Source organism: Oncorhynchus mykiss, chromosome 3 (genome assembly GCF_013265735.2).
Source record: "Oncorhynchus mykiss isolate Arlee chromosome 3, USDA_OmykA_1.1, whole genome shotgun sequence".
Lineage (NCBI taxonomy): Eukaryota > Metazoa > Chordata > Actinopteri > Salmoniformes > Salmonidae > Oncorhynchus > Oncorhynchus mykiss.
The window spans coordinates 54,040,796-54,184,974 of NC_048567.1; the positions used below are offsets into that span (position 1 = coordinate 54,040,796).

Here is a 144,179-nt window from a genome sequence, read left to right on the forward strand (position 1 = left end):
TGAACAGCAGTTTTCAGTTCTTTCCACAGATTCTCGATTGGATTCAGGTCTGGACTTTGACTTGGCCATTCTAACACCTGGATATGTTTATTTTTGAACCATTCCATTGTAGATTTTGCTTTATGATTTGGATCATTGTCTTGTTGGAAGACAAATCTCCATCCCAGTCTCAGGTCTTTTGCAGACTCCATCAGGTTTTCTTCCAGAATGGTCCTGTTTTTGGCTCCATCCATCTTCCCATCAATTTTAACCATCTTCCCTGTCCCTGCTGAAGAAAAGCAGGCCCAAACCATGATGCTGCCACCACCAATGTTTGGTGTGTTCAGGGTGATGAGCTGTGTTGCTTTTACGCCAAACATAACGTTTTGCATTGTTGCCAAAAAGTTCAATTTTGGTTTCATCTGACCAGAGCACCTTCTTCCACATGTTTGGTGTGTCTCCCAGGTGGCTTGTGGCAAACTTTAAACAACACTTTTTATGGATATCTTTAAGAAATGGCCTTCTTGCCACTCTTCCATAAAGGCCAGATTTGTGCAATATACGACTGATTGTTGTCCTATGGACAGAGTCTCCCACCTCAGCTGTAGATCTCTGCAGTTCATCCAGAGTGATCATGGGCCTCTTGGCTGCATCTCTGATCAGTCTTCTCCTTGTATGAGCTGAAAGTTTAGAGGGACGGCCAGGTCTCGGTAGATTTGCAGTGGTCTGATACTCCTTCCATTTCAATATTATCGCTTGCACAGTGCTCCTTGGGATGTTTAAAGCTTGGGAAATCTTTTTGTATCCAAATCCGGCTTTAAACTTCTTCACAGCAGTATCTCGGACCTGCCTGGTGTGTTCCTTGTTCTTCATGATGCTCTCTGCGCTTTTAACGGACCTCTGAGACTATCACAGTGCAGGTGCATTTATACGGAGACTTGATTACACACAGGTGGATTGTATTTATCATCATTAGTCATTTAGGTCAACATTGGATCATTCAGAGATCCTCACTGAACTTCTGGAGAGAGTTTGCTGCACTGAAAGTAAAGGGGCTGATTAATTTTGCACGCCCAATTTTTAAGTTTTTGATTTGTTAAAAAAGTCTGAAATATCCAAAAAAATGTTGTTCCACTTCATGATTGTGTCCCACTTGTTGTTGATTCTTCACAAAAAAATACAGTTTTATATCTTTATGTTTGAAGCCTGAAATGTGGCTAAAGTTCGCAAAGTTCAAGGGGGCCGAATACTTTCGCAAGGCACTGTATATTTTTATATATATACAAGAAGGAGAAAAATAAGATAAATAATCCCCTTGTTTAGAGAGAAACATTTAGATAATTATTTTGTAAAGTAGTAATATGTTGGATGAGTGTATTGGAGGCAAGTCGCCCCCCCCGCTAGGGGTAACTGACCCCTGGGGATATGTTACCCCTTTATGGTTATGAATGTATTTCTACCATTAATTTAGACATTTAGTGTGTGCTAGTTTATGTTAAGCTTCTAGGTAGCATTTACATTATTATTTTTTATTTTTTTTACATTTAACCTTTATTTAACTAGGCAAGTCAGTTAAGACCAAATTCTTATTTACAATGACAGCCTACCCCAGCCCAACCCAGACTACACAGGGCCAATTGTGCGCCAATCACAGCTGGATGTGATGCAGCCTGGATTTGAACCAGATACTGCAGTGATCCCTCTTGTATTGAGATGCAGTGTCATAGACTACTCTACCACTCAGCAACCACACTAGCAGTAAATGCTAGTTAACATAAGATGCTAGCAGTGCTAGCGAGCAACCTTACTACAAGATCATTTGTGGTAAAATATATTAAAAAAGATAACATACCTTAATTGCAGTTGTAAATGTTTCCACTAGTGACTGATAGCTTTACTTTATAGCCTTTTAGCTATTTTACACAGCATTTTATGACATATAGTTTTATAGCTAGCTATGTGTTTATTTTAATTGTATTTTTATTATTGTTTTGTTGGTTATTTTCATTTTTTAAAATGTACCCCCTTTTTCTCCCCAACTGGTAGTTACAGTCTTGTCCCATCGCTGCAACTCCCGTACAGACTCAGGAGAGGCGAAGGTCAAGAGCCATGCATCCTCCAAAACACGACCCTGACAAGCCGCAATTCTTCTTGACACACTGCTCACTTATCCTGGAAGCCAGCCGCACCAATGTGTCAGGAGAAACACTGTCCATCTTGTGACCATGTCAGCGTGCATGTGCCCGGCCCGCCACAGGAGTTGCTAGAGCGCAATGGGACAAGGGCATGCCAGCCAAACCCTCCCCTAACCAATTGTGCATCACCACATAGGTCTCCCGGTCATGGCCAGCCTCAACACAGCCCGGGATCAAACCCGGATGTGTCTAAGGCATTGCAGTGTCTTAGACAGGCTGCACCACTCGGGAGGACAGCTAGCTACATTTTTAAAAGAGAGCTTTTAAATTGGCACCTTTTCCCCCTGCAGGTTAATAGGGTTAGGGGCCATCTATTAGATTAGTGGTTAGGGTTAGGGAGGGTTTTGGATAAGGGTTAGGGGCCATCTGTTAGATTAGGGGGCAGGGTTTAGGTTAATGGTCAGTTCCTTACAGTTCCTAATATAATTTCATGTTTTTATTTCCATATGAGAATATACAAGAAGAAAACAGACTGTGGAAGCTATGTCTCTGAGATGATACAGCATGCCCTGAAGGCAGTACAAAATGTGCAGAACTTAAAGGGGGCTACCAGGGTGTTCAACATTCCACCAAGAACCCTACGGTCTACAGAGGAAAGGAGGTGAAAACCCCAGGAATCAGCCAAATGCGCAGAGTGCCAGTCTTCTCTTCCATGTAGGAAAGTTACCTTGTCAACCACATTCAACAAACGAAAAGAGCCCTATTTGGTCTAACATCATGGGACTTGAGAAGACTCGCCTTCGATCTGGCAGAGAGGATGGGAATCAAGCACAGGTTCAGCAAAGGAAAGGGGTATGCAGGGGTGGATTGGTTCAGTGACTTCATGAAGCTCAACCCTCAACTGTCAGTTCGAGTACTGCAAGCAACCAGTCTTGCGAGGGCCTTGGGCTTTAATTAATAAGCTTAAGGTTGACCAGTTTTTTTACGGCCTAAGAGGACATTTTAAACAGGATCATGGACATCGGGCCAACGAAGATTTGGAACATGGACGAGACAGGAATAGGAAACATCCAGAAACCGTTGCCAGTGGTGGCCACCAAGGGAGTAAAATAGGTTTCACGGATGACTAGCACAGGAGGTGCTTCACAGTCACAGTAATTTGTACTATCAGTGCAGCGGGGCAGTACGTCCCGCCCCTCTTCATCTTCCCCCAGAAGACGATGAACGAACACCTGCTGGTTGGAGCACCTCCAGGGTCCATTGGAAGGGTGAGTGACTCTGGCTAGGTGGAAAGTACCATATTTGTCGGCTGGCTCCACCACTTCGCCCACAGTGTTGGTTGTACCCCTGAGGAACCCCACATCCTCATCCTCGATGGGCACCACTCCCATAAGACCCTGGAGGCTGTTCTGACAGCAAGAGGCCATGGAGTGATTCACATCACTCTGCCACTCCAATGCAGCCACAAGCTGCAGCCGTTAGACCGTACCATCTTCAATATATATTTGCATATACTGATTAGAAGTGTTTATTGTACCAATACTCATGTGTTCTTGTTATTTGTTTGTTTTTGTTTAAACCAACAACCAACAGATGCAGCTGCAGCAGTTCTATTGGAGTTGTCCCCAAGGCCGAGGATCCAGGAGGCGAGACCAAGGAAGAGGAATGCAGAGTCTGCGGCTGTACTGAAAGCCTCACCTTACAAAAGGATGCTGGAGGAAATTGCTAGACAGAAACATCAACAAGAGGAAAAGAGAGAGAGTAAGAAAACGAAGCAGGTTCTTCAAAAAAAGGTTGTCTCAAAGAAGGTTGTTGCAACACAATTAATTAAGTAACAATTTATTGTTATTAAAAGTTATTTCTCAATGTTATTAGTTATATTCCATTCCAATATTATATACCAATGCATTTTTATGAATTAAAAACAGCTATTGAAAACCTTTTGCTCTTGAATGTCATTTTAAAGACTGCTGGGATTGTAAAATCTTGCATTATTCCAATAAAATGTAGTGCAATTGTACATAATGGATTGTAAGGAAAAGGAACAACAATGAAATAACAAAGAAGATGAATGTGCAGGTGAGTTAAAAAGAGGGACTTTACATCAAATATCTGTTATTAAGGCTGTGTAAGGGAGGCGAAGTCAGGTGCAGGAGAGCAGAGTAGAGTAAACAGGCACACTTTTATTCCGATCAACAAATAGGCACAAAATGACATCTAAGTGCCCAAATTACACGGAACAATAAACAAAAGTATAGCGTGTGAACATACACCATTAACAATAAACAATCACACACAAAGACCTGGAGGGGAACGGAGGACTAAATACATGTAGTGTGATTATGGAATGAAAACCAGGTGTGTATGAAACAAGACAAAACAAATGGATATATGAGAAATGGAGCGGCGATGGCTAGAAAGCCAGTAATGTCGATCGCTGAACGAACACCGCCCGAACAAGGAGAGGAGCCGACTTCGGCGGAAGTTGTGACAATCTCCTCATAGTACAGATATTAATTGTGACATGTCGAACACCATTTTCCCCCATATTTTATTTAAATATTTAAAATAAGACAACTAAACTTCGCTTTTAAGTATTACTTATTAAAGAATTTCTAAATAAAACTGATTAAATGGGGGATACTTTAACCCTGGTACTTTAAAAAAGCGCCCCTTCTCTAAAACCAACATTTCATGAAATGTAAACTGAAAAATGTAAACAATAACCATTTTTTCCCCTTTAGAGTTTATTTGCCTAAGCATGACCTTCGTCCACATACCAATTGTTTTTCTCCAAACATTGCTTTTTTTGTGTCAGCAATTAAACATTGTCATTAGGGGGGGCTAGTTACCCCCTAGTAACCTACAAATGTGTTGAGGTGAGCTTAACTCAATCCAACAGGGGTTTCTGATCCGACAAGCCTCAGAGTGAGCAATTCAATTCAATCGGCCCAGGACAGAAATAATGAAATATTACAATATTGGGAATACAATTGTATTTACGTATATTGTCCAGAATATGACATGAAGTGAGGCACCACTCAAAGATTATTCCACACTGTAGTTGCATTGGGAGTTAATTGAGTTGAGATGATTGATGATTAGAGCTGTAGGGGAACTGATGCTTTGGGGGAACGGATGTTTGTGGATTCATTCACATGCTAGGCTGATAAACATCTTGGAGACAACATATGTGGAGTTCAGGCCAAGTTTATTATGTTATTTTACCATCAGATGGAAGGGAACAAAATCAAATAGAACACCCTCTCTCACACACTTTGGTGGAGTCTGTGAGTTTTATTGTGCAATTATTGATGTTTCACTTTTTTGATCCTGCTTCATACCCAGTTCATAGATAAGTTGCCGACTTCCTGCTCTGTACATTGGCTGTGTCTAAAAAAATACATTATTCCCTTTATAGTGCACTTTACCAGGGCCCATAAGGCTCTAGTCAAAAGTAGTGCACTATATAGGGAATAGGGTTACATTCGGGATGTGACCTGTGTATCTGGAGGAACTAGTAGAGAGGACGACATCAAGTGTTATATTTTAATTAGCATTGATAATTGGATGCTCGGAAGGCACCATGCCAATACTAGTTGAGCACATGCTGCTTCTATCTTCTATAAGGAAAGGATGGTTTAGTGTGATGCACACACACACACACGTGCGTAGCTTCTGATTACAGTCTGCTTGTATTATTTCCAGCGGTTGTTCGTGCCTCCATTCGCAGTGGTATGGTGAGTAATATCAATGGAAGCGGTCATGTTACTCCACAGCTTGCAAAGTACAACATGTTTTGGTCACATATGAATGTGATTTCAAATATATTGGCAGAGTAGGCCTATTTAGTGTTTAAATTATTTTGTCCTGGTATGACATCGGACATGTTTTTATCCACTCGGCTAAAGACAGAGATTATTTCCTCCATTTATAGCGCCCATGCCAACTTTCGGGTCAGTCCTTCAAACGAAGTTTCAGCACCAAGGATAGCTCATCAGCCACTTTAGCACGGCAGAACGAGGACAGCAGAGGAAACCTCGCTTCATATCCCAAATTAAGTTAAACGGTCCTTGAATAGAATAGAGTTGCTTCAAAATGTGTTTCTGCTTACGATGCATTGCGCGATCAAACCTGCAACGTGATATATGTATTAGGTGGATATATGTGGATATATGTATTTCGTGTCAGGATATGCAACGCTGTTAATTTACTGTTCAGTCATTTGGATGCTGATAAAACTGCACTGAATGTACAAGGACTCTTTGGAAATGAAAGAAGAGTACGGGTGATTTTGCCGAACCACCAAAAGATCCCTGCGCTTTAGTTTAGCCGTATCAACAGCACGTGCCTTTTCACGTCTTCACTAAGCTTGTTGAGGACGGAAAGAGAATTCGAGCCCTTCTCTCTGAAAATACAACTGGAATGTACAAACTTGTTCTGAGAAGTCGTGGCAGAATGCATATGCTTTAGCCTACTATATGGAAGAAAAAAAAAATGTGTATTATGGATAAGGAATTATTGTTAAATGTGTTTGCGAGCTCTCTCTTTCATATATTTTCATATTTTTTTGCGCTTGTTATTGACATTGTATGAACATGTTAACTTATTTTTATTATCGTAAAAACGTGTTTTGAAGATTTTTCAGTCATAGTCGAAAAAAAGTCAGACATTTGTCATGTGCCCTACATGGAAAGGTGAACCAGACAACGACTATTGGATTCGGAATAGCAAATAATTATTATTTGAAATTACGTTTAACCTAACTACATTTAGAGTTTCAAATAGATAGGTGACGCTTTTTCTACAAACAGTTATGACATTTGCCCTGTTTGGAAGTATGGTGAAGTGGATCTTATGGATCTTGGTCTCATTCGCCCTGTGCTGGACATGTGTTAACGCACAGGTAAGAAACAAAACGTAGTCCTAATTGTTCAGCTGTGTTCAGAATAGGACAGGAAATTTCCGATTTTTTTAAATTAGTGCATTATGTTTAGAATAGTATAAATTGCCAAAGTTTAACATTGAGTCGGCAAACAATTTTTATCAGCTGTGGAAAATCATATTTATATTTTCACAATGAATCAAATATTTAAGACTCCGTTCCCACTGGGCACAGGCGTTAATTCAATGTATATTCCACGTAATTTCATTGAAATGATCGTGGAAACAACGTTGATTCAACCAGTCTGTGCTCAGTGGGTTGTCATTCAGTTGTGAAAATTCACTCCATTTGTCATCTCATTCATACAATGAGAAATCTGAAATTCGTCATCAGCGGGCAGCAGGCTCACTGATCTTGTTCAATTTAGAGACCCCTGTTATAATGTAGGTATTATGGAGACAGTGTTGATATTCCCCACCTCACTGAATGCAGTGTGTGACTCACTATTGTACAGTGCTGTGAAGGATGTTGTTTCCTTGTGTTTTTCTACATGTAATTACAACATTTGTGATGTTTACTCAAATAAAAGACAGGATAGATACCCCGTATTTTTGCTTAGAGTGTGTATGATGCATCTAATTAAGGGATTGTGGTGTATATAATTATCTGTGCTCACTGTTAGTCAGTAGTGTGGTTTAGTTGTGCTTCAAACTTATCAGCCATGCACTGTAGAGAATGGAGTACAACTCCTCCTCATGATCTCAAATACGTTTCTTAAGACACATGAGATCAACTTTGCAGGCACACATGTGGAAATAGAAAAGATACAGAATAGGCCATAGATGAGTGTAGGATATGTACTCATCTTTGCACATATTAAACCGTAATAATTGTAATGTCTGATCAACCAGTACCACCTCTCACATCTGATCAGCCAGTACCACCTCTCCCCCACCTTGGTGACTGCAGAGTCTCTCATTCTGCCTCTATGCATCTCACGTAACAGAATGATAACCATTGTTAACCATCCTCCTACAGAATATTTATTACGTATGAACTCCCCTCTGAGTATTCTATAAGAGGTACTCGTGCTGAAGAAGTATATATATTGAAAATTATAATATTCTAAAATTGATGAAATTGTTATTTTTCTCATCAAACTACAGACAATACCACATTATGACAAAGCAAAAACAGTTTAGACATTTTTGCAAATACATATGAAAAAAAAAAAAACTTAAATATCACATTTAAAATAACTATTCAGACCCTTACTCAGTACTTTCTTGAAGCATCTTTGGGGGCGATTATAGCCTCAAATCCTCTTGGATATGACGCTACAAGTTTGGCACACCTGTATTTGGGGTGTTAGTCCCATTCTTCTCTGCAGATCCTCTCAAGCTCCGTCAGGTTGAATAGGGAGCGTTGCTGCACAGCTATTTTCAGGTCTCTCCAGAGATGTTCGATCAGGTTCAAGTCTGGGCTCTGGCTGGGCTACTCAAGGACATTCAGAGACTTGTCCCGAAGCAACTCCTGTGTTGTCTTAGCTGTGTGCTTATGGTTGTTGTCCTGTTGGAAGGTGAACCTTCGCACCAGTCTGAATTCCTGAGTGCTCTGGAGCAGGTTTTCATCAAGGATCTCTCTGTACATTGCTCTGTTCATCTTTCCCTTTACCCTGACTAGTCTCCAAGTCCCTGCCACTAAAAAACATCCCCACAGCATCATGCTGCCACCACCATGCTTCATCACACCAGAGAATCTTGTTTCACGTGGTCTATGAGTCCTTTAGGTGCCTTTTGGCAAACTCCAAGCGGGCTGTCGTGACTTTTACTGAGGAGTGGCTTCCATCTGGCCACTCAATCATAAAGGTCTAATTGGTGGAGTGCTGCGGAGATGGTGGTTCTTCTGGAAGGTTCTCCCATCTCCACAGCGTAACTCTGGAACTCTGGAACTCTGTCAAAGTGACCATCGGGTTCTTGGGCACCTCCCTGACCAAGGCCGTTCTCACCCGATTGCTCAGTTTAGCCAGACAGCCAGCTCTAGGAAGTGTCTTGGTGGTTCCAAACTTCTTCCATTTAAGAATGATGGAGGCCACTGTGTTCTTGGGGACCTTGAATGTTGCAGAAATGTTTTGGTACCCTTCCCCAGATCTGTGCCTCGACACAATCCTGTCTCGGAGCTCTACTGGCAATTCCTTCGACCTCATGGATTGGTTTTTGCTCTAATATGCACTGACAACTGTGGGACCTTATATAGACAGGTGTGTGCATTTTCAAATATTTTCCAATCAATTGCATTGACTACAGATGGACTCCAATAAAGTTGTAGAAACATGTCAAGGATGATCAATGAAAACAGGATGCACCTGAGCTCAATTTCGAGTCTCATAGCAAGGGCCTGAATACTTGTGTAAATAAAACATTTATGTTTTTAATTTTTAATACATTTGCAAACATTTCTAAAAACCTGTTTTCGCTTTGTCATTATGGGGTATTGTGTATAGATTGATAAGGAAAAAAATAATTCAATACATTTTACAAGAAGGCTGTAACATAACAAAATGTGGAAAAATCAAGGGGTCTGAATACTTTCCGAATGCACTGTACCTCTGCTCTCTCCTATCTCTCTCACAGTATAACGGAATCCCACACAGTAGCCTTGGGATCACTGAATGTATGACCTGTTTGGAATGAGCACTCCCTCACCTGCTTGGCTGCTACAGGGTAAAGCGATATCAGTTTGCCCTGGAGAGAAACAACTGTCCACAGGTGTCAGAGAAGGGGACTGTCAGTTATGACATATTAGTAATTTATATCTACTGCAGAGTACCTTAGTGGAATGGCGAGGGTTCAATGAACCACTCTCGCATGATGAGTGACCTTGGGTCCAGGCTATGATGAGTAACCTTGCCTGAAACCTGAAGACTTGAATTCTCTCCCCAAGTTAATGCTTAAGGCTAAAACAGTAGTGTAGAGTGCAGGAGACTGTAACATCAGCTTGAGAGGGGTGCAGGGGCCAAGTGGCAATTGTGATAGACAGTGGGATATGCCACATATCGTCACAGCCTGTAATTATAATATCTATCCATTCCATCTGCTCATCAATGAAGGTTTATGGTCCCAATGCTCCCCAGTGCTCCACATGCCCCTTGGGCAAGAGATGTTCATCACAGATAGCACACATTCGCCTTCCTATCATTTCCATTTCCATTAGATGCTCCTAATGTGTCTGTGTCTGTAACTGTTGAAGTTGTTAGCATCTATGAGGTTGACCCCTGGTCAACACCATTCAATAATTTACTGTAGGTGTACATGTAATGCAGACTGCCAGTGAGATGTGAAGGGCCATTCAGCTCCAGGCCTTGATGGACAATGTCAGTTATTTTTCCAGGAATATACTTGCAATTCAAATCAAATTTGAAGATATGCATGTGGTCTGTGTGCCATTGAAAAATGTGTTCTGTATGAAGACATACACCATCTAAATAGTGATTTCCATGGTAATATAAAACACATGGAAATAATGTTATTTTAAAAGGATATACAACCACAAACAAAAAGGCAAACTCTTGCAACTCCTTTCTTGTCTGTATGTCATGGCAACAACCAAACTTTACCTTCTGAGAAAAATCTATTATCAAAATGAAAATAAATGAATAATTTATCTTGACTCTGGTTCATGCCATTCAATGAGTCATCCACATCCACAAATCGTTTTCTTAACTCAAAAGTGATATGGCATTTGAAGACACCGTACAGTAACTGAACTCAAAAGGGCATAGAGTCATTCAAAGTACTTTAGGCTACTTTGGGCTCCCAGGTGGCGCAGCGGACTAAGGCACTGCATCTCAGTGCTAGAAGCATCACTGCAGACACCCTGGTTTGAATCCAGGCTGTATCACAACAGGCTGTGATTGGGAGTCCCATAGGGCGGCGCACAATAGGCTCAGCGTCGTCCAGGTATGGCCGGTGTAGGCCGTCATTGTAAATAAGAATTTGTTCTTAACTGACTTGCCTAGTTAAATAAAGGTTAAATTCTAATGAAAAATAATTGAGGAAAGCATACACATACTTAGAATATGTTTGTTATTCCATAAGGCACAAATATAACAACAGAAGAAGTTCCAAAACTTTTGAAGTAAATATCCTTCACAAGATGGTATTGATTGTGCATCCTGTATTGTTTGAACACGGTTCAATATTTTGTGTGGGATTTGAAAGGGAAGCATTACTTTAATTGTTATTGGGTTCAAATACATGTGTATTTGAGTATCTGGTATTTAAAATACTAGTATTTTCAAAAACACAGCCCAAAACAAGTACTTTTATTTGAGTATTTGACTCGTTATTTGTAATATATATATATATATATATATATATATTACAAATAACGAGTCAAATACTCAAATAAAAGTACTTGTTTTGGGCTGTGTTTTTGAAAATACTAGTATTTTAAATACCAGATACTCAAATAGTATAGTATTTGCATTTAATGTATTTGAAAATAGTATTTGAAATAAAAATTTGAAAATACTCTTCAATACAATTTTGTAAGATATATATATATATATATATATATCTTACAAAATTGTATTGAAGAGTATTTTCAAATTTTTATTTCAAATACTATTTTCAAATACATTAAATGCATGGGAGTGTATTTGAGTCAATGGATGAGTATTTTCAAATACATTAAAATATTCAACCACTTGCCTTTTCAAATAAAATATATCTGAGTACTTACTTTGAATATACATGAAAGAAATTCATATATTTGAAATTGTATTTAAACCCAGGTCTGGTTGTTATGTGGGTGCATTGTTATAAATGTTTTCTTCATGTTAACCATTTCCGATCTCTTTGCATTTCCAATCTCTTTCATTACTTGTGACCAACCTTTATTTCGCTGTGTGAAATACTGTAAGGCCGTAATCAGAACATAGGTATTTGAGAACATTAGACAACCACTCAGAAGAGGTGTTAACTTAGTATTTTTTTTGTCAGAAACTTGTAACTTGTAAACCTCTATTTATCTCAGAAGAATGTGAGACTGACACTAGCCACTGCTTGTCGTCTGCAGGGTGGATCTGATGAGAGTCTGACAGCAGAGGAGCAGATGTACATTCTGTATGACATTAAACTCCAATGCCACCAGAACCTCTCCACCCGCGACCCTGCAGGTAATAACAACATATACTGTGGACTGTAACCTTAAACCTGCCTTAACTTGACATATCTCTGTGGTGCTGTATTGCTTCTGTGAGTCATAGTTAAGCAGACATACTCTAAGTAAATACGTTTTCCCTGAAACCAACGTGCATGTGGTAAAATAAGACGTCTGCCTCCTGACTGACTTCCAGAATTACAATGCAAGTCAAGGAAATAGTAAATCAGTATGCAGTATGGACACTGTCTCGTTGGCCAAACGTTATATCCTAATTTGACTTTGGGCAGGTCATGTTGTTCTTGACATTACTGTCTCATTACCATCTCTACACACTATCAAATCAAATCAAAGATTATTTGTCACATGCACAGGATACAGAAGGTGTAAATGGTAGTGAAATGGATACTTGCCTAGTGGAGTCTTTTGTTTAGACATGTAGCTAGCTAGTTAAACAATGAACCATAATCCCAACTCATAAAGTTACTACCCTGCATGATTCTGCAGGTAGCTAACCAACTAGGTTCAACGTTAGCTAGCTAGCTAACATTAGGCTATAACTAGCAATGCCAATGGCTCTGAGATACGAATAATATTACTACACAAATCATTAACGTAACGTTAGCTAGCGAGCCAGCCAGCTAACGTTAGCTAGCTAGCTAACAGTATGCTTTAACTTGCAATAAAAACAACTTTCTGACTAAATTACAAATGTATAATAACTGAAAATGTACCTAGCTAGACTCTCTTACCTGTATACACGGATGCCATGGTTGCCCTTAGTTTGAAGATGTAATCCGGAGACAGGTGTTTTATACAACAGTGTTCTCTTTTTGACTCTCTCCGCATATTTGCAGTCAAATGCCAGAATTGTCTCCATCTACTAAGCTATCATACTCATGCTTCCACGGGCATTCCACTGATTTTTTTCTGTGTGAAAAAGGATAACCTACACATACGGTGCAGCTCATGTTATAGACAGAAGTGTGCTACATGGCAGACCAACCCGAACTCATCTCTAGGCATGTCCAGCCCATCCATTATCTCAGCCATTCATGGCTAGCGAGAAGTTTCCTGCCTTTTTCCGTGGCTAAACCAACTAGGCTTGTAATTTAGCAATTGTATTCGTATTTACAGATGGCATACACATTTGTTATTAAGGCACATGAATGTTCACATGTTCCAGAATGCATTTCTGCCCCAAAAAATTCAAATGTCTCTCTTATGAAGTAATAACGTGCAACATGTACACCTAGCTCCCAGAAACAAGTCACATTTTGTTGTATTACAGCTTAAATTCAAAATGAGTTAAATATTTTTTTTCTCACCCGTCTACACACAAAATACCCCATAATGTCAAAGTGAAAACATGTTTTTAGAAATGTTTACAAGTTTATGGAAAATTAAATACAACAATACCTAAATTACATACACTACCGTTCAAAAGTTTGGGGTCACTTGTTTTTGAAAGAAACACACATTTTTTGTCCATTAAAATAACATCAAATTGATCAGAAATACAGTGTAGACATTGTTAATGTTGTAAATGACTATTGTAGCTGGAAACGGCAGATTCTTTATGGAATATCTACATAGGTGTACAGAGGCCCATTATCAGCAACCATTACTCCTGTGTTCCAATGGCACGTTGTGTTAGCTAATCCAAGTTTATCATTTTTAAAGGCTAATTGATCATTCGAAAACAATTTTGCAATTATGTTAGCACAGTTGAAAATTGTTAGGCTGATTAAAGACGCAATAAAACAAGACTTCTTTAGACTAGTTGAGTATCTGGATCATCAGCATTTGTGGGTTCGATTACAGACTCAAAATGGCCAGAAACTAAGAACTTTCTTCTGAAACTCGTGTCTATTCTTATTCTGAGAAATGAAGGCTATTCCATGCGAGAAATTGCCAAGAACTTGCAGTTCTCGTACAACTCCCTTCACAGAACAGCGCAAACCGTCTCTAACCAGAATAGAAAGAGGAGTGGGAGGCCCCGGTGCACACCTGAGCAAGAGGACAAGTACATTAGAGTGCCAATGAAACTCCGGAATGCTCGCCTTCTAAGCAGAGTTGCAAAGAAAAAGCCATATCTCAGACTGGTCAATAAAAATAAAAGATTAAGATGGTGTAAGTGTTCACACCCCTGAGTCAATACTTTGCAGAACCAAAGTAATCAGCTTCGCTGAAGCACAACGATTACAACTGTGAGTCTTTCTGGGTAAGTCTCTAAAAGCTTTCCACACCTGGATTGTGCAACATTTGCTCATTATTCTTCAAAATTCTTCAAGCTATGTCAAATTGGTCATAATTGGCAACTGTTTTCAGGTCTTGCCATAGGTTTTCAAGTACATTTTAATCAAAACTGTAACTCAGCCACTCATGAACATTCATTGTCTTCTTGGTAAGCAACTCCAGGGTAGATTTGGCTTTGTGTTTTAGTTTATTGTCCTGCTTGCCACATTTCTTGCAAACAGGATACATGTTTAGGAATACTTTTATTCTGAAAAGGCTTCCTTTTTTCACTCTGTCATTTAGGTTGGTATTGTGGAATAACTACAATGTTGTTTATTCATCCTCAGTTTTCTCCTATCACAGCCATTAAACTCTGTAACTGTTCTAAAGTCACCATAGGCCTCATGGTGAAATCCCTGAGCGGTTTCCTTCCTCTCCAGCAACCGAGTTAGGAAGGACGCCTCTATCTTTGTAGTGACTGGGTGAATTCAAACACTATTCAAAGTGTAATTAATAACTTCACCATGCTCAAAGGGATATTACATTTTTGAAATCTACCAATAGATCTTCTTTGCGAGGCATTGGAATACCTCCCTCGTCTTTGTGGTTGACTCTGTGTTTGAAATTCACTACTTGACTGAGGGACCTTACAGATAATTTTATGTGTGGGGTACAGAGATGAGGTATCAAACATCATGTTAAACACTATTTTTGAACACAGAGTGAGTCCATGCCATTTATGTGACTTGTTAAGCACATTTTTACTCCTAAACGTATTTAAGCTTGCCATAACAAAGGGGTTGAATACTTATTGACTCAAGACATTTTTGCTTTTTATTTTGTATTAATTTGTAAAAATGTTAAAAAAAAACATTCCAATTTGATATTATCTGGTATTGTGTAAAGGCCAGTTACAACAACATTTTATGCTTTTTATATTCAGGCTGTAACACAACAACATTTGAAAAAAGTCAAGGGGTGTGAATACTTTCTGAAGGCACTGTACTGTATATACTGTCTGTAACCAGAGAAGGCCATCGAGATACATGAACAGTCTCGGAAGAAAAAAACCCAAGATGGAGCTCTGGCCTGCAAGATTGGTGGCTCCCAAGTGACACAGCGGTCTAAGGCACTGCATCTCAGTCCTAGAGGCATCACTGCAGACCCTGATTTGATTCCAGGTTGTGTCACAACCAGCCGTGATTGGGAGTCCCATAGGGCGGTGCACAATTGGCCCAACGTTGTCTAGGTTAGGGTTTGGCTGGGGTAGGCCGTCATTGGAAATAACAACTTGTTCAACTTGTTCTGTTTTACAAACTTTTTATAAAAATGACACATCAAAGTAGTAAGTTTAAGGTTAAATTCAACCACTATTTATTGCTAAACCTGGCAGGTTTTGTCTGACTAATAGTAATTCATTCATAAACCTTTTTAATTTTCATATGTAGGGAAAGGGAAGTACCTAGTCAGTTGTCTAACTGAATGTATTCAACTGAAATGTGTCTTTTAACCCAAACCTTCTGAATCAGACAGGTGTGGGGGGCTGTCTTAATCAACATCCACAGTACACAAACAAACAGTGGGTTAACAGCCTTGCTCAGAGGCAGAACAACTGATTTTTATCTTGTCAGCTCAGGGATTTGATGCAGCAACCTTCTGGTTACTGGCACAACACTCTTCCCACTAGGTTACCTGCCTAGTGGTTAGATGCACTTTGATATTCCCACGGTCAATTAATTATACTCCCACGGTCAATGAATTATGCATTCAATTATATATATATTTTAAAGCTGTCATTGTTGCTAGCCATGGTGCCACCAAAAAGAAAACAAAACATCAAATTCAAGCTCGCAGTGATCACATTTGCAGAGCAAAATTTGGGCGAGGCAACAGCCAGACATTTAGGAATTGATCCAAAACGAGTGAGAGATGTAAAAAAAGTCAGACTTCAACATTTGTCTGTGGTGGATCAGAAGAAGGCGAGACTGCAAGGTGGGTGCATTAAGGGAATAGACACCTACCTGAAATACAAGCCTGTCTCTAATAAGCGACAGTTATGTATTTCTATTTATTAGGCATCCACAAGGCGGCAGTTACGCTTCTTGGGGTCCAGCAACATTAAGGCAGTTATATACAATTTTAAATATTACATGACATTAAAACACTTATTTTCAGTGATTGAAGCAAATAAACACCCAGGCTATTAATTTAAGTTTTACAGGTAAACAATTGAACCGTTATGATCGAGGCATAAAATCAGCCAAAGTGTGCACTCCTTGTGTTGCATGGGGAAGTGTGCTGATATATCAATACAGTAAAGTATCAGTATTCCGAACAACCTCCATTCCCAACGTGTTCATATTTCTGAGGTTGTAAACCGGTCACATACTGTAGTTGAAAAGAGTAAACTCTGAATTTGAAGCATTCAACCTCTCCTCCAGATGACCTTTGCCCCCCTGGTTGGGACGGCCTGGTTTGCTGGCCTCAGGGTTACCCAGGAGCTGTCACCAAGGTCCCCTGCCCCAGCTATGTCTACGACTTCAACCACAAAGGTAACACCCAACTCTACTCTGCATGCATGGAAGAATGGGTTGCACATATAAATAGGATTAGAACCCAATATCTCTTTACCAGTGAATTATTGATAATATTGTACATTTTTTGTGAATTTTAATGCTTGAATTACCATATGTATTATCTCACATGTAACATGTGGAACCAAGTGAAGCGCTACAGTGTGTTGTTGATATGTTCCAGGTCATACCTACAGGAAGTGTGACATCAATGGGTCGTGGGTGTTTGTGGAGAGCCTGAACAGGACGTGGCCTAACTACTCAGAGTGTCTGGGCCCTGGGTTTATGAAGCCAAGCAACGAGAGAGGGAAAGTGGGTACTGTTCTTTAGCTACTGTAGATTAATCTTAAACGCAAACATAAACCCTCCATGTCACCATATATTGCATGTAAAATCATGTGCTTTCATTTAAAGTCACTTATAGTTGACAGTGACACATAGAATATATCAGTATATGTGGCCCATGCAAGGAACAAACCCACAACCCTAGTGTTGCCAGAACCATGCTCAAACCCACTGGAACCACTACATGACAGTTTCAGCTTATCTAGTAACACCTCTGTATGGGCAGCTTTACGGTTATACATCCCTCCCTCTCTTCCAGCAGAACTTCTTTGAGCGGCTGTATGTCATGTACACTGTGGGCTATGCTGTGTCCTTCAGCTCTCTACTAGTGGCTATCTTCATCATTGGATACTTCAGGTGAGTGTGTGTGTGTGTGTGTGTGTGTCTGTGTGTGTGTCTTTCTGAAAGAGTGTGAGAGGCTGCCAGTTATAATCATTTGATCAATAAAGACTCAGTTTTGCATACAAACACTGTGCCAAACGAATTTTGGTTTGACTTGTGCAATTGAGCACTATATAGCTGTTCCGTGGCTGTGCACTGCAAGGGTGAAAATATATTTGTCAACATGTAAATGCAGACTGCAGAGTAATCCAAAATGAAAGCCACATTTTTTGCAAATGTATTAAAAATAAAATAACAGAAATACCTTATTTCCATAAGTATTTAAACACTTTACCATTCCACTAAGGTACTCTGCAGCAGATATAAATCACTGATATGTCGTAACTGACAGTCCCCTTCTCTGACACCTGTGGACAGTTGTTTCTCTCCAGGGCAAACTGATATATCTTTACCCTGTAGAAGCCAAGTAGGTGAGGGAGTGCTCATTCCAAACAGGTCATACATCCAGTGATTCTAAGGCTACTGTGTGTGATTCCGTTATACTGTGAGAGAGATAAGAGAGACTGGAGGTACAGTGCAAGAGAGAATACAGTAGACGGCACACGTCAAACGTGTGATTTATGACCCTATGTCATGGGTCACGTGTGTATGCCCATATATGGGAATCCTGTCAGGACATCCTGGTGGTAAGTTATCACGTGCTCTAGGGAGTGCCCATAAATGGGGATGCTGTTGTTCCTGTTCTCACGCTTTAGAATGGGTGTTAATTTCTGCATATATTTCATCTGTTGCTTTGAAGCTGTCATGATGATTGATGTGTAGGGACCTCGTTGAACTGGGGGATGTGTTTGAACATTTCAAAGAGTATGGCCCCCACCCTGTTTTAGTGACCTTAGGGCTGTTGTCTATGTAACAGGAATGTCCAGGGATATTGGGGGGGCAGACACATTATAAATAAGCCCCAGAACACCCCAAGCGCCCACGATAAACCACTAAAGAAATTAAACATGGATTTTGTGATCAGTGACACACCCGTGATGACCGTAACAACGGAAGCAGGACCTCGGTTGAAACATAGAGAAAGGTCCGAGTATAAAGCATCAATATACGATGCGGTTTCTAAATATGTATAGAACCCAAATACCGCCCGCAACTGCGCTGAAAGATCAAGTGATGATGCCTAATGGACAGCAATGGGGTTATCTGTTTGATTACCCGGCCTGTAGAGTGAAACTCTATACCGTAGCCGAAGGAGAAGAATATACAGACCAGACTTTGGAAGTAGACTACAGGCTTGAAGACTGGCAGGTAATAATAATAATGTTATATTATTTATTTATTTATAATAATATGCATCTGTCAATGAAACAAATGTATTTCGTAAAAGTCCCTTTTGCATCTTCAATAGTTACAACCGTTAATGTTAGATGACCCATATCAATTATTCACGATCTCAGCTGGGTTCCTTTAGACGTTTTAAATAATTGAAAGATTAGTGGAATCTGTGTTGGTAGCTGGACAGGTAGTATGACTGACAGTGAAGGTGAACAGGTGACAGAGGAATGGATGAGACTGAGGCAGGAATTCCTTTAACCATAAAGTGTTATATTTACTAAGGAGTCTGTGCTGCGTAACACAGGAAACAGAATAACAGGTATCCAATCAAATTAAAAACATGTATCCAATCAAATTCATAATCACAAAGATCAAATCATAACAATCATTCATTATTATCATATTTAGGGAATTCAACAATCCAGTTCATTAAGAAGTCAATAGGAATCATCCTTGAGTCATTTATGCTCGTAACTATTTATCATAATCATGAGAAGAATAATACATACAGTGATCGGTTATTCAATCTATAATCCCCATTAGTTTGATATCAGAATTGATCAGTTCAGCAGACAATGACGTTTCATATTTCACCCTTTCAAGTGTCTTAATATGTATATGTAATTTAATGACATATTAACCATATATCGTTGGCCTAATTGGCCTGTGATGATCCATAGGGCCGTGATCATGGACCATTCACATTACACAATAGATTTGAAGCGTGCGCTCCAAGCCGCTCTCTGCGGTAATAACTATAAACAATAACTGATGGCCCACTCTCCCGATTGCAACAGAGAGTTCAGCTGAAATGTAACAGATTCCCCTCAGGGAACACCACCCCCCCCCCCCCCCCACCCCCCCCCCCCCCCCAGGGAATTCAAAATTATTCTTTAGAAATATTTAACTTTCACACATTAACAGGTTCAATACCTCAAATGAAAGATAAACATCTTGTTCATCTACCCATCATGTCCGATTTTTTAAAATGTTTTACAGTGAAAACACAACATATTTATGTTAGACCACCACCAAATCAAAGGGAAAACGCAGCCATTTTTTCCAGCCAAAGATAGAGTCACAAAAGCAGGATTAGAGATAAAATGAATCACTAACCTTTTGAAAATCTTCATCAGATGACACTCATATGACATGTTACACAATACATTTATGTTTTGTTCGATAATATGCATATTTATATCCACAAATCACGGTTTACATTGACGCCATGTTCAGAACTGCCTCCAAAATATCCGGAGGAATTATAGAAAGCTACGCCAGATAACAGAAATACTCTTCATAAACTTTGACTAAAGATACAGTGGGGCAAAAAAGTATTTAGTCAGCCACCAATTGTGCAAGTTCTCCTACTTAAAAAGATGAGATAGGCCTGTAATGTTTATCATAGGTACACTTCAACTATGACAGACAAAATTAGAAAAAAAATCCAGACGAATTTATTTGCAAATTATGGTGGAAAATAAGTAATGGGTAAAATGGGTAAGTTTAGTGTTTTTCGAGCGACATCCTCTATGCAAAAATGAACCGATAGTAACGGTATTTTAGGGGGCTGTCTAGACCTTTTATATGCAGGGCTGGCTGGATTGTCTTTTGCTTCCTACATCCTCGGGGGATATTACACCTGCTGTTTTTGGTGAAACCCAGTATGCATAATGAACCATTAGTACCTGTGTTGATTAGAAATAATTGTTTTTAAACCTTAGGGGGTGTCTAGACCGATTATATTGTGGCTGTGGGGTTTGACTTTTGAGCCACCACATCCACTGGGGGGAAATACATTTGGATTTGAGAGGCTTATGTGTTAATGACACGAAAGTGCCTACCTGGTTTCAAACACCCCGTGCAGACACACACCCTTGAAAAACTCAGTCATTTTTAAACACACACACATACACGCCTGCATGCGCACGCACACACACGCACACACACCTGTCTTTCCTGAAAGCCTTTATTCTGAGACACACAGGGAGAGAGGGAGCGTGATATTCCAGGCGTTAAAGGTGAGATACAATTTTAAAACCCTTTATTTAATTCAACATTTTTAGTACAGACCTTTTAAAACATGCTATAATTAGTACAAACAATTTTACTATTATTTTCTTACAGATGAAGGGGCCAACTATAGGGTTAGCCCTGACATCCATCCGTTTCCAAATCACCATCGTCAAGACAGGCTCTCTTGCTCGCTGGATATCCCGCACATTCCATCTTCCGTAAGTTTTCATTCCATGGATAGATCAAACGTCTTGCATGTAGACCCTGGGTATGTCTTAAGGATAGAAGCGCCCAGCGGCGTAATTGTTCACGATTTTGGAAAAGATTGTCCAGCGTTTTCGTATCTTAAGCCATTCTCTCATACTGAGCAATCGGGGGAGAAGGGCCTTGGTCAGGGAGGTGACCAAGAACCCGATGGTCACTCTGACAGAGCTCTAGTGTTCCTCTGTGTAGATGGGAGAACCTTCCAGAAGGACAACCATCTCTGAAGCTCTGGCCACTCCTCAGTAAAAGGCGCATGACAGCCCGCTTGGAGTTTGCCAAAAGGCACCTAAATAATCTCTGACCATGAGAAACAAGATTCTCTGGACTGATGAAACCAAGACTGAAACCTTTGGCCTGAATGCCAAGCGTCACGTCTGGAGGAAACTTGGCACAATCCCTATGGTGAAGCATGGTGGTGGCAGCATGTTTTTCAGTGGCAGGGACTAGGAGACTAGTCAGGGTCGAGGGAAAGATGAACAGAGCAAAGTACAGAGAGATCCTTGATGAAAACCTGCTCCAGAGCACTCAGGACCTCACCACGGGGCAAAGGTTCACCTTCCAACAGGACAACAACCCTAAGCACACAGCCAAGACAGAGCATGAGTGGCTTCGGGACAAGTCTCTGAATGTCCTTGAATGTCCCAGCCAGAGCTCGGACTTGAAACCAATGTAACATCTCTGGAGCGACCTGAAAATAGCTGTGCAGCAACGCTTTCCATCCACCCTGACAGAATTGGCAGAGAAGAATTGGAGAAACTCCCCAAATACAGGTATGCCATGCTTGCTGCGTCATACCCAAAAAGACGCAACGCTGTAAGCACTGTTTAAGGTGCTTCAACAAAGTACTGAGTAAAGGGTCAGAATACTTATGTAAATGTCATATTTCAGTTTCATTTTTTATAAATTAGCAAACATTTCTAAAAATCTGTTTTTGCTTTGTCATTATGGGGTGTTGTGTGTAGATTTGTGAAGGGAAAAAAAACAATAAGCAATTTTACAGAAGGACTAACTTAACAAAATGTGGAAAAAGTCAAGGGGTCTGAATACTTTCCAAATGCACTGTAAAATAAATTGTACCTCGGTGTAAGCTCTGTCTTTCTGATGTCAACTGTGTAGCCAGTTTAACAAGTTGCCATCTGCATGAAAACCTTGTGTCACGTTGAGCGTAACAAGTTAACTTCTCTAGGGTAGGGGGCATCATTTGGAATTTTGGATGAAAAGCGTGCCCACATTAAACTGCCTGCTGCTCAGGCCCAGAAGATAGGATATGCATATAATTGGTAGATTTGGATAGAAAACAAAAGTTTCCAAAACTGTTAAAATAGTGTCTGTGAGTATAACAGAATTGATTTGGCAGGCGGAAACCTGAGAAAAATCCATCCAGGAAGTAGGATTTGTTATTGTTTTGTAGTATTCTATTCAATGCCATTACAGTAGCCATTGACTTAGGACTCAAATTGCATTTCATCTGCCTTCCACTAGATGTCAACAGTCTTTAGAAATTGTTTCAGGCTTGTATTCTGAAAAATTAGGGAGTAAGAGCAGTCTAAATGAGTGGACCCTGCAGTGTCACAGAGCTTTTTCATGCGCAAGACCGAGAGAGTGCCTTTCTAGTTTACCTTTTATATTGACGACATTATTGTCCGGTTGAAATATTATCCATTATTTAGGTTAAAAATAACCTGAGGATTGAATATAAACATTGTTTGGCATGTTTCTATGAACTTTACGGATACAATTGGGATTTTTTTGTCTGCCTGTTGTGACTGCGTTTGAGCCTGTGGATTACTGAAGAAAACGCGCAAACAAAATTGAGGTTTTTGGATATAAAGGGACTTTATCGAATAAAACAAACATTTATTGAGTAAATGAATGTCTTCTGAGAGCAATCAAATGAAGATCATCAAAGGTAAGTGATTAATTTTTTATCTCTATTTCTGACTTGTGTAACTCTTCTACTTGGCTGGTTACTGTTTGTAATTATTTGTTTGTTGGGCGATGTTCTCAAATAATTGTAAGGTATGCTTTCGCTGTAAAGCCTTTTTGAAATCTGACACGTGGTTGGATTCACAAGAAGTTCATCTTTAAACCTATGTAAAATACTTCTATGTTTTCTGAATTTTTATAATGAGTATTTCTGTATTTGAATTGGGCGCTCTGCAATTTCACTGGAAGTTGGCCAGGTGGGACGCGTCACACATACCCTAGTGAGGTTAACCCAAGAGCAGACTCAGACGAGGAGGCTGGGATGAGGTAACCGAGATATTTGATGAAACACAGCGGGAAGCTCGAGCGGAATACAGGAAGCCAGATGTTGAGGCTGAGGCTGGAGCGAGGGGAGTTGGGACTGGGTAAGCAGGTCCGGAGAGGAATCCAAGGAAGCAGTAGAGTGGGGGGCCCAGGACAGGGTATCGGGACTGATGAGACGTGGGACTAGAGTCAGGGGCCAAAGTCAGAGCGGGCAGAACTGTAGCGGAGAGTAAAACAGTGTAAGGCAAGGGAAAACAGGCATGCCACAAAAACAGGATCTAAGCAGGAACAGAGCACTGGGGGAGTGGCGGCAGTTAAGGGGGGGACAGGAGGAGAAGTAGAGGCCGTGGCAGGAGCAGATGTAACAGTACCCCCCCTCTATGGGTGCCACCTGGTGCCTGACCAGGCTTATCTGGGTGCGAGGTGTTGAAAGCACGTAAGAGGGAGGCGCTCCGCTCCGCAGGCCCATATCCCTCCCAGTCCACCAGGTACTACCAGCCGCGGCCCCGACGGCACACGTCCAGAAGCTGCTGATGGTACAGGCAGGATGGTCATTGATGAGCCGAGGGGATGTAGGAGCTGTTGCAGGAGTAGACAGGGGACTGGAACTGACAGGGATACATGGAAGGTAGGGTGGATCTTGAGAGAGGCTGGGGGTTTCAGGCGCATAGAAGAGGGATAGGTGGTACTATCCATTTCAAAGGGACCAATGAATCGGGGAAAGTTTCTTAGAAGCCATCTTCAATTACAGGTCCTTCGATGAGAGCCATACCTTTCGGCCTGGAGTGTAGACTGGGGCTGAGGCACGGCAACGGTTGGCTTTGGACTAGATCCTGGCGGCGGCACGAAGAAGGGCATCCCAGGCCTTCCTCCAGGCGCGATGACAACGGCGCATATTGTCATGGACTGAGGAACCGCCACCTCAAACTCTTGGGCGGGGAATAAGGGGGGGGGGGGGGGGGGGGGGGTTGATAACTCTGAGCACACTCAAAGGGTGTCATACCTGACAAGGTGTTGGTGAGGGTGTTGTGGGCATATTCCACCCAGGGTAGCTGAGCACTCCAGGAGGAAGGGTTATCCCAAGTTGCGCAGTCTCCATCTCCTGGTTGGCCCGTTCGGTCTTGCCATTGGTCTGGGGGTGATACCCAATGCTGAACAGAAGGATCTCCATACCTGGTATGTGAACTGGGGTCCCCTGTCGGAAACAATGTCAGTAGGAATGCCATGCAGACAAAACACATGGGATGCCAGCAGGTCCGCAGTCTCCCTGGAGGACGGAATAAAGAGAGCCGCTGTGGAAAATCTGTCAATTATGGTGAGGATGTCTGACTTACCATTGGATGGGGGAAGGCCAGTGACGAAATCCAGAGCTGTGTGTGACCAGGAGCGACTGGGTATGGGAAGAGGGTTCTGGTTCTGCTGAGCCTGGCGAATGCGGGACTCAATCTCGGAACCAGTGTTGTTGGTGTTGAACTGGCGGGAAAGGGCGAGATGCTGCCAGATGGCTGTAGTTGTGGATGAATCATCTGTAAACATTTGCAAAACCCAGGAAACGTTGTAGTTGCATCAGGTTTAAATGTTTTTAATTGAACCTTTATTTAACTAGGCAAGACAGTTAAGAACAAATTCTTAACTCGGCGCAGGCAACTGTGACTGCCCTGACCTTGGTGGGATCCATGCGTAAATGTCCCTGTGCAATAATGTAACCCAGGAAATACAAAAAGCATATTCTCCAACAGCCGTTGGATAACTTGGCGAACGTGTTGCTGGTGAGCCTCAGAGTCCTTCAAAAAAATCTGAATGTCATCCACATGGACAAAAACGAAGCATCCAATCACATCCCTCAGTACATCATTGACTAGGCTCTGAAAAACAGCAGGGGCGTTAGTGAGACCAAAAGACATGACCAAATACTCAAAGTGTCCAAGTGGTGTGTTGAATGTCGTTTTCCACTCGTCCCCCTCTCTGATGCAGACCAGATGATAAGCATTCTGGATGTCGAGTTTGGTGAACACCACAGCACCATTGAGGGGGGCAAAAGCATAACTGATGAGTGGCAAGCGGTACTTGTTCTTCGCAGTGATGTTATTCAGCCCACGGAAGTCTATGCATGGCCTCAGCGACCCATCCTTTTTCTTCACAAAGAAAAAAACAGCACCCACCGAAGAGGAAGAAGGCCTGACATGTCCTGCAGACAGGGAATCCTGGATGTACCCCACCATGGCCTCCTGCTCGGGGCGAGAGAGGTTATACAACCGGCTACAGAGGAAAGGAGCTCCAGGCTGGAGGTCAATGGCACAGTAGTATGGCCGATGAGGCGGCAGCGATGGGGCATGGTGTTTGCTGAACACAGTAGCTAGATCGTGATACTCGAGAGGAACTGATGACAGGTCCGGAGGTTCTGGAATGGACTGGGGCACAGACAAGGCAGGGGCAAGGGCAGAACTTAGACACTTTGAGTGACAGAATGTACTCCAAGTGGTTACCTTTCCAGTGGTCCAGTCGATCTGTGGATTGTGCAGATTTAACCAAGGATGACCCAGGACCAGGGGAGAGCGAAGGCAGTTGATTATGTGGAGACGGATTCTTTCCTGGTGATTCCCAGAGAGATGCAGGATGACAGGGACCGTTCTCTCACAGACACGGGCATGGAGCTGTCCATTGAGAGCGTTGGCATCGAGGGGTGAATCGAGTGGAACAGTTTCCAGGCCCTACTGGATAACGACACCTCAGTCCAGGAAACTCTTGTTGGCGCCCGAGTTGATGAGGGAAGGCAGAGGAAAAGCCTGGCTCTGCCACACAAGGGTGCCGTCTAGCAAGGGTCTGGGGGGAGCTGCCCCACTACTGCCGAGCCACCTCCCTTTGCTGGGGAACAAGTGGAGATGATGTGACCAACCTGGCCACAGTATAGGCAGCTCCTAGTGCTGATTTGTTGCTGCCTCTCCTCAGGTGAGAGACAGGCCCGGCTGAGCTGCATGGGTTCAGGTTCTGGAAGAGACTTAGGAAGGGCAGTCGGAGGGTTATGGGTTATGTAGCAGTAGCCAGGGGTACCCTAGGATATGGGGGATCTTGGGAGCAGTGATTCAAAGAAAACTAAGTCTCTGAGTGGTTCATCCCAACCTGCAGTAGAATGGGCTTGGTCTGATATTCCACCTGGCCGATGGGGCGTCCATTGAGGGCTTGAATCTGCAGAGGGATGGGACATTCCACGCAGGAGATTTGTTATTCTCTGGCGAAGTCTTGGTCATTTCTTTTAAAAATATTTTTTATTTCACCTTTATTTAACCAGGTAGGCCAGTTGAGAACAAGTTCTCATTTACAACTGTGACCGTGTCAAGATAAAACAAAGCAGTGCGACAAAAACAACAACACAGAGTTACACATAAACAAACGTACAGTCAATAACACGCTAGAAAAATCGATGTATGTGCAAATGTAGAAGAGTAGGGAGGGAAGGCAATAAATAAGCCATAGAGGCTGGGATCTTAGGTTTCCGGTGCAGGTTCCCTGGAGGAAATACGGCGACGACTGTAGCACTGGGCGATGAGACTTGGGCATTGGCTCCTCCTGGGTTGGGGTTGGGCCGTGGTTGGAGGGAACCGGTAAGTGCCCGGAGGGTCTCGGATATTTGGGAGAGTTGTTCTTGCTGCCGCCCCAGCAGTGCTCCTTGGTGGGTTATAGCATTCTGGATTTGGTTGATCTCTGCTGGGTCCATGTTGAGGAAGAAGCTTGCTGTGACCTGGTGAGGTTGGACTCAGGTGTAGAGAAGAGACCAGACGAGGAATCAGTGGTTAAGGATAAACATAATACTTTACTTAGAAACAGTAGCGGCAGGACACTTGAAAATGTTTTGGAGGATGCATGACTCGACCTTTGCTCTCTCCTAAGCCTGTTGGGGAGTTGCAGCGATGAAACAAGATCGAAATTGGGGAGAGAATGTGGGGAAAAAAATGGTTAAGTTAATTGTCATATCCAACAGCAGATCTCTTTGTTTCTTGGGACCTAGAACTAGCATCTCTGTTTTGTCTGAGTTTAAAAGTAAAACATTTGCCGCTTTCCACTTCCTTCTATCTGAAACACAGGCTTCCTGGGTAGGCAATTTTGGGGCTTCACCATGTTTCATCAAAATGTACAGCTGTGTGTCGTCGCATAGCAGTGAAAGTTTACATTGCGTTTCCGAATTACATCACCAAGAGGTAGAATAAGGCTGTAACGTAACCATTTTAGAATAAGGCTGAACATAACAAAATTTTGAAAAAGTCAAGGGGTCTGAATACTTTCCGAATGCACTTTATATAGTGAAAACAATAGTGATCCTAAAACGAAACCTTGAGTAACACTGAAACGTGTAATTGATTGTCAAAGGACAAACCATCCACACAGACAAACTGATATCTTTCAGAAAGTACTTGTCCGTGTAGAACAATTGTTTACAATCTCTCCAAAAGAATGTCGTGATCGATGGTGTCAAAAGCAGAACTAAGGTCTAGGAGCATGAGGACAGATGCAGAGCCTTGGTCTGACGCCATTAAAATGTAATTTACTAACTTCACAAGTGCAGTCTCAGTGCTATGATGGGGTCTAAAACCAGACTGAAACATTTTTTATACATTGTTTGTCTTCAGGAAGGCAGCTTTTTCTAAAATCTTTAGAGGAATGGGAGATTCAATATAGGCCGATATTTTTTTTCATTTTCCGGGTCAAGGCTGGGTTTTTTCAAGAGAGGCTTTATTACTGCCACTTTTAGTGAGTTTGGTACACATCTGGAGGATAGAGCGCCGTTTATTATGTTCAACATAGGAGGGCCAAGCACAGGAAGCAGCTCTTTCAGTAGTTTAGTTGGAATAGGGTCCAGTATGCAGCTTGAAGGTTTAGAGGCCATGATTATTTTCATCATTGTGTCAAGAGATATAGTACTAAAACACTTGAGTGTCTCTCTTGATCCTAGGTCCTGGCAGAGTTGTGCAGACTCAGGACAACTGAGCTTTGAAGTAATACGCAGATTTAAAGAGGAGTCCGTAATTTGCTTTCTAATAATCATGATCTTTTCCTCAAAGAAGTTCATGAATTTATTACTGCTGAAGTGAAAGCCATCCTCACTTGGGGAATGCTGCTTTTTAGTTAGCTTTGCGACAGTATCAAAAATATATTTCGGATTGTTCTTATTTTCTTAAATTAAGTTGGAAAAATAGGATGATCGAAGAACCCTTACCAGCAGTAAGGGCTCTTCAATACTGCACAGTACTGTCTTTCCAAGCTAGTCGGAAGACTTCCAGTTTGGTGTGGCGCCATTTCCGTTCCAATTTTCTGGAAGCTTGCTTCAGAGCCCGGGTATTTTCTGTATACCAGGAAGCTAGTTTCTTATGAGAAATGTTTATAGTTTTTAGGAGTGCATCTGCATCTAGGGTATTGCGCAAGGTTAAATTGAGTTCCTCAGTTAGGTGGTTAACTGATTTTTGTCCTCTGACGTCCTTGGGTAGGTAGAGGGAGTCTGGAAGGGCATCAAGGAATCTTTGTGTTGTCTGGGAATTTATAGCATGACTTTTGATGCTCCTTGGTTGGGTTCTGAGCAGATTATTTGTTGCAATTGCAAACGTAATAAAATGGTGGTCTGATAGTCCAGGATTATGAGGAAAAACATTAAGATCCACAACATTTATTCCATGGGACAAAACTAGGTCCAGAGTATGACTGTGACAGTGAGTAGTTCCAGAGACATGTTGGACAAAACCCACTGAGTCGATGATGGCTCCGAAAGCCTTTTGGAGTGGGTCTGTGGACTTTTCCATGTGAATATTAAAGTCACCAAAAATGTGAATATTATCTGCTATGACTACAAGGTCCGATAGGAATTCAGGAAACTCAATGAGGAACGCTGTATATGGCCCAGGAGGCCTGTAAACAGTAGCTATAAACAGAGATTGAATAGGCTGCATAGATTTCATAACTAGAAGCTCAAAAGATGAAAACGCCTTTTTTTTTTGTAAATTGAAATTTGCTATTGTAAATGTTAGCAACACCTCCGCCTTTGCGGGATGCACGGGGGATATGGTCACTAGTGTAACCAGGAGGTGAGGCCTCATTTAACACAGGAAATTCATCAGGCTTAAGCCATGTTTCAGTCAGGCCAATCACATCAAGATTATGATCAGTGATTAGTTCATTGACTATAACTGCCTTTGAAGTAAGGGATCTAACATTAAGTCGCCCTATTTTGAGATGTGAGGTATCACGATCTCTTTCAATAATGGCAGGAATGGAGGAGGTCTTTATCCTAGTGAGATTGCTAAGGCGAACACCGCCATGTTTAGTTTTGCCCAACCCAGGTCGAGGAGCAGACACGGTCTCAATGGTGTATATATACACTGCTCAAAAAAATAAAGGGAACACTTAAACAACACAATGTAACTCCAAGTCAGTCACACTTCTGTGAAATCAAACTGTCCACTTAGGAAGCAACACTGATTGACAATACATTTCACATGCTGTTGTGCAAATGGAATAGACAACAGGTGGAAATTATAGGCAATTAGCAAGACACCCCCAATAAAGGAGTGGTTCTGCAGGTGGTAACCACAGACCACTTCTCAGTTCCTATGCTTCCTGGCTGATGTTTTGGTCACTTTTGAATGCTGGCGGTGCTTTCACTCTAGTGGTAGCATGAGACGGACTCTACAACCCACACAAGTGGCTCAGGTAGTGCAGCTCATCCAGGATGGTACATCAATGCGAGCTGTGGCAAGAAGGTTTGCTGTGTCTGTCAGCGTAGTGTCCAGAGCATGGAGGCGCTACCAGGAGACAGGCCAGTACATCAGGAGACGTGGAGGAGGCCGTAGGAGGGCAACAACCCAGCAGCAGGACCGCTACCTCCGCCTTTGTGCAAGGAGGAGCAAGAGGAGCACTGCCAGAGCCCTGCAAAATGACCTCCAGCAGGCCACAAATGTGCATGTATCTGCTCAAATGGTCAGAAACAGACTCCATGAGGGTGGTATGAGGGCCCGACGTCCACAGGTGGGGGTTGTGCTTACAGCCCAACACCGTGCAGTACGTTTGGCATTTGCCAGAGAACACCAAGATTGGCAAATTCGCCACTGGCGCCCTGTGCTCTTCACAGATGAAAGCAGGTTCACACTGAGCACGTGACAGACGTGACAGAGTCTGGAGACGCCGTAGAGAACGTTCCGCTGCCTGCAACATCCTCCAGCATGACCGGTTTGCCGGTGGGTCAGTCATGGTGTGGGTTGGCATTTCTTTGGGGGGCCGCACAGCCCTCCATGTGCTCGCCAGAGGTAGCCTGACTGCCATTAGGTACCAAGATGAGATTCTCAGACCCCTTGTGAGACCATATGCTGGTGCGGTTGGCCCTGGGTTCCTCCTAATGCCAGACAATGCTAGACCTCATGTGGTTGGAGTGTGTCAGCAGTTCCTGCAAGAGGAAGGCATTGATGCTATGGACTGGCCCGCCCGTTCCCCAGACCTGAATCCAATTGAGCACATCTGGGACATTATGTCTCGCTCCATCCACCACCGCCACGTTGCACCACAGGCTGTCCAGGAGTTGGCGGATGCTTTAGTCCAGGTCTGGGAGGAGATCCCTCAGGAGACGATCCGCCACCTCATCAGGAGCATGCCCAGGCGTTGTAGGGAGGTCATACCGGCACGTGGAGGCCACACACACTACTGAGCCTCATTTTGACTTGTTTTAAGGACATTACATCAAAGTTGGATCAGCCTGTAGTGTGGTTTTCCACTTTAATTTTGAGTGTCACTCCAAATCCAGACCTCCATGGGTTGATAAATTTGATTTCCATTGATAATTTGTGTGATTTTGTTGTCAGCACATTCAACTACGTAAAGAAAAAAGTATTTAATAAGAATATTTCATTCATTCAAATCTAGGATGTGTTATTTTAGTGTTCCCTTTATTTTTTTGAGCAGTGCAGCACTACCGTTCGAAAGTTTGGGGTCACTTAGAAATCTCCTTGTTTTTTAAAGAAAAGCACATTTTTTGTCCATTAAAATCATTGAAAATGTATCAGAAATACAGTGTAGACATTGTGAATGTTGTAAATGACTATTATAACTGTAAGTGCCTTATGTTTAATGGAATATCTACATAGGCGTACAGAGGCCCATTAATAATTAACCATCACTCCTGTGTTCCAATGGCACGTTGTGATAACTAATCCAAGTTGATCATTTTGAAAGGCTAATTGATCATTAGAAAAACCCTTTTGCAATTCTGTTAGCACAGCTGAAAACTGTTGTCCTGATTAAAGAAGCAAGTGAACTGTCCTTCTTTAGGCTAGTTGAGTATCTGGAGCATTTTCATTTGTGGGTTCGATTACATGCTCAAAAGGTCCAGAAACAGCACTTTCTTCTGAAACTCATCATTCTACTCTTGTTCTGAGAAGTCAAGGCTATTCCATGCGAGGAAATGCCAAGCAACTGAAGATCTCGTTCAACGCTGTGTACTACTCCCTTCACAGAACAGCACAAACTGGCTCTAACCAGAATAGAAAGAGGAATGGGAGGTCCCGGTGCACAACTGAGCAAGAGGACAAGTACATTAGAGTGTCTAGTTTGAGAAACAGAACTTGCAGATTTATTAAATAGTACCAGCAATGCATCCCAATGCATCCCACAGTTGTGTTAAGTTGTCTGGATGTCCCTTGGGTGATGAACCATTCTTGATACAGTACACACAGGAAAAGGTCGAGTGTGAAAAATCCAGCAGCCTACCCCGTTCAAAGGCACTTACATTTTTTGGTCTTACCTATTCCCCTTCTGAATGGCAAACAAACACAATCCATGTGATAGAATCATTTGTATGTTATAAGATAATGGCTAAAGTGTTCCACTCTGAAACTGTATAACTGTGTGAAATGTATTAGAATTATAAGACTATAATCCAATAATGTGTGTGTAAGACAAAAAACATTGTGTTACTATGTAGCAAGGTGAGAAATGTATAGTTGAGACAACAAAGGACAACTGAACTGCAGATGACCTAGTTATAACTCTGAAAAGTGACAACAGGAAAGAAAGGCCCCTCTAATCTAGGGAGGAGAGGAATGGCTAGAAACTGCCAGGCCGGTAGAAAAGTAATAAACTAGGAATGTGAACGGTGGGAAAAATACAGCCCACCTAAAAGAAAGGTGGAGTTTCTATTGAAAAGAATTCAGTTTGTGTGTGTGTGTGTGTGTGTGTGTGTGTGTGTGTGTGTGTGTGTGTGTGTGTGTGTGTGTGTGTGTGTGTGTGTGTGTGTGTGTGTTATAAAAAGACTGGGTTCTAATTTTGAAGTCAGAGTACTCTCTGAGTAAAGGATTGATCTATTGCAGACTGGGGGCTTTGTCTAATTCTTCATTAACCAGGGTCTTTCAAACTTATAAAATAGTTCAGTTAGGACATTGGGATAAAAAATATCGTGGCACCATGTCTCCTGAGTGGGGCAGTGATATAAGGCTCTGCAACTCAGGGCTACAGGCATCACTACAACCCCTGGTTCGATTCCAGGCTTTATCACAGCAGGCCGTGATTGGGAGTCCCATAGGGTGGCCCAGCATTGTCCAGGTTAGGGTTCATCTGGGGTAGGCTGTTGATGTAAATAAGAATTTGTTCTTAATTGACTTGCCTAGTTAAATAAAGGTTAATAATATAATGCCTCAATTGTCTCAGCTTAAAAATCATTATTTAACCTGTATCCTCCCATTGATCTACACTAATTGAAGTGGATATAACAAGTGACACAAATAAAGGATCATAGCATTCACCTGGTCAGTCTATGTCATGTAAAGAGGTGTTCTTAATGTTTTGAATGATCAGTGTATAAGACCAGTGCTTATATGGACTATATGGATGTGGGAGACATATCTTTATTAAGAGTAGTTCTGGATGAAAGAATACTCTTTCTCCAGTTAATGGAGCTTTTGAACAGAGTGAAATAGAGACTGCAGAGAGAACACTCAGGGACTGACTCAACGGTCCCCAGAATCAATGTGAGTGGGTGGCTTGGAAAGTGTATCTTTCCTCTGAGCAAAGAGTAACCGATTTTGTCTATAATCCAGCTAAATTGTGTGGGAGACTATTATGCCTTGTTCAGATTTAATAGCAGAGATGAAATGGCTTTAAGTCTTGGCCTTAACCTTTTACTGTGGGCTAAATCAGTCTTAAACAAATCTACTTTGAAACAAAAGTATACACCTCACACACATGGTTATGGTTATTCAATTTTGAGTTTGCATCCAAATTTGACATTTTATACATCACAGAAGACTGAAATATAACAAAACTGTTTAACATAGAAACACCAGATTTTCATCTGTTTCTTCTAAATAATCTTTATGAATGATTACATTTTGAAAAATATTAATAACATATTAATATTAAATAAAGGCCAAAGAAGGCACTTTTGGTCATTGACTGCAGGAAAGGGCTACAAGACGAGACACACTGTGACGGCAAACAGATAAAACCAGCAGGCCTCTGACAAGAATATTGCTGACATTTTCTGTTAATTTCCAGGTGATTTTATATGTTGGATCATGACCGTTCGTCGACACCCAGCAAGTGATAGCTAACACACCGCAGCTACCCGCTGCTTTTCAACGTTCTTACTTGCATTTTGTCTCAGCTATAAGAGACTTTAAGGACTATTGCTAACTTTTCCTGGGTCTGTGCTCTATTTCAGGCGTCTCCACTGTACCAGGAATTATATCCACATCCACCTGTTTGTCTCCTTCATGCTCCGAGCCATCAGCATCTTCGTCAAGGACCGGGTGGTGTACGCCAGCGCCGGCCTGCAGGAGTTTGATGCGGTGCTCATGGACAACTTCAAGACTGTGGCCATGGCGCCACTGGACAACTCTCAATATGTAAGTAGTGGTGCTGCACCTCCTGCCAGCGCATCCCACTCCTCCTCTCCTCCACTCCTCTGCATCCACTCCTGCCCTCCTCCACTAATTCTCCCTAAAGATCCCAATAAACCCTGCTCTTACAGGACTCATGAAGAAATTAAATAGTGAAATAGAGTAAAATATTTAAATTAAATTGGGATCCTTAACGTTAAGAAAAATACCTAAACAAAACCTACATTTTTGGTTTCCCCCCCCACAAAATTTCATTCATAGTGCAGTTATCACAAAACAGATCATTTTCCGTGTTATAGCCTAACTAGATAATAGGCTAATTGGGAATTTAAATAAAAACAGAGAGGTGCACTATAGGCTATTTTGGTGAATTTGTGAGGCATGCAAGACAAGCGATACAGATTACCAAGATACTGTATATACACACCACAGTTCTTTCTGCCTGCCCCCTCCTCTCTTTCCTTCGTGCTGGTTAGCCTGCTCTTTCTCTTAGCTAATGAAGCAAGTTTGTGTTCAGTCTTCAGTCTTTTGTGTGTAAAATATCCTAGCCTATTCATTGATGATAGGGCCTGTTTTACTGAAGTTGCGAGACATAGCAAGCCAATAAATTGCGAGATACAGCATTCCATTGAGAAATACAGATTGATTGCCGATACATAGGCCTAGTGCATGATTTTGACTCTGTCTGCCTCGTGGCTGACCTGCCTATAGTGTGCCCTTACCCTCTCTCTCTATCCCTCACTAGCTCGCCATGAAAGATGCGATTGTTTGTGTTCTCGGAAGTATCGCAACTAATCAGTCTCCTCTGTTCCAAAAATACGTTGTTAACAGTTTGAAAAATTGCAGAGAAGGCAAGCAACAGCAGCAAAGTCCTGTATGGTAATACTTTGAGAAGTTAAAAGAGAAGGAAATGCAAACTTTGCGAGGTGGAATTGAGGTACAGTAATGGTATTACAGGTGCAATGCTTAACCATCTGAAAGGGACGCACCATGAGACCCAAACCATTGCTGGCAACAGCGCAGGTGTATTGTGAATTCACGTGGAATTATGATGATTTTTTCAGGTTTTAAGAGAAAACCGGTTAAAAACTGGCAGTTTAAACGAAAATGTGTTTTTGTCACTTCCCTAACCTGGACACACGATTGCTCCAACACATACCATTAACTAGGCTAGTAAATGCAACCCTGTCTGAGGGACCTACTTCATTCCTATATGTTTTTTTCAGTCCACCATGCCTGTGATGTGCGTTTGAATATACAGACTAGTCTTCCATGACTCATGCCCATTCAACCCACTGCACATTTAATGAAGAGCTCAAGCCAGGGGGCTATTTCATTTTTCCTGGTCTTTCCTCAACACCTCAAAATCATGCATGCTGTTGCACTCAAAAAGCTAATCAGACTGGCTATGCTCAGTACCCCAAGGCTATAGTCTCCACTTGTCTGTGATTTTAATTGTCCAGCTCTGAAAATGCTCTGTCAGTCTGTCTGTTCCCCTACTGTAGCCTCCTCTGCTCTGTAATTGCTGTATAGACAGGGATAAATACAGCAAACATGTGAGGGAGGATATACCACAGGGAGCACTAGCTTAGCGCTTTAGATTGCTAGCCCGCTGCCATAGGCTTTACAGGTGTTACACAGAAAATGTGTATTTTCTATGAGGGATAGCTGGTTCAAAGAGTTCAAAGCTATAGATACTGCCATGTTTTACTTTAATCTCTTTCCTTTGTATAGTAGTTCCTCAGGACCATTTAAAATGGTTTGTGCTTCTTACTGTACTGTATTTTGTTTTCTGTTTTGTCTTAAGTCATTAAGCCTTAAGGCTGTCTGTTGCATGTCTAATGAGGGCTGGAACATAACAAGATATACAGTGCCTTGCGAAAGTATTCGGCCCCCTTGAACTTTGCGACCTTTTGCCACATTTCAGGCTTCAAACATAAAGATATAAAACTGTATTTTTTTGTGAAGAATCAACAACAAGTGGGACACAATGATAAAGTGGAACGACATTTATTGGATATTTCAAACTTTTTTAACAAATCAAAAACTGAAAAATTGGGCGTGCAAAATTATTCAGCCCCCTTAAGTTAATACTTTGTAGCGCCACCTTTTGCTGCGATTACAGCTGTAAGTCGCTTGGGGTATGTCTCTATCAGTTTTGCACATCGAGAGACTGAAATTTTTTCCCATTCCTCCTTGCAAAACAGCTCGAGCTCAGTGAGGTTGGATGGAGAGCATTTGTGAACAGCAGTTTTCAGTTCTTTCCACAGATTCTCGATTGGATTTAGGTATGGACTTTGACTTGGCCATTCTAACACCTGGATATGTTTATTTTTGAACCATTCCATTGTAGATTTTGCTTTATGTTTTTGATCATTGTCTTGTTGGAAGACAAATCTCCGTCCCAGTCTCAGGTCTTTTGCAGACTCCATCAGGTTTTCTTCCAGAATGGTCCTGTATTTGGCTCCATCCATCTTCCCATCAATTTTAACCATCTTCCCTGTCCCTGCTGAAGAAAAGCAGGCCCAAACCATGATGCTGCCACCACCATGTTTGACAGTGGGGATGGTGTGTTCAGCTGTGTTGCTTTTACGCCAAACATAACGTTTTGCATTGTTGCCAAAACGTTCAATTTTCATTTCATTTGACCAGAGCACCTTCTTCCACATGTTTGGTGTGTCTCCCAGGTGGCTTGTGGCAAACTTTAAACTACACTTTTTATGGATATCTTTAAGAAATGGCTTTCTTCTTGCCACTCTTCCATAAAGGCCAGATTTGTGCAATATACGACTGATTGTTGTCCTATGGACAGAGTCTCCCACCTCAGCTGTAGATCTCTGCAGTTCATCCAGAGTGATCATGGGCCTCTTGGCTGCATCTCTGATCAGTCTTCTCCTTGTATGAGCTGAAAGTTTAGAGGGACGGCCAGGTCTTGGTAGATTTGCAGTGGTCTGATACTCCTTCCATTTCAATATTATCGCTTGCACAGTGCTCCTTGGGATGTTTAAAGCTTGGGAAATCTTTTTGTATCCAAATCCGGCTTTAAACTTCTTCACAACAGTATCTCGGACCTGCCTGGTGTGTTCCTTGTTCTTCATGATGCTCTCTGCGCTTTTAACGGACCTCTGAGACTATCGCAGTGCAGGTGCATTTATACGGAGACTTGATTACACACAGGTGGATTGTATTTATCATCATTAGTCATTTAGGTCAACATTGGATCATTCAGAGATCCTCACTGAACTTCTGGAGAGAGTTTGCTGCACTGAAAGTAAAGGGGCTGAATAATTTTGCACGCCCAATTTTTCAGTTTTTGATTTGTTAAAAAAGTTTGAAATATCCTATAAATGTCGTTCCACTTCATGATTGTGTCCCACTTGTTGTTGATTCTTCACAAAAAAATACAGTTTTATATCTTTATGTTTGAAGCCTGAAATGTGGCAAAAGGTCGCAAAGTTCAAGGGGGCCGAATACTTTCGCAAGGCACTGTATTTACAGAGTCATTTTCCTTTCAAGTGTGAGACACCAGCTGAACTTTTATTAGCACTATGGCACAGCGTAACATGCTCATGTCGCAGTGCTTTTGCTCAGAGCTTGGGCAACAAAGCAGTTTCAATGGTTCTTCCCATGGTATGTGCATCTTGATTAAATATGTGTATGCTTTTTGTTTACCCTGTGATTAAATGTGCATTGCTGCAGCTGTCACGGATTCTCCGGTACTAATGCTCATTCCATGCACCAGTTCCGGAGGTTTACGTCACCGGCCTCTAGGCGTCACGGAACTGTCTCATTACGCACACCTGATTCCAATTCCATTGATTAGTAATTGTATATGTGTGCCCTCTGTTCACCATTGTCTTGTCGGTTATTGTTACCATGTCGATTGGTCTTGTGAGTACCTGCGCTTTGTTGTTTCGGCTTTCGTGCTGCGTGTATTTTGTACTCGTTGTTACGGGTCTCGTCCCGTGTATTGTTATTACGGGTCTCGTCCCGTGTATTTAATGTGTTTGGGTTACATCCCTGTGTTTTTGTAAACGTGTTTGTTTTGGGCTTCGTCCCTGTGTCTTTCATTTGGGTGGAGTATTAAAACCCGGCGCTTGTCTCCAATAATTTATACAACGTGACAGCAGTCTATTGGGAGAAGACAATTGTTTTTAGTTAATTTGTGATGCGATTTGTGAGTAGACTTTTGTTTGAGACTTCAAAGAAGGAAGTTTGTCTGATCTGACTTTGGTGATTAACAGCAGAATCAGCTAAATTTAATCTCCTCCCTCTCTCGCTCTCCCCCCTCCTCCTCCCATTCCTACCCCTCGTTCAGCTTCTTCTATTCCTCCCTCCTCGTCCTCCTCTACCCTGTTTTATACTTAAAGGCTCCTTGCAAGGATGCAGAGTTTTTTCATATCAGATGTCATGTGCCATGACACACTTTTATATCATATCATACCTGCCAGCTTCAAAAAGCTGAGCGTTCACATATCACTAACATGAAACACCCAAGAAGCGAGCCTCAGATGGTGACACCCCATTATTTTGAGGATAACTTCAACTGCCTGGGTCCTCTTCCTCCCTGACAGAGAAACTGACCTAAGTATGTGGAGAAGCAGCTATCAGCCCAGGTTGATCAGAGAGACAGTACTGACCATGTCTCATAGAGGTGTAACATACTGTATGAGTGACACTTTGATGACTTGTCTACCTCAGATTGGTGAGGAAAAACAGTTACTGAAAGTTGCAAAGATACTGTATGCTATTCTGAATGCTGCAGATCAACTGTTTGAGGCAGCCGTTGGAACATATTATACAGTATATTTATAACAGTGGAACAGAGTAAGTGGGAGGACAGAGAGAGAGATTGAATGTCTTAGTGTGGTGTTTGAAGGCCACTGTATTGAGTAATCCGAGGATACGCTTCAGTCTGATCTTCTGTAGGTGGGGCAAACTCCTCATTCACCTTAGTTTGTTGTGATAATGAAAGAGGTGTCAGAGCTTCAAAACTCAAACTATCTGGGTAATATAAAATGTGAGAAAAAGGTTCAAGGTCTCTAGTAGCACTGTGTCAGCAGAAGCAGAGGGAACAAAGAAATTAAGTGAGATAAAAGGAGAGCGAGAGAGAAAGGGACGTAGTGAGAGAGGAAGAGAAATGCAGGGAGAGAGAGGGAGAGAGCTCCATCAACAGTTTGTGGAGAAACAGAGGGAGAGAATATTGCGAACTGAACACATTACAAAGTATAGGCTCCCCTGGGGTCGTTAAGACAACACAGAGGAATGCTTCTACTCTTATTTGTCAGGCAGCAGCTATTTGATATTTCATAAGGAGGCCACAGGCACCAATTCTTACGGGATCATCATCTGACCTCTCCTTAGCAATTATCCTAAAATAAACTTAAAAGCACTGTGGCATAGTTAGATTAGAGACACAAACAGGTTCTAACAAACCTGTTAATGAACTGATCATGTTTTCCTCTGGAAGACTAATTAGTTAGTTTTTTTGGCAATGAATCCCCCATTTTTTCTAACAGCTATTTTTTTTAAATCCTATATTAATACAATATATATTCTCATTGTAAGATGTGTGTCACGTTTTGACCTTAGTTCCTTTGTTTTGTCTTTGTTTTAGTATGGTCAGGGCGTGAGTTGGGGTGTGCAGTCTATGTTCTTTTTTCTTTGATTTGGGATTTCTGTGTTTGGCCTGGTATGGTTCTCAATCAGAGGCAGCTGTCAATCGTTGTCCCTGATTGAGAACCATACTTAGGTAGCCTGTTTTCACCCTTGAGTTGTGGGTGATTATTTTCTGTTGAGTGTTTGTATTCTGCACCAGACAGAACTGTTTCGGTTTCGTTCGTTCAGTTTGTTGTTTTTTATTTCAGTGTTCAGTTTGATTAATTAAATATTAACATCATGAACACGTACCACGCTGCGCTTTGGTCCTCACCTTCTTCCACCAACAACGGCCGTTACAATGTGAATGGAATTTCATTGCCTTATCCTTTGAGCTCTTACTGAGAATTCAGGTATTAAGTGAATACCTGAATTCCATGTCCTCACTATTCAAACAGCATGTCGTGGTCTAATTGCACTGACTTGGTAAAATGACACATTTGCTAATGTATACAGCTTGAATAGGAATGTGTGGTTCTATTGTGTGAGTGGAAGTCTCATGACAAAAGAACACAGAGTGTTCTTGTCTGAAAAGAGGAAGACCAATGATGATGTGACGCGGTGCAGGTCCTAATCCAAGTACTTGTCCTCTCCCGTCTGGACTACAGCAACTCAATGTTGGCTGGGCTCCCAGCTTGTGCCATCAAACCCCTGCAACTTATCCAGAATGCTGCAGCCCACCTGGTTTTTAACCAGCCCCCGCTCCTCTGCACACTCCACCGGCTTCCAGTCGAGGCGCTAGTCAAATTTAATTTATTACACATTTATTCACAAAATTAATCATATAATTGTTGAATAATCATAATCAATAATAATTATTATGAACACTTTATGTCAAGGTACCTTAATAAATCCTTTATAATACTTATGGTATTGTGGTACTTATAAACCAGTTATAAAGGAGGTATTGTCAACAAATAAGATTATTTACAAGTCATTTGTGAATGTTTGATTAATGGTTTGACTCACCATTTATATGCATATTTATACATCTATTTATATATGTCATGAATTGGATATTTATTGATTGTTAATAAGTGGATTTGTGAGTGTGAGTTCATGCACTTACTAATATCTCAGTTGATGATTAATGTAGACCCTTATAAGCCATTTACTTAATGTAATCTAAAGTGTGCAATATATATTTTATTTATGTTTATTTGCGCAAATGTAGTAAGGTTAGAGAGGGAAGGCAATACATAGGCCATAGCGGCAATTTTTAAAATCGTATTTTACCTGGGTTTTGTGGGTTTGGCAACGAATATGTAGCGAGGACCAGCCAACAAGAGCACACAGGTCGCAGTGGCGGGTAGTATATGGGGCTTTGGTGACAAGATGGATGGCACTGTGGTAGACTGCATCCAATTTGCTGAGTAGAGTGTTGGATGCTGTTTTGAAAAATGACATCGCCAAAGTCAAGAGTCGGCAGGATAGTCAGTTTTACGAGGGTATGTTTGGCAGCATGAGTGAAGAAGGCTTTGTTGCGAAATAGGAAGCCAATTCTAGATTTAACTTTGGATTGGAGATGCTTAATAGGAGTCTGGAAGGAGAGTTTACCGTCTAGCCAGACACCTAGGTATTTATAGTTGTCCACATATTCTAAGTCAGAACCATCCAGAGTAGTGACGCTAGTCGACCGAGCGGGTGCGGCAGCGATCGGTTGAAGAGCATGCATTTAGTTTTACTAGCATTTAAGAGCAGTTGGGAGCCATTGAAGGAGTGTTGTATGGCATTGAAGCTCATTTGGAGGTTTGTTAACACAGTGTCCAAAGAACGGCCAGATGTATACAGAATGTCTTCTGTGTAGAGGTGGATCAAAGAATCACCCGCAGCAAGAGCGACAGCATTGATATATACAGAGAAAAGAGTCAGCCCGAGAATTGAACCCTGTGGCACCCCCATAGAGACTGCCAGAGGTCCGGACAACAGGCCCTCTGATTTGACACACTGATACTCTATCTGTGAAGTAGTAAGTGAACCAGGTGAGGCAGTCATTTGAGAAACCAAGGCTGTTGAGTCTGCCGATAAGAATACGGTGATTGATAGAGTCGAAAGCCTTGGCCAGGTCGATGAAGACGGCTGCACAGTACTGTCTTTTATCGGTGGCGGTTATGATATCATTTAGGACCTTTAGCGTGGCTGAGGTGCATCCGTGACCTCATCGGAAAACAGATTGCATAGCGGAGAATATACGGTGGGATTCGAAATGGTCGGTGATCTGTTTGTTCACTTGGCTTTCGAAGACTTTAGAAAGGCAGGGCAGGATGGATATAGGTCTGTAATAGTTTGGGTCAAGAGTGTCTCACCCTTTGAAGAGGGGGATGACCACAGCTGCTTTCCAATATTAAGGAATCTCAAACGATACGAAAAAGAGGTTGAACAGACTAGTAATAGGGGTTGCAACAATGGCGATGGATAATTTTAGGAAGAGAGGGTCCAGATTGTCTAGCCCAGCTGATTTGTAGGGATCCAGATTTTTCAGCTCTTTCAGAAGATCAGCTGTCTGGATTTGGATGAAGGAGAAGCAGGTGAGGGCTTGGGCCAGTTGCTGCGGGGGGTTCAGAGCAGTTGGCCGGGGTTGCGGTAGCCAGGTGGAAAGCATGGCCAGCCGTAGAGGAATGCTCATTGAAATTCTCGATTATCATGGATTTATCAGTGGTGACAGTGTTTCCTATTCTCAGTGCAGTGGGCAGCTAGGAGGAGGTACTCTTATTCTCCATGGACTTTACAGTGTCCCAAAACCTTTTGGAATTAGTGCTGCTGGATGCAAATGTAGTTTTAGTGCTGCTGGATGCAAGGATGCTTTCCTAACTGACTCTGTGTATTGGTTCCTGACTTCCCTGAAAAGTTGCATATCGCTGGGACTATTCGAAGCTAGTGCAGTACGCCACAGGGTGTTTTTGTGTTGGTCAAGGGCAGTCAAGTCTGGAGTGAACCAATGGCTATTTCTGTTCTTAGTTCTGCATTTTTTGAAAGGGACATGCGTATTTAAGATGGTGAGGAAATCACTTTTAAAGACCTACCAGGCATCCTCTACTGACGTGATGAGGTCAATATCCTTCCAGGATACCCAGGCCAGGTCGATTAGAAAGGCCTGCTCACAGAAGTATTTTAGGGAGCGCTTGACAGTGATGAGGGGTGATCGTTTGACCGCGGACCCATAACTGTCGCAGGCAATGAGGCAGTCATCACTGAGATCCTGGTTGAAAACAGCAGAGGTGTATTTTGAGGGCAAGTTGGTCAGGATGATATCTATGAGGGTGCTCATGTTTATGGATTTGGGGTTGTACCTGGTAGGTTCCTTGATAATTTGTGAGATTGAGGGCATCTATCTTAGATTTTAGGACGTCCGAGGTGTTAAGCATATCCCAATTTAGGTCACCTAGCAGCAGCTCTGACGATAGATGGGGGGCAGGAGGCTTCTGATGGAGGCTTCTGATGTTAATATGCATGAAACCAAGGCATTTACAGTTGCAGAAGTCAACAAATGATAGTGCCTGGGGACACACAGGGCCTAGGTTAACCTCTACATCACCAGAGGAACTGAGGAGGAGTAGGATGAGGGTACAGCTTAAGGCTATAAGAACTGGTCGTCTAGTGCTTTGGGAACAGAGAAAAAAAGGAGAAGATTTCTGGGCGTGGTAGAATATATTCAGGGCATAATGTACAGACAATGGTATGGTAGGGTGCGAGTACAGTGGGGGTAAACCTAGGCATTGAGTGATGATGAGAGAGGTTTCATCTCTGGAGGCGCCAGTTAAGCTAGGTGCGGTCTCCGCATTTGTGGGGGGTTGGACAATGGGGCTATCTGAGGCATGTTGAGCAGGACTAGGGGCTCCGCAGTATAATAAAACAATGAGAGCTGCCCTAAACAACAGTATACAAGGCATAGTGACGTTAGAAAAAGGCATAAAGCAAACACAGGTGTTGATTGGGAGAGCTAAGACATCAGCGGATGAGACAACAACGGGTAAATAGCTAGGACAACAACAATGGGTAAATGGCGATGAATAGGCAGAGAGGGTCAGTTCGCTACACACAGGGCCTGAGTTTGAGGCTTGGCCGACAGATAAACAAAATGAACCGTGTTAATAAACAGTCCAGCAGGCATCAGCTGTTTAGCGGAGTGATCATTGGGTCCAATGAGCAGCAAAGATGAAACAGGGAGCTGTTCGGTTGTCGATTACTATGCAAGGCGAGCGGGGGACACAGCGTTCAGGAAGCTAGCAGGCCAGGGCTAGCAGATGGATCAACACCAACATCCAGCAGAGGCCCGGTTGAGAGCACCTAGGCCGAATTACGTCAGCAGACCATCAGACCAGTCGTGATGGATCGGTGGGACTCCGTGTCGACAAAGGGTCCAGGCAAATTGGCAAGATAGGTTTTGTAGTTGGTGTACTTTGTTTGCTAGCAGGAAATGGGCCTAGCTCGAGGCTAACTGGAGGCTAGCTGGTGCATGCTTCTGGACAAGGGCATTAGCCACAATAGCCACGTGGTAGCAACTAGCTAGCTGCGAAGATCCGGCGTAATGGTCCAGAGCTTGTGGCAGGAATCCGGTGATGTTGTGGGAAAAAAGGCAGTCCGATATGCTCAGGGCAGATATCGTGCTGTGCAGACGGGCAGGTATCATCTGGGCTTTCTGGGCTAAAGCGGCTGGAGTCCAAGGTAAAGACTGCTAGCAGTGGCTAACAATGACAAAAAAATTGTAGACTATTAGCTGGCTAGCTTCTGATGGAGGTTCCAGTTAAGAGGTCCAAAAATAGCAGATCTGTACCACATTGGATGAGGCAGGTTGCAGGAAGGTAAAAAAGAGATTGAAATGTATACAAAACCCCCAGAAAAAGACAATATTTACATGGGACGAAAACAAACACGTCTTACTGCTTCGCCATCTTGGTAACATCTGAAATAATTACAATTTAGCATTAACACTGGAGTGATAGATGTGCAGACGATGATGTGCAAGTAGAGATACTGGGGTACAAAATAGCAAAAAAATAAATAACAATATGGGGATGGGATAGTTGGGTGTGCTATTTACAGATGGGCTGTGTACAGCTGCAGCGATCGGTAAGCTGCTCTGACAGCTGATGCTTAAAGTTAGTGAGGGAGTGAGGTCTCCAGCTTCAGAGATTTTTTTCAATTTGTTCCAGTCATTGGCAGCAGAGAACTGGAAGGCATGGCGGCTTAAATAGGTGTTGATTTTGGGGATGACCAGTGAAATATACCTTCTGGATTGCGTGCTATGGATGGGTGTTGCTATGGTGACCAGTTAGCTGAGATAGGGTGGAGCTTTACCTAGCAAAGACTTACAGATAGATGACCTGGAGCCAGTGGGTTTGGCGACAAATATGTAGCGAGGACCAGCCAAGGAGAGCATACAGGTCGCAGTGGTGTTTAGTATATGGGGCTTTGGGGATGGCACTGTGAATGACTACATCCAATTTGCTGAGTAGAGTTTGAGGCTATTTTGTAAATTACATCGCCGAGTCAAGGATCGGTAGGATAGTCAGTTTTACGAGGGTATGTTACAAAAGGCGGCTTTGTTACAAAATAGGAATACGGATTTAATTTTGGATTGGAGATGCTTAAAGTGAGTCTGGAAAGAGAGTTTACAGTATAACCAGACACCTAAGTATTTGTAGATGTCCACATATTCTAAGTCAGAACCATCCAGAGTAGTGATGCTAGACGGGCGGGCAGGTGCGGGCAGCAATCGGTTGAAGAGCATGCATTTAGTGACACATATACAGTGTATATTTTATAAATAATTATGTGATTTTTACTCAGCAAAAGTAGTACCTGACGATGCACCAATGGCAAAAAACAACAACATAAACATACAATGATAAAAGAAGAAGTACACAATACAAGGAAGCATAAGAACATAACACCCCCCCCAAAGAAAAAATAGAGCATCTCCAGAATCAGTTTATTTAGTTGACTTGACAAGACGAACTGGCAACAGACAAACAGGGAACAGGACACCTGAGTGCCATCTCCATGTCTTGAATGACTCGCTCAGACTGGCCATTGGATTGGGGATGAAACCCGGAGGACAGGCTGGCCGACAACCCGATAAGGGTGCAGAACGCCTTCCAGAATCGGGACGGAAACTGAGGACCCCGATTCAAGACAATGTCGACCGTCTCCTTGACTGAAGGTAACTTAGGAAGAGGGATGAAATGGGCGGCTTTTGAGAACCTATCTACCACCGTCAGAATGGTAGTGTTGCCATCTGACAGAGGAAGTCCAGTGACAAAATCCAGGTAAATATGGGACCAGGGGTGATGGAACAGGGAGTGGCTGAAGGAGGCCAGACGGAGCTTGCCGCGGAGTCTTGCTTTGAGCACACACCATGCATCCGGTGACAAAGGCCGAGACATCAGGAGCCCATTCCTCTCTCTACTCTACTGAAAATCCCTTTGTTAACATTGAGAGAGAGTCTGGTGACATCAAAAGATGGGAAACGGAACCATATTGTGGTAATCCAACCAGTTGAAAATATGCATTGGGACTTAATGAATATGATGCCAGTTCAGTTGGCGTCTGAGACATGATTACTGATGATAGGACGACATAAACTGTATCTTGGAAAATCTACACATTGAATTGTTGTGCAATTTAAATGTTTAAATATGAAACTATTTGTGAAAAGATTAAGCGTCATTTTTAGCTCCTAAATGAGAGAATTGGTTTTCATGAGTGAACTATGCTCAACTCAGTGGCCCTGCCCATGTGAACAGATACTGGTTGTAAACTATGAAACACGGCCCTCTCCCTCAATCCTATATAAGCCCTTGATGAAAATGTAACTTCCTGTTCCAAGGACATGTGGACTTGAGGTCCCCACGTTGAAAGGATAAAGACCACCTACAGAACTAAGCCAACTTCAGCAAGAACCTGACGAAATTAGCATTGAATTTCAATGTGAAGGTGACGACCTACACGCCGGAAGGATAAATTCCGACTATACCAGCCAGAATATAGCATGAGCTTAAAGTATGGCAACTTGGTATGAACTTTGAGCTCTTATTCACTAAAGAAGTGATACCTCCTAGCCATTGCGTTAGCGCAGCAACTGTAAACATGGGCTAGGAAAGGACGGATGAACGTATCCGGTCTAACAAACACAACGTTACTACAACTTATCCAGTTTACCACCAGAGACGTTCTTCAGATGACCAGAGATCCATGCTGGACCACCCGGTCTTCCATCTACGAACAATCTACCGAAGCGCAGCTCAGAGTAAATATTTATTGCATTCTCCTTTTTCAAATGGGTGGTAATTTAGAATGCATAAGATACTGTATTTACGATAGCATAGCTTCTCCCTTTGTTACTCAGTCTTCCCGCTCTTTCACTCAAACCCAACCCCCCTCTCTTTGTGTAACCAGGAGTCATAGCTGTTGCATCCGCTAGGGACGTTTTCCTTGATGACATAATTTGCAATCAATGTATTCTGTGTAATTCTGTGTGATTATTTGGGTATTTAGTAAATAAATAATTTAACCAAATTTTGTATTGCTGATTCAACTTGTTAGCCAGGGTTCGTGAAGATAACCAAGAATTTACAACTTTCAGATGAGACTAAATAAGGTGACGATTAAATATTGACTGCCACTGATGTAAAAGATTACTAGGTCTTTAAGAGTTTATTCAGAAGATTACAGCTCTATAAACATTATTGTCCTTCTTTTCCACAAAGAAGAACCTTGTGCCGGCAGGAGAGGCAGAAGGGCGAATGCTCCCAGCCGCCAGAGAGTCCTCAATGTACTCCTCCATGGCCTTGGTCTCAGGGTCAGACAGGGAATATAGCTGACCTCGAGGCGGTGTGGTGCCCGGGAGGAGGTCAATAGCACAATCGTAAGGACGATGTGGAGGAAGGGATTTTGCACAAGCCTTGCTGAAAACCTTCAGCTGGTCATGATACTCTGCTGGAACGGCAGAGAGATCTGACGCCGTACTTAATCCTGGAGGTAGATGTTCTAGGGAAGGCAGCGCCAGTCTTAGGCAGTGTGAATGCTTATGTGAACATTCCCTAGGCGATAATCTAGCTCTGCCCAGTTGCATCGGTTCCGTTGTATCTGACTCACCTGCCGCTTATGATTCTCGAGGGAACTCAGGTGGCTTCGGGTCTTCTAGGAAATACAGCCTTCGGGGACTTCCGGATTCCCTTGGAGATGAACGAACAGCAGCGGATGAACGAGTGTGCCTTGACGTAATTCAAATAATTTTCGTGCCGCCTCTCTTCCGGATACCGGAGAATCAAACACCTTCCTCACCTCTGCCATGAAATTCTCCAGATGATGACAAATGGCAGCTTGTTGTTCCCAAACTGCCGTAGCCCAGGAGAGCGCCCCTCCTGACATTAGCGTAATAATATACACTATCTTCGAATGGTCCGAAGGGAATGAAGATAACTGTAGCTCAAAAATAAGGGAGCACAGAGAAAGAAAACCCCGGCAGGTTGGGAGGTCTCAGAGGTGGCGGGCTGTCTATGAGCTAACTCACTGATTTGCTCTATAATAGCCTTGAACCCTTGGTCATGGCGTCCCGTCAGGGAACGAAGCCCTTCCAAAAGGTTCTGCAGTAGCTCCTCATGCTTCCCAATGGTGACGCCCTGCAAGGTAGCTGTTCCAAGTCTGCTGGGTCTGTCATGGCGAGTTCGTACTATAAGGGCACAGGGCGAGACCCAGATGAGGGTAGCTAAACCTGTAACACGACTAGCCATCACATGATAGAGTAGGTTGCTAGCTTGGTGCATGCCAGCTAGTAGTAAAGTTACAACAGGGCAGCTAAGTTACCTTCAACCACAACTATGGAATCTGACGGGAAATTGGTCTTGAGTCATGACCTATCAGAACTGTATATTGTATAAATATAACTTTGCCATAACTATTCCCCCCCCCCACCCCCAACCCCCCCCTTTATTTGTAGCCATTGGTGGAGCATCAGGTACTGTCTAGTAATGTGGCCAGCTTTTGGGGAGTAACAAGTAATTTACAAACATTTATAATGTATATTTTATAGTGCACACTTTAGATTAGGGACTGAAAATAGTTGATTCATAATTAGTAAATGGTTTAAAAGGATCTACATGAATAATCAACTGGAGGTATTATTAGTAAGTGCATGTACTATAAATACACTCATTAACAATTAATAACTAACTATACCATTCATGACATATATGAATATGGCAACAAAACCCATATAAATAATCTGATGAGTTGACAATAACTATTTTACAACTCTTATAAATACATTAGTACTACATTATTAATCATTTATGAATTAGTTATTAATGTTCATATAAATCATTAATCATCATTTAAAATAGTGTTTGTAGATGTATAAAATTATAATTACAAATGTAGGAATAATGATTAATAAATGGTAAGTTAACACTTTACAAACTATTTATAAATGGTTTATACAGGGACCTTAATATAAAGTGTTACCTGCTGTCAAAGGTTAACTAATGCAGGGTTTCCCAAACGTTTTCAATCAGGCCCCCATTCCAGCATTGGGGAACATCCCGCGCCACGGCTATTTCTATGGGCATAGGTCCTAACAGAAACTTTTCACATCCCTCTTGTTGGTGAAGATAAAATTCAACACATTTTGTAATGGGGTGCAGAGAAAACTTCACAGTTTTAAAGCTAATTTTAGTGAATCAAACATTACAAGAGAGAAGAGTGGATTCACTTTTTCAATGCAAGTTAGGGATACCATTTCATATTGGATTTATTATCCACAAAAAGGTAAGATGTGTTTTTAATTATGGTGCTGCTCTGCACACACAAGCTGTTAGCTAGCTCTGGTCCAATGTTAACCTCTCTGGGATATTCGGGACGGTAGCGTCCCACCTCAACAACAGCCATTGAAAGTGCAGGGCGACAAATTCAAAACAACAGAAATCCCATAATTAAAATTCCTCAAACATACAAATATTTCACAGATAAACTTGTTGTAAATCCAGCCACAGTGTCCGGTTTCAAAAAGGCTTTACGACGAAAGCACACCAAACAATTATGTGAAGAGGTATTTATGACTGTCATAAACCAACCCCCCAGGCTAAAGTCATGACATATGTTAGGTCAGTACCTAGTCACAGAAAAACACAGCCATTTTTCCAGCCAAAGAAAGTAGTCACAAAAAGCAGAAATAGAGATAAAATGAATCACTAACCTTTGATGATCTTCATCAGATGACACTCATAGGACTTCATGTTACACACTACATGTATGTTTTGTTCAATAAAGTTCATATTTATATCCAAAAATCTCAGTTTACATTGACGCGTTATGTTCAGTAGTTAAGAAAAATCTGGTGATTTTGCAGAGAGCCACATCAATTTACAGAAATACTCATAATAAACCTTGCTAAAAGATACAAGTGTAATGCATGGTATTTTAGATCCACTTCTTCTTAATGCAACTGTGTCAGATTTCAAAAAAGCTTTACCGAAAAAGCACACCATGCAATAATCTGAGTACAGCGCTCAGACAACAAAGCAAGCCATACAGATATCCGCCATGTTGTGGAGTCGACAAAGTCAGAAATAGCACTATAAATATTCACTTACCTTTGATGATCTTCATCAGAATGCACTCCCAGGAATCCTAGTTCCACAATAAATGTTTGATTTGTTCAACAACGTCCATTATTTATATCCAAATACCTCCTTTTTGTTTGCGCGTTTAGCCCAGTAATCCAAATTCATGAGGCGCGAGCAGACGAAAAGTCAAAAAGTTCCGTTACAGTCCATAGAAACATGTCAAACGATGTATAGAATCAATCTTTAGGATGTTTTTATCATAAATCTTCAATAATGTTCCAACCGGAGAATTCCTTTGTCTTCAGAAATGCAATGGAACGCAAGCAAACTCTCACGTGAACGCGCATGGTCAGCTCATGGCACTCTGGCAGACCTCTGACTCGTTCAGCTCCCATTCCCCCCTCCTTCACAGTAGAAGCATCAAACAAGGTTCTAAAGACTGTTAACATCTAGTGGAAGCCTTAGGAAGTGCAATATGACTCCATAGACACTATCTTGGATAGTCAAAGAGTTGAAAAACCTCAGATTTCCCACTTCCTGGTTGGATTTTTCTCAGGTTTTTGCCTGCCATATGAGTTATGTTATACTCACAGACATCATTCAAACAGTTTTAGAAACTTCCGAGTGTTTTCTATCCAAATCTACTAATTGCATCCATATTCTAGCTTTTAGGACTGAGGAGCAGGCAGTTTACTCTGGGCACCTTTTTATCCAAGCAACTCAATACTGCCCCCCTGTCCCAAAGAAGTTAAGCCAACTCTGAAGTTAAAAGACGTTCAAAGTTCCTCCATAGGTATAATTCATCACAAGATGCCCAGCGCTTCAAGCCAAGCCTCCTCCTCCACCCTCACTCACTCTCTCCCCCCTCACTTCCTCTCTCCCCCCTCACTCCCTTTCTCCCCAACCTACACTTGTCTTAAACAACTTGCTGAGACATAGCTTGCCCGCCCCATAGCAAGCTGTTCTGTCCGCATTGCGTGATTGGTGAAGTAATTTACTGTTGCACTAAATGTAAAAACAAACACGATTTCAGAGGTTTAACCTTTCTGATCTCCCCATCCCGGATCCGGGTTCGTGAATACAGACTCAAGCTCATTACCATAACGCAACGTTAACTATTCATGAAAATCGCAAATGAAATGAAATAAATATGCTAGCTCTCAAGCTTAGCCTTTTGTTTTGAGGGCATGGCAGATTTACGCCCCCTTTGGAGAAATTGGGTACCCCTAGTAAACTGAAAAAAAAAATATCAAAAATTGCTAATATATGCATATAATAATTATTATTGGATAGAAAACACTCTAAAGCTTCTAAAACCGTTGGAATTATGTCTGTAAGTATAGCAGAACTCACAGGGCATGCATTCTTCCAAACTAGTTTTTGTGGCCATGAAAGTTGGAGCAACTTTGACGTCATGGCCCCCACCCTTCCCGACCACTTATGGATCTGGGGACACTTTCCATCTCTTCCACTAGATGTCCTCTTTATTTGGAGCGTTCAATCGTTCAAATCGCGCGAGAATTGGCCCTATAGGAGTGATTGGAGGAAGTGTCGCGATAAAAAAACCTGTGCGTTAGGGCGCGAATTGGTCACAGCCATTCCTTTGTTCCAGCACTCCTGGGAAGAGCAAACGATGCCCGGTTGAATTGAAGTTTGTTTTGCACGTCTAAAACATCATAAAGCTTGCTTCTGCACTTAGTTTGACCTGTTTAGTCGACATATAATGTGTAATTTTGAAGTTTTGATGCGCAACTTATCCGGACCGGAGGACGTTTTGGGTGCATTTCAGCTGATGTTATTAGCAGTAGCTAATACAAAGACGCAAGACTTGAAACCAAACGATGTATTGGGTAAGTATGAACCCTTCCAGAACATTCTGAACGAAGACCATCGAAGGTAAGGGAATATTTATGCTTAAATCTGTGTTTCTGTTGACTCCAACATTACGTGGAAATGTAGCTTGGAACTGAGCGCTGTCTCAGCATATGAAATAGTGTGCGATTTCTGTAACGTTAAAAATAAATCTAACACAGCGGTTGCATAAAGAAGCAGTGTATCTTTCTAACTATATGTAGAACATGTATATTTAGCCAAAGTTTATGATGTCTATTTACGTTATCTTGCCGAGCTACCTAGATTTCCTGCGGGCATTTTTGAGTAATTTCTGAACATGAGTACACTGTAAATGGACATTTATGGATATATATGGCATATTATTGAAAAAAAAAAAAATGTACTGTGTAACATGTCCTATCACTGTCATCTGATGAAGATTTTCAAAAGGTTAGTGAGCGATTTATTTTTTAATCCTGCTTTTATAATTTTATATTTTCTGGGACAAAATGGCTGCCGCTTGTCTTTGTTTCGGTGGTGGTCTAATATAAATGTGTGGTGTGTTTTCGCCGTAAAACATTTTAAAAATCTGACATGCTGGGTAGATGAACAAGGTGTTTATCTTTCATTTGAGCTATTGGACTTGTTAATGTGTGGAGGTTAAATATTTCTAAGAATATTTTTGCGTTCCATGCGCCACCGTTTGAGCTGAACGGGGGGGAGGGTGTTCCTCCAGAGGAACTCCTGGCATCAACAGGTTTTAACAACACTGTCATCTCAGATTTTCAAAATATGCTTCTCAACCATTGCAAAACAAGCATTTGTGTAACAGTATTGATGGCTAACGTAGCATTTAGCATTAGCATTCAGCTGGCAACATTTACACAAAAAAACAGAAAAGCATTCAAAAAAATCATTTACCTTTGAAGAACTTCAGATGTTTTCAATGAGGAGACTCTCAGATAGCAAATGTTCAGTTTTTCCTGAAAGATTATTTGTTTAGGACAAATCGCTCCGTTTTCTGCGTCACGTTTAGCTATGAAAAAACCCCTGTATCCAGGATTGTGTAAATCTATCAGCAAGCTCATTAGCATAACACAACGTTAACTATTTATGAAAATCGCAAATGAAATGAAATAAATATGCCATCTCTCAAGCTTAGCCTTTTGTAAACAACACTGTCATCTCAGATTTTCAAAATATGCTTCTCAACCATAGGAAAACAATAATTTGTGTAAAAGTAGCTAGCTAGAGTTAGCATTTCGCGTTAGCATTTAGCGTTAGCATTAGCGTTAGCATCCAGCACGCAACATTAACAAAAACATAAAAGCCTTCAAATAAAATCATTTACCTTTGAAGAACTTCTGATGTTTTCAATGAGGATACTCTCAGTTAGATAGCAGATGCTCAGTTTTTCCAAAAAGATTCCTTGTGTATTAGAAATAGCTCCGTTTTATACATCACATTTGGCTACCAAAAAAAATCCATAAATTCAGTCCTCAAAACGCAAACTTTTTTCCAAATTAACTCCATAATATCGACTGAAAACATGGCAAACGTTGTTTAGAATCAATCATCAAGGTGTTTTTCACATATCTCTTCATTGATACATCGTTCTTGGACACATGCTTTCTCCCCTGAATCAAATGGTAAAGTAGAAGCAGCTGGCAATTGCGCACCGAATTCGACGCAGGACACCAGGCGGACACTTGGAAAATGTAGTCTCTTATGGTCAATCTTCCAATGATATGCCTACAAATACGTCACAATGCTGCTAAGACCTTGGGCGAACGACAGAAAGTGTAGGCTCATTCATTGCGCAATCACAGCCATATAAGGAGAGAATGGAAAACAGAGCTTCAGAAATTCTGCTAATTCCTGGGTGATGCATCATCTTGGTTTCGCCTGTAGAATGAGTTCTGGGGCACTTACAGACAAAATCTTTGCAGATTCTGAAACTTCAGAGTGTTTTCTTTCCAAAACTGTCAAGAATATGCATAGTCGAGCATCTTTTCGTGACAAAATATCGCGCTTAAAACGGGAACGTTTTTTATCCAAAAATGAAATAGCGCCCCTAGAGCTCTAACAGGTTAAAAAGAAACAGGAAGGATCGGAATAAACCAGTACTTTTTGGGGGTTTCTAATCGGTTCAGAAATGTATTTTGCTGGTAGAAACAGTGGAATGGAATTTAAAAAATAATCGTTCTGTTCATAAGGAAACAATTTGAAAAAATTTCTGTTCCAACCATCCCCTGACTGTAACGGATGACATTTAGTAAGTCACTTACCCAACCCTGATCAAGTCATCACTGGTAGCAGCCAATGAGCAACAGTAATGTGTCCCTTTCTTTTCGAATGGCTTGGCATTACTGGAACGTGGGCTGGCAGGGAAGCCATTTAGAGAAATGTCACATTGTAATGTTTCCGCTGTCTCCCACTGTGATAGACATGTCTATAGTGTTTCTTGGGCGCTGTTATTTACATTTAGACTCTAGCTTCCTCTGGCACCTAACAGACCTTTTGCAGACGCTGAAAATGTGAGTGTTGCGTCTCAACATCTTGAGACAGTATAGGCCTCTCTGATACAAGGAAATCACAGAACCTGTTGTCTCTACAGAAGAAGGGAACTTTTATAAAGTACCTGCAGTGAGAACAAGTAATTTTGGGGGGGAAGGATGAGTTTCAGACAGTGAAACCTTGGGCAATTCCAAAGCTTTATTGCGTTCCTATATTGTCATTTATTTATTAATCATTCTTCTTTCTCAATTGTTTTGAGTCTCTCTCTCTCTCCATCTCTTCCCCCTATCTCTCTCACTGTCTCTGTCTCCCTGTCTGTCTCTCTCTCTTTTTACAGATTGGTTGTAAAGTGACAGTGCTGCTGTTCATCTATTTCTTGGCGACTAACTACTACTGGATCCTAGTGGAGGGCCTGTACCTCCATAGTCTCATCTTCATGGCCTTCCTCTCTGACACAAAGTACCTGTGGGGTTTCACCCTCATTGGATGGGGTGAGTGTGTGTCATAATTTTATTTTAATTTACCTATGTCGCTACAGGTTATTCTTATTGAGATTAAAACTATTTTGCAAGAGAGACCTGTGTGTGAGGATATCATTGTAGGACTGCAGCGTTTATGCGATTTGATTGGGTTGGTGTGCATTCTAAAAACAAATGTAGTACCCAAATTGTTGTTTACTTCATTTCATCAAGAGCTTTGGTAATCATGCTGTAATATTTGTTATCTAAATGCCAGTACACATTGAAAATGCACTCTGACACCAGAGACCTATACTACGTGCTTGGTTTGAGGAGTTAGCGTGTTAACTTTGATCAACTCTGAGTTCAACTCGGGATAACCAGAAGTGGAAAGAGTACTGAAGTATCCTACTTAAGTAGATGTACTGTTACTATAATAACATTTTACTAAAGTCGAAGGCAAACTAATGGTGTAAAAACTACTTAAGTAAAATGTAGTTTGCTAAAAAAAGTACGCAGAGTAAAAATAATGTAGTTACTTTTGTATAAAATGTTTTACCTTCTCTGTTGTTGTTGTTCCACATTATCTTTTCCATGCAATAAATAGAAAAAAGAAGAGAGGAAATACACTGAGTGTACAAAACATTAGGAAAACCTGCTCTTTCCATGACATAGTGTCACGACTTCCGCCGAAGTTGGTTCCTCTCCTTGTTCGGGCGGCTTTCGGTGGTCGGAGTCGCTGGTCTTCTAGCCATCATTGATCCACTTTTAATTTTCCATTTGTTTTGTCTTGTCTTCCCACACACCTGGTTTCAATTCCATCATTACATGTTGTGTATTTAACCCTCTGTTCCCCCCATATCCTTGTCCGGAATTGTTTATTGTAAGTGCTTGTGCACGTTATGTCTGGTGTGCGACAGGTTTTGAACCCATTGTGTTTGATTGTTTTGTTTACGGTGATTTTTATTATTAAACTGCGCCGTTGTAACACAGTTTTTGCTCTCCTGTGCCTGACTTCTCTGCCGCCAGTACGCACCCCTTACACATAGACTGACCAGGTGAATCCAGGTGAAAGCTTTGTTCCCTTACATATGTCACCACCTGTTAAATCCACTTTAATCCGTGTAGATAACGAGGAGGAGACGGGTAAAAGAAGGATGTTAGCCTTGAAATTGAGACATGGATGCTGTACTTTATGTGTGCCATTCAGAGGGTGAATGGGAAGGACAAAATATTTAATTGCCTTTGAATGGGGTATTGTAGTAGTTGCCAGGAGCAACAGTTTGAGTGTGTCAAGAACTGAAATGCTGCTGGGTTTTTCACACTCAACAGTTTTCACGTTCTGACCTTTTATTTCCTTTGTTTTGTCTTTATTTAGTATGAGTTGGGGTGGGCAGTCTGTTTGTTTTTATGTGTTTGGTTTCTGTTTCGGCCTAGGATGGTTCTCAATCAGAGGCAAGTGTCAATAGTTGTCTCTGATTGAGAATCATACTTAGGTAGCCTGGGTTTCACTGTTGGTTTGTGGGTGTTTGTTTCCGTGTCTGTGTTTGTCGCCACACGGTACTTTTTCGGTTTCGTTTCTTCACGTTCCTTTTGTTATTTTTGTATTCAGTGTTCAGTGCTTTTTTGATTAAAGTTATGGACACTTACAACGCTGCATTTTGGTCGGATCCTTACTCCTCTTCAGACGAAGAGGAGATCTGCCGTTACAGAAACACCCACCAACCAAGGACCAAGCAGCGTGGTAAAGGACAGCAGCAGCAGCAGCAGCAGGGAAATGGACTTGGGAGGAGATTTTGGACAGCAAAGGACCCTGGGAACACCCAGGGGAATATCGCCGCCCCAAAGCAGAGCTGGAGGCAGTGAAAGCAGAGAGACGGCATTATGAGGAAGCCCGAGAGGCAGCCCCAAAAATGTATTGGGGGGGGGGGGGGGGGGGGGGGGGGTGGCACACGGGGAGTGTGGTGAAGGCAGGTAGGAGACCTGCGCCAACTTCCCGTGCTTACCGGAGAGCGAGAGGGACCTGGCAGGCATTGTGTTATGCGGTGGAGCGCACGGTGTCCCCGGTGCGTGTGTATAGCCCGGTGCGGTACATTCCAGCTCCTCGTATCGGCCGGGCTAGAGTGGGCATCGAGTCAGTTGCCATGAAGCCGGCTCTACGCATCTGGTCTCCAGTGCGTCTCCTCGGGCCGGCGTACATGGCACCAGCCTTACGCATGGTGTCCCCGGTTCACCAGCACAGCCCAGTGCGGGCTATTCCACCTCGCCGCACTGGCATGGCTACCGGGAGCATTCAGCCAGGTAAGGTTGGGCAGGCTCGGTGCTCAAGAGCTCCAGTGCGCCTGCACGGTCCGGTCTATCCAGTGCCACCTCCACGCACGCACCTCCGGTGGCAGCCCCCCGCACCAGGCTGTCTCTCCGTCTTCTGGCTACAGGTGTTCCCGTCTGTCCAGCGCCGCCGGAGTCTCCCGTCTGCCCAGCGCCGCCGGAGTCTCCCGTCTGTCCAGCGCCGCCGGAGTCTCCCGTCTGTCCAGCGCCGCCGGAGTCTCCTGTCTGTCCAGCGCCGCCGGAGTCTCCCGTCTGTCCAGAGCCGCCGGAGTCTCCCGTCTGTCCAGCGCCGCCGGAGTCTCCCCTCTGTCCAGCGCTGCCGGAGTCTCCCGTCTGTCCTGAGCCGCCGGAGGCTCCCGTCTGTCCTGAGCCGCCGGAGTCTCCCGTCTGTCCTGAGCCGCCGGAGCCGCCCGTCTGTCCGGAGCCGCCCGTCTGTACTGAGCTGCCGGAGCCGCCTGTCTGGCCTGAGCCGCCGGAGCCGCCCGTCTGGCCTGAGCCGACGGAGCCGCCAGCAGCATGTCCGGCGCTGCCGGAGTCTCCCACCTGTCGGGCGCCGCCGGAGGCTCCCGTCTGTCCTGAGCCGCCGGAGTCTCCCGTCTGTCCTAAGCTGCCGGAGCCGCCCGTCTGTCCGGAGCCGCCCGTCTGGCCTGAGCCGCCGGAGCCGCCCATCTGGCCTGAGCCCCCGGAGCCGCCCGTCTGGCCTGAATAGTTGTCTCTGATTGAGAATCATACTTAGGTAGCATGGGTTTCACTGTTGGTTTGTGGGTGTTTGTTTCCCGCCACACGGTACTGTTTCGGTTTAGTTTCTTCATGTTTATTTTGTTATTTTTGTATTCAGTGTTCAGTGCTTTTTTAAATTAAAGTTATGGACACTTACCACGCTGCATCTTGGTCCGATCCTTACTCCTCTTCAGATGAAGAGGAGATCTGCCGTTACAACAGTTTCCCATGTGTATCAAGAATGGTCCACCACCCATAGGACATCCAGCAAACTTGACACAGATGTGGGAAGCATTGGAATCAACAATCGCCAGCATCCCTGTAGAACGCTTTCAACACCTTGTAGACTCCATGATATTACTGCACTGTTGGAGCTAGAAACATAAGCATTTCACTGCACCTGGGATGACATCTGCAAATATGTGTACGCAACCAACACATTTGATTTGAGTACAATAGCCCAAACACAGACCTTACATGCTTATTGTTCTCAGTAACTGAGAATGTAGTGAGTTTGTCAGATGTTCTCAGACCTAAAAAGATGCCTAATGTTGAGATGAATTCATATTTCGCTGTACCTATTATGTAAACTCACACAGTTATATGCAAGATTAATTCATTTAAACCAACCCATCTATTGTTCTCTCTCACTTCACACACACACAGACACACACACAATAACATTTGGATGAGGCGTAGACAAAACGTTACTTGTGTGAAATCAAAGAATAGCCCAATATCACATTCATTACATTCAATCACATAGAATTAATGTTTGCTGGGTAAAACGTTACTTTAACTGAGGCCTGAAGCCTAAACTTTACATAAGTATTCATAACACCTTTATGAAGCCGTTCATGAAACCTTAATGAGAGTTGAAGTAGGCCTATCATTCATTACATTAACCTTCATGATTGATGTATTCATTCATCATCATCATGTATAATGACCATACATCATCATGTATGATTTCATACATCATGATCTAACTAAATATAATTAGCTAAAAGAAGAATACAATTTGACCCAGATTCTATCGGAAACTTATTGAGACTTACTGAGGCTTTTAAATGAACGTTATCCTTATTTACACAGACACAGTGCATAGCTAAAAATCCTATTATCATTGGTTGGTGGTTAGCCATGCAGCTAGTTAGCTAACTTAGCTGCAAGGATAGCTAGCTACTAACTGCTACAGCTTGCATTGCAGCTTGCATTGCATGATTACACACTCACCTCTCCAGTACTTAAAGGAGCCCTGGTCACTGAAATGCCGCCATAGATGCTTCTCTTCGTCTTCTTCAGAAGACGCAGACACTGGATAGCTCTACTCCGTCTCTATGTCTCTCTAACTAGCTAAATTATTTTTGTCTTTTTGAATATCTTCATTATCGTTCAGTTTGTGTGCACAGTTTGATTTGATTGGCCTGTTTTGCACGCCAATTGAGAAAATAAACACGCTAATACACCAGAGTACATATCTGTAATATCTGAATAAGTACAAGGTTGTCTCTAGTTGTTACACAGGATTTAACTATTTAAATTGAAGTGTAACTTTATAGTTACCTATGAGCAATTTCTATATATTTACTTATTACTCAGTACCAAGTGAAAATACTTACAAACAATTTTATTGCAATGTAAAATACCTTACAGGATTTTTATTGTTAGATTAATAATTTGATTAATTAGATTAAACAAAGATATTGTCCTACTCAATAACATAAAAATAACTATTCTAGTGTTGACTCAAATCTGTAGCCTATAGTATGGTGAGTAGCTTAGATAGCTAATTTAGAAAAATAGAATTGTATTTTTCTTCCCTTTTTAGCATTACAAGTAACAAGGGAAATTGACAACTCAGTCTCTGACTCTGTCTTCATCTGTTTCTTTTTTGTAAGCATTTTCCCATCCTGGAGTCTAAGAGTTTGTGGTAGAGAAGAACAATGTATGATGGTTTAGTATAGACACTACATTACCCCTAGTTATCATCATCATGATTTCTATAGTTTAGGCATATAGCTAGTTATTGTGTTATCCAGCTGGCAATAATAGTGCTTACTAACAATAAAAAGTTAGCTAGTGTTTAGCTACATTGAAAAGGAACTCATGTTACTCATAATGTGTTGACACAAGTAGGTAGCTAGCTAACATTGTTATGCTGGGTGTGTCTAAAGTAATACCCTGAGAACAAGGTTCAGGGAAGATAAGAACTAGATAGCCTAGTTGGTGGGACCAATAAAAGTGCTAGTGAACGTTTACTAGCTAACCAACACTAGGCTAGCTAACAAAAGTTCTTCTTCTTCTTTAAATTTGTATTGGCGGATCGCAACCGAGAGGTGCGTACACCACCACCTACTGTACTGCAGTGTGAAGCCGGTCACTGCCTCCCTATTCATCAATTTCTCTTTTCTAGCACTCTGTTTCCGCCTACTGTTCTGGAATGTGAATTCATTACAATTAGTGACACAAAAAGGGAAGGGGAAAAGGATGGAGAAAGGGGAAGAAAAATGCCTTACCAACTAACCCTACTAAGGTCGATAACTAAGGTTGATGTCCTCACTCGCCTCGGAAATCTAATTAGATTAATACAACAATCCCCTTAGAAATCCGTCATTTTAAGCTAGAGATGTTTTTTTTGCGTTGGATGCGTCTCAATCCACCTCATGCACCTATGTCTCATTTCCATTTCTCCGGTAAAAGTTGACAGAGCTACAGTAGAGAGGTGTTTATCAGACCATGAGATATCCCAAAAATCGGTATTTTCACAAAATCGTCTGTAGCATCCAAACAGTTTGGGCTACACACTAATAGGCCTCATCTGTGGAAACGTGAGACTCTCACCTTCTTTTGCTCTAGGATGTGCACAAGACTCACTAGACTCGTTTGAAGGTCCTCCGGTACCATTTAAAAAAATGTATGGAAGTATATACAGTACAGAGACTGTTTAGTGCCAAATATGAGGGGTTAAATACAAAATAACAAAAGTTTCCTGGTCTTTCTTACATCTCTCAGATATAGGACAGACACTTCAGAACAAACTTCCATTAGATTGTTTGGGGGGACTTTCAGGTATGTTATTCCATTTGTATGGGCTAATAGTGGAAAAGCCAAAAATAATTTTAGATTTTTGGGGGGGATACTTCAAGGGGTCTTAAAATTCAAATTCAAATAGCTAAATGATCCTTGGTATGACTTCTTTAAAAAATCCATATAATTAGTAGACACCCCCCTCCCCCCCCACCACCACTACTCCTCCGGCTTAGGCAGAGTTTATATTCTTATGGGTTAAAACCTCACCACTATTTCACTACTTGGCCCTATCTGATCATACACCAGGCTGGCAGCCTGGGAGGATGGGACACTGTCGTTCAACACACCTTGTAACTCTTCTGCAGTAAAATCTTTTACACCTAAGTACCTCCCTGCAGCTGCCACCACAACATATATTTTCTGTTATTTACGTTCCATTTCATTAGTACAGTTGATAACCATGGTTGTGAATGCTAAGAAACCAACCTTAGTGAAGAATGTTATTCATATCACTCTCTATTGGCCTCGGCCTACTCATTGGTAGTCTCTTAGGATCAATCGCCCTGGACACATCTTCATCTTTCATCAATATTTCCGCTTTCTTCCTGTTTTCTTCCGAGCTACTGAAATATGGTTTTCAATTTCTGTGCCTGACGCCTATCAACCTCCCATCCTCCCATCTGCTTTCTCTCTCCTGTGTTGACGTTTTTGACCTACAACACTGTCTCTTTCAAGGCAATCTTTCATGTCTGGATTTTGCCCACTGACCATCTCGACCCAACCTTCACTGACCTTCTCACCTTTGCATGATCTCAGTGTCAATACATGGGGGCACGTTCGAGGTCGTCGTTATTTTGAGTGTGTTGCGCAGACCTAGCAATGATGTATATAAACCCTGGATTACTGATGCTATAGATACAGTAAAGAGGACAGTCAAACTCGACCAAAGCAATCGATTTGCAATGGAAATGTGTGGGCCATTGGGGAAAGATCCCGAATATCCTTATTGCCCCCCAGCAGAATTAGCCTACATTTTGGCTATTATTTCTGTGTATTTCACACTATGTTGAGGTAAAAATCTGAGTATAATGCTTGTATGGATGTTAACCCCAACACATATTCATGTTCATGTCACTTTAAACCTTAAACCTTAAAAAATTACTTTGAAACGACTATGATGACCATCTATTCTAACCAGATTATATGAACGGGAGTAAGCATTTAACAGTCACTTTTTCTAAACCTGAAAAGGGACAACTTCGAAATGTTATGCCGTGAAAACAGCCGATTATATCAAAATTGGACTTGAGTAACCACATTGTGGACCTGTTACAATAGATATCATGACGGATTTGACGAATATCCACTTTGTTAGATTAGACATGTTGAATGTGCATTCCATGTTGAATGTGCGTTCCATTGACCCCTTTACTGCATCTATGTATTGGCCATTGAGGGGCTTTGAAGCCACCGGTCGGCCATATTGGCACTCCCCAGTAGCAGCAGTCCTCCATAGGAATGAATGGAATTCTACAATATTTCAGTTTAATGTTTTTTCTTGTAGTGGGGACAGTAACGTTAGTAATCTTAACAATATATTCTTTAAAGGTGCACTATGAAGAAATTGCTCTGCCATTTCCTAGTTGCTAAAATGTTGACCTTTTACTGCAGTGGGATAGATCAGGTTCACACAGAGTGTTTCTTGTTAGTCTTAAACAAATCTACTTTGAAACAAAATTATACACCTCACACATGGTTATGGGTTTAGAAAAAATAAGACACCTGTTCGGGCGGTGTTTGGCGGTCAGCATCACCGGTCATCTAGCCATCGTCGATCCAAATGTCATTTTCCATTTGTTTTGTCTTGTTTTCCAACACACCTGGTTTCCATTTCCCTCATTAAGTGTTGTGTATTTAACCCTCTGTTCCCCCCATGCCCTTGTGTGCAATTGTTTGTTTGTAAGTGCTTGTGCACTATGTTACTGGTGCTCGTCGGGTTTTGTACCTATGTAGGTCCTTTTTATTTGCCATTGGTTTTGAAATTAAACTGCTCCGGCTATTACCTATTTCTGCTCTCCTGCATCTGACTTCACTGCCACCAGTTCCGCAACCCTACTCATTAAAGGGTTTTCTTTATTTTTACTATTTTCTACATTGTACAGTAATAGTGAAGACATCAAAACTATGAAATAACACATATGGAATCATGTAGTAACCAAAAAAGTGTTAAACAAATCAAAATATATTTTATATTTGAGACTCTTCAAATAGCCACCCTTTGCCTTGATGACAGCTTTTCACACTCTTGGCATTCTCTCAACCATCTTCGTGAGGTAGTCACCTGGACTGCATTTAAGTTAACAGGTGTTACTAGTTAAAAGTTCATTTGTGGAATGTCTTTACTTCTTAATGCGTTTGAGCCAATCAGTTGTGTTGTGACAAGGTGGTGGGGTATACAGTGAGGGAAAAAGTATTTGATCACCTGCTGATTTTGTACGTTTGCCCACTGACAAAGAAATTATCAGTCTATAATTTTAATGGTAGGTTTATTTGAACAGTGAGAGACAGAATAACAACAAACAAATCCAGAAAAACGCATGTCAAAAATGTTATAAATTGATTTGTATTTTAATGAGGCAAATAAGTATGTGATGTGCCTTTTTTTCTCCACACATAGTGTTGTGTGTTCCTTCCAAACAACACAACTTTAGTTTCATAGTTTCATCAGAATATTTTGCCAGTAGCGCTGTGGAACATCCAGGTGCTCTTTTGCAAACTTCAGACATGCAGCAATGTTTTTTTGGACAGCAGTGGCTTCTTCCATGGTGTCCTCCCATGAACATCTTTCTTGTTTAGTGTTTTAGGTATTGTAGACTTGTCAACAGAAATGTTAGCATCTTCCAGAGATTTTTGTAGGTCTTTAGCTGACACTCTAGGATTCGTCTTAACTGGCAAGTGTCTTCACTGACATTTTCAACCTCTCCCTGACCGAGTCTGTAATACCAACATGTTTCAAGCAGACCACCATAGTCCCTGTGCCCAAAAACACGAAGGTAACCTGCCTAAATGACTACCAACCCGTAGCACTCACATCTATGAAGTGCTTTGAAAGGCTGGTCATGGCTCACATCAACACTATTATCCCATACCGCCCCAACTTATCCACAGATGATGCAATATCTATTGCACTCCGCACTGCCCTTTCCCACCTGGACAAAATGAACACCTGTGTGAGAATGCTATTCATTGACTACAGCTCAGCATTTAACATCATAGCGCCCTCAAAGCTCATCACTAAGCTAAGGCCCCTGGGACTAAACACCTCCCTCTGCAACTGGATCCTGGACTTCCTGACAGGCCGCCCCCAGGTGGTAAGGGTAGGAAACAATACATCCGCCACGCTGATCCTCAACACGGGGGCCCCTCAGGGGTACGTGCCCAGTCCCCTACTATACTCCCTGTTCACTCATGACTGCACGTTTTCTGATGACACAATAGTGGTAGGCCTGATCACTGACAACGACGAGACAGCCTATTGTATAGGGAGGAGGTCAGATACCTGACGGTGTGGTGCAAGGACAACACCCTCTCCCTCCATGTGATCAAGATAAAGGAGATGATTGTGGACTACAGGACGGGGCTGTAGTGGAGCAGGTTGAGAGCTTTACGTTCCTTGGCGTCCCCATAACCAACAAACTAACATGGTCCAAGCACACCAAGACAGTCCTGAAGAGGGCATGACAAAACCTATTCCCCCTCAGGAGACTGGAAAGATTTGGCATGGGTCCTCAGATGCATCCTGACGGGTTGCATGACTGCCTGGTATGGAAACTGCCTGGCCTCTGACCGCAAGGCACGGCAGAAGGTAGTGCGTACGGTCCAGTACATCACCGGGGCCAAGCTTCCTGCCATCCAGGACTCCTACACCAGGCGGTGTCAGCCCGAAAAATTGTCAAAGACTCCAGCCACCCTAGTCATAGACCGTTCTCTCTGCTACCGCACGGCAAGCGATACCGGAGCACCAAGTCTAGGTCCAAGAGGCTTCTAAACAGCTTCTACCCCCAAGCCAGAAGACTCCTGAACATCTAATCAAATGGCTACCCAGACTTTTTGCAGTGTCCCAATCCCCTCTTCTATGCTGCTGCTAATCTCTGTTATTATCTATGCATAGTCACTTGAATAACTCTACCTACATGTACATATTACCTCAATTACCGACTAACCGGTGCCCCTGCACATTGACTCTGTACCGGTACCCCCTGTATATAGCCTCACTATTGTTATTTTACTGCTGCTCTTTAATTATGTAACTTTTTTAGTTATTTTCTTAACTTAAAACTGCATTGTTGGTTTATGGCTTGTAAGTAAGCATTTCACTGTAAGGTCTGTTGTATTCGGCGCATATGACAATTTAATTTAATTTAATTTGATTTAATTTGATTTGAGTTTGGCATTCGGCTATTCACGTGCAACATGATTGCACAATTCCAAGCCTGATGGAGTTAGCGGAAGACAGACGAGCAGTATCCACCGTCGAGATACGGAGCTGGCTAGCTTTAGAAGACGCTGAGTAGATCTAGCTTGCATCGTAGTATACCCCTCCCAAACGATTTACCAGTGACAGCGTGGTTCAAGCAGAGTTGAATTGAACCACACTCAAGTCCACCATGACAACCCTTAAAATAACATGCTTGTTTGTGTGTGTGTGGGTGTGTTTATTAGGGCTGTGAAGGTCATGCAATTTTGGATGATGGTTTTTTGTCAGCCAAATGACTGCGGTCCCCATAATAACCTTTTTTTTAAATACTGGTAACCAAAGACTTGTTTGCTGCAACACTGTGCTTGTTTCAGCCAAGAGCAACAAAGTTTAGTCAAGTTGTAGAGCCCATGTTACAGCAGAAACAGACTCAACTGCACGAATGCCCGGCCGTCCCGTCTACAGTCAGCTGTTCGTTCCACGCAACAACAAAAAAGGGTCATGACAGTCTTAAGCTGTTGGTTACATGGTTATTAAACAGTAATTGTGCCAGCCCTAGTGTGTGTGTGTGTGTGTGTGTGTGTGTGTGTGTGTGTGTGTGTGTGTGTGTGTGTGTGTGTGCATAAGTACATATAGTTTTGTATAGTTTTGTGTGTGGTTGAGAATAAAAAGATTGTTGTTAATTGTAAATGTCACGTGCTCCCTCTCCGGCCTCTATGCGCTGTTCGTGTTTACTTGTTTTGTATTATGTTGTGTTTATTTATTAAAACACTCACTCCCTGCACTTTCCTCACCTAAGGGAAACATCAGGGAATGTTTATTTTTTTTGTGTCAGTGGGAATGACGTTGGGTCCGGGAGCCGCTACAGGTTCTTATGCCTCAGCCAGATCGCCAGGCTCTCCTGCCTCTGCCGGCTCGCCAGGCTCTCATGCCTCAGCCGGATCGCCAGGCTCCCCTGCCTCAGCTGGTCTGTCAGGTTCCCGCGGCCCAGCCAGCGACAGGTTCCCGCGCATCAGCAGGGGTGACCGTTCCGCTCCTGATCCCTGGGATCGTCATTTTGGTCGGCGTCCTACAACTGGAGCCACGTGTAGGGCAGGGAGTACTGTCACGTGTGCTCCCTCTCTGGCCTCTAGGTCACCAGGCTGCTCGTTATGGAGCACACCTGTCACCATCATTACGTGCACCTGCGCGTCATTAGACTCAACTGGACTCCATCACCTCCCTGATTACCTTCCCTGATTATGTCACTCCCTTTGGTGCCTTCCCCCTGCGTCATTGTTTCTGTTCCAGTGTCATGTCTGTGCGTCATTCGTTTTTCCTTGTTTTGTATTACGTTGTGTTCATTTATTACAACACTCACTCCCTGAACTTGCTTCCCAACTTTCAGCGCACATTGTAACAATAAACTACATTCATCTGACTGAATAAATGCTATAGGTCAAACGTAAACCAAAATAGACATAACCATTTTGCGAGTTTCGGCATCCCCACTCGGATATTTTAAGTACCTGTATTCTAACATAACTTTATGTTTTTTTGGATGAAAAACATTCCCGTTTTAAACAAGATATTTTGTCACGGAAAGATGCTTGACTATGCATATAATTGACTTTGGAAAGAAAACACTCTGACGTTTCCAAAACTGCAAAGATATTATCTGTGAGTGCCACAGAACTGATGCTACAGGCGAAACCAAGATGAAACTTCAAACAGGAAGTGAGCAAAATTTTCGAGGCGCTGTTTTCCATTGTCTCCTTATATGGCTGTGAATGCGCAAGGAATGAGCCTACACTTTCTGTCGTTTCCCCAAGGTGTTTGCAGCATTGTGACGTATTTGTAGGCATATCATTGGAAGATTGACCATAAGAGACCACATTTACCAGGTGTCCGCCTGGTGTCCTGTGTCGAAATTGGTGCGTAATCTCCAGCTGCAAGTATTCTTCCATGTGATTCAGAGGAGAAACCAGACTTCCACGAACGATATATCATCAAAGAGATATGTGAAAAACACCTTGAGGATTGATTCTAAACAACGTTTGCCATGTTTCAGTCGATATTATGGAGTTAATTTGGAAAAAAGTTTGGCGTTTTGATGACTGAATTTTCAGGTTTTTTTGGTAGCCAAATGTGATGAACAAAACGGAGCGATTTCTCCTACACAAAGAATCTTTTTGGAAAAACTGAACATTTGCTATCTGACTGAGAGTCTCCTCATTGAAAACATCCGAAGTTCTTCAAAGGTAAATGATTTTATTTGAATGCTTTTCTTGTTTTTGTGAAAATGTTGCCCGCTGAATGCTACGCTAAATGCTACGCTAGCTGTCAATACTCTTACACAAATGCTTGTTTTGCTATGGTTGAAAAGCATATTTTGAAAATCTGAGATGACAGTGTTGTTAACAAAAGGCTAAGCTTGAGAGCTAGCATATTTATTTCATTTCATTTGCGATTTTCATGAATAGTTAACGTTGCGTTATGGTAATAGGCTTGAGGCTGTATTTACGATCCCGGATCCGGGATGGCTAGTATCAAGAGTTAAGAGGCTTATCGGACTTATGAGCTGTTTATAGCGTCCACATTCCAAGCTTTAACTTATAAAATCTATCGTAGCCAGAGATGTAAAGTTAAAACCTATGCATAATGATATGTGTATAGTGTAAATCACATTTACCAACAGACCAATGCAATTTTTAACATATAATCAATCAAAGAGTTTACTCTTTAAATGAGGCATGCATTTACTCCAATCAACTAATACGTTGTATTAGTCACAAATTAATTGACACTTCCAGTGTACATGAGCATTCATTATAGTATTAGACAGAGTAAATAACTCTACTAATAAGATGTACGTGGTTCCAAGTTTTTTTTTATAATCTCCAAGTGAAAAAGTTTAATGTGTGTCTGTCTGCACACACATGGAGCTTGCCAACAACTTCACAATTAGACTTAGACCTTTTATCCATGGAAAAAACGGAAACTCACCCCCAACATAAATTAACATTACTTTGCACATTTCTGGGGGAAGACAAAAGGCAGGACATCACACCCAGATTAAAATCGAATCAACAAAATTCAATTTGAATGTTACGGACAACAGAAATGTGCCTGAAAACCGAAAAACCAAACATACAATTTCAGCCCTGTCTCTCTGAAAATGCATCAACCGGAAAACATACAATGTAATAAGACATGTAAAAATGTACAGCTCTTTATGAACTCTTGAAACAATCCAAACACAACAGTTTCATTCACACAGTAACATTAATTTTGTTGATTCAAGTTTTCATCAGTCTTCACACTTCAGACGGTGGCCGTACTCCCAAGGTCTGTGGGAACGTTCTTCTCTGGAAAATGCCACTGTGGAGGTGTGCTTCCCTCCTGTGATGGCAAACATAATATGGCCAGCCATTGGGACAATGCCATAAATTGTGATTGAATCATCACTCTGTGCTCCCACGCCAGCCTGTCGCCGACGCATCTGAATCACAGACTCCAAGGTCATCATCTCTCCCACTATGTGTGTGTTTTCCACCTGCCGATGACAAGTACTCATAACATAGATTCCCACTGAGTCCCCAGTACTATAGGATCAGGTCCTACTAGTTTCTCTATTGGAGTAAAGGTTGGACTCCATTTTAAGGGAAAAAGACATTCTGAGTAGTATACTATAACTGAGACAGGATGATTGTGGTTTTAATACTCTTCTCTACCACTCGGTTTCAGGTGTGCTGCTCAGATAGGTGTGTTGTGGCAATTATGGTTATAGTGGTGTTGGTTATTTAGCTTGAGGCAAACTTCTCTTTTCCGCCTGTCTCACGTTGCTGATTGGATATGAGACTATGAAGTTGGTTGGACGTGGTGTAGATCTTAAGAACTAATATTCCTTTCTATTTCTTTCAACATAATATTAAATAATTATCTTGGTCTTCATTTTATCCTTGGAACCACAATACCCACAGGACAAGGGGAGATGTTGAGAACCTTTCCCTGGCCCCTTAGGGCGCCCGGCCACTGAAATTGTGGCCAATATCAAATCCTTACTTTTATGATCCTAGAAACCACAATACTTTATGACCCCCAAGGACCCTCCATAGGACACTTCAATGTTGTTCTTAATCGGTGAGCATCACAGAAACTCAAGGCATGCCTCTGTCTCTGCAGGGAGACAACTCTACCAACACATACAGCAAAGCTAGCTGAGCATAAGCAAGTCTACTGGCATGAAGACGCCGGATTCACTCCTAACTTAAACTTATTCCCTACTTTGTAACTGCACTCCTCTATTCACACTGAATATCATTTGTTGGAGCATTTTTCTTCACACTCTTTTTAGTAGGTATTTAATAAAATGCTCAGATAGTGAATCCTGCCCCAGGAAGAATTGATTGTTAATCTCACAACTCTACTATTAGAGTAGTTTCTTCTCACCAATGCTGTGTAAGAAGCACATTCAGAAAACAATCATCAGAAGCAGCATCGATACAAATCTGCTTACAACCTCCTCTGACTATTGCTCTGTTTGTTTTTATACATCAGAACGAGGATGGGGCATGAATAAAGCACATCAAACGAGGATGGGGCATGAATAAAGCACAATTTACCATAAGAGGTCTCTTATGGTAAATTGTGCTTTATTCATGCCCATCCTCGTTTGATGTGTTCCTCCTGGTAGGGAGCAGGAGGCATGAAAGACACCTTTGAAATGTAGATACTGAATAAATACTTTTTTCAGAAGGAAAGGCAGTGCTTGACTTGGGGCGGAGCTGTCCAGAGCCCCTACCAGTGCCTCCCATTTTTTCAGGAAATGCATACCGGCACCTCTGTAAAGCAAAGTAGCCTATCACCAGCCTGGAATCACACACAGTCAAAAAAAGTTGGTCAAAGCAGAATGAAGGAGGGATCTGCAGTGAATAACAATGGAGTGTAGGCAATCATATCCTGATTCTGCTTTGTTTAAGTTTATTTGCACTAGTCTGTGAATCTGGTGTATGCTGGCCAGGAGGCCAGCATCACGGAGTCGCTTCTTCACTGTTGACATTGAGACTGGTGTTTTGCGGGTACAATTTAATGAAGCTGCCAGTCAAGGACTTGTGAGGCATCTGTTTCTCAAACTAGACTTGTCCTCTTGCTCAGTTGTGCACCGGGGCCTCCCACTCCGCTTTCTATTCTGGTTAGAGCCAGATTGCGCTGTTCTGTGAAGGGAGTAGTACACAGCGTTGTACGAGATCTTCAGTTTCTTGGCAATTTCTCACATGGACTAGCCTTCATTTTTCAGAACAAGAATAGACTAATGAGTTTCAGAAGAAAGTTATTTGTTTCTGGCCTTTTTGAGCCTGTAATCGAACCCACAAATGCCGATGCTCCAGATACTCAACTAGTCTAAAGAAAGTCAGTTTTATTGCGTCTTTCGTCAGAATAACAGTTTTCAGCTGTGCTAACATAATTGCAAAGGGGTTTTCTAATGATCAATTAGCCTTTTAAAATTATAAACTTGGATTAGCTAACACAACGTGCCATCCACAGGAGTGATTGCTGATAATGGGGCTCTGTACGCCTATGTAGATATTCCATAAAACATCAGCCGTTTCCAGCTACAATAGTCATTTACAACATTCACAATGTCTACACTGTATTTCTGATCAAATTTATGTTATTTTAATGGACAACAAAATGTGCTTTTCTCTCAAAAACAAGGACATTTCAAAGTGACCCCAAACTTTTTAAGGTATAACTTTAAGGTATTTAAGGTATTTATAAGGTATACACATATATATATATATATATATATATATATATAACATAACATTTAGAGAATAAAGCACTTAACCTGTTGTGTTAAATTGTGTTAAGGACAAAGGATTGGTTGATTTCCAGTTTAAGTATACGTTTTTTCAAGACGATTGACCAGAAAAGTATCATCCAACTCATCGGGTATCACACTGCACCCTCATATGCCATGTCTTCAAATATGCAGTCAGATGAATTAAAAGTACATTTACATTGTAATACTTCTGACAGCCAACTTTCTAGCTCCACCCATAACTTGTTGACTTTTCCAAGAAGGCATGGATTATTGAGTCATTGTTAGTTTTACACTTAAGACATGACTTTGTGCCATTGTGCTTTATAATTTCTTAATTAATTTTTACTGGATTAGGTGTACATTTTCGTTAGTTACGTTCCAACATTCCCTCCATCTTGTGCCAATATCCGTTCCTTCTAAGTCTTGTTTCCAATAGTTTATATTTTTCGAAGAGATTGTGAGTTGGATAGGCTCTCGATTGAAAATATTTCAAATCGACATTTTGTGATATTGTAATGCTCGTTGTTGAGAGAGAGGAGGACCAAGGTGCAGCGTGGTAAGTATTCATATTCTCTTTTAATGAAAACGAATACTCGAACAAAAACAACAGAGAACGAAACGAAAACAGTCCTGAACGGTGAAATACAAACACAGAACAGAAAAAAATCACCCAACAAACACAATAGAAAACAGGCTCCCTAAATATGGTTCTCAATCAGGGACAACGATTGACAGCTGCCTCTGATTGAGAACCATACCAGGCCAAACACAGAAATAGCAAATCATAGAAAAACTAACATAGACAACACACCCAACTCACACCCTGACCATACTAAAACAAAGACATAACAAAAGAACTAAGGTCAGAACGTGACAGATATAAAACTTTTAAGTTGCATGTATTTGAAAATAACTGCATTGGTGAATCCAAAATGTATTTTTAATGCTGTCATGGAAATAAATGTATTTCCTATGGCCAAGTCATTTATGGTATCAATGACTTTAGTTTTCCAAGTGGACCAATTTATCCATGAATTCTGAAAAGCTATCCAAGGATTGTTCCATTGGGTTTTCTTTTTAAGGAGTGATATTGGTTCTTGTAGAATACGTTTAAATCTCATAAAATGTATTTTTTTAAATTCTCATCAATCTATACACAATGCCCCATAATGATAAAGAAAAAACAGGTTTTAGAAATGTTGGCACATTTATAAAACAAACAATGATTGAAATATCATATTTACGTAAGTAATCAAACCATTTACTCAGTACTTTGTTGAAGCACCTTTAGAAACAATTACAGCCTCGAGTCTTCTTGGGTATGACACTACAAGCTTGGCACATGTATTTGGGGAGTTTCTCCCATTCTTCTGTGCAGATCCTCTCAAACTCTGTCAGGTTGGATGGGGAGCGTCTCTGCACAGCTATTTTCAGGTCTCTCCAGAGATGTTCGATTGGGTTAAAGTCTGGGCTCTGGCTGGCCCACTCAAGGACATTCAGAGACTTGTCCCAAAGCCACTCCTGCATTGTCTTGATTGTGTGCTTAGGGTCGTTGTCCAGTTGGAAGGTGAACCTTCGCCCCAGTCTGAGGTCCTGAACTCTCTGGAACAGGTTATCATCAAGGATCTCTGTACTTTGCTTCGTTTGTCTTTCCCTCAATGTAAATATTCTTAAAGTGGCATTATCCTGACTGGTCTCCCAGTCCCTGCTGCTGAAAAAAATCCCCACACCATGATGCTGCCACCACCATGCCTCACCGTAGGGATGGTACTAGGCATTCAGGCCAATGAGTTCAATGTTGGTTTCATCAGACCAGAGAATCTTGTTTATCATGGTCTGAGTGTCTTTAGGTGCCTTTTGGCAAACTCCAAGCAGGCTGTCATGTGCCTTTAATTGAGAAGCGGCTTCAGTCTAGCCACTCTCCCATAAAGGCCTGATTGGTGGAGTGCTGCAGAGATGGTTGTCCTTCTGGAAGGTTCTCCCATCTCCTCAGAGGAACTCTGGAGTGCTGTCAGAGTGACCATCAGGTTCTTGGTCACGTCCACAACCAAAGCCCTTCTCCCTCGATTGCTCAGTTTGGCCGGAGAGCCAGCTCTAGGTGGTGGTTCCAAACTTGTTCCATTTAAGAATGATGGATGCCACTGTGTTCTTTGGGACCTTCAATGCTGCAGAAATGTTTTGGTACCCTTCCCCAGATTGATGCCTCGACACAATTCTGTCCCAGAGCTCTACTGACAATTCCTTCAACCTTGTGGCTTGGTTTTTGCTCTGACATGCGCTGTCAACTGTGGGACCTTAAATAGACAGATGTGTGCCTTTCCAAATCATGTCCAATCAATTTAATTTACCACAGGTGGACTCCAGTCAAGTTGTAGAAACATCTCAAGGATGAACAATCAAAACAGGATGCACCTGAGCTCAATTTTGAGTTTCATAGCAAAGGGTCTGAATAATTATGTAAATAAGGTATTTCTGTTTTTAATTTCTTAGAAATGAGCAAACATTTCTAAAAGCCTGTTTTTGCTTTGTGGGGTATTGTGCGTAGATTGATGAGGGAAAAAAATAGTTTCATCAATTTTAGAATAAGGCTGTAACATAACAAAATGTGGAAAAAGTCAAGGGGTCTGAATAACTTTTCGAATGCACCGTACACTAGGTGTACAAAACAATAAGAAAACATTCCTAATATTGAGTTGCACCCTCTTCTGTCCCCAGAAAAGCTTTAATTCATCGGGGCATAAGCTACAAGGGGTCAAAAGCATTCCACAGGGATGCTGGCCCATGTTAACTCCAATGCTTCCCACAGTTGAGCAAGGCAGTTAACCCACTGTTCCCCGGGTGCCGATCACGTGGATGTCAAATAAGGCAGCCCCCCGCACCTCTCTAATTTAGAGGGGTTGGGTTAAATGCGGAAGACACATTTCAGCTGAATGCCAAGTATCCCCTTTTCCCTTTCCCAGCTGTGTCAAGTTGGCTGGATATCCTTTGGGTGGTGGGCCATTCTTGATACACACAAGAAACTGTTGAGCATGAAAAACACAGCAGCGTTGCAGTTCTTGACACACTCAAACTGGTGCGCCAGGCACCTACAACCATACCCCTTTAAAGACGTTTAAATATTTTGTCTTGCCCATTCCCCCTCTGAATAGCATACATACATAAACATGTCTCAATTGTATCAAGGCTTAACATTAACCTGTCTCCTCCCCTTCATCTACACGGATTAAGGTGGATTTAACAGGTGGTGACATCAGTAAGGGATCATAGCTTTCACGTAGATTCACCTGGTCAGTCTATGTCATGGAAAGAGCAGGTCATGTTCCTGTTACGCCCTGAACATAGAGAGCTTTTTATTCTCGGGGTGGGGGTGTGACTAGGGTGGGTCATCTAGGTAATTATATTTCTACGTTGGCCTGGTATGGTTCCCAATCAGAGGCAGCTGTTAATCGTTGTCTCTGATTGGGGATCATATTTAGGCAGCCAGTTCCCCTTTGTGGGATCTTGACTATGTGAGTACTATACTGTAGCAGCTTCTCGTTTCATTTTGTATTTATTGTTTTCTTTGAATTTCACTTCAAAATAAAGAGGATGGAACCATACCACCTACATCTTGGTCCACTCATTCAGACGAGCGTGACAGTTCCTAAGGTTTTGTACATTCAGTGTATATTTCAGTCATATTGAAATAAATATAATGTCCAGTCAATTGAGTTCTATTTTTGTATGCTACACTGTCACGTTTTTTCCTCTATATTTCATGATGTGTTACAATGTGCACAATTGGAAATGATGCAGACAATTATATTCATGGAAGCCACAATCTATCTGCAATATTAAAGCTGATATAGCCCCTACAAAAAGGTGACATCTCTCTAGGAGCTGAACCATCGGCAGGATTGTGGAATGATTAGAACGTTAAATTAAGATATGACTGAAGAAAGCTTATCAGAGAGCAGCTCTGCCTTTCTTTCAATCCTATCAGTATCGGTATAGTACATGGTCCAGCGACGCACTTAACGAACGTTCTTTCTGCGTGGTGTTTTGGGAAACACATTTTATTTACATCTTTGTAGTAAAGATGCATCATTAAAACACTCGTAAGCCTAAAAACACCCGTAAGCCTAAATCCCATCGCTAACGAGAAACGTGGCCTATGGGTGTGCTCCGGAGGTTTGTGTATTTTGGAAGGAAATTATTATTTGGGATTTGAAAAAAACGCCAGGCCACTCTTGAATGTCTAAGACGAAACTCAGCAAAAAAAGAAACGTCCCTTTTTCAGGCCCCTGTCTTTCAAAGATAATTTGTAAAAATCCAAATAACTTCACAGATCTTCATTGTAAAGGGTTTAAACACTGTTTCCCGTGCTTGTTCAATAAACCACAATTAATGAACATGCACCTGTGGAACGGTCGTTAAGACACTTACAGCTTACAGACAGTAGGCAATTCAGGTCACAGTTAGGAAAACTTAGGACACTAAAGAGACCTTTCTACGGACTCTGAAAAAAACCAAAAGAAAGATGCCCAGGGTCCCTGCTGTTTATCGTCGATGGAATGAGCATTACAACGAGGCCTGTACTCTGGAGCGGGATCGATTTGGAGGTGGATGGAGGTGTAACAGTTTAGTTTCCGTCCCTCTCATCGCCCCAACCTGGGCTCGAACCAGGGACCCTCTGCACACATCAACAACTGACACCCACGAAGCATCGTTACCCATCGCTCCACAAAAGCCGCGGCCCTCGCAGAGCAAGGGGAACAACTACTTCAGGTCTCAGAGCGAGTGACGTCACCGACTGAAACACTATTAGAGCGCATCACCGCTAACTAGCTAGCCATTTCACATTGGTTAGAGAGGGTCCATCATGGTCTGGGACAGTGTGTCAGAGCATCATAGGACTGAGCTTGTTGTCATTGCAGGCAATCTCAATGCTATGCGTTACAGGGAAGACATCCTCCTCCCTCTTGTGGTACCCTTCCTACAGGCTCATCCTGACATGACCCTCCAGCATGACAATGCCACCAAGACAGGAATGTCAGTGTTCTGCCATGGCCAGCGAAGAGCCCGGATCTCAATCCCATTGAGCACATCTGGGACTTGTTGGATCGGAGGGTGAGGGTTTGGGCCTTCCTTGGTGGAAGAGTGGGGTAACATTTCACAGCAATAACTGGCAAATCTGGTGCAGTCCATGAGGAGGAGATGCACTGCAGTACTTAATGCAGCTGGTGGCCACACCAGATACTGACTGTTACTTTTGATTTTGACCCCCCTTTGTTCAGGGACACATTTTTCAATTTCTGTTAGTCACATGTCTGTGGACTTGATCAGTTTATGTCTCAGTTGTTGAATCTTGTTATGTTCATACAAATATTTCCTGAGTTTAGATATACAGTATGTAGAAGTTATAATGGACCTGTATATATATTTTCTATTGTTTTTGACAAACATATTGGTCTGAAAAAAATCTGTGGCCCTCGAAAATCCTGTTGTTGACAAACCCAACACGTGCAGATAGCTGGCAAGCAGGCAGGCACAAACACTTACCCTGACTTACACACAGACACACACACAAAAACAAACAAACAAATCACAGTCAATCAGTGTGATTTTGTCTCTTTGGTTAAACCACACAATTGCAATCCATGTCAATCCAGCGAACCATGTAATTACATTTATATGAAGGAAATATGAGGTTATTGGAGTAAAGAAGTTATGATGGAACTGTTATGTTCAGCAGAGCGGCATGTTTTCTTGTTTGAAGTTTTTAAAAATGCAAATGTGATTGCTTATGTAAAATTCCAAGATTAAATTTGTCCCCCGAAAATCTTCTCTCTCTCAATAGTTTTTACACTCGCATTATATATACTTGCTGTTCTAATGCAAAAAATGACTTAGACCTTTATGCTCCAATCGTATAACTATTTAGGCCCAGCATTGTCCTTATTCACAAGTTTCAGCTCCAACGGGAAGAGAGACATATTTGTTGAGTATGAGTCACAACTTCCTGCTTTCTAGCTAGCTGGCTCTAAAATACCTTCACTGGAAGAGAAATCCTACGCACTCAATTATCCTGCTTTCAAATATTATGCTCAGAGTGCCATGTATGAGTTGAGTAACTCATTGTTTGTCTAACTAGCCTGTTCCTGAGCTATTAGAGCTGCTATTAGTGAGCTAAGAACATAATAATGCAACAAGTAATTAAGTAATTGCATTATGTTTAGTAAGTGTTTAGAACATTTGTAGAAAGCTGATGTTCTTTTCCTCATGTACAATTTCAGGTGTTCCAGCTCTGTTCGTGGCAACATGGGCAGTTGTCCGGGCAACACTAGCAGATGGAAGGTGAGTGAGACACTAGTCCAAATTCAGTATTTAGGTAATTCATGTAGATACAGTATCTAATAGCTATCTTCAATGATCTTCTCACCAGATGGAATCCTCCAGCTATGGCCCTTGAAAGCACCTTGGCAGGCTTCCATTATACATACCCTGCCCTTCATATGCACTATATAAATATGAATTTATGTAGAGTGCCCTTACCAGCAGCAAGTGCACCATATCTCCTCCAAGGAATTGGGATGCAAAACATCATAATATTCAACATCACAATAGTGAATACATTTAAATTAACATCACCGTAGTGAATAGATTTACCTCTGTTTCATAGCTTTCTAGATAATTATATTGGTTTGAGCATTTTGTACTTACTTACTGTATATAGGCCTTTTTGTTCTTTGCGGAACATAGGCCATCGATGTATCGCCTCCATCCCTTTCATTATTTTGCTCTCCGCTCCAGGTGTTGCCATGTCACACCCTCAGCCTTCATTTGAGCATCTGTACCAGCATGATATGTTGGATGAATCTAGACAAACTATTTTATGCTTTGAGTCATCAAAGGTCAATTAGGGGTGCTTATATTTGTCCTGTTTCACACATGTACAAGTGCATATCCCATTCCCCCTGAGACACCCTCGGAGAGTGAGGTCAGGGCCATGTGCGAGACAACACATGTACGAGACAAATTCTGCTGGCTGGGCAACAGGTTTTATTCAGACCTGGTGCCAGGATAGAGTGACTAAGGGGGCAGTTGAAATCTGCGAGTGGGCACAATATTTTGGGGTTCTTACATTGGAATGATATTTAATTATCAAAACCGGAGGAAAACTCAAATCACACCCAACAGGCCATTCAATGCTGAGCCTGCCCTCTGAAGCCCCGCCTTCCTGGCTATAATTCATTACCTTAATTCTTCGCTCTTCAGCTCGCCTGAAGGAAGAATGTGTCAAGCAATTTAAACACTTTTTAAGTACTCGAAGACTAGATTCAGCTCCGACTTAGGTGTCTGTTAGTGGGGAGAGCGTACTCGTCCCCCTAGATGTTGCGAGTTTGGTCTTGGTATTGTTTTTTGTGTTTGTTAAAAGCTCACTACTTTCTGCTCTGCTTGTGTAGCCAGTGCTTGAGTAAGATGGCCAGTGGTAAGAGTAAGTTCAAAAATATTTCCTGGGATTCTCTTCATTTAGCCATCTGGTGCTACCAGGTTATGGTGAGTTCATGAATGTAGAGGGTATGGAGGAGAAGGGGTTGCAATATTTGAATGAGCCAGTTTCCCCAGCAAGGTTGTTTGGCTCGGCTATGGAGTACTTACTTGCCATTTCGAGGAGAAACATAAACAGGACGCAGCTCTTCCGTGACTTTTCCCATGAAAATCCTTTGCGGAGGCATCTCGGCAGTTCCCGAGGCATGAAGGAAAGGGTCCAGGCCAGAAGCGGGTTTCCCCGGGCCAGGGGGTGGCTTCGAGGTCAGTTTATGACCATCTTGGTGCTTCTGGGCAAAGGCAGATGTCTGGGTTGAAGGAGAGCATGGTGAAAGCAGATTCTTCCATGGTGCGGGGAGTGTAGCAGACCTTGCGACCCTAGCTGGAGGCCAGGGGAGGGGGCGTGTTCTCTGGGTCCTCCTGCCCAAGCATTAACTGTGGCAACAGTGCTCACAAGTGGCTCGGTCAATGATGACAAGTTACTAGTTGCCGAAGTCCCCAAACCCAGTGTGGGCCGGGGATCAGAACGGCAGTACCACGAAAGCAGATTATTCAGGGGTATCGAGAGTGCAGTATCATCTAGGTGTGGGAATAATAAACACAGTTCCTTCCCCACGTTCAGACACATGGTTGTCAAGAGTGGTGGAAATGAAAACAAGCATGACATAAAAAAACACATTTTCCAGCCTCCGTAGTGGCGCAGCGGTCTAAGACACTGCATCGCAGTGCTAGAGGCATCACTATGTACCCGGGTTCAATCCTGGGCTGTATTACAACTGGCCTTAACCGGGAGTCCCATAGGGTGGTGCACAATTGGTCCAGTGTCATCTGGATTAGGGGAGGGTTTGGCTGGAGGGGGAGCTTTACCTGGCTCATCGTGCTCTAGTGACTCCTTGTGGTGGGCTGGGTGCCTGCAGGCTGACTTTGGTTGTCAGTTGGTGTCAGGTGTTTCTGCCAGCACATGCAGCTGGCTTCTGGGTTTAGCGGGTGGGTGTTAAGAAGTGCGGTTTGGCTGGTCATGTTTCCAAGGATGCATGACTTGACCTTTGCCTCCTGAGCCCGTTATGGAGTTGCAGCGATGAGACAAGATTGAAATTGGGGCGAAAAAGGGGGTAAAAACCCTTCAAAAGTTTTGGGTTACTAAGAAATGTCCTTGTTTTTGAAAGAAAAGCTATTTTTTTTGTCCATTATAATAACATCTGTCACGCCCTGACTTTAGTTATCTATGTTTTATGTATTATTTTGGTCAGGTTGGGGTGTGACAGGGGTGGGCATGTGTGTCTTTGTCCTGTCTAGGGTTTTTGTATATCTATGGGGTTTTTGTATGTCTAGGTAATGTAGGTCTATGGTGGCCTGAATTTGTTCCCAATCAGAGGCAGTTGTTTATCGTTTTGGTTTTGTGGGTTATTGTCTATGTGTAGTTGCCTGTCAGCACTCGGTTTATATAGCTTCACGTTCGTTTTGTTAGTTTGTTTAGTGTTCTTTCTTTATTAAAATAAGTATGTATTCATATCACGCTGCGCCTTGGTCTCATCAATACTACGAACATGACAACATCAAATTGATCAGAAATACAGTGTAGACATTGTTAATGTAGCTTATTTTTTAATGGAATATCTACATTGGTGTACAGAGGCCCATTATCAGCAACCATCACTCCTGTGTTCCAATGGCACATTGTGTTAGCTAATCCAAGTTTATCATTTTAAAAGGATAATTGATCATTAGAAAACCCTTTTGAAATTATGTTAGCACAGCTGAAAACTGTTGTCCTGATTAAGGAAGCAATAAAACTGGCCTTATTTAGACTAGTTGAGTATCTGGAGCATCAGCATTTATGGGTTCGATTGGCCAGAAACAAAGGACTTTCTTCTGAAACTCATATCATCACGGGTGAGCTCACCATTGATAAAAATAATAGAGTAAAACACTTTCTAAAAATTTGAAAGTAATCTGACGATAGATAGTGTGTGCTTGCCACCATATTTGTTTTTTCATGTCAAACGAAGATAAGAGGGGACAAGATGAGTTTGGTCTGCAGTATTCATATTGATGGGAGTGTGTCTTCTACCATCTTTAATGTCGACGCAGGGAGTCAGGAAGCAGGTGCCATTGGTGAATTTAATAATAACGAACATAGAACGATAGAAAACAAGTCAAAAAGAAAAAAGAAAAAATAACCAATACTACCTAATAACAAGAGTGTTATATAAAGGGTAAGTAATCATGGAGTAATGAAGTCCAGGTGTGACTGATGATGAGACGCAGGTGTGCTTATAGATTGGTTGCCAGGACCGGTGGTTAGTAGTCTGGCAACATTGAGCGCCGGAGAGGGGGAGCGGGAGTAGACTTGACAACATCATTCACTTCCCTTCTGGAAGTTTACTTGAAAGATCCCTTCACCTCATTTTGTTTAACATCTTTGTTCTGACAGATGTTTACGTGACACCCAGAATGTATCTCTGCTGACGTTGAGCGCCGGAGAGGGGGAGTAGACATGAGCACTACGTCAACCCCCCCCCCCCCCCCCCCCCCCGGCGCGAGGACGACGACGGCCCCAAGGGCGAGGAGCAGGCCGGTCCGGATGGCAAAGGGGGAATTCTTGGATGATGTTGGGATCTAGAATGTCGTCCATTGGAACTCAGAACGCAGCGCCATCTAGGAGTGATCTGACGGCATAGGCGGGGCTCCCCTCAATGTCCAAGGGAGGCGGAGGGGTGTCGGGGGGTGTTGTGAGGAACGGGATCAGCCAGGGGACCAGGAACCACCGGCCTTAGTAGGGAAACATGAAAAGATGGTGAGATCCGGTAGTTAGCGGGGAACGGCCCTACAAACCTGGGACTCAGCTTCTTACAAGGCAGGTGGAGTGGGAGGTTCCTGGTGGAGAGCCCTTTCTGACGGCGGACGGGGCGCTCGAGTCTCGTGGGCATTGTTCCATACCTCTTCTGTGCACCTGAAGCATTCGTCCACTGCAGGAGCTTCGGTCTAGCTCGGAGTCCACCGAGCCAGGGCCGGCTAATAACCCAGAACACACTGGTAGGGAGTCTGCCTGGTGGAAGTGTGTTGCAATGAATTCAGCCCAAGGAAGGAAATAGGGCCCAATCCCCCTGTCGGTCCTGGAAGTGACTCCTCAGGAACATCCCTAGCTCCTGGTTCATCCTCTTCACCTGCCTGTTAGATTGAGGCCGGTACCCGGAAGTGAGGCTGACCATGACCCCCAGCTTCTCCATGAAAGCCTTCCAAACATGTAATGTGAATTGGGGGCCACGATCGGAGACGATATACTCCGGGATGCCATAGTGTCATAAGACCTACTGGAACAGTGCCACAGCGACCTGGAGAGTGGTAGGGAGACCAGAGAGAAGGATGAAACGGCATGATTTTGAGAATCTGTCCACAACCACCAAAATGGTGGTGAAGCCATCAGAGGAGGGGAGATCAATGACAAAATCAGTAGACAGATGAGACCAGGGACGCTGAGGCACGGGAAGGGGAAGGAGTTCTTGCTGGAGCGCACCGGTAAGATTTAGATTGAGTACATACTGAACATAAATTGACATAGTGTGCAACGTCCTGTGCCAAAGTGTGCCACCAGTATTTCGCAGAAAGGGAGTGAGTGGTGCGGGTGATACCTGGGTGTCCAGCAGCGAGGGATGTGTGTGCCCAGGTCAACAACCGATCTCTCACCCCTGTGAGGACATAGATGCGCTATAGAGGGCTGGTGGCAGGAGCAGGTTCCCTCTCCTGAGCCTGGCGGATGTCCACATCTATGTCCCAAAACACGGGACCAACAATACAGGAGGACCGATTGAAAGCGAAGGTACAATTATGAATAGAACTCTGAAGGATGGAACGAGGTTTAACATATTTTTGCCCTGCGCCATCAGGGGTTTGGTCTCACTGAAGAGCGGTACTGAATTGAGGAAATTAATGCGAGCCCTGGTATTATCGCCAGGAAGGCGGGGCTTCTGATGTAGGGCTTGGCATCCATTGGCCCGTTGGGCGAGTTTCATTTTCTTCAGGAGAATATGATTGGTCGTAGACATAGAAAGTCCCCTATCCGCCTCCCCTCTGGACTCTATCACGTCCAATGTCCCTCTCATTGGTTGCTGGTTTAAAACAAGTTACTCAATAATGTCCACAATCGCCGACAAATGCATGCAATTTCTTGCCAGTTGCCCAAACCTTAACAAGTGTCGATACCTCAGTTCCCATAGCACTTTGAACTTGTTTTTCTTTCAATAGTGCAGTGCATTACAAATGCTCCTGGCTTTATGCGTGCCTAGCGAATCCTTTGGTACTATGAATCGCATGCTTCCGGTTAGAATTTCCAGCTTGGGTGAAGGCCTTGTCTGTATTAGCATTGGACCCAATACAGAACTTTCGACATGGGAAACAAAGTGCTGCATCTGCAAAATGCGAGTATTCCAGCCACTCTCTTCCTATGAATCGGTTGCTAATAAATGTTTTTGGACAGAAAACATGCAGCTAGGGTAGGATGCTCTTCTGTTCCAAGATCGTCAGGAACGGTTGGAGGTGGAGGGGGCTGTGGAGCAATTATCCTGGCAGCGCCAGGATAATGGGGGGTGGTACGCAGAGCTAGCTGGAGCTCAACAGCTTCATCGCTGCTGGGCTTGGCAGAGGCTTTGGTGGTTTGATGCTGCTACTGCTGTTCATTGCTCTCAAATCAAATCAAATCACATTTTATTGGTCACATACACATATTTAGCAGATGTTATTGTGGGTGTAGCGAAGTGCTTGTGTTCCTAGCTCCAACAGTGCAGTAGTATCTAACAATTCACAACAATACACACAAATCTAAAAGTAAAAGAATGGAATTAAGAAATATATAAATATTAAGACGAGCAATGTCGGAGTGGAATGAGTAAAGCAGCATGTAAACATTATTGAAGTAACTAGTGACCAGTGATTTCATGTCTATGTATATAGGGCAGCAGCCTCTAAGGTGCAGGGTTGAGTAACCGGATGGTTGCCGGCTAGTGATGGTTATTTAACAGTCTGATTGGGATAGATGCTGTTTTTCAGTCTCTCGGTCCCAGCTTTGACCACCTGTACTGACCTTGCCTTCTGGATGGTGAACAGGCCGTGGCTCGGGTGGTTGATGTCGTTGATGATCTTTTTGGGCTTCATGTGATATCGGGTGCTGTAGGTGCTTAGAGCTAATGCTTTTTAAAGCAAGATAATTATATCACATTATTCACATAGCCTACCAGCGTTTTTCTCACTTTTTATGAAAACAAAAAAGGAGTCTTACCTAACCACCCAGTGACTTTCCATAGCACCCCTACACACACGCACACACACTCCACATTCTGTCCATGGTGCTGATACAGTGCAGTGGAGATACAGATTTCACGCCAGGGCGGCAAGTAGCCTAGTGGTTAGAGCATTGGGCCAGTAACTGAAACGTCGCCGGTTTAAATCCCCGAGCCAACAAGGTGTGTGTGCTCTGTCGATGTGCCCTTGAGCAAGGCAGTTAACCCTAATTGATCCTGTAAGTCACTCTAGATAAGGGCATCTGCTAAATGACATATAGGAACATAAAACTAGTCGGAAAAGTTTCAACTGAGGGGTCACTAACTAAGCCCCCTTTTAAGGGTCACACAGTTTACCTGTAGCCAATTAGCTAAACAAAATAGCTGGTTTGTGCCCTACAGTGAGTGTCAAGGCAGTTATCATCACACAAGCTTACATAAATATCCCAAAAGGAATATGAATCCTATTCTGCTTGTCTATTAGTCATGGAAATTAATTTTTCCCTGCTGTTACTTAGCACCTTCCTTAATTAAGGACCGGAGCGGGGAATTGGCCTCCTGCTGCAAATGTTAGCTGAGGAAATCTGAAAGTGCTTGCTTTATATTTATTTAAACCTAAATGACACCCTGGGCTATATTATTTTTCTCTCTCTCTCTCTCTCTCTCTCTCTCTCTCTCTCTCTCTCTCTCTCTCTCTCTCTCTCTCTCTCTCTCTCTCTCTCTCTCTCTCTCTCTCTCTCTCTCTCTCTCTCTCTCTCTCTCTCTCTCTCTCAATGTTTTTTCATCAATTATTCTCTCAGTAAGCAACCTTAAGAGAGTAAGCATTTGTAGAAAGGGCAATCATTTAGAAAAAGAGCCAGCTTTTGAACAAGGCTGTGTAAATGGATAAGTTCTTGGTATGTTTATAGATGATGTACTTAATACACAACCTTTTTAGATCATCATAGTTAACAATACATTAAAGATAGAATCCTTAATGGTGAAACAGCCACATCTGTTTGCGATATTACAACAACAAAGAAGTTACTGCAAACAACAAACGCTGTTTTCCCCCTCGAACATCATTGTTTGTGTTGGGGCGGCCAGTGGCGCTGTTTCCCCCTACTGCGGATTCCATCTTTAAGGATTTTTCTGTCATGGATTACTTGCAGCCAGCTTCACTGTCAGTTTTAAATGAGACCGCCTAGTTCTAAATCAAGTGTCAACTGTCCATTTGAGACACACTGCTGCTCAGTGCAGAAAAAACACAACTGCAAGGTTGAATACCTCAAATCGCCTACAATTTCCAATTATGGCTAGCTATCATACCTAAATGTGGCACATTTTTGGAGTGAAAATAAGACTTTTGCAGACTTTTTCAAACAGCTTCCTATCTAATGTGTGTTCAAAAACCTTCCAACTCATGTTAGCGGAATGTCTACCCAGAATCTCCCTTGGTTCTCAGCATGACTCCACTTTGGATGGGTGTTTTATTTTCAGAGCTTGTCGTTCTGCGATTCATGAAGTAAACACCCCTAACTGGATTAAGTGTGCTCAAATAGCGGGTAAACAAACATTTGACAGAATAAGCTAAACACGTTCTCACATTGAATGGGTAGGCAGGCATAGCCTTTGCCATTGGCCCTGATGGAACTCAATGGAGCTCTCTTTAACTGCCCTGTCTGTCACTGTAATGAATATGGAGGAGTCTCTTAATGGAGTTCATTATCCTATCCCAGGAATGTTAAGTGCAGTTCTCCTCTTTCTCCAGCTCACTGCATCTCTCTCTCTCTTCACCTCTTTCACTCTCTCCATCCCTCCACTTCTCTTTCCGTTTCTTTGTTTTGATCCCCCCATATTTATTCCTTCACTCCCTCTAACTTTATCCTCATGGTTTGTCTTTTTTTAACCATCTATTTTACTCTCCTATTTTCTAGGTGCTGGGAGTTAAGTGCTGGGAACATTAAGTGGATATACCAGGTTCCCATTCTGACAGCCATCGGAGTAAGTCAGAGAAATGCTTTGCTTTTTGCCTGCAATCTCAGTCTCAGGGTTGGTGCAGCTTAAGGATGACACGCTTCCTCAGGAAAATAGATCAACTATCCCCCCTAACTTTTCTCTCTGTTTCATAATACACAGCTGAACACCCCTGTGGCAGCGACACGGACTGATATGAGAGCAGGAAAGGCAAACTCAGTTCACATGATAATTGCTCTTTCTCTCTCTCTCTCGTGCGTGTGTGCAGGTGTGCGTCTGTTTACGTGTGGGTATGTGTGGGCGTACGTTTGTGCATGTATACATGTGTGCATGTGCCTATCTGACGATCCCACCAATTATTCAGCAGATAACACCCACAATGAAGTATAAGAATACATCTCCTTTCCCTGACAGTCGGAATCGAATGTCTAATAATATCATTACCAGAAAAATAACAACAACATTGTCACTAATATGCAAATCCATACAAGGAGCTGAGCAGCATCTAATGAATGTCAGACAGGGACAACATGAGCTCAGAAGTCTCTAATGACCTTGGTGACCATGGTGTTACAATTGCGAACACTACAGGACAGAGGCCAGAGAGAGGCAGGAAATGGAGATAAGAGGATAGCGAGAGATCATTCAAATTCCCAGAATATAATGGGACTTTAGGTCTATCGTAGGCATGAGTATATAATATACACATAATGATTATGATGTTTAGTAAGTCTTGTTGTGTCATTTGATTCACTGATTGGTTCAAACCTTTGTTATAGAGTTGTTCTTACTTTATAATTATGACTACAGTGCACACAAATCCTTGGGAGAAAATATAGACAACCAATGAAGTATATACTGTATGTTTACAGCCTCAGTATTTATTTAGTTCAGACGACCTACTTTTTTGTCAGTGTGTGGGTTATCGGGAGCTTTAAAGATTAGACACACAGATCTGCCTGCTGAGAACCATCACCAAGCGAAGTTGTTTCAGACACAGTATGACGATGTCTGCTTCTTACACTGTCTATGGGGGTCTCTCGCATGAATGAAGCCAGCTAGTGAAATTTGAGAATCTTTAACTGGAAGAAAATTGCACTCTGGCAAAATATAATCGATTTTGATGGAGTTTAAACATTCAACTCTGCCTCCCATTTCCCCGCCAGCTCTGTGTTAACTCTGGGAAATCATATGCAGACTGCGATGTGAGCAATTGTAACTCCTTTGGAGGCACACTTACAGTATCTTATCATAAGAGCCAATTTGCCAGTTGCAGCTTCCACTCCACTGACTGTCTGACTGACTTTGAAGTGTTATCCTTTGCGATGGGAGTTCACAATGCCCGATCGGATCATGTAGGATTAATAACATACTGTACATAATTTAAATCCTTATGTTGTTTCTGTTCACATTTCACTTACTCGATCAGCCAAACTATGTATTCTAAAGAAGGTGCGTTGTTAAATGTTACATTAAAATGTATTTTGCCTCGTGGCTGTCTGTTTTAATCAGTTGTTCTCCCATCCTTCCTGCCGGTAAGCAGCTTTGGTCTCAGTCTCTGTTCCCTTTGGGTCTGAGACTGGAGGGAATGTATACAATTACACTGATTTGAAATGAAGGAGTATGAAGTGATTGGGATCTGAGGAGGGTGATCTGAATCTATAAGTAAGGTGGAATGAATAAGAGATCAAGGTTAAATCCCAAATGGCACCCTGTTCCATTTTTACCTGGTCAAAAGTAGTGCACTATAAAACAAATAGGGTGCCATTTGGGACGTAATAAAATAATCTGTCTGGAAGGAATGAACTGAGGTTGAGATTGGTTGTCTGAAAATATTATATATGTTCTGAGAATATACTGGTTCTGGGTCTGAAGGCTTTCCGTCCAGCCCCGCTACTCGTCATTTAATTATGGTCCAGGGAGAATACTTTTTAGTTAAATAGTTAGAGAAGTTGAATATTTGAATGAAAGTGTGCTAGTTCAGGGCTGGCTAGCTCTCCAGTATGGGATTTGGAAAACATTCTCACTCATATGGTGAGAATGGGCTGTCAAAGGCCGATCATATATCTTGTCTAGATGTCATTAGTTACATATACACGCTACATGAATGGTAAAACAAATTAAGCCCCAACAGTCTCACCAAGATGGTTGAGATGATCAAATTAAAATTCCATCCATTGCAGTCTGTTCCCACTGCAATGGATGGCACAATAACCAATCACTCTAAAATGAGACTACTGTTGAATGTGTTTTGTATTCATATTGCCATGATTTTTCTCATGCAAAGTGATAGAATGGTGTTTAATGGATGTTAGGTTTCATTAGGAACCCCAATCCAAAAGCCCTCTCAGAACGAAATGCCTAAATACATAAACGACAATTTGCATTTTTCCAATTATTTAATTCTATTGTGGCAAAGGCATTCAACTGATTGCCACATATGTCCAAAGTAATACTTTTCTTAATGCTATTCTCACCAGTCACTGAGAGGTTTTCCTCAGAGAGAAACGATCATTCATCATAAATGGAACATTGACCTGATTTCGTTTATGAGTCAGGTATATTTTTGAGTTTGGAATCGAATGCTGCCCCAACACTCGGAACATTCCTTGAAGCCCATTACAAAGCCTATAGTCTCCCTTATATTAGATTTGGAGTTATATAACTCACACTCGTACTTGTGCTGAATTGCTTTATGTAATGATATATACAGTGCCTTCTGAAAGTTATTTAGACCCCTTGACTTTTTCCATATTTTGTTACGTTTCAGCCTTGTTCTACAATTGATAAAATTACTTTTTTTCATCATCAATCTACACATAATACCCTATAATGACAAAACCAAAAACAGGTTTGTGCATCCTGTTTCCATTGATCATCCTTGAGATGTTCCTACAACTTTATTGGAGTCCACCTGTGGTAAATCCAATTGATTGGACATGATTTGGAAAGGCACACGCCTGTCTATATAAGGTCCCCCGGTTGACAGTGCATGTCAGAGCAAAAACTAAGCCATGAGGTCGAAGGAATTGTCCGTAGAGCTCAGAGACAGGATTGTGTCATGGCACAGATCTGGGGAAGGGTACCAAAAAAAGTATTGAAAGTCCAAGAACACAGTGGTATCCATCATTCTTAAATGGAAGAAGTTTGGAACCACCAAGACTCTTCCTAGACCTGGCAGCCCGGCCAAAATAAGCAATTGGGAGAGAAGGGCCTTGGTCAGGGAGGTGACCAAAAACTCAATGGTCACTCTCCAAAGTTCCTATGTGGAGATGGGAGAACCTTCTAGAAGGACAACCATCTCTGCAGCACTCCACCAATCAGGTCTTTATGGTAGAGTGGCGAAACGGAAGCCACTCCTCAGTAAAACGCACATGACAGTCCACTTGGAGTTTGCCAAAAGGCACCTAAAGGACTCTGACCATGAGAAACAAGATTCTCTGGTCTGATGAAACCAAGATTGAACTCTTTTTGGCCTGAATTCCAAGCGACATGTCTGGAGAAAACCTGGCACCATCCGTACAGTGAAGCATGGTGGTGGCAGCATCATGCTGTGGGGATGTTTTTCAGCGGCAGGGCCTGGGAGACTAGTCAAGAACGAGGAAAATATTAGCGGAGCAAAGTACAGAGAGATCCTTGGTGAAAACCTGCTCCAGAGCGCTCAAGACCTCAGACTGGGGCAAAAGTACACCTTCCAACTTGACAACGACCCTAAGCACACAGCCAAGACAATGCAGGAGTGTCTTCGGTACAAGTTTCTGAATGTCTTTGAGTGGCCCAACCAGAGCCTGGACTTGAACCCGATTGAACATCTCTGGAGAAACTTGAAAATAGCTGTCCAGCGATGCTGAATGGGAGACACTCCCCAAATACAGGTGTGCCAAGCTTGTAGCATCATACCCAAGAAGACTTGATGCTCTGATTGCTTCCAAAGGTGCTTCAACAAAGTACTGAGTACAGAGTCTTAATACTTATGTCAATGTGATATTTCCATGTTATTTTTTTCATACATTTGCAAACATTTCTAAAAACCTGTCATTATGGGGTATTGTGTGTGCATTGATGAGGGAAAAAACGAATGATTTAATACATTTTATAATAAGGCTGTGACGTGAAAAAGTCAAGGGGACTGAATACTTTCCGAAGGTACTGCACTGTACATTCACATGGTAGATAGAACCTGTGTTTTCAGTGCATCCACTGTATGGTCTATAATCTATCAACTGCCTCCTGACAGTTAAACCCATTTTCTCTATAATGGGAGTATAAAGAGATATGAAGTGCTAGGAAAATAGTATTTTCAGGGAATTGAGACGAGATTAAAGAAGTGAGGCAATTAGTTTCAAGCAGAGGAGTTGTACTCTCTGCAATGAAGTGTCTAGTATCTCTGGCTCGGCTAATTAGAACTTTTTCCAATTGTCCTTTCAGCTCAACTTTATCCTTTTTGTGAACATTGTGCGAGTGCTGGCGACAAAGATCAGGGAGACCAATGCAGGGAGATACGACACAAGAAAACAGTACAGGTGGGTAGATCAATGTCACAGTGACATTGGCACAGATTTACATTTACATTTTAGTCATTTAGCAGACACTCTTATCCAGAGCGATTTACAGTTAGTGCAAATATTTCTGTAAGATGTCTGTAAGGACCTACTAGTTATTTGAATCTCTATGGATTCAAATGTGAAATTGAATTTCACAATGAAAGTCAACTGTAGAGAAGGCATTCTACCTTGAATTATTTCTAAATGCACAATGTGTTTTAGGCTGTAGAGTTGCACATTTGAAATTAAATATGCTATTTACTCTGCTCTGCATTTTGTTTTGTATTTGATTTGACCTTTTGTTCCTCCTTTCATGTTCCCTTTTGAAAATAACTTGATTGGTGTACATTTTGCCTAGGGTGTAAAATGTCTTGCCTCTAGTTTACAATTCAAGTTCTGTCTGAAATCTCCTCTGAGCCTCCTTTAACATGACAAAATAGGATGATACGTCATAAAGCATACAGAAGAGCATGCCTCAGGCAAGGTCCATGCCTTCAACTTCTTTATTCTAGGCCTCAGGGAACTTATGGTACCAGTGTGTATTTGACCAAAACCAATTAAGCTTAATTGAACATTATGCTTTGAGAAAGTCTGCCCCTGGCCCAAAGCCTTATGATTTTATCCATATTTATCCATATAATATTTGGATGTTGAATTCCTATACTTAGTACTAACTATATCCTTACATTTAGAAAATGTACTCATCAGCCTTGTTGTTATTACCCATGATGGTAAAAAACAACATCCACAGTGGATGTTGAAAGCCGCTGTAATGATAGGGCTGTGTGTTGGGGAGGTAATAGTTATTCAGGGGTTCATTCAGAGCGTGCATCTCAAATGACACTCTAGTATTCCCTATAGGCTCTGGTCAAAAGTAGTGAACTATAATGGGAAGAGGATGCCATTTGGGACTGATCCAGAGTGTTTCCACCAGGGTCGCAGTTGGGCCAAACCCCACGTCACTGCTAGACTTAATAATAGTCAGTGATCAATTGGTTCTGCCTCTCCTCCCCTGCTGAGCAGCGTACCACATTGCAGTGCTGGGCACCAGGTGGCCGGTTAACAGCTGACATGATGCCAGGGATGTCTCATGTTTGCACACACACACACACACACACACACACACACACACACACACACAGGCATTGATGCCGACGTACACACACACACAGGAGCGCACAGGCACACACACGCACATTTACACACATGCACAGGCACAACACACACACGCAGATAACATCACTCTGCTGGAGACTGTCAACCCTGCTGTGAGAGTCAGTCATGTGTTCACTGAACTGTAGCATGACTGATGATGCCTGTTGATACGAGGCACTGAACTAAATGTGCCATTACAACCCATTTACATCATTCTCCAATCAGAACGTCGGCCTACATGCCATTTAAAAATGCTTTATAATTAACGGTAGATTTTGTTGCTTATTGGCATTTTCACTGATGGATCAGGAGATTGGTTGGATAGATAACTAATGCAGAACAGATCTGAGGGGAAGAACCACCAGAGACCCCTCTGGAGAGGAGATCAGAAGGCAGCAAATGTGAAATGACTAATGGCCATCTGTGAAACTTGAAACACTGTTGGTGAGTGTCGATGTCAGGACTGAATCCACTGTGATGTAAAAACTGGTGATGTTCAGCTTTTGTTTTTGTGAGAAAACCAATTGCATTGAAGTCGGGCTTTACTGATTTCAATTACTGATCACCTTCCATCCCAGATAATGACCTATTATGAGATAAATATTCAGCAATTCTACATCTCGTCTTGTCTTGCTCAAAGTGATCCCCTCCTATCCTCTGTTTTTGTCTGTATCCACAGGAAGCTAGCTAAGTCCACCCTAGTGCTGGTGCTGGTGTTTGGGGTCCACTACATTGTGTTTGTGGGGATGCCTCACACCTTCCAGGGCCTCAGCTGGGAGGTCAGGATGTACTTCGAGCTCTTCTTCAACTCCTTCCAGGTAACTAACTATCTTTTGAAAATTAGTCATTTGTTACATTTGTTACTTGACATGTATGATGTGAGGTACACATCCCTCAGGTTTATCAAGCTGGCATACTTTCACTTTGTTTTTTGTGTATTACACTTATATTGTTGAAGACATTTTTATCAATTTCAGGGAGACTTCAATAACTTCAGGGAGAACTTTACTTTTCAACACTCCTTGAACTTTATTCTGTAAAAATAATTTCTCACCTGAGGGAAGTGAGGCTGTTTGTGGTCCCACCAACATTCATCACAAATAATCAGGCAATGAAATTATGATTTAGCTTCTTCAACTCTACTTTTATCTATCACCACAGGTCGATGACACTTAATCGATTCAAAACTCTGCCACAAGCATTGGGAGAGGATCAATACAACTGATTGCTACTGTACTTTCTATATTATCATCTTTGTCCTTGGCTCTCCCTGGCCCTCACTGTCTAGACCTGTATGAGAAATGATGCAGTACCTGGGGGAAAATGAGGAAAATGTGTTTCTACTAGAGATACTCCTACTGAGGTGATAGTGAAAGATTACTCTTACTCTATTCTAGTCCTGCATTCCTCTCCCTGAAGAAAAGCCAATCTACTAGGACTGATAAAATTGAGTCTGCTTTAGTGTACTCTAATAGCAACACTTACAGTAACCCTGGCCCACAGGTAATGCTAATAATGGGCTCTGAATCATATGATAAGTCATGTGTGGCTCGGTTGGGTAGAACATGGCGCTTGCAACGCTAGGGTTATGGGTTCTATTCCCACAGGGGAACAATACACAAAAGTATGAACAATTATGCACTCGCTGTTAGTCACTCTGGATGAGAATGGCTAAAATGCGGTGTCAATAACATATGGGTCCCACCCTCTTTTGGCACCTACAATCACATTCTGTACTAAATCATTCCTTTTGAATAGCATCCACTGTGAATGGAAGATGGTGTTTACTGTGTTCTGTAGGCCTAGCTCATAATAGTTACTTTAATTACTAATGTGGCAGAATAAGCCACTATATCCTGAAAGTTGAAGCCAAATCGCTAAATTAAATGAGGGAAAAATATTACACATTTTCTTTGTTTCTTGAAGAACACAGTTTGAATTCTACAATAGAACCGGTCCTCAAGGTTGAATGTACATGTAGCTACGAAAGCTGATACAACAGTATCCAATTAAAAATAAAGTAGGATCCAATTTTTAAAGAAAGTTTTGAAGTTGTATCCCACGAAAATAAGTTGGAACAGGAGTTTGACCTGAACCAGGGAAAGCTACTTTGCTGTGTAGCATTCGCTACGTATCATTCGCTCCGTTGAGTTCACTCAGACTGGTGCAGTTTGACAGGGTCCTCAGGCAGGTGGGGAGATTCCCTTCCCTCCTGCTACTGCCTGTCTAGCCGAGTCTAGCTGAGGCCAATAAAGACAGGGAAGGTCCTTCTCCGGACCAAGTGCTAGTGACAGATCAGGTTCACTTGGATCAGCTGCACTCTGTCTGTCATATGGCATTTGAATCACATCTTTATTTGGGGAGTTTCTCCCATTCTTCTCTGCAGATCCTCTCAAGCTCTGTCAGGTTGGATGGGGAGCATCGCTGCACAGCTATTTTCAAGTCTCTCCAGAGATGTTCGATCGGGTTCAAGTCCAGGCTTTGGCTGGACCACTCAAGGGCATTCAGAGACTTGTTCCGAGGCCACTTCTCTGTTGTCTTGGCTGTGTGCTTAGGGTAATGTCCTGTTGGAAGGTGAACCTTCGTCTCAGTCTGAGGTCCTGAGCACTCTGGAGCAGGTTTTCATCTATGTTCTCTCTCTACTTTGCTCTGTTCATCTTTCCTTCGATCCTGACTAGTCTCAGAGTTCCTGCTGCTGAAAAAGCGGGCCATAAAATCTTGTTTTTCATTGTCAGAGAGTTTTTAGGTGCCTTTTGTCTAACTCCAAGCGGGCTTTCATGTGCCTTTTACTGAGGATTGGCTTCCGCCTGGCCACTCCATCATAAAGCCCTGATTTGTGGAAGGATCGGACCATTTTTTTCAATTTTGTTCTAAAATGACATACCCAAATCTAACTGCTTGTAGCTCAGGACTCAGGATATGCATATTGGGGCGGCAGGGTAGCCTAGTGGTTAGAGCGTTGGACTAGTAACCGGAAGGTTGCGAGTTCAAACCCCCGAGCTGACAAGGTACAAATCTGTCGTTCTGCCCCTGAACAGGCAGTTAACCCACTGTTCCCAGGCCGTCATTGAAAATAAGAATTTGTTCTTAACTGACTTGCCTGGTTAAATAAAGGTAAAATAAAATAAATAAATAAATATTCTTGATACCATTTGACCATCTGATAAAGGTAATAGAAAGAAAAAAAACATGCATTTTCTATTTTCTATTTCATCTTTGAAATGCAAGGGAATTAGGACTTAGGAGTCTAGAAGCAATTTAGATTGTGGCCACTAGATGGCAGCAGTGTATGTGCAAAGTTCTAGACTGATCCAATGAACCATTGTATTACTGTTCAAAATGTTGTATCAAGTCTGCCCAAATGTGCCCAATTGGTCAATTGATACATTTTCAAGTACATAACTGTGCACTCTCCTCAAACAATAGCATGGTATTTTTTTCACAGTAATAGCTACTGTATATTGGACAGTGCAGTTAGATTAACAATAATTTAAGCTTTCTGCCCATATAAGACATGTCTATGTCCTGGAAAGTTTGCTGTTACTTACAACTGTCATGCTAATCACATTAGTGCATGTTAGCTCAACCATCCCAGGACAGGGACACCCTATCCCGTAGAGGTTAAAATCACCTTTGACAGCGATTACAGCTCGGAATCTTTCTGGGTAAGTCTCTAAGAACTTTATAAACCTGGGTTGTACAATATTTGCCCATTATTCTTGAAAAAATTATTCATGCTCTGTCAAGTTACTTGTTGATCATTGCTAGACAGCCATTTTCAAGTCTTACCATAGATTTAAGCCAATTTAAGTCAAACCTGCAACTAGGCCACTCAGGAACATTCAATGCCTTCTTGGTAAATCCACTCGGATCAGCTTTACTCTGTCAGACATGAGAGCCTTCTGTTTTCAGTCAGTTTATCACAGCTGTGCCAGACAGTGTAATAGTGTGTAGGACGCCTTAGTAGTGGCTCACCACCAAGCATTTTCATCTCATTCTACTAATGAAATATTTCAGCTTCAAAACATACTTTTATGCTTTTGAATTGAATGATTTAAGTGGCTCATTATAGACACACCAAGCTGTTGTTTTAACGAGCAGTGCTACATCTGACAGCTTGGTAGCTGCATTATTAGAAACCTCTGGTTAATCCTCATAAGCTGCTCATCGCATCTTAGCCTCCTTGTTATATATCTTTAATAGTAGTTCTTCAGGCAAAAGGAAAAACACTTTGTTTGACTACAAAGCGTGGCTTTCCTCGCACAATGTAGAACTGTCTTATTTGTCTGGTTGTCTTTCTATGGAATTGCCCAGAGGATCAGAGCTTTCCTCCCATTTGGTTTTGTTTCCACGTTTGTTTGTGATGTGTTTTGTAATATCTTTCCCTTCCCTTGTCTCCAGTTAGCAAAGGGCATTAATATTATTCCGGTTTCTACATACATCATAGCTGCATTACCCTGAGGCATTATTCTTCATACAGCACAATATGAAGTGTGGAAACCTTCGTACATTAAAACATTAGTCGTTTAGCAGACACCCTCATCCAGAGTGATTTACATGAGAAATTAGGGTTACGTGCCTTGCTCAAAGGTCATGGTAATTACAATTTAGCAGATTAACACTGGAGGGATAAATAAGCAGATGATAATGTGCAAGTAGAGATACTGGTGTGCAAAAGAGCAGAAAGTAAATAAAAACAGTATGAGGATGAGGTAGGTAGATTGGGTGGGTTATTTGCAGATGGACTATGTACAGCTGCAGCGATCGGTTAGCTGCTCAGATAGCTGACGTTTAAAGTTAGTGAGGGAAATATAAGAACAAGTTCTCATTTGCAACTGCAACCTGCGACCTGGCCAAGATAAAGCAAAGTAGTTTGACACGTACAACAACACAGAGTTACACATGGAAATAACAAACATACAATCAATAATACAGTAGAAAATTATATATACAGCATATATATACAGCATGTGCAAATGAGATAGGATAAGAGAGGTAAGGCAATAAATAGGCCATGGTGGAGAAGTAATTACAATATAGCAATTAAACACTGGAATGGTAGAATGTGCAGAAGATGTATGTGCAAGTATAGATACTGGGGTGCAAAGGAGCAAGATAAATAAATAAATACAGTATGGGGATGAGGTAGATTGGATGGGCTGATTTACAGGTGAGGTATGTACAGGTGCAGAGATCTGTGAGCTGCTCTGACAGCTGGTGCTTTAAGCTAGTGAGGGAGGTAAGAGTCTCCAGCTTTAGTGATTTTTGCAGTTCGTTCCAGTCATTGGCAGCAGAGAACTAACAGTGTGACAATATTTTAGTTTTACTCATCATTCCGTTTCTCTATTTATCAGCTCAATGTGGTGATGAGATAAAGGAGTGTAAATTACACCATGTGTTCTTTGCAAGTTTAGTGCTCTCTGCTTACTAGGCAAGTCACATGCCTGCCTCAGCTCTGTCTACAGCAAAGCCAACCACTGTAATAGATCTGCAACCTTAACCGAGAGCAAAAGGGTGTTGCTGCTTACACAAAGAAAGCAAGAGTGGAGAAAAGGGCTAGATTTGAAAGAGAGACGGACAGATCTAATGGGCTGTGAGATATACCAGAAGGGATGCCGATCAATGCAAGACCTTTTCTTATGATTGATGATTCCTATAAATGATGATTTGAGAAATGAAGGTTGAAATAAACATATGTATCATCAAAACATCTCATGCATTCTTATGGCATTTCAGAAGTCTGTGTTGTGTTGAATAGAGAGAGAATAAAGGGGAGAAGGGCACTTTTCCCCCCTGGAATACAGTGCCTTTCGAAATGATTCTCTCCCCATGACTTTTCCACATTTTGTTGTGTTACAAAGTGGGATTAAAATGGATTAAATTGTCATTTTTTGTCAACAATCTACACAAAATACTCTGTAATTTGAAAATCGATTAATGAAAAATGGAACACTAATATAGTTTGATTAGATAAGTATTCAACCGCCTGAGTCAATACATGTTCAAATCCCCTTTGGCAGTGATTACAGCAATCATTGATTGTACGATAGTTGCCCATTTGTTCTTTTTAAAAATTATTCAAGCTCTGTCAAGTTACTTCTTCATCATTGCTAGACAGCCATTTTCAGGTCTTGCCATAGATTTTCAAGAAGATTTGAAGTCAAACCTGTGACAAGCATACCCATAACATGATGCAGCCACCACCATGCTTTAAAGTATGAAGAGTGGTACTCAGTTACAGTGCCTTCGGAAAGTATTCTGACCCCTTGACTTTTTCAACATTTTGTTGCGTTACAGTCATATCGTAAAATGTATTAACTAATTGTTACCCTCAATCTACACACAATACCCCATAATGGCAAAGCAAAAAAGGTTTTTAGAAATATGTGTTAATTTATCAAATTGCCTTTTACTGAGGCGTGGCTTCCGTCTGGCCACTCTCCCATAAAAGCCTGATTGGTGGAGTGCTGCATAGATGGTTGTCCGTCTGGAAGGTTCTCCCATCGCCACAGAGGAACTCTAGAGCTCTGTCAGAGTGACCATTGGGTTCTTGGTCACCTCACTGACCAAGGCCCTTCTCAGTTTGACCAGGTGGCTAACTCTTGGAAAGGTCTTGGTAGTTCCAAACTTCTTCCATTTAAGAATGATGGAGGCCACTGTGTTCTTGGGGACCGTCAATGCTGCAGAAATGTTTTGGTGCCCTTCCCCAGGTCTGTGCCTCAACACAATCCTGTCACAGAACTCTACGGACAATTCCTTCGACCTCAAGGCTTGTTTTTTTTCTCTGATATGAACTGTTAATTTTGAAACCTTGTATAGACCGGTGTGTGCCTTTCCAAATCATGTCCAATCAATTGAATTTACCATTTACCACAGGTGGACTCCAATCAAGTTGTAGAAACATCTCAAGGATGATCAGTGGAAACAGGTTGTACCTGAGCTCAATTTCGAGTCTCATAGCAAACGGTCAGAATAGTTATTTAAATAAGGTATTTCTGTTTTTAGAAATTTGCTAAACTTTCTGAAAAAACTGTTTTCGCTTTGTCATTATGGAGTAATGTGTGTAGATTGCTGTAAATGTATTATTTAAAAAATCCATTTTACAATAAGGCTGTAATGTAACAACATTTGGAAAAAGTAAATGGGTCTGAATACTTTCCAAAGGCACTGTATGTGTTGCGTTGGATTTGCCCCACACTTAATGCTTTGTATTCAGGATAAAAAAGTACATGTATTTATTTATTATTTTTGCAATATTACTTTAGTTCCTGCAAACAGGATGCATGTTTTGGAATATTTGTATGTGTCTTTGTAGTGACTGGGTGCATTGATACACCAACCAAAGAGTAATTAATATCTTCACCATGCTCAAAGGAATATTCAATGTCTGCTTTTTATATTCTACCAGTAGGTGCCCTTTGCGAGGCATTAGAAAACCTCAAACTTTGTCATTGAATCTGTGCTTGAAAGTCAGTGCTCGACTGAGGGACCTTACAGATAATTGTATGCGTTGGGTAGTCATTAAAAAATCATGTTAAATACCATTATTGCACACTGTCACCTTCTGACCTTAGTTATTTTGTTATGTCTTTGTTTTAGTATGGTCAGGGTGTGAGTTGGGTGGGTTTTCTATGTTCTTTTTTCTATGATTTAGGATTTCTGTGTTTGGCCTGGTATGGTTCTCAATTAAAGGCAGCTGTCAATCGTTGTCCCTGATTGAGAACCATACTTAGTTAGCCTGGTTTCACTTTTGAGTTGTGGGTGCTTATTTCCTGTTTAGAGTTTTTGTCTTTCACCTTACAGGACTGTTCATTTGTTATTTATTGTTTTGTTCAGTGTTATAGTACGTCATTAAAAGCTATGAACACATACCACGCTGCGCATTGGTCCTCCTCTCTTTCTCCCAACGACCAACGTTACAGAATTACCCACCACCAAAGGACCAAGCAGCGTGGTAACGGGCAGCAGCAGCGATCTCAGGACTCCTGGACATGGGAGGAGATTCTGGACGGCAAGGGACCATGCGCACAGGCTGGAGAGTATCGCCGTCCCAAGGCAGAGCTGGAGGCAGCGAAAGCAGAGAGGCGGTGGTATGAGGAGGCAGCACGGCAGCGCGGTTGGAAGCCCGAGAGGCAGCCCCAAAAATGTATTGGGGGGGTGTGGCACACGGGGAGTGTGGCTAAGTCAGGTAGGAGACCTGAGCCAACTCCCCATGCTTACCGTGGAGAGAGAGGGCCCGGGCAGGCACCGTGTTATGCCGTGAGGCGCACGGTGTCCCCCGTGTGCAGGCATAGCCCGGTGCGGTACATTGCAGGGCCTCGTATCGGCCGGGCTAGAGCGGGCATCGAGCCAGGTGCCATGAAGCCGGCTCAGCGCATCTGGTCTCCAGTGCATCTCCTCGTGCCAGGGTACATGGCACCAGTCCTACGCATGGTGTCCCCGGTTCGCCAGCACAGCCCAGTGCGGGCTATTCCACCTTGCCGCACTGGCCTGGCTACGGGGATCATTCAGCCAGGTAGGGTTGGGCAGGCTCGGTGCTCGAGACCTCCAGTGCGCCTTCACGGTCCGGTCTATCCAGTGCCACCTCCACGCACCAGCCCTCCGGTGGCAGCCCCCCACACCAGGCTGTCTCTCCGTCTCCTCCCTACAGGTGCTCCCGCCTGTCCAGGGCTGCCAGAGTCTCCCGTCTGTCCTGAGCTGCCAGAGTCTCCCGTCTGTCCTGAGCTGCCAGTCTCTCCCGTCTGTCCTGAGCTGCCAGAGTCGCCCGTCTGTCCTGAGCTGCCAGAGTCGCCCGTCTGTCCTGAGCTGCCAGAGTCGCCCGTCTGTCCTGAGCTGCCAGAGTCGCCCGTCTGTCCTGAGCTGCCCGAGTCTCCCATCTGTCCTGAGCTACCAGAGTCTCCCGTCTGTCCTGAGCTGCCAGAGTCTCCCGTCTGTCCTGAGCTGCCAGAGTCTCCCATCTGTCCTGAGCTGCCAGAGTCTCCCGTCTGTCCTGAGCTGCCAGAGTCTCCCGTCTGTCCTGAGCTGCCAGAGTCGCCCGTCTGTCCTGAGCTGCCAGAGTCGCCCGTCTGTCCTGAGCTGCCAGAGTCGCCCGTCTGTCCTGAGCTGCCAGAGTCTCCCGTCTGTCCTGAGCTGCCAGAGTCTCCCGTCTGTCCTGAGCTGCCAGAGTCTCCCGTCTGTCCTGAGCTGCCAGAGTCGCCCGTCTGTCCTGAGCTGCCAGAGTCGCCTGCCAGTCAGGAGCTGCCAGAGCCGTCCGTTACTCCGGCGCTGCCGGAATCGCCCTTCACTCCGGAGCTGCCGGAGTCTCCCGCCTGTCCGGTGCTGCCGGAATCTCCCGTCTATTCGGGACCCGTGGCTAGGGTCCCCAGTCCGAGGTCGGCGGCGAGGGTCGCCTCTCTAAAGAGGCCACGGAGGCGGTTAAAGAGGCGGAGAAGAGAAAGACTATGGTGGAGTGGGATCCACGTTTCACGCCAGAGCCACCACCACGGACAGACACCCACCCAGACCCTCCCCTATAGGTTCGGGTTTTGCGGCAGGAGTCCGCACCTTTGGGGGGGGGGGGGGGGGGGGGGGGGGTTACTGTCACGTTCTGACCTTAGTTCTTTTGTTATGTCTTTGTTTTAGTATGGTCAGGGCGTGAGTTGGGTGGGTTGTCTGTGTTCTTTATTCTGTGATTTGGGATTTCTGTGTTTGGCCTGGTATGGTTCTCAATTAGAGGCAGCTGTCAATCGTTGTCCCTGATTGAGAACCATACTTAGTTAGCCTGGTTTCACTTTTGAGTTGTGGGTGCTTATTTCCTGTTTAGAGTTTTTGTCTTTCACCTTACAGGACTGTTCATTTGTTATTTATTGTTTTGTTCAGTGTTATAGTACGTCATTAAAAGCTATGAACAGATACCACGCTGCGCATTGGTCCTCCTCTCTTTCTCCCAACGACCAACGTTACAGAATTACCCACCACCAAAGGACCAAGCAGCGTGGTAACGGGCAGCAGCAGCGATCTCAGGACTCCTGGACATGGGAGGAGATTCTGGACGGCAAGGGACCATGCGCACAGGCTGGAGAGTATCGCCGTCCCAAGGCAGAGCTGGAGGCAGCGAAAGCAGAGAGGCGGTGGTATGAGGAGGCAGCACGGCAGCGCGGTTGGAAGCCCGAGAGGCAGCCCCAAAAATGTATTGGGGGGGTGTGGCACACGGGGAGTGTGGCTAAGTCAGGTAGGAGACCTGAGCCAACTCCCCATGCTTACCGTGGAGAGAGAGGGCCCGGGCAGGCACCGTGTTATGCCGTGAGGCGCACGGTGTCCCCCGTGTGCAGGCATAGCCCGGTGCGGTACATTGCAGGGCCTCGTATCGGCCGGGCTAGAGCGGGCATCGAGCCAGGTGCCATGAAGCCGGCTCAGCGCATCTGGTCTCCAGTGCATCTCCTCGTGCCAGGGTACATGGCACCAGTCCTACGCATGGTGTCCCCGGTTCGCCAGCACAGCCCAGTGCGGGCTATTCCACCTTGCCGCACTGGCCTGGCTACGGGGATCATTCAGCCAGGTAGGGTTGGGCAGGCTCGGTGCTCGAGACCTCCAGTGCGCCTTCACGGTCCGGTCTATCCAGTGCCACCTCCACGCACCAGCCCTCCGGTGGCAGCCCCCCACACCAGGCTGTCTCTCCGTCTCCTCCCTACAGGTGCTCCCGCCTGTCCAGGGCTGCCAGAGTCTCCCGTCTGTCCTGAGCTGCCAGAGTCTCCCGTCTGTCCTGAGCTGCCAGTCTCTCCCGTCTGTCCTGAGCTGCCAGAGTCGCCCGTCTGTCCTGAGCTGCCAGAGTCGCCCGTCTGTCCTGAGCTGCCAGAGTCGCCCGTCTGTCCTGAGCTGCCAGAGTCGCCCGTCTGTCCTGAGCTGCCAGAGTCTCCCATCTGTCCTGAGCTACCAGAGTCTCCCGTCTGTCCTGAGCTGCCAGAGTCTCCCGTCTGTCCTGAGCTGCCAGAGTCTCCCGTCTGTCCTGAGCTGCCAGAGTCTCCCGTCTGTCCTGAGCTGCCAGAGTCTCCCGTCTGTCCTGAGCTGCCAGAGTCGCCCGTCTGTCCTGAGCTGCCAGAGTCGCCCGTCTGTCCTGAGCTGCCAGAGTCGCCCGTCTGTCCTGAGCTGCCAGAGTCGCCCGTCTGTCCTGAGCTGCCAGAGTCGCCCGTCTGTCCTGAGCTGCCAGAGTCTCCCGTCTGTCCTGAGCTGCCAGAGTCTCCCGTCTGTCCTGAGCTGCCAGAGTCGCCCGTCTGTCCTGAGCTGCCAGAGTCGCCTGCCAGTCAGGAGCTGCCAGAGCCGTCCGTTACTCCGGCGCTGCCGGAATCGCCCTTCACTCCGGAGCTGCCGGAGTCTCCCGCCTGTCCGGTGCTGCCGGAATCTCCCGTCTATTCGGGACCCGTGGCTAGGGTCCCCAGTCCGAGGTCGGCGGCGAGGGTCGCCTCTCTAAAGAGGCCACGGAGGCGGTTAAAGAGGCGGAGAAGAGAAAGACTATGGTGGAGTGGGATCCACGTTTCACGCCAGAGCCACCACCACGGACAGACACCCACCCAGACCCTCCCCTATAGGTTCGGGTTTTGCGGCAGGAGTCCGCACCTTTGGGGGGGGGTTACTGTCACGTTCTGACCTTAGTTCTTTTGTTATGTCTTTGTTTTAGTATGGTCAGGGCGTGAGTTGGGTGGGTTGTCTGTGTTCTTTATTCTGTGATTTGGGATTTGTGGGAGTTGTGGGTGCTTATTTCCTGTTTAGAGTTTTTGTCTTTCACCTTACGGGACTGTTAATTTGTTATTTATTGTTTTGTTCAGTGTTTAAATACGTCATTAAAAGCTATGAACACTTACCACGCTGCGCATTGGTCCTCCTCTCTTTCTCCCAACGACGAACGTTACACACACAGAGTTACAGTAGTCCATGCAACTTATTATCTGACTTATTAAGCATTTTTTTTGAGTACTTATTGACTCAAGACATTTTAGCTTTTCATTTTTTATTAATTTGTAAAAATGTCTTATAGCATAATTCCACTTTGACATTATGGGTTATTGTGACAAAATCTACATCTTCCTCTTTCCTGCAGTCGATGACCAAAAGCGCCGTCTTTGGCGTCATGGGTGTAATGCTCTTAATATTTTTCATCATTTCATAATTACCTAATACATTTTTTAAATCAGACAAACAGTTTGGTTATATTTCAGTCTTCTGTGATGTATATAAAGTGTAACATTTTGGGATGCAAACTCAAAATGATATCTTACTTTATATCTTAAATACAGTATGTGTGTGAGGTGTATATACTTTTGTTTCAAAGTAGATTTGTTTAAGACTACCAAGAATCACTCTGTGTGACCCTGATTTAGCCCACTGCAGTAAAACTGTGAATCCGTTTAAAATGCAAGCTGTAACACAACAAAATGTGGAAAAAGTCAAGGAGTGTGAATACTTTCTGTACATGTCACCAGATTGACAAAGGCTTTGCGATTTACAGCAGATGCTCTCATCCAAGGCACACCAACAGATTGTTTCACCTATTCTGTTCTTAACTGCTAGGTTACCTGCAGCCCCAATGCTACACACTTTCCATTGATTTACAATATGAACATTGAATTGCAAAGCCCCTGCAACCCAGAAATAAACTGATCTTCTTTATGACATTGGTTCTCACCTCACACTCTTCTGTCTCTTCCAGGGGTTCTTTGTATCCATCATCTACTGCTACTGCAATGGAGAGGTGAGTGTGGATGATTTTACACTCTGTATAAGTTGTGTAACTTCAACATAAGACATCTCTAAGTTGAGAACATCCCTAGAGCGGCTCCTTAGATCTCTGTTCTTTCGACATATGAGAAACAAGGGCTAAGATTCCCCCCAACCCTTTTCCTCTCTATTTCTTCCCATCTTCCTCCCCAACCACCCCACCTACACCCTCTTTCTCCCCCTCACCCTCTCCTCATCTCCCCCAAAGGTCCAGGCAGAGATCAAAAAGACGTGGACTCGTTGGAACCTGGCGTTTGACTGGAAAGGTCCGGTGGTGTGTGGCAGGTACCGCTACGGCTCGGTGCTCACAGTGCTCAACAACAGCACCATCAGCCAGTCCCAGCTGGCCGGGATTGGCCCTGCCACCCGATCCACCACCCTCTTCTCCAGCCAGGTCTACCGGAGCAACGGACCCCCTACACTCAGCACCCATGCCACCCTGCCTGGCTACGTCATTAGTAACTCAGACCCAGACAGCCTCCACCCCTCCATCCCTGAGGAACCAGAGGAGGACAGTGCCAAGCAGGTGGATGACATCTCTCTGAAGGAGACGCTGCCTGTACTTAACAGTAGCATGACCGCAGATGATGATGAGGAGACGCTGTAGACAAGGGGAGATACGGGAGGATTTCCTGAATATTTATAATATATATCTTGGCTGGGAAAAACACCAGGCCTTTGGAACAGGGACCAAAGACTCCTGGCCCTAGACTTGGAACCGCATGTACATTCATAGAGATACAAATGTATTAGTGCTGTGCAGGTTGACTCATAACCCGCAGTCCCCGCGGTTATATCCGCAAGGCGGGTGGGTTTAGGGTCCTTAATTATTGTGTGGATGAAGGGTCGGATTGAATGGGTTAGCGTATAACGCGAGCGTCTACATACAGAGTAATATGAAATGCTCTGAGACCAGTTTGTGAGAGAATGCAAATATTCAGTTAGATACCATCTGTAGAGGTGCTAAATTTATCAGCGTCCTAAAAGCTGATAGTATTTTAACCACATAAAAAATGCATCCAAGCCGAACTGAAATCTTATCAGAAACATGTTGGGTCATTTTCATAGCTTTCTATTTCCTTACAACTGGTCAAACTGATGTCATTGGAAAATGTTGCACAGAAATCTTTCCAGCTTTTTTTTTGTTTATTGTGTTTTCTCCCCGCTCTCTAAATGTCTGCTCTGACGCTGAGAACTTTACCGATGTCAACTAGATTGAAGCATTAATTTTTATCGATTTATGACATTATTTTGGTGAGCAAGGGTTTATTTAGTATTCAAGGGTAACATATTAATGACGAGAGAAGTTGCATGTATCGAACTATGGACAAGTTGGCTAACAAATAGCCTACCAAAATGTCAGAAAATATAAGCAGAAACATATCTAAATCAGGGGGGAAAAAACCTTAACCCCCTGTCCCCAAAAAATTCTACCATCTCTGACTGTAGCCTACAGCACATTTATATATTAGCAGGTTTGGGTCGGGTGTGGGCCTCAGATTTTCATTTTATCACATATTGAGTGTTGAGTGGTTGTGGATGGGTTATTAACAATTGTGTGCCGAACAAACAGCTGACTATCACATACTGTACAGGTATAAAAACATACATTAGGCCTACAGTATATAGATACATACAGTAGACCTATATGGATACATACAGTAGGCCTACAGTATATAGAGACATACAGTAGGACTATATGGATACATACAGTAGGCCTTTATGGATACATACTGTACAGTATACCTATATGGATGTATACAGTAGGCCTTTATGGATATATACAGTAGGCTTATATGGACATATACTGTACAGTAGGCCTATATGGATACATACAGTAGGCCTTTATGGATACATACTGTACAGTAGACCTATATGGATGCATACAGTAGGCCTTTATGGATACATACTGTACAGTAGACCTATATGGATGCATACAGTAGGCCTTTATGGACATAAACAATAGACCTATATGGACACATACTGTACAGTAGGCCTGTATGGATACATACTGTTCAGTAGGCCTATATGGAAACATACAGTAGGCCTATATGGATGCATACAGTAGGCCTTTATGGATACATAAAATAGGCCTATATATATACATACAGTAGGCCTTTATGGATACATACAGTATGCCTATATAGATACATACAGTGCGCCTATATGGATACATACAGTATGCCTATATGGATACATACAGTATGCCTATATAGATACATACAGTATGCCTATATAGATACATACAGTAGGCCTATATAGATACATACAGTATGCCTATATGGATACATACAGTATGCCTATATAGATACATACAGTATGCCTATATGGATACATACAGTATGCCTATATAGATACATACAGTATGCCTATATAGATACATACAGTAGGCCTATATGGATACATACAGTATGCCTATATAGATACATACAGTATGCCTATATGGATACATACAGTGTGCCTATATAGATACATACAGTATGCCTATATGGATACATACAGTGCGCCTATATGGATACATACAGTGCGCCTATATGGATACATACAGTATGCCTATATGGATACATACAGTGCGCCTATATGGATACATACAGTAGGCCTCTATGGATACATACAGTAGGCCTCTATGTATACATACAGTAGGCCTCTATAGATACATACAGTAGGCCTATATGGATACATACAGTATGCCTATATGGATACATACAGTATGCCTATATGGATACATACAGTGCGCCTATATGGATACATACAGTAGGCCTCTATGGATACATACAGTAGGCCTCTATGTATACATACAGTAGGCCTCTATAGATACATACAGTATGCCTATATGGATACATACAGTATGCCTATATAGATACATACATGCAAAAAATACAAATGTTCATTGCTTTATCCATGTGATTTTGGGCCAAGGATCCATGTTTTCTGCCAAACACTCCCCAGTTGTTGACAATCAGACATTCCATCCTTTAGGGGAGGTGAGGGCTAAAGTCAGTACTAAGGGCTAGAGGAACTGACTGCATCATGTGTCTGTTTGTGCAAAGCATGATTTTTTAAAATCCAAAATTACATTTGACTGACTAACAGATGTTTGGATGCCAACAGTATTTTGTTTCCCCCCTTGTCAAGCTGAGTTCTATCCAGTCTAGAAAAATACCTTTAAAAAAAGCACATTTCTCTCAGAGTCTGGCTTGTTGTTGGCTTACGTGATTACAGTCATGTCTCAGTGATATTTGTTGTTCTCTTCTCTGTTTACTTGTGATAAATGTTATTTCACTGCTCCCTGTTCTCGATTCTTTCTGTCTTTTAAAGTTACTTACATTACTGTCACTCGTACAGAGAGATTGGTAAATTCACTGTGTATTGTAGACAGCTCTTTTTTTCTCCCTCAGGTCTGTATTGTGTATTTACTGTATCGTTCTTTCAGACGAGGGTCTCATCAAATCAAACCTCTATTACTGTGTTTGTACAGACAAGGCTATTCTATTATATTTCCTGGAAGTCATTTTAGTCGAGCCAAGGTTGATTCCTATATGCATCAAAATAGATATGGTTCTCAATTGTACAGTTCCTAAACAAGCCAAAATGGTTTAATCATGTTAGTAAGTGTATATGTGTATGAGCACGTCCATTCAGGGGTGTCAAACTCATTTTCACACATTCGGTCTCCAACGAGGTCCAGAGTGCTGCACTGATAGTTTTTGTATATTTTTATATTTTTAAAGTATTTTGAGTTGTTTTTATTTTTTATATTTTTTTTTACTCAAACCACCCAAGGGCCAAATTGAACCCCCTGCTTTAAGCAAACCAAAAGCTATTCCTGTAAAAATATGGCCCTCAATTTAACAGGGTGCCAAGAGAAGCCCAATGGATCAATAATGGTAGTTAGTTTATGGGCACTTACAGGTCAAGTCCTGTTGAGGCCATATCGCCTGACTGTAAAAAAAATTGAAAATAACAGGGACTTAGTAAATGGAAAACAAAAGTGTGTTCAACAAGGACAAACTGGAGTAAGCAGATTTCAAGGACGTTTTCACAAAGTGTTTAAGTTCACACTGACGATAGGTATGCCACGTCCACAAAAGTCACATTTTGAACATATGCAGCAAAATATTCCACAAATCCTGAAAAATAGGCTCTGATTAGAGTGGTTCACCATGCGCAATTACAGTGGTTGGCGCCACTGGCCCTCCAACTGTGAGTGTAATTGAACCAGCACCTCTAAAATCATGAGGAGTTGTGGTGAAATGAACAATAGTAATGTCCCAGCCAAAACGGTGTGACTAGAGGAACAATGGATGGAATCAATGTTCTCTATAACAGTAGAAGTTTCGCTTGGAATCGATTGCATGGAATTGATTCAAAGGCTAAGCTAAAAAGCCAAACAGCCTTGGCTTTTGGAAAATTACATCTCTCTATGGTCTAACCAATAGACTACATTCATGTCTAAAATGGGAACCGTGATGTCGTGTCTTTGGCTATGCTTGATTAAGTGATATGACATGTTATTCTATAAAATAATTTCTCTGTAATTAATATCACCTGATTAAGCTAATCAGGTAAACGTAATTAACTAGAACGTCGGGGCACCACAAAATAATGTTTATAGAGCTGTTATCTTCCGAATAAACTCTTAAAGACCCAGTAATCTTTTACAACAGTAGCAGTCAATATTTAATCCTCACCTTATTCAGTCTCATCTGAAAGTTGTATATTCTTGGTAATATTCACGAACCCTGGCTAACAAGTTGAATCAGCAATACAACATTTGTTTTAATTTATTTACTAAATACCTAAATAATCACACAGAATTACATCTACACGGAATGGATCATACATTAATTACAAATGATGTCATAAAGGAAAACGTTCCTGGCGGACGGAACAGATATGACGGCTGGTTACACAAAGAAAGGGGTTTGGGATTTGAATGAAAGAGCAGGAAGACTGAGGAACAAAAAGATTTTGTGCCGTAGGCAGCTATGCTATCATCAATACAGTATCTTATGCATTCTAAATAACCGCCCATTTGAAAAAGGAAAATGCAACAATTATTTACTCTGAACTGCGCTTCAGTAGATTGGTTGTAGATAGAAGGCCGGGTTGTCCAGCATGGATCTCTTGTCCTCATCATCTTCACGTTGAAATTCGATGCTAATTTCGTTAGGTTCTTGTCGTTCAACCAGAGCTCACACTGAGGTTAGCTTAGTTCTGTTGGTGATCTTGTCCTTTTAACGTGGGGACCGCCGTCCTCTCGTACTTGGAACAGAAAGTTGAATTTTTGTCAACCGGTATATATAGTGGTGAAAGAAGGGCGTGTTTCGTAGTTTACAAACAACGTCTGTTCACTTAGGTGGGGCCTCTGAGTGAGCAGAGTTTCTCTATGACAAACCGTTCTCTCATTTAAGAAGCTAAAATTACATTTAATATTTTCACAAATAGTTTCATGTTTAAACATTTAAACTGCACAACAATTCCATGTGAATCTGATAACTAGAATGTGTCCACTTTCCAAGATACAGTTTATGTCATCCTGTAGCAGTAAGTAGAAATGTCTCAGACAACAACTGATCTGAGATCATATTCATTAAGTACCAATGCATATTTTCAACTGGTTGGATTACCAAAATATGGTTCCGTTTCCCACCTTTTGATGTTACTATGTTACAAAGGCTTTACAAGAGTCAGCTCTATAAAGTAGAGAGAGAGAAAAGGGGAAAGGTATTTAGGAGGGTCATAAACCTCCCCCAACAGGCCAACGTCATGACATTGAATACGTCTGGTTAGGGGGCACAAGCAGAACCAGGCCTTTTTAGCAAAGTTCTCTTTTGTTCAAAAAAGTATCTGTTTCTTCAAGCATTATGGCAAAAGCCTTCATCGGTAGGGGCAGAGATAAAAAGCTAAATATATGTGTAAAAAAATGAGAGAAAATATGTTTTCACAACATCAAAGAGAAATGCAAATGCCATCAAATTCTGCTTGTCATCATTGGCAAGCAGCACCCGCATCAACACAGCACACATGCAAGGTTCACCTCTCTCGATGTCAAGTCTGTTTTGATGGGTTCTGTGCCAATTGCTCTCCCTGGAAAGTGGGGGCTGAGGTACCGACCTCCCATTATTGCATTGATAAGAGATGAAAGAGAGAGAAAGAAAAAGAGGAAGGGATCTACTCTTTGGCAGCAAGGAGCACAGCTCTCTCTTGTGTCAATTAAGAGCTTAATTGGTTACCTGTTTGCTCCGGTATACTGCTGTGTATGAAACACTCATGCCACAAAGAAGTCACTTGGAGACAAGTGGAGCGCCCAGGACTAGGACACTGACATTCCTATAATTCCTGTACTCTCTTCACCGCAGTGACCCATTAGTAGGGAAAGTGTATGAGGTCTGAAGCTTGTTATAGCGACTCTATGACAAACAACTTTCAGCAGTCAACAATTGTTATGCTCTTTTAAACACCCTCATTAGCACAGGGAAGATGAGAATGATCTCTGGCCCCCTCCCGTGCTCTCGAAGGAGTTTGAAACGTTTCAGCTGTATCGCTGCCCTAAAATGAATACCTCAAGGAACTTTGCAATAACAAGAATGTTTCCTTTTGTGACAATTTTAATTTGCTATGGGAACAACCAACGCTTTTTAAAGGGACGCGATTCACCTTAACCGCAGGGATTCCAGGAATATTTCCTGCAACATTGCAAACTGTTTTAGAGACTGATGGTCCGGGTCTGTTAGCGCTCCAGTCCTGCCTATTATAATTAGTAACAGAGGACACGGAAAGCATGTTATGTCCCGTACAAGTGTGGCTAATGTAAGTACCCTCATTTATGTTCTTCTAACTCCCCTGGATACCTCTGCCAATCCGGCAGCTTGTGATTAACCCGGCAGCTTGTGATTAACCCGGCAGCTAGTGATGAACTCGACAAGTGCTATTAGTTCTATTGTGAATTGAACAAAACGGTGACCCCCTTGGTTTTCAAATCATATCTTGGGCTGAGGGGAGGACGGCTCATAATAATGGCTGGAAAGGAGCGAATGGAATGGCATCAAACATGGAAACCATGTGTTTTATGTATCTGATACCATTCCACCAATTACGCTCCAGACATTACCACAAGCCCGTCCTCCCCAATTAAGGTGCCACCAACCTCCTGTGCTCAAGAGCTGTATCATGGATAAGGACATTGAAATTGCTGATTAAACATCTTCTGGTGCGATAGACTGAAGGGGGAAGGGTGGCTATACAGTATACACTATGTGACCAAATGTATGTGGACACCTGCTCGTCGAACATCTCATTCCAAAATCATGGGGATTATTATGGAGTTGGTCACCCCTATGCTGCTATAACAGCCTCCACACTTCTGGGAAGGCTTTCCACTAGATGTTGGAACATTGCTGCTGGACTTGCTTCCATTCAGCCACAAGAGCATTAGTGAGGTTGGGCACTGATGTTAGGCGATTAGGCCTTGCTGACACTCAGCATTCCAATTCATCGCAAAGGTGTTTGATGGGGTTGAGGTCAGGGCTCTGTGCCTGCCAGTCAAGATCTTCCACACCACACTCGCTTTGTGCACAGAGGTCCAATGTGTGGCTGCTTGGCCATGCAAAAACATTTCATGAGGCTCTAGACGAACAGTTATTGTGATGACGTTGCTTCAAGAGACAGTTTGGAACTCGGTAGTGAGTGTTGCAACCGAGGACAGACGATTTTTACACACTATGTGCTTCAGCACTCGGCGATCCGATTCTGTGAGCTTGTGTGGTCTAACATCTCGCGGCTGAGCCGTTGTTGCTCCCAGACGTTTTCCATGCTCAAAAACAGCACTTACAGTTGACCTGGGCAGCTCTAGCATGGCAGAAATTTTATGAAGTGGCTTGTTGGAAAGGTGACATCCTATGACGGTGCCATGTTGAAAGTCACTGAGCTCTTCAGGAAGGACATTCTACTGTCTGTTTGTCTATGGAGATTGCGTGGCTATGTGCTCGATTTTATACACCTGTCAGCGACGGTTGTGGCTGAAATAGCTGAATCCACTAATTTGAAGGGGTGTCCACATACTTTTGTAAATATATTGTACTTTACATGCTGATATTGTCTTTTGTATTAAGGCATGTACCTGATAGGCCTATCTGCCTTATATGGTTATGATGGCAATCACAATACCAGTGTTATCACAAGTTATGTCACCTGTTATGACATATGACATGGTTATGATCGTGTCATAATGTGTTATAATGCTGGACGTCAAGTAAAGTGTTACCATATTTTCGCCTCTGTAAGCCTAAGCAGCCTGTAGCTGTGTAGACAACTTAATTCCCCACAGAGGAACATTTTATGAAAGTCAGAGCCAGGGAGAAAACAACAACAACAAAACATATGATTAAACTTTAAAAGCTTGGTCATGCTTCCTTTAATAGTAGTTATTATAGTCACAGGAGGAGACTCTGCGTGAAGATTCAACGTGTTGTATTAGAATTTCACCATACAACGGGTAAATTGGTGGCAGCTTTTAAAGGGCTTTTAGCGACGTTTACTGCCTGATATTCTCAGTCACTAAACTATGTCTGTGTCTTAAATAGCACCATTTTCACTACATAGTGCACTACTTTTGACCAGAGCCTAATGGGTCCTTGTCAAAAGTAGTGCATTATAGAGGGAATAGGGTACCATTTGGGACGCGCAGCCTCTGCCTCCGTGCCGATTTGCTTTTACCTCTTTAATGTGCAGAGGGGGGCATGCTGAGTCTCTTGCAAGTGGCCCAGAGTCACAAAGGGTTACATCCACTGACAGGATAGGGGGAACTCAGGGTGTCACCAACACTATCTGGCTTCCAGTCGTTGAAAGGGTTGACTTTTACGTTGCTCACTAGGATTGCATAATCAAGCGGAGCCGAGCACGTTGACTTGACCCGTTAGTTCAACAACCCTGGAGTGAATTTGTATTCCATGTTCCTAAAGGTATCAAAGGTCAATCAGGAGAGATATGGATTTATATAATTTACCCTTAAATCATATCTAATACCTTTTAAGACTTTTTCTGCTAGATGTTTTCTTAGACCCCTTTTCCGTCTGTTTGACCAGAAACAAAAGCCTGCTTATTCCAAATTTTTAGGGTGGAAAATGGTTGAAAATGTCAATACTGTATGCCTTCATTTCTCTAGAAAATATAAACTCTTACCTTTCATTTGACAAGAAATCTGATGTGCTCCTATGAACTTCACATGTTAGTGCTCATGGGTCCTTTTACATGGAAATGCTCCAATACAATTCACAAAAATTGTGATAAATGCATTTAAAATACCACTTTCTGTTCTATGAAACTAGTGTTGTGTAGAAATTCCATACAATTACTATATATTTTTTCTCCTTAAACAATGGACATGAGGACAAAATGCACTACCCTGCATATTTATTTGGACAGTGAAGGTAAAACTTTTAATTTGGCTGAATACTCAAACATTTTGAATTTGAGATCAAAAGTTTTACAGTACAGAATGTCACCTTTTTTGAAGGTATTTTCATATTTTAATGTTTAGAAATGAAAGCACTTCACAAGTATTTAGTTCCCCCAAGTATTTTTTACAAATTCACTTATAGTGTATTAAATGTAGTCACGTTCACTATTTGGTCCTATATTCCAAACACGCAATGGCAACATCAAGTTTGTGACTCTACAAACTTGTTAGATTCATTTGCAGTTTGTTTTGGCTGTGTTTCAGATAATCATTAGTGAATCGTGAATGATGATAAGTGAAAAGTTCCTCCCAGTTATTGGTAATGGTGAGAGGTTAGCATGTTTTGTATTTTATTTCACCTGTTCCTAGGCTGTCATTGAAAATAAGAATTTGTTCTTAATTCACTTGCCTAGTAAAATAAAGGTAAAATAAAAATGTAATAAAAATGTAACCAGGTAGGCTAGATGAGAACAAGTTCTCATTTACAACTGCGACCTGGCCAAGATAAAGCATAGCAGTGTGAACAAACAACACCACAGAGTTACACATGGAGTAAACAATAAACAAGTCAATATCACAGTAGAACAAATTAAAAAAGAGTCTATATACATTGTGTGCAAAAGGCATGAGGAGTTAGGCGAATAATTACAATTTTGCAGATTAACACTGGAGTGATAAATGATCAGATGGTCATGTGCAGGTAGAGATACTGGTGTGCAAAAGAGCAGAAAAGTAAATAAATAAAAACAGTATGGGGATGAGGTAGGTAAATTGGGTGGGCTATTTACTGATGGACTATGTACAGCTGCAGCGATCGGTTAGCTGCTCAGATAGCAGATGTTTAAAGTTGGTGAGGGAGATAAAGGTCTCCAACTTCAGCGATTTTTGCAATTCGTTCCAGTCACAGGCAGCAGAGAACTGGAAGGAAAGGCGGCCAAATGAGGTGTTGGCTTCATGGATGATCAGTGAGATACACCTGCTGGAGCGCGTGCTACGGGTGGGTGTTGCCATCGTGACCAGTGAACTGAGATAAGGTGGAGCTTTACCTAGCATGGACTTGTAGATGACCTGGAGCCAGTGGGTCTGGCAACGAATATGTAGCGAGGGTCAGCCGACTAGAGCATACAGGTCGCAGTGGTGGGTGGTATAAGGTGCTTTAGTAACAAAACGGATGGCACTGTGAAAAACTGCATCCAGTTTGCTGAGTAGAGTATTGGAAGCTATTTTGTAGATGACATCGCCGAAGTCGAGGATTGGTAGGATAGTCAGCTTTACTAGGGTAAGTTTGGCGGCGTGAGTGAAGGACGCTTTGTTGCAGAATAGAAAGCCGACTCTAGATTTGATTTTGGATTGGAGATGTTTGATATGAGTCTGGAAGGAGAGTTTACAGTCTAGCCAGACACCTAGATACTTATAGATGTCCACATATTCTAGGTCGGAACCATCCAGGGTGGTGATGCTTGTCGGGCGTGCGGGTGCAGGCCGCGAACGGTTGAAAAGCATTCATTTGGTTTTACTAGCGTTTAAGAGCAGTTGGAGGCCACGGAAGGAGTGTTGTATGGCATTGAAGCTTGTTTGGAGGTTAGATAGCACAGTGTCCAAGGAAGGGCCAGAAGTATACAGAATGGTGTCGTCTGCGTAGAGGTGGATCAGGGAATCGCCCGCAGCAAGAGCGACATCATTGATATATACAGAGAAAAGAGTCGGCCCGAGAAATTAACCCTGTGGCACCCCCATAGAGACTGCCAGAGGACCGGACAACATGCCCTCTGATTTGACACACTGAACTCTGTCTGCAAAGTAGTTGGTGAACCAGGCAAGGCAGTATTTAGAAAAAACGTGGCTACTGAGTCTGCCGATAAGAATATGGTGATTGACAGAGTCGAAATCCTTGGCCAGGTTGATGAAGACTGCTGCACAGTACTGTCTTTTATCGATGGCGGTTATGATATCGTTTAGTACCTTGAGCGTGGCTGAGGTGCACCCGTGACCGGCTCGGAAACCAGATTGCATAGCGGAGAAGGTACGGTGGGATTCGAGATGGTCAGTGATCTGCTTGTTGACTTGGCTTTCAAAGACCTTAGATAGGCAGGGCAGGATGGATATAGGTCTGTAACAGTTTGGGTCCAGGGTGTCTCCCCCTATGAAGAGGGGGATGACTGCGGCAGCTTTCCAATCCTTGGGGATCTCAGACGATATGAAAGAGAGTTTGAACAGGCTGGTAATAGGGGTTGCAACAATGGTGGCGGATAGTTTCAGAAATAGAGGGTCCAGATTGTCAAGCCCAGCTGATTTGTACGGGTCCAGGTTTTGCAGCTCTTTCAGAACATCTGCTATCTGGATTTGGGTAAAGGAGAAGCTGGGGAGGCTTGGGCGAGTAGACGCGGGGGCGGGGGGAGGCTGTTGGCCGAGGTTGGAGTAGGCAGGAGGAAGGCGTGGCCAGTCGTTGAAAAATGCTTGTTGAAGTTTTCGATTATCATGGATTTATCGGTGGTGACCGTGTTACCTAGGGCAGCTGGGAGGAGGTGCTCTTGTTCTCCATGGACTTCAGTGTCCCAGAACTTTTTGTAGTTAGAGTAACAGGATGCAAATTTCTGCTTTAAAAAGCTGGCCTTTGCTTTCCTGACTGACTGCGTGGATTGGTTCCTGACTTCCCTGAACAGTTGCATTTCGCAGGGACTATTTGATGCTATTGCAGTCCGCCACAGGATGTTTTTGTGCTGGTCGAGGGCAGTCAGGTCTGGAGTGAACCAAGGGCTATATCTGTTCTTAGTTCTGCATTTTTTTGAACGGAGCATGCTATTCTAAGATGGTGAGGAAGTTACTTTTAAAGAATGACCAGGCATCCTCAACTGACGGGAGGAGGTCAATATCCTTCCAGGATACCCGGGCCAGGTCAATTAGAAAGGCCTGCTCGCAGAAGTGTTTTAGGGAGCGTTTGACAGAGATGAGGGGTGGTCGTTTGACTGCGGACCCGTAGCGGATACAGGCAACGATCGCTGAGATCCTGGTTGAAGACAGCGGAGGTGTATTTGGAGGGCCAGTTGGTCAGGATAACGTCTATGAGGGTGCCCTTGTTTACAGATTTAGGGTTGTACCTGGTGGGTTCCTTGATGATTGGTGTGAGATTGAGGGCATCGATCTTAGATTGTAGGACTGCCGGGGTGTTAAGCATATCCCAGTTTAGGTCACCTAACAGAACAAACTCTGAAGCTAGATGGGGGGCGATCAATTCACAAATTGTGTCCAGGGTACAGCTGGGAGCTGAGGGGGGTCGGTAGCAGGCGGCAACAGTGAGAGTAATTTTTAAAATTAGTAGTTCGATCTGTTTGGGTATGGACCTGGAAAGTATGACATTGCTTTGCAGGCTAACTCCTCCCCCTTTGGCAGTTCAATCTTGACAGAAAATGTTATAGTTTGGTATGGAAATCTCAGAATTTTTGGTGGCCTTCCTAAGCCAGGATTCAGACACGGCAAGCATAATCTTTGTACATCTGTAACTTTGTCATTCATCATTATCCACAATTCATTCAGGATTATCCATAATCATGGTAGCATCCACATGAATGTAGAAGTGATTGTCACGGTCTTCTAGGTGTGAAGGAGAGTCAGACCAAAATGCGGCGTGGCTATTGCGATCCATGTTTAATAGGACAAAGTAAACACGATCAAATACAAAAACAAATAAACTGAAACAGCCTAATACTGGTGCAAAGTAACACAGCGACAGAACATCAGGACAATCACCCACAAAACCCAACACCAAACAGGCTACCTAAATATGGTTCCCAATTAGAGACAATGACGAACACCTGCCTCTGATTGAGAACCATATCAGGCCAAACATAGAACTAGACATGTAACATAGAATTCCCACCCAGCTCACACCCTGACCAACCAAAACATAGAAACATACAAAGCAAACTGTGGTCAGGGAGTGACAGTACCTCCCCCAAGGTGCGGACTCTGGCCGCAAAACCTGAACCTATAGGGGAGGGTCTGGGTGGGCATCTGTCCGCGGTGGCGGCTCTGGTGTTGGACGTGGCCCCCATTTCACCGTAGTCTTAGTCCCCCACCTTGTCCGCTTCCGTGGCGTCCTCACCATGGCAACTCTTCTCAATGGACAGAGGGGCGGCAGCTCGGGACAGAGGGGCCGGCAGCTCGGGACAGAGGGGCCGGCAGCTCGGGACAGAGGGGCCGGCAGCTCGGGACAGAGGGGCCGGCAGCTCGGGACAGAGGGGCCGGCAGCTCGGGACAGAGGGGCCGGCTGCTCGGGACAGAGGGGCCGGCTGCTCGGGACAGAGGGGCCGGCTGCTCGGGACAGAGGGGCCGGCTGCTCGGGACAGAGGGGCGGCTGCTCGGGACAGAGGGGCTCTGGCGGCACCTGGCTGACTGGCGGCCCCTGGCTGACTGGCGGCACTGGCGGCCCCTGGCAGACGGGTGGCGCTGGGCAGACGGGCTTCACTGGCGGCGCTGGGCAGACGGGAAGCTCCAGCAATGCTGGAGAGGAAGGCCCCGGCAGCGCTGGAGAGGCGGGAGACTCCGGCAGCGCTGGAGAGGCGGGAGCCCCCGTAAGGATGGGCCGGAGAGACAGCCTGGTACGGGGGGCTGCCACCGGAGGGCTGGTGCGTGGAGGTGGTGACGGATAGACCGGTTCTTGAGCACCGAGCCTGCCCAACCTTACCCGGTTGAATGGTCCCGGTCGCCCTGCCAGTGCGGCGAGGTGGAATAGCCCGCACTGGGCTATGCAGGCGAACCGGGGACACCGTGCGCAAGGCTGGTGCCATGTAAGCCGGCCCAAGGAGACGCACTGGAGACCAGATGTGTAGAGCCGGCTTCATGGCACTTGGCTCGATGCCCACTCTAGCCCGGCCGATACGCGGAGCTGGAATGTACCGCACCGGGCTGTGCACCCGCACTGGGGACACTGTGCGCTCCACAGCATAACACGATGCCTGCCCGGTCTCTCTAGCCCCCAGGTAACCACAGGAAGTTGACGCAGGTCTCCTACCTGGCTTCGCCATACTTCCTGTGAGCCACCCCCCAATAAATTTTTGGGGCTGACTCTCGGGCTTCCATCCACGCCGCCGTGCTGCCTCCTCATACCAGCGCCTCTCCGCTTTCGCCGCCTCCAGTTCTTCTTTGGGGCGGCAATATTCTCCTGGCTGAGCCCAGGGTCCTCTTCCTTCCAATTCCTCCAAATAGTGCAGCCTCTCCCACTGCTGCTGCTGCTGCTTTTGCTGTTGCCCGTTACCACACCGCTTGGTCAACACCAAACAGCCTAATAGTGGTGCACAAACACACAGAACAAGGACATCACGACACTAAGGACAATCACCCACAAAACCCAACACCAAACAGCCTAGTGGTGCACAAACACACAGAAAAAGGACATCACGACACTAAGGATAATCACCCACAAAACCCAACACCAAACAGCCTAATAGTGGTGCACAAACACACAGAACAAGGACATCACGACACTAAGGATAATCACCCACAAAACCCAACACCAAACAGCCTAATAGTGGTGCACAAACACACAGAACAAGGACATCACGACACTAAGGATAATCACCCACAAAACCCAACACCAAACAGCCTAATAGTGGTGCACAAACACACAGAACAAGGACATCACGACACTAAGGACAATCACCCACAAAACGCAACACCAAACAGCCTAATAGTGGTGCACAAACACACAGAACAAGGACATCACGACACTAAGGATAATCACCCACAAAACCCAACACCAAACAGCCTAATACTGGTGCACAAACACACAGAACAAGGACATCACGACACTAAGGATAATCACCCACAAAACCCAACACCAAACAGCCTAATAGTGGTGCACAAACACACAGAACAAGGACATAAGGACAATCACCCACAAAACCCAACACCAAACAGCCTAATACTGGTGCACATACACACAGACCAAGGTCATAAGGACACTAAGGACAATCACCCACAAAACCTAACACCAAACAGGCTACCTAAATATGGTTCCCAATCAGAGACAATGACGAACACCTGCCTCTGATTGAGAACCATATCAGGCCAAACATAGAACTAGACAAACTAGACATGTAACATAGAATGCCCACCCAGCTCACACCCTGACCAACCAAAACATAGAAACATACAAAGCAAACTATGGTCAGGGTGTGACAGTGATCAAAAACATATTATGTTCTTATTTACAATAAAAATGATTCCAAAATGACACAATACATTTACATTCATTTCTATTGGGCACAACATAATGCGAAACACAACAAAACAAACTACAAATGCATCCAACAAGTTTGTAGTCACAAGCTTGATGTAGTCATTCTGTGCTCGGAATATGGAACCAAATTCTAAACTTTTAACGAAATGTAATAGAATAGTAGTTCATTTGTCCAAATACTTAAGACACATTCAAATGGGGGGAGTAGACACATAGTGTGCATTCATTTCTAAATGGTAAAACAGATATGTATGAAAATACCGTCAAACAAAACATGATGTTCTCTAACGTCGACTCACATACCACATTTAATCTGAAATCCAAATTGGTGGAGTATAGAACTAAATGAATAGTCCAAATAAATATGTAGGGAACTGTATGTGTGTGATTAGAGAAGCACTCTACCACACTCACAATAGCAATCATAATATCCTCTCACATCACACAATCATTAATCAAAGTGTGTTTAGTTTCGCATCCCCATCTAGGCTACTTGTTAACATGGAACATATCACACACATCAAAACCCAATGCCATTCATGCATGTTTTCATCTCAATTAACATGTATTGGAAAAAAATCGAAAAAGCCATGCTAACTCAAATGGACATGCCTGCCATCTAAAAACAGACTATGCCATTAATTAGCTGTTTCTTGGAATCAGAAAAACAACTGTGCTGACGTAAGGCAAGATGATCATGACGATAAATCCATAATGGACATTATCTCCATTTCCCACGCTGACAACAACAGCCACTTATAGAGGTCTCGGAAAGTCATACAGAGCAGGGAGTAAAGAGCAGAAGATATTAAAGTATATCAATTAAGTCTCAGACACACAGAGAGGTAAACAAGGCTGGAGATGGAACAGTGATAGAAAGGCGAAGTGTGGCAGCAGGAGTCAGGAGGAGTTAGAGCAACAAATTAAATGGGTGCGCCCCAAATGGCACCCTATTCCCAGTATAGTTCACTACTTTTGACCAGAGCCCCTATGGTCCCTGGACATAGTGTTACACTATAAAGGGAATAGAATGCCATTTGGGACGTAGACCATTTCGTGATGTCTGTGATAGGATAGTATAGGATGAACTTTAATGTCCCAATGGGGAAATTGTCTTGAACACACAGTACTGCTGTATACAATATAGAAACTGTACATTACACATTGCATGCATGCATTGCATGTTACCCTTATCATCATACCCTTCTCATTTAGCCACATACATAAAACTTTGCATATTCCCTTATTCTGTCAGAGGCGTACTAACACAGCTCAGCTTTACTGATTGCTGTTTAGGTATTTGATGGACATGGGAATGAAGGAGTGCTTATACCTGTTCAACTTACATGTGGGGACTGTCTGAAACTGGATACCTGAGGTTCATGGAAATCTGAGACCATTTTCTTGCAGTTTGGAAAACACTAAGGCTGCGTTGACAAATCACATCAGATCTTTTCACATCAGATCTTTTTTAGAGAAAATCTGATTGTTCAAAAAACAAATTAGAAAGAAAAGTATCAGAATTGGGCTGCCAGTGTAAATGCACATACTCAGTCCCTGGGGTGGGCAGCCCGAGTGGAAGAACGTGCCTCTCCTATCGCCTCCTTGAGTGTGGAGATCATGTTGATACCCCCAAGACTCTCCTCTCCATGAACCTTGTGTCTGAGCATGGTTGTCATCATCTCCCCTGCCGAGACTAAATATGTGTATAGAGCTAGACTGACAGGTATGAGGAGATAAAGGAACAGGTGGCACCTACAGGAAACAGTGGAGCGTTAGGCAAGGAGAAATGATAGAGGAGCTGCTTCTGCGTCCTCGATTACCTATCTAGTGTCTGTGATCTATTCTTTTCAATGTCAAAACAGACAGCTACTCCTCCTGTTCATTCCCATTTACTGTGATTGAACTGGAGTGGGCTGTAATGAAAAATGAGCTGTCACTCCATGACAGATAAGAGGTTGTGCATCACTCTTGTTCTCTCTGTCTCACAGCAAGCTATTTGTAATGTTCTCCTTCACCCCAAGGTTGATGTAATGATCATGTGTATAGGGGGGCATGCTGAGTGTTTTGCAGACGGCCCAGAGTCACAGGGGGTTACATCCATTGACAGGAAGGGGAGCTCAGGGTGTCACCAGCGTTATGTGGCTTCCGGTCATTGGAAGGGTTTACTTTTACATTGCTTGCTAGGATTGTATAATCAGGCGGAGCCAAGCACATTTGTTGCATTGTTGCCACCCATAGCATTGAATTCAATAGCAAGGGAAGCCAAGCCAATCACATCACAAAATCAAATCAAATCAACGTTTTTTGGTTGCGTACACAGATTTGCAGATGTTATCGCAGGTGCAGTGCAATACTTGTGTTTCTATCTCCAACAGTGCAGTAATATCTAGAAATATAATAACATTACACACATAATCCAAAAGTAATTTTTTTAAATAATTTAAAAAAGAAATTAAGACACATCAGAATGAGCAATGTCAGAGACCGGAATATAAATATATATAAATGGAGTGTATAGAAAGTATGGACAGTATATGAATAAAAAAGCAGTATTTACAGTATATAAGATGGGCCTTGACTAGAATACAGTATATACATATAAAGTGGGTAAAACAAAATGTAAACATTATTAAAATGACCAGCGTTCAATGACTCTTTGTTAATAGGGCAGCAGTCTCTAAGGTGCAGAGTAGGGTACCGGGTGGTAGCCGGCTAGCGACGGTGTCTTAGGTTCAGGGCAGGGTACTGGGCAGTGATGACTATTTAACAGTCTGATGGCCAGGAGATAGAAGTTGTTTATCAGTCTCTCGGTCCCAGCTTTGCTGTACCAGTACTGTCTCCGCCTTCTAGATGGTAGCGGGGTGAACCGTAGGCCGTAGCTCAGGTGGCTGAGGTCCGTGATGATCTTCTTGGCCGATGATGCGTTGGGCTGACCTGACCACCCTCTGGAGAGCCCGGCGGTTGTGTACGGTGCAGTTTCCGTACCAGGTGATGATACAGCCCGACCATAGAGAGTGATAGAGGCCTCTAGTGCCAAAAGGCCATATTGGCATGGGCAGAGCCCAGTAGTCAACTGGGTGGGACTTCCAACTTCATTGGCTGATCCCTCCTGGTGACCTTGTTAGAGTCATGTCCAACTGGGGTCATGAGGAGGGATCAGCCAATTATGAAGAAAATGGAGATCGTCACAATGGTGTTCCAATGCTTTCATAGACGGTATAATGGCAGAGATACAAAGATGAGTCCTCTATCTATCTCTATGAGTCCGACAGAACGCTCTCGATGATGCATCTGTAGAAGTTTGTGAGGTTTTTAGGGGCCAAGCCAAATTTCTTCAGCCTCCTGAGGTTGGAGAGGCACTATTGCCTTTTTCATCATGCTGTCGGTGTGGAGGGACCATTTCAGGTCCTCAGTGATTTGCATGCAGAGGAACTTTTGACCCTCTCCACTGCGGCCCCGTTGATGTGGATGGGAGCTTGCTCTCTCTGCTGTAGTCCACAATCAGCTCTTTTATTTTGTTGATGTTAAGGAAGAGATCATTTTCCTGGCACCACTCTGCCAGAGCTCTCACCGTAGGCTGTCTCATCATTGATGGTAATCAGGCCTACCACTGTTATGTTGTCAGCAAACTTGATGATTCAGCAACAAAAAAAAAAGTTGTATTGTTGCATCTTGTTCTAACATTATCCTCCGGTGGTTAGTTAGCTAGCTAAACTCGTCCCTTTCTTAAATTAGCCATGGATAAAGAGACTTGTGGTTTTACTTAATTACTCGTACCAGCCAATGATTATAAAAATGATTCTGATCCAACCATAAATTCATACATTTTGCCCCTGGGTTGAGAGCAATGTTCCCTCTAAGCTGCACGCAGGCGCACAGCTCCCCAGGACTGTGCAAAGAAGCATGAGATTGAAATTCACTCAACTTTCTAGTTTTCCCCTTTAGATAACACTATCAACGTTTCCCTCTACTGTGCAAATGATAATCAAATCAACGCAATATGAGACACTTTCAACGCAACACACCAAAACAAAACAAACTATGAAATAGATTTTCTTGTTGGCAGAGCGCATTGGAGTAGGATCCTATTGCATTGACAGGCAGGACTCAGGCCCATACTCTACACATACAGTTGGGCCATAACCAATCAGAGCTGGAGTATCCCTTTATGCAAATAGACCATTGCCATATATGGATCTGTGCATTTCACTTTGAATTTGTGTTTACAGCAAGAGCTGCATGTCGCCACGTGTGTACATTTGTTCATATTCTTTGCTAGTAAGTGAGTTATTAGCCCAGTTATAGCTCATTTCTAGTCAGCAATGGGGGAGTGATTGCTTCCTACTTAGCACAAAACGTGTGCATTTTTAGCCATCTTTGAAAAGCAAGTCAGGTCAAGAGCTTTTTTTCTGTCTGAATGGGGCAGTGCTGTATTTTGAGACATGCTTGAATCAGCTATGTAGCCAATATACCCCTTTCTGTGTTTGCAAACATTGCCACACGTTGGTGGCAGAATACGGGGGAGTTCTTATGGAACGGCAGCAAAAAAAATGCATCTATTTACATCTTGCTTACGAGTGCATTTCACACTACTTTTGGATTATAATTGGATTTTAAGGCTCGTATGAATGTTTTGCCTAATATAATGTTTGGGTCAACATCGCAAATCAACTGCATTATACTTAAAAAACACTTCAACTTCAACCAGTAAAATGGCTCTATGGCTAGCTTTTGCTACAGCCTATGTCAATGAGCATTAGCATTCTAGCTAACAAGTGGTGCATCCAAAATAGTTGTTTAGCAAAAATCACAACCAAATATAATCTCAGCGACTGTTCAAGCAAGAATCAAATCATCATTGTTTATAAGTAATACAAACGTACATTTTGTTGAATGGGCACAGACAGCAATGGCTTTCTTACGGCAGCCAAGAGTCATGCGCATCTGTACGTGACCTCAGTGTGTCATGTACTGGAACAGTGTCTATAGGTAGAAGGTAGCATCATTTGTCTGATTCTCTGTATTATGGTATGGGAATAATCATTTATTTTATTTTGTAAAGGGTTTCTTGCATCAAATAACACAATATTTTCAGTCACCGCCTTGAAGGAAGTACAAGTGAATAAAAAGGTTAATGTTTTTTTTCTAAAATCTCATGGAATGTAGGCCTATATTGAACACCACACATTGGCTGCTACTGTGGGCTGAATGATAGAACAGCTATTTCCATGTTAAAATGTTATGCTATGTATTTTCTCCATTGTTTTTATGGCAGGCCACTTCAATAGGTGGCAGGGTAGCCTAGTGGTTAGAGAGTTGGACTAGTAACCACAAGGTCAAATCCCAAGTTCAAATCCCAGGGTTGACAAGGTGCAAATCTGTAATTCTACCCCTGAACAGGGGTAGAATGCCAATACCCACTGTTCCTAGGCTATCATTGAAAATAAGAATTTGTTCTTAACTGACTTCCCTAGTTAAATAAAGGTTTAATAGATTTAAAAAAGGCACAGTATCCTAGTTGGCCACTGTTGTAACTTACTTAAAAGGGTGCTTGACTTGGGATGAAAGAAGTGCAGGAGCTGACTTTTTTCAAGTTGGTCCATTAGGCCAGGTATTCCCAAACTGGGGTATGCCGTCTGGGGTACGCCAAATAAAAATGTGATTCTTCACATTCTCAAACAGTTGGGGCTACACATTTGGGGGAGGTTTTTCTCTCCTAAGTAGCCTTGTTTCACTGCCAAAAATAAAATTAAACCATCTAGTGTTCAGCGAAATAACAGCACAATGTCAAATACAGGTAGCCTAGTCAAATAATTAGCATCCAATCACATTAACCTTTCGCGGAAATTCCACTAATGGTCCGTATGTAGCCAAACGTAGCTGCTGCTCATGTTGGTATCTGTACTGATGGCGCAAAAGCCATGACAGGGAGACATAGTGGAGCGTTAATGAGCGTGCAAGCAGTTGCTCCCGAGCCACTTGGGTACACTGCAGCATCCACCGAGAGGCTCTTGCTGCCAAGGGAATGCCTGACAGCTTGAAAGACGTTTTGGACACTACAATGAAAATGGTTAACTTTGAGGGAGTGTGCAATTGACTGCAGGAATGTCCACCAGAGCTGTTGCCAGAAAAAGTCATGTTAATTTTTCTACCATAAGTAAATTTTTCTACACACAGCAAGGCCCCTGAACTCTCGTGTATTTTCTGCACCATGCAATGATATGGGCATCAACCATGTAATGCGTTTACAAAATACAGAAGTGCGCTGGTTAACAAGAGGCAAAGTATTGACACGTTTTTTTTAATTGAGAGACGAGCTTAAAGTTTTCTTTACTGTCCATAATTTTCAATTGTCTAACCGCTTGCAGGAGTTTCTACCCGCACTACGAGCTGTTGGCTCGAGCGCACGTGCCAATACCAGAGTTGGCACATTCGCTATACCTACGGAACATCAGTAGGCCTGGAGTTTAAAATGTGATGGAAACCTATTTAACATGTATTTTTTATTTGGTGCATGGGAATATAACTGCAAAAGTTCATTTTTATATATTTGCAGTATGTATTTATGCACAGACTCTTTTCCGCAATTCCGTCAATTTGATGGAAACACAACTCTGATTGGAAAATGTGCCAGGGTTTTCGTTAGCCAGTAATTGGCGATAAAAAAAAGTAAATAAAATTGTAGTCGGCCAAATTGTCCAGGAGAGACTGTCTATCATAGCCTACACCCCAAATTCTACACACCAAATTCTAGACACCAAATTCTACACACCATTCTCGACGTTGGAGGCGGCTTATGGTAGAAAAATGAACATGACTTTTTCTGGCAACAGCTCTGGTGGACATTCCTGCAGTCAATTGCACACTCCCTCAAAACGTAAGACATCTGTGGCATTGTGTTGTGTGACAACACTGCACTTTTTAGAGAGGTCTTTTATTGTCCTCAGCACAAAGTGCACCTGTGTAATGATCATGCTGTTTAATCAGCTTCTTGATATGCCACACCAGGTGGATGGATTATCTTGGCAACGGACAGATGCTCACTAACAGGGATGTAAACAAATGTGTGCCCAAATTGTGTGAGAAATAGGCTGATATTTCAGCTCATGAAACATGAAACCAACACTTTACATGTTGTGCTTAATATTTTTGCTCAGTGTATGTACTGTACAATCCTTTTATTCAAGTGTTGTGAATTGCCATTATATTAACGGAGTATATTATGAATGTTTCTTGTGCTATGTAGAAAGTATTAGCTATGGAGATAACAAACAAAATGACTTGTTATTGTGGTGTTAATCTATCTGAGAAAATCTAAAGAAACTAACAGTAAGGTACACGGAAACTATGATGACATTAGAAAGAAATGAATGGTAATTAACACGGTAACTGCGGAGAAGAGCATTGCTTTAGTATACAGTGCCTTTGCCCTGTAGGTACATACTGTGGAAATTATGGTGAAACTATATTAGAAGTAAAAGTAAGGTAGACAGAAACTATGCTGAAATAAGGAAGAAATTAATGGTAACAGGGGGACAGAGCATTGATTTAAATTACAGTGCCAAGGCACCATACGTACACAGAAACAATGGTGAAGCTACACATCAAATCAAATCAAATTTATTTATAAAGCCCTTCTTACATTAGCTGATATCTCAAAGTGCTGTACAGAAACCCAGCCTAAAACCCCGAACAGCAAGCAATGCAGGTGTAGAAGCATGGTGGCTAGGAAAAACTACCTAGAAAGGCCAGAACCTAGGAAGAAACCAGGAGAGGAACCAGGCTATGAGGGGTGGCCAGTCCTCTTCTGGCTGTGCCAGGTGGAGATTATAACAGAACATGGCCAAGATGATCAAATGTTCATAAATGACCAGCATGGTCAAATAATAATAATCACAGTAGTTGTCGAGGGTGCAGCAAGTCAGCACCTCAGGAGTAAATGTCAGTTGGCTTTTCATAGCCGATCATTAAGAGTATCTCTACCGCTCCTGCTGTCTCTAGAGAGTTGAAAACAGCAGGTCTGGGAGAGGTAGCTCGTCCGGTGAACAGGTCAGGGTTTCATAGCCGCAGGCAGAACAGTTGAAACTGGAGCAGCAGCACGGTCAGGTGGACTGGGGACAGCACGGAGTCATCGGGCCAGGTAGTCCTGAGGCATGATCCTACGGCTCAGGTCCTCTGAGTGAGAGAAAGAAAGAAAGAGAGAATTAGAGAGAGAGAGCATACTTAAATTCACACGGGACACCGGATAAGACAGGAGAAATACTCCAGATATAACAGACTGACTCGATCCCCCCAACACAAACTGCTGCAGCATAAATACTGGAGGTGTAATGTCGTGTGTGTAGGTGGCAGGGAAGTCAGGCGCAGGAGAATCGAACTTGGTATAAATGGAGTCTTTAATAGGCTTGACAAAACTCCATAATCAAAAACACAAGATAAAATAAAAGTGGGTACAAGAACCAGTCGCGCACCAATACATAATACACGAATATACAAACAAACCATCTCTGACAGGGACATGCGGGGAAACAGAGGGTTAAATACATAACATGTAATGAATGGGATTGAAACCAGTTGTGTAGGAAGACAAGACAAAACCAATGGAAAATGAAAAATGGATCAATGATGGCTAGAAGACCAGTGACGTCGACTGCCGAGCACCGCCCGAACAAGAGAGGCATCGACAGCAGTCGTGACAGGAGGCTGAGACAGGAGAGGTAGGGAGACACTGTGGCCCCATTCGACGATACCCCGGGATATGGCCAAACAGGCAGGATATAACCCCACCCACTTTGCCAAAGCACAGCACCCACACCACTAGAGGGATATCTTTAACCACCAACTTACCATCCTGAGACAAGGCCGAGTATAGCCCACAAAGATCTCCGCCACGGCACAACCCAAGCCAGTGACTCAGCCCCTGTAATAGTGTTAGAGGCAGAGAATCCCAGTGGAGAGAGGGGAACCGGCCAGGCAGAGACAGCAAGGGCGGTTCGTTGCTCCAGTGCCTTTCCGTTCACCTTCACACTCTTGGGCCAGACTACACTCAAACATAGAACCTACTGAAGAGATGAGTCTTCGATAAAGTCTTAAAGGTTGAGACCAAGTCTGCGTCTCTCACATGGGTAGGCAGACCATTCCATAAAAATGGAGCTCTATAGGAGAAAGCCCTACCTCCAGCTGTTTGCTTAGAAATTCTAGGGACAGTTAGGAGGCCTTCGTCTTGTGACTGTAGCGTACGTGTAGGTATGTACGGCAGGACCAAATCAGAGAGATAGGTAGGAGCAAGCCCATGTCATGCTTTGTAGGTTAGCAGTAAAACCTTGAAATCATCCCTTGCCTTGACAGGAAGCCAGTGTAGAGAGGCTAGCACTGTAGTAATATGATTAAAAAATGTGATTCTTGTCAAGATTCTAGCAGCCGTGTTTAGCACTAACTGAAGTTTATTTAGTGCCTTATCCGGGTAGCCGGAAATAGAGCATTGCAGTAGTCTAACCTAGAAGTGACAAAACCATGGATGAATTTTTCTGCATCATTATTGGACAGAAAGTTTCTGATTTTTGCAATGTTAAGTAGATGGAAAAAGCCTGAGTATGCGTGTGCCGAGCTTTTCGCCAAAGTTCAAAGTACATTATTAATAAGTATAGCCTTTATTATTTACAGTTCCTCAGTAAACCCTTAGATAAGAAGCTGATAAGAAGCTGATAAGCAGTTTCACATCTTTTTAATTCCTTAGGGTTTCCTCTCTCTCCTCAAGAACAACGCACTTCAAACTGTTTTTCCACTCTTTGACAGCTAGACTTTTGAAAGATATGTCATTTTTTTGTTCCACAGAAAGCAAGTATTTCCTTATCATCCAGGAACAGGGTTAGTGTAGGACCGCTGGCAGATGGGAGTCCTCCTGATCAAGTCTCTGACTACTCCCACCCCATCGTAATCCCCCAGCCTTCTCTCCCTGAAACCTCCCCTAATACACCAATGCATCATTCCTTCCTCTCTTCCAAAAATCACTTCCCAGTTCTCCCCCATTGAATTAGCATCACCACCGTGGCGAGATGCTCCTATCACAGCCACACAGCTCCTTACAGCTGGCGGAGAACCAAAAATAAAACGAAATGAAGCGGAGAAAGAGAGAGGGGAGGAGACAGAGTCACAGAGGGCTACGGAGAGATAGGGATAGAGGGAACTCTTTAACATCCAATAGTTAAATCATAGTGTAAAAGCAAGTCAGCTGGTTCTACTATTTTTGGCCATTTTCTGGTGTTTGTGGTGGAAAACTGAGCGGGTCAAGCAAAACACGTTAACCTTGTTACACATAGAGAGCCTAAAATGTTTTAGAACCTGAAGTAAAATCCCCTCACACACCCAGGTCACTGTGAGCCTCTCCTGTCATTTCATCAGCCTTTCATTCACCTCCTTCACACTCTTTTTATCCCTCTCCCTCTTCTCTCTTATTCTTCCTCCCTCTCTGCTTCCCTTCCTCTCTCTTTCTCTCCCTGTCCTCTCCTGTCCAGGCTGTTTGAGTTACCTGCTCTGGCCCGCTCCCCTTTCATCTTTCACACTCCAGTCATTCACCACATGGCTGAAGAAAGTTAATAGGGAAGGCTGGGGTCCAAAGATCAACACACAGAGAATCCAATTATTTTATTATTATTATTTAACCTGTATTTAACTAGGCAACTTAAGAACAAATGATTCTTTACAATAATGGCCTACCAAAAGGCAAAAGGCCTCCTGCAGGGATGAGGGCTGGGATTAAAAATAAAAATTAATTAAATAAAAATATAGGGCAAAACACATCACGACAAGAAAGACAACACAACACTACAGTCGTGGCCAAAAGTTTTGAGAATGACACAAATATTAATTTCCACAAAGTTTGCTGCTTCAGTGTCTTTAGATATTTTTTGTCAGATGTTACTATGGAATACTGAAGCTTTTATTCACAATTACAGGAAGCTGATGCAAAGAGTCAATATTTGCAGCGTTGACACTTCTTTTTCAAGACCTCTGCAATCCGCCCTGGCATGCTGTCAATTAACTTCTGGGCCACATCCTGTCTGACGGCAGCCCATTCTTGCATAATCAATGCTTGGAGTTTGTCAGAATTTGTGGGTTTTTGTTTGTCCACCCACCTCTTGAGGATTGACCACAAGTTCTCAATGGGATTAAGGTCTGGGGAGTTTCCTGGCCATGGACCCAAAATATTGATGTTTTGTTCCCCGAGCTACTTAGTTATCACTTTTGCCTTATGGCATGGTGCTCCATCATGCTGGAAAAGGCATTGTTTTTCACCAAACTGTTCCTGGATGGTTGGGAGAAGTTGCTCTCGGAGGATGTGTTGGTACCATTCTTTATTCATGGCTGTGTTATTAGGCAAAATTGTGAGTGAGCCCACTCCCTTGGCTGAGAAGCAACCCCAAACATGAATGGTCTCAGGATGCTTTACTGTTGGCATGACACAGGACTGATGGTAGCGCTCACCTTGTCTTCTCCGGACAAGCTTTTTTCCGGATGCCCCAAACAATCGGAAAGGGGATTCATCAGAGAATGACTTTACCCCAGTCCTCAGCAGTCCAATCCCTGTACCTTTTGCAGAATATCAGTCTGTCATTGATGTTTTTCTTGGAGAGAATTGGCTTCTTTGATGTCCTTCTTGACACCAGAAAATAAAAGAGAGCCGGACACTCTAGGAGCTCAGAGGCAAAAATGTAATTACCAACGTTTCGACAGCCAAGCTGTCTTCATCAGGGTATAATACCCTTATACCCTGATGAAGACAGCTTGGCTGTCGAAACGTTGGTAATTACACTTTTGCATCTGAGCTCCTAGAGTGTGCGGCTCTCTTTTATTTTCAAGTTTTCTACTCCGCTAGCCAGCACCTCGCCTAAATAGGTGTGCGTTTCTTTTTCTTCTAGATTCTTCTTGACACCAGGCCATCCTCCAAAGGTCTTCACCTCACTGTGCGTGCAGATGCATTCAAACCTGCCTGCTGCCATTCCTGAGTAAGCTCTGTACTGGTGGTGCCCCGATCCCCCAGCTGAATCAACTTTAGGAGATGGTCCTGGCGCTTGCTGGACTTTCTTGGGCGCCCTGAAGCCTTCTTCACAACAATTCAACCACTCTCCTTGAAGTTCTTGATGATCCGACAAATGGTTAATTTAGGTGCAATCTTACTGGCAGCAATATTCTTGCCTGTGAAGCCCTTTTTGTGCAAAGCATTGATGACGGCACGTGTTTCCTTGCAGGTAACCATGGTTGACAGAGGAAGAACAATGATTCCAAGCACCACCCTCCTTTTGAAGCTTCCAGTCTGTTATTCGAACTCAATCAGCATGACAGAGTGATCTCCAGCCTTGTCCTCGTCAACACTCACACCTGTGTTAACGAGAGAATCACTGACATGATGTCAGCTGGTCCTTTTGTGGCAGGGCTGAAATGCAGTGGAAATATATTTTGGGGATTCAGTTCATTTGCATGGCAAAGAGGGACTTTGCAATTAATTACAATATTGTCTGATCACTCTTCATAACATTCTGGAGTATATGCAAATTGCCATCATACAATCTGAGGCAGCAGACTTTGTGAAAATTAATATTTGTGTCATTCTCAAAACTTTTGGCCACGACTGTACATAAAGAGAGACCTAAGACAACAACATAAAATGGCAGCAACACATGACAACACAGCATGTTAGTAACACAAATGACAACAACATGGTAGCAACACAACATAGTTGCAGCACAACATGGTAGCAGCACAAAACAGGGTACAAACATTATTGGGCACAGACAACAGCACAAAGGGCAAGAATACATCACGCAAAGCAAACACAACTGTCAGTAAGAGTGTCCATGATTGAGTCTTTAAATGAAGAGATTGAGATAAAACTGTCCAGTTTGAGTGTTTGTTGCAGATCGTCCCTGTCGCTAGATGCAGTGAACTGAAAATATGAGCGACCCAGGGACGTGTGTGCTTTGGGGACAATGGGGACAACAGGTGTTGTTTGTGGAGGATGAGGGCTGCAGTAGATATCTCAGTGTGTAGCGTGGTTCGTTCTGCGTTGTATACTTTTAATTAGGACGCTGCCACAACTGAAGGTCTGCTAGTTGAATTATTTTTATTTGCCCTGCACACGAAGAGACAACACACATTATGTTAACCCTTGGCGCAGTCCTAGCTCTCAGGCACCTTGCTAGCCGAAGGTCAGGCAAAAGAGAGCGCCAAAAGGAAATAACAGGTGCTGCGTGCACACATTCAATGCACAACAGCACACCATACAATACAAGCAAAATGATACAGAACATAATTCAGACAAAGTAAAAGACATACCTGCACACGAAGAGACAACACACATTATGTTTACCCTTGGAGCAGTCCTAGCTCTCAGGCACCTGCGCAAGCACATGGACACTCACTCAAACACTATCCCAAGTGCTCAAAAGTTACAATAGATACCCTAGTTAGCGAGCTTTGTGAAACTTGTTAACATAAATCTTTATATTATCCACATTGTAACAAACATATGGTAGCATAACAGTACATTGTGTAACATTACCACGGTTTTATATAAAACAATTTCGGAGCCAAGGACAACATACCTTGCTAGCTGAAGGTCAGGCAAAAGAGAACAATAAGGGGGTATGGAAATACAGATAACCCACGATGGACCAAACCAAAATATACAAAACTTTTACAATCACGTATGTACAATATTGATATGAAAAAGTGTTTGTACACCAAAGAAAAACATTAGCTATGCAGCTGTAATTAAATAAAAAAATACACTGAATTATTATTATTATTATCAAATTATTAACATCCCCTCTTGACCTGGCCTATTTGAATTGGTCCTTGTGTGCAACTTGGTGCATAATCTAGGGGAACAACATCACACTGCTACATTCACCCCCACTGTTTTGCAGTAGATTATAGGCACAAAGCACATGACCTCGAAGGTAACAAAGCAAAGAAAGAAAAAAAAACATTTCACACCTCCAAGGCAACAGAGTAACCCAGTGTAGTCCCTTAATCCTAGACCCACAATTGGTCGATCAGCTGAAAGCTATGCCGCGAAGGATTAGGAAAAACAAAGGGTAGCTAATCCCTTATTCAACCGTATACGAAAAATGCCATATACATTTTATGCCGACGGACTACACACAAAGTTACATTAATTATCAAGTATATTAGACAAACCCACAAATCATTATCTTACATATCTATGTAAACTTCCGACTTCAACTGTATCGCAGGGACCTAATAGGGTTTTATAAATAAGCATCAACCAGTGGGTCTTGCGATGGGTATTTCAGAGATGACCAGTTTACAGAGGAGTATAGAGTTCAGTGATGTGTCCTATAAAGAGCATTGGTGGCAGATCTGATGGCCGAATGGTAAGGAACATCTTGCCGCTCGAGAGCACCCTTACCTACCGATTACATCTCTGTAATCTAGGATGGGTAGGATGGTCATCTGAATCAGGGTTAGTTTGGCAGTTGAGGTGAAAGAGGAGTGATTACAATAGAGTAATCCAAGTCTAGATTTAACTGAGAGAAGGACAGTGTACGGTCTAGCCACACTCCCAAGTACTTGTATGAAATGACTACCACAAGCTCTAAACCCTCAGAGGTAGTAATCACGCCTGTGGGGAGAGGGGCATTCTTCTTACCAAACCACATGACCTTTGTTTTGGAGGTGTTCAGAACAAGGTTAAGGGTAGAGATTGGCCCTCATGGGCAAGTGTAAAATACCATAGACGGGGCTATAGGTACTGTTTCTATGGAGATAGAATACTTTGTATTGTCTGAAGGCATGTTTTCATCAAAATGTTTCTTGTACTTTTCATGAACTTCAAAGAGTTAGAGTAGAAGGAATTGAGATGCAGCATTTGATAACATACAGAAATGTAAAAGTTGTGTTAACATGACCTTGAGAAATGCTTTCAATGATTTTTGACAAAATGACAGACAGACACAGACAATCTTGCCTGTCTTTGGATGAGTGCGCAAAAATAACCTGAAGTTGATCAATTTGTGCACGCTTTGAAAAACCCTTGAGTATGAAAAGAAAAAACAGGAGCACAGACAGACAGAATAGCACGTGTACTTATCATGATGATTTTATCAAAACTGAAGAACATAATTGAATTAATAGATTTGTCTATACAAATCATGAATCTCTAGCTGTCTGCTTACGTAAGCAACTGAATTATTCGTTCTTCTGTAGCTCAGTTGGTAGAGCTTAGCACTTGGATAGTGGGTTCATTTCCCTGGACTGACCATATGTAAAATGTATGCACACTGTAAATTGATTAGGATAAATGCTAAATGGCGCATATACAGTTAGATTCAAAACTATTGGCACCCTTGATAAAGATGAGCAAAAAAAGTCAATAAATTAAGTAACACAAATGCTGAGCTTTATTATTATTATTTTGTATATACAGTGGGACAAAAAAGTATTTAGTCAGCCACCAATTGTGCAAGTTCTCCCACTTAAAAAGATGAGAGAGGCCTGTAATTTTCATCATAGGTACACTTCAACTATGACAGACAAAATGAGAAAAAAAATCCAGAAAATCATATTGTAGGATTTTTAACAAATATATTTGCAAATTATGGTGGAAAATAAGTATCAAAATCCAAAAATAAATGGTTAATAAATGGTTAATTGATATTTTGTCTCCGGACTCCGGACTTAAACCCCAGTGATTTGAATTGAAGAGGGCAGTCCATAAGCCCAGACGAAGGATATCAAGGATCTGGAAAGATTCTGTATGGAGGAATGGTCAAGATCCCTCCCAATGTGTTCTTCAATCTCATGAAACATTTGAGAAAAAGGCTTAGTGCTGTTATCCTTACAAGGTGAGGTATTGAAACCAGAGGTGCCAATTATTTTGACCCCTATCTTTTAGAGAGAAAAAAATATTACTTGTTAAATAAAATGTATTTCTCTAATAAATTGTATGGAACTGACTGTATATACTGTAGATATATAATTGTTAGTGTGAGTTGAACTACAGAATTATTTTCAATAATAGACTTGGTTGTTCGAGCCCTGAATGCTGATTGGCTAAAAGCCGTGGTATGTCAGACCATATCCAAGCACTCCGCGTTGCGTCGTGTATACGAACAGCCCTTAGCAGTGGTATATTGACTATATACCACACCCCCCCGTGCCTTATTGCTTAAATTAACCATCATTGGTACCCCTAACCACAATGACTCATTCATTTGAGTTTTTCAGTGAGCTCACAATGTACACTCTTCTGTATGAGTTGAGAGCAGGCTGCTCTGCATAGATTGAAATAAAATATAATTATAACAAACAGCAGCACAGCTGTTGACATGTGTTGACAGTTTTTGGTTGTTGTTTTTCGGCACACTCTCTCTTGACCGAGAACATTTTGTGTTGTGCAATAATTTAGCAAATTAATAATTAAATGAATAGGGGAATTATTCTGGAGCACAACTGATTACAGTGTAACGAATGAAGTGCTGGCACCTGGAGAGTATAGCATAGATAATATGCTACACTTGCTTGGTCACAACTTTCTTTGCTAATTCAACAAAGCAGCCACCCTTCTTGTCTATGAAGTTTGACTTCTTGCGTTTTGCATCAGAGAGACACTTGGATACCAGTACACCATGGTCAGAGATGGACACAGGCATGATGACACTTACCTTTCTAAACCTGAAGATCCCTCCCAATGTGTTCTCCAATCTCATGAAACATCTGAAAAAAAAGGCTTAGTGCTGTTATCCTTACAAGGTGAGGTATTGAAACCTGTGGTAATACCATGGGATGTGAATGCTTTACACAAGGTTGATGCAACACCCCTTGAGACAACACAATGGCGCCATCACTTGGCCAAATGAGGTAAATACACAACTTAAAACCTGTGTACTATAGACAGCAGCAAGTCCTGTAGCATACATCAGTCATTGAAATTCATGCAAGTTTCTAACAATATAGTTATAGTTCAAGAAAACCAATAATATTTCCAGGTCAGGTCATGGTCCCTGGCTGGGACAACATGATTAATGACATTTTAGCCCTTCATTTGATTTCTTCATGCATGTTTTTACAGAAATGTCCAAAATGGCTTTAATGCTTCTTTCCTTATCACAATCCAAAAAACATCAGTTGACTTGGAGAAGTTTTGTATGTTTTTTATGTCTGGTGTATGACATCTCTTTCCTCAGAGCCCCTCTGAAATATAATCTTCAAAGTCCTCAATATCAGAGGAACTCCTCACCCAGCAGTAGCAGCCTTCATCAGCACATGATTTATTCATTGTCTGTGAAAAGGAAAGATGACACAGAGAGGCGTGAAGTGCGACATGCTGCATGTAATTTAGACCCTGTCTGCATCTCAAATGGCACCCTATTCCCTACATAGTGCACTACTTTTGACCAGGGCCCGTAGGGGGTTCAAGGCATTGGTCAATTAACCATTTATTTTAGGATTTTGATGTGTGTTTGGGGTTATTGTCTTGCTGGTAGATCTATTTGCAGCCAAGTTTCTGCCTCCTGGAAGAGGCAACCAGGTTTATGGTTGACCTATAAAGCCATAACATGAAATATCCACCACCTTATTTTATAGTAGGTTTGGTGTTCTTTTCGTCATAAACATCTTTCTTTTGACGCCAAACCTACCACTTATTTGCATGGCCAAAGAGCTCTCTTTACATGTCATCTGAACATAGCAAAGTTTCCAATCCAAGTGCCAATGACTTGAACCCCATTGAAAACCTGTGGTTTGAATTGAAGAGGGTCGTCCATAAGTGCAGACAAAGGATATCAAGGATCTTAAGATTCTGTATGGAGGAATGGTCTTAGATCACCCCAATGTGTTCTCCAATCTCATAAAACATTTTGGAAAAAGGCACAGTGCCATTATCCTCACAGTCTTGCAGAGTATTGAAAACAGGTATCTTTTAGAATTTTTTTGTATTAATTATTCAAATCTCTTTCTCTGAGCAATTGAATTAGTATATATACAGTGCCTTGCGAAAGTATTCGGCCCCCTTGAACTTTGCGACCTTTTGCCACATTTCAGGCTTCAAACATAAAGATATAAAACTGTATTTTTTTGTGAAGAATCAACAACAAGTGGGACACAATCATGAAGTGGAACGACATTTATTGGATATTTCAAACTTTTTTAACAAATCAAAAACTGAAAAATTGGGCGTGCAAAATTATTCAGCCCCCTTAAGTTAATACTTTGTAGCGCCACCTTTTGCTGCGATTACAGCTGTAAGTCGCTTGGGGTATGTCTCTATCAGTTTTGCACATCGAGAGACTGACATTTTTTCCCCTTCCTCCTTGCAAAACAGCTCGAGCTCAGTGAGGTTGGATGGAGAGCATTTGTGAACAGCAGTTTTCAGTTCTTTCCACAGATTCTCGATTGGATTCAGGTCTGGACTTTGACTTGGCCATTCTAACACCTGGATATGTTTATTTTTGAACCATTCCATTGTAGATTTTGCTTTATGTTTTGGATCATTGTCTTGTTGGAAGACAAATCTCCGTCCCAGTCTCAGGTCTTTTGCAGACTCCATCAGGTTTTCTTCCAGAATGGTCCTGTATTTGGCTCCATCCATCTTCCCATCAATTTTAACCATCTTCCCTGTCCCTGCTAAAGAAAAGCAGGCCCAAACCATGATGCTGCCACCACCACCATGTTTGACAGTGGGGATGGTGTGTTCAGCTGTGTTGCTTTTACGCCAAACATAACGTTTTGCATTGTTGCCAAAAAGTTCAATTTTGGTTTCATCTGACCAGAGCACCTTCTTCCACATGTTTGGTGTGTCTCCCAGGTGGCTTGTGGCAAACTTTAACCGACACTTTTTATGGATATCTTTAAGAAATGGCTTTCTTCTTGTCACTCTTCCATAAAGGCCAGATTTGTGCAATATACGACTGATTGTTGTCCTATGGACAGAGTCTCCCACCTCAGCTGTAGATCTCTGCAGTTCATCCAGAGTGATCATGGGCCTCTTGGCTGCATCTCTGATCAGTCTTCTCCTTGTATGAGCTGAAAGTTTAGAGGGACGGCCAGGTCTTGGTAGATTTGCAGTGGTCTGATACTCCTTCCATTTCAATATTATCGCTTGCACAGTGCTCCTTGGGATGTTTAAAGCTTGGGAAATCTTTTTGAATCCAAATCCGGCTTTAAACTTCTTCACAACAGTATCTCGGACCTGCCTGGTGTGTTCCTTGTTCTTCATGATGCTCTCTGCGCTTTTAACGGACCTCTGAGACTATCACAGTGCAGGTGCATTTATACGGAGACTTGATTACACACAGGTGGATTGTATTTATTATCATTAGTCATTTAGGTCAACATTGGATCATTCAGAGATCCTCACTGAACTTCTGGAGAGAGTTTGCTGCACTGAAAGTAAAGGGGCTGAATAATTTTGCACGGCCAATTTTTCAGTTTTTGATTTGTTAAAAACGTTTGAAATATCCAATAAATGTCGTTCCCCTTCATGATTGTGTCCCACTTGTTGTTGATTCTTCACAAAAAAATACAGTTTTATATCTTTATGTTTGAAGCCTGAAATGTGGCAAAAGGTCGCAAAGTTCAAGGGGGCCGAATACTTTCGCAAGGCACTGTATACACATGTATAAAAATTAATAAAAGCTCAGCATTTGCATTATTTATTTTATGGTATTTTTTGCTAATCTTTGTCAAGGGTAACAGTAGTTCTGGATCTGAATTGGTGGAATGGTATCAAATACATAAAACACGTGGTTTCCATGTGTTTGTTTCCATTTCATTTACTCTTTTCCAGCCATTATTATGCGCCGTCCTCCCCTCAGCAGCCTCCATTGGTACAGTATAGGATGCCATTCGGGACGGAACCTCAGGCTATGAGAAGTAGGCTTGTTGCTAACAATAAAAGCACTGACTAGCAGAAGTAAAAGAAAGCTGAGGCTCATTCAGGATGGCGCAACATTCTAGACTTTACAGATATGTCATATGCATTATATTTTACATTATCCCCTAATGTCTGTTCTACACAATACAATTCTATATGAAGATTCTGCACGTTCTATAACAGTGCAAGATACAGCCTTGATGCAGGCATATCTTATCCGAGTGAGATAAGTTCTTAACACAACTCTCTAGGGTGCATCCAAAAAATGAGCAGCACAGCATATGTACAATAACATTTTAATTCCTTTGCATATCAAATGAACATAGAACACACTATCACCCAGAAAGTCAAGGATATCTTTGCAGTGAGAGTTTAAAAGAAAGTGACACTCAATCTTTTCATTGGAGTCTGATGACAAGGACATTAATTTTCTAATCGGATCCGTTTTAGCTCTAGAGGCTGTATCTATTCCATGGTGGGTGGAGAGATCAATATTTTGAAATACAGCATTCTACTGACCCAGCAACATGATTAATATCAGGGGCTCCTGCTGAACAAGCACCTCTGAAGGCTGTTATTATGGAAAGGGGGATAGCTAGTTAGTTGTACAACTGAATGCCTTCAACTGAAATGTGTCTTCCGCATTTAACCCAACCCCTCTGAATCAGAGGTGCTGCCATTATCGACATCCATGTCTTCAGCGCCCAGGGAAAGGTGGGTTAACTGCCTTGCTCAGGGGCAGAAACACACATTTTTACCTTGTCAGCTCGGGGAGTCGACCTTTCGGTTACTGGCCCAACACTAACCACTGGGCTACCTGCTTTAGGCACATCATAATACATATTTTACAGATCATTATAAAACAGTCTACTTCAACAGCAGGACACTTAGCGCCTAACAGTCAATGGTTTGACGGCTGATATTAGTTATGGTCATCACTACACAGAACATACATGTAAAGACAGTGTGAATAAAGTCCCAAATGGCACCCAATCCCCTATACAGTGCATTACGTTCGTCCAGGGCAAATTTGGGGTGCAACCACAATCTCTTGTAAAAGTTTTTTTGGTTCCGAGGTTAAGTAAGCCAAGAACACATACAGACACACAGTCAGAGATAGTATCATTGAATTCACAATACTGTATTTCTTTATTCATTATTGAAACCCTGAAGGAAGCTAGAAAGAAAGGCAGTGGCCATTGTTTTGTGCCTCATCTTCCTCTAGCTCAGTCAGACACAGCCAGTTATAATACATCATGTTGAGGTAACAGGTACAGTAATAAATTATTAATTATTTTAAAAAACACAAGAAATTCAGATCAATAATAAAAAAGTATCAAACATACTTGATACAATATCATTGATTTCTTCAGACCTCTTTTTTTTTGTAAAATACTGCCAAAGACACCATGTCTGTTGCTTCATACCCTGGGAAGTAGAACTTTCACTGTACCTCTGGGTGAAGTACAGCAGGATCACTCCAGGATTATGTTCAGTAGGTACCAGATGAAAATGTACTGAAACGTGGATTGATTACTTGGACTTCAATAAGAAATGTCAATTTTAGTTTTCCATTGCAAACTGTTTTTCTACAGTGTGCCCTACTGAACACAACCCAGGGCTGAGAGCATAAAACACAAGAGGTTGGTGGCAACTTAATTGGGGAGAACAGGCATGTTGTAATGGCTGGAACGGCATAGTATTAAATACATGGTTTCAGTGTGTTTGATGCCATTCCATATGCATCGTTCCAGCCATTATTATGAGCCGTCCTCCCCTCAGCAGCCTCCACTGGTATAAACTGTTCTGTCCAACCGACATGAGACAAGCAAATGAGCTACATGGTATTGACATAATTATGTTAAGCTCAGTTTTTCCACATTGAGTCAATTTCTATAATGTCTTCCCTTTCATCATTGCAATTTTTCCACACATGCAGATATGAAAGTCAAAATCTATTCAAAGTGCAAAGGTACTTCCTTCATTCAAGGGCAAATTTCTAACCAGGGGTGTATTCATTACATTTTTCAATGGAAATCATTTACCATTTAAGAACCAAAACAAGCAAACTGAACAAAACAGGGAGGGACCTACCTGAATTTGTCCAATAGAAAGTCTAGTTTTCGTGCAAAGGTTTTCCGTTTGGAGTTTGCAACAGAATTGGCGTTATGAATACACCCCAGATGAACAAGCCCCAAAGTTTTTTTTGTTTAGTGCTTTAACAGTACAAGCCATTTCATTAGGTATTAAATACTCCCTATCAGACAGAGAACTCTAACATATTGTTGCTTGGAGTAACTGATCCCCTCAAGCCAGATTCCCCACCAGAAAAAATTTAATAAAAAGTACTAACAGCCACATCCTCCCACTTCTCTTCAGGACCCCAAAGCCAAATCCTCTTATGCCTGTGGCTAGTGCAGATAGAATATACTTCATAATCATCCTCTTTATCATTTCAGAATTTAACATTCAACACCATGGAGAACTTACAACCACAACACAAACACTCAGATCATAGGTCCCTAACAACATCTAACGTCACATCTCCCCACCCAGGAGAATACCTTGATGTCCACCTCTACTTCCATGGAGAGCATCATCACTGCACTGTCTGGAAATCAGTCAGTTCATAAGGAGCTCTTCCGGGAGTGCTTTTTTCTGACCAATCAGGGGAAGCGGGCAGACAATGATGCCCCTGTAAGACCCCACTTGGCCATGCCTTGGAGTGAGGGATTTTCTTTGACACCGTAACAGTCAACAGTCAGTTCCTTATCTCCCCCAATTCCCCCTCCAGTTGTTGGTTACTGCCAGTCCGCAGTTCTCTCTAATATCATTGCTAGCAGCGGCGACACCATCACAAGATGACACAGTGGACTTTGTGAGAACCCGTAGATCGTTCTCCTCGCCACTTCATCTTCTTCTTCTTCTTCAGGCTCCTCTCTGGGATCTGCTGCCTGCACAGGAGGAAGAGAGAGAAAGACAGAGCAAAATAGAGAGAAGAGATGGGGGAGAAAGAGGGTGTAGAAAAAGAAGAACATTTGTAGGAAAGGAGGGTATGTAAAGGAAGGAGTAGACAAGAGAAGGACAGGACAAGAGAAGGGAGCGTGAGGGTTAAAATCAGATAGTCTTGCTGCTTGGCTAGAGGGCCTCAAAGTCTTTATGTGGTACACTCTAAATGCCTGACAAACAGATGAGTGGGCCCTCCAGCAGGATATGACCACACCGAACATCAACACAGACTGGATTCCTCTGAAATTACATGTCTGTTCATTCAGGACATAGCTATAGTTTTCCCCCAACCCTTTAACAGACTTTTGCTGGCATTCATGCCATATACAGTATATTTGCAAAGGGAAACCAGAATGGTGGTTCTCTATTATTCAAGCATGTATTGATTCCAATATAATGATCAATTCTTAAACATAGCCTTCAAGTCTAGTAGTTTGGCTGACCTTATAACCCTGACTAGTTCATGAAACGCCTTGTCCACATTCATAGGGGGATCCTTGGCACTTGTCTCAATGTACGTGATCTGTGAAAAAACAAACAAACACATTGATCAAACATTCAGGAAAATGACATAAG

The 144,179-nt window shown here is 42.7% G+C and overlaps 2 protein-coding genes across 2 annotated transcripts in view; one reads left to right on the top strand and one right to left on the bottom strand.

Annotated features, from left to right (window-relative positions):
- Positions 1–4,181: 4,181 nt before the first annotated feature.
- LOC110520205 (parathyroid hormone 2 receptor-like) lies at positions 4,182–108,293 on the top strand. Its single transcript, XM_036964950.1, has 13 exons — positions 4,182–4,193; positions 12,037–12,178; positions 16,842–16,952; positions 17,158–17,285; positions 17,578–17,675; positions 34,216–34,399; positions 55,304–55,457; positions 78,064–78,124; positions 86,511–86,577; positions 90,979–91,073; positions 92,929–93,067; positions 104,932–104,973; positions 105,208–108,293. Exons 1-13 carry the CDS (start codon positions 4,182–4,184, stop codon positions 105,604–105,606), a joined length of 1,632 nt encoding a protein of 543 aa, XP_036820845.1. The 3' UTR covers positions 105,607–108,293.
- Positions 108,294–140,876: 32,583 nt separating this feature from the next.
- Positions 140,877–144,179, bottom strand: part of LOC110520207 (ras-related protein M-Ras) — a 10,158-nt gene continuing 6,855 nt past the window's right edge. The window contains exons 5-6 of the mRNA XM_021597360.2: positions 144,047–144,126; positions 140,877–143,548 (exon numbers count right to left, since the gene is read on the bottom strand). Coding sequence (XP_021453035.1) covers positions 143,449–143,548; positions 144,047–144,126 — 180 coding nt within the window. The 3' untranslated portion in view covers positions 140,877–143,448. The remainder of the gene's footprint in view (positions 143,549–144,046; positions 144,127–144,179) is intronic.

Coding starts and splice junctions, on each gene's coding strand:
- LOC110520205 (XM_036964950.1), top strand. Junction 17,286..17,577: donor CAAGCAACGAGAGAGGGAAA/GTGGGTACTGTT, acceptor CCTCTCTTCCAG/CAGAACTTCTTTGAGCGGCT. Junction 104,974..105,207: donor ACTGCTACTGCAATGGAGAG/GTGAGTGTGGAT, acceptor TCTCCCCCAAAG/GTCCAGGCAGAGATCAAAAA.